Here is a 144,179-nt window from a genome sequence, read left to right on the forward strand (position 1 = left end):
TCAACTTTCTGGCACAGTGAATCCCAGTTGTCAGAAGTATAATGATTGTTGTCATAATCTGCCATGTCCTCATATGGGATTCTCATGGCGGTGTTATGTGCCATGCACTCTGACGGCCATTTTCAAATGACAGTAATGGGGAAAGTGGGGTAAGTTTTGCCAAAATGGTAAGTTGTGCCCCTTTGTTTCGAGGAAACCATACACAAAATGTCTCATTTGACCAAATATTTAGGAAGAGGTCATCATTTAATTTAAGTCTGCGAAGGAATAAACCACATGGAAAAAGTGATAAGCAAGTTAGGTAAAAAGCAAGTAAATTAATTTATTGTGTTAGAGGTTTCATAATGCTTGTATCTAAACCAAAGTAGATAATTTAACCTGTTGGGGCTAGGGGGCAGTATTTGCACGGCCGGATAAAAAACGTACCCGATTTAAACTGGTTACTACTCTTGCCCAGAAATGAGAATATGCATATAATTAGTAGATTTGGATAGAAAACACTCAAGTTTCTAAAACTGTTTGAATGGTGTCTGTGAGTATAACAGAACTCATCTGGCAGGCCAAAACCTGAGAAGATTCCATACAGGAAGTGCCCTGTCTGACAATTTGTTCTCCTTCTGTGGCATCTCTATCAAAAATACAGCCTCTCTGCTGTAACGTGACATTTTCTAAGGCTTCCATTGGCTCTTAGAAGGCGCCAGAAAGTGGAATGACGTCTCTGCAGTCTCTGGGCAAAAAACAGCAGGAGTTTTTGTGAGTGGTCAAGCAGGGAACAATGACACTGGAGTGCACATCCACGAGAGGACTCCATGTTTTTCTTTCAATCTTTGAACGAACACAACGTTGCCCGGTTGGAATATTATCGCTATTTTACGAGAAAAATCTCATAAAAATTGATTTTAAACAGCGTTTGACATGCTTCGAAGTACGGTAATGGAATATTTTGAAACGTTTTGTCACGAAACGCGCTCGCGCGTCACCCTTCGGATAGTTACCTGAATGGATTATTTCGAACCAAAACAACATTTGTTGTTGAAGTAGAAGTCCTGGGAGTGCATTCTGACGAAGAACAGCAAAGGTAATCCAATTTTTCTTGTAGTAAATCTGAGTTTAGTGAGGGCCACACTTGGTGGGTGTCAAATTAGCTAGTCGTGATGGCCGGGCTATGTACTCAGAATATTGCAAAATGTGCTTTCGCATTTATGAGGTATTTGTATTTAACGCCAGCGATTCCACTGGCAGTTGACTAGGTGGGACGCAAGCCTCCCACCTAGCCCAGGGAGTTTAAAGAGTGGTCTATACATCAATTGGGGTCTCTATAAGCTTTGGGCGGCAGGTAGCCTAGCGGAAAAGAGTGTTGAGCCAGTATCTGAAAGGTCGCTGGTTTGAATCCCCTAGACAGAAAGGTAGAAAAATCTGCCATTCTGCCCATGAGCAAGGCAGTTAAGATAAAGATATCTGTTTTTTTTTTGCATGGGCTGTGTCTCAATCTGTCTTCTCATGAAAACGTCTGTAGCGTCCAAACACGATGGTGTTCTCTATTTTGCCCTATGACCCCCACAAGTGTCATGGGACTCATCTCACACACTTGTCAACTACCAGTTGAAATTTTTTTATGGAAGTATGGAGGTAGTTTTGTGCCTACCCCAAAAAAGGGGTGCATAGGCATAATTTTTATATACACATCATATATATATATATATCTACGTTCAAAAGTTTGGGGTCACTTAGAAATGTCCTTGTTTTTGAAAGGAAAGCTTATTTATTGTCCAGAAAACCCTTTTGCAATTATGTTAGCACAGCTGAAAACAAAATCTAAGTATGAGGTGTTCGGATCACAAAGAAGAACATCCGTGAGATGTAGAAAAAATGTAAAGATGCTGGAGGAGTGCTTGACGCGATCTGTCAAGCATGGTGGAGGCAATGTGATGGTCTGGGGGTGCTTTGGTGGTGATAAAGTGGGTGATTTGTAGAGGGTAAAAGGGATATTGAAGAAGGAAGGCCATCACTCCATGCCATACCCTGTGGACGGCGCTTAATTGGAGCCAATTTCCGCCTACAACAGGACAATGACCCAAAGCACAGCTCCAAACTATGCAATAACTATTTAGGGGAGAAGCAGTCAGCTGGTATCCTGTCTATAATGGAGTTGCCAGCACAGTCACCAGATCTCAACCCCATTGAGCTGCTGTGTGAGCAGCTTGACCGTATGGTACGTAAGAAGTGCCCATCAAACCAATCCAATGTGGGAGGTGCTTCAGGAAGCATGGGGTGAAATCTCTTCAGATTACCTCAACAAATTGACAACTAGAATGCCTTAGGTCTGCAAGGCTGTAATTGCTGCAAATGGAGGATTATTTGACGAAAGCGAAGTTTGAAGGACACAATTACTATTTATAACAAAAATCTAATAAAATGTATTTGTCACATACACGTGGTTAGCAGATGTTAATGCGAGTGTAGCGAAATGCTTGTGCTCCTAGTTCCGACCATGCAGTAATATCTAACAAGTAATCTAACCTAACAATTTCACAACAACTACCTTATACACACAAGTGTAAAGGAATGAATAAGAATATGTACATAAAAATATATGAATGAGCGATGGCCGAACGGCATAGGCAAGATGCAATAGATGGTATACAGTATATACATATGAGATGAGTAATGTAGGATATGTAAACATTATATAAAGCGGCATTGTCTAAAGTGTCTAGTGACACATTTATTACATCAATTTTTTTCATTGTTAAAGTGGCTAGAGATGAGTCAGTATGTTGGCAGCAGCCACTCAATGTTAGTGATGGCTGTTTAACAGTCTGATGGCCTTGAGATAGAAACTGTTTTTCAGTCTCTCGGTCCCCGCTTTGATGCACATGTACTGACCTCGCCTTCTGGATGATAGCGGGGTGAACAGGCAGTGGCTCGAGTGGTTGTTGTCCTTGATGATCTTTTTGGCCTTCCTGTGACATCGGGTGGTGTAGGTGTCCTGGAGGGCAGGTAGTTTGCCCCCGGTGATGCGTTGTGCAGACCTCACTACCCTCTGGAGAGCCTTACGGTTGTGGGCGGAGCAGTTGCCGTACCAGGCGGTGATACAGCCCGACAGGATGCTCTCGATTGTGCATCTATAAAAGTTGTGAGTGTTTTTGGTGACAAGCCAAATTTCTTCAGCCTTCTGAGGTTGAAGAGGCACTGCTGCGCCTTCTTCACCACGCTGTCTGTGTGGGTGGACTATTTCAGTTTGTCTGTGATTTGTACGCTGAGGAACTTAAAATTGTCCACCTCCACTACTGTCCCGTCGATGTGGATAGGGGGCTGCTACCTCTGCTGTTTCCTGAAGTCCACGATCATCTCCTTTGTTTTGTTGACATTGAGTGTGAGGTTATTTTCCTGACACCACACTCCGAGGTCCCTCACCTCATCCCTGTAGGCCGTCTCGTCGTTGTTGGTAATCAAGCCTACCACTGTAGCGTCGTATGCAAACTTGATGATTGAGTTGGAGGCGTGCATCGCCGCGAAGTCATGGGTGAACAGGGAGTACAGGAGAGGGCTGAGAACGCACTCTTGTGGGGACAAGTGTTGAGGATCAGCGGGGTGGAGATGTTGTTACCTACCCTCACCACCTGGGGGTGGCCCATCAGGAAGTCCAGGACCAAATTGCACAGGGCGGGGTCGAGACCCAGGGTCTCGAGCTTAATGACAAGTTTGGAGGGTACTATGGTGTTAAATGCTGAGCTGTAGTCGATGAACAGCATTCTTACATAGGTATTCCTCTTGTTCAGATGGGTTAGGGCAGTGTGCAGTGTGATTGCGATTGCGTCTTCTGTGGACCTATTGGGGCGGTAAGCAAATTGGATTGGGTCTAGGGTGTCAGGTAGGGTGGAGGTGATATGGTCCTTGACTAGTCTCTCAAAACACTTCATGATGACGGAAGTGAGTGCTACGGGGCGATAGTAATTTAGGTCAGTTACCTTCGCTTTCTTGGGAACAGGAACAATGGTGGCCCTCTTGAAATATGTGGGAACAGCAGACTGGGATAAGGATTGATTGAATATGTCCGTAAACACACCAGCCAGCTGATCTGCGCATGCTCTGAGGACGCGGTTGGTGATGCCATCTGGGCTGGCAGCCTTGCGAGGGTTAACACGTTTAAAGGTTTTACTCACGTTGGCTGCAGTGAAGGAGAACCCACAGGTTTTGGTAGCGGGCCGTGTCAGTGGCACTGTATTGTCCTCAAAGCGAGCAAAGAAGTTGTTTAGTTTGTCTGGGAGCAAGACATCATGGTCTGCGACGGGGCTGGTTTTCCTTTTATAGTCTGTGATTGACTGTAGACCCTGCCACATACCTCTCGTGTCTGAGCCATTGAATTACGACTCTACTTTGTCTCTATACTGACGCTTACCTTGTTTGATTGCCTTGCGGAGGGAATAGCTACACTGTTTGTATTCGGTCATGTTTCCAGTCGCCTTGCCATGATTAAAAGCAGTGGTTCGCGCTTTCAGTTTTGCGCGAATGCTGCCATCAATCCACGGTTTCTGGTTGGGGAATGTTTTAATAGACTCTGTGGGTACAACATCACCGATGCACTTGCTAATAAACTCGCTCACTGAATCAGCGTATTCATTAATGTTATTGTCCGACCCTATGCGGAACATATCCCAGGTCCACGTGATCGAAGCAATCTTGAAGCATGGAATCCGATTGGTCGGACCAGCGTTGAACAGACCTGAGCACCGGCGCTTCCTGTTTTAGTTTCTGTCTATAGGCTGGGAGCAACAAAATGGAGTCGTGGTCAGATTTTCCGAAAGGAGGGCGGGGGAGGGCTTTATATGCATCACGGAAGTTAGAATAACAATGATCCAGGGTTTTGCCAGCCCGGGTCGTGCATTCAGATTAGCCTTGTTAAAATCCCCAGCTACAATAAATGCAGCCTCAGGATATGTGGTTTCTAGTTTACATAGAGTCAAATGAAGTTCTTTCAGGGCCGTCGATGTGTCTGCTTGGGTGGACCTTGCCATCATCTTGACTATATTTCATTTATGTTTTCATGGAAAACAAGGACATTTAAGTGACCCCAAACTTTTGAAAGGTAGTGTATATACAGTACCAGTCAACATTTTTAACACAACTACTCATTCAAGGGTTTTTCTTTATTTTTACTATTTTCTACATTGTATGAAATAACACATATGGATTTAGGTAGTAACCAAAAAAGTGTTAAACAAATCAAAATATATTTTATAATTCAGATTCTTCAAAGTAGCCATATTTTACCTTGATGACAGCATTGCACACTATTGGTATTCTCTCAACCAGCTTCTTGAGGTAGTCACCTGGAATGCATTTCAATTAACATGGTGTGCCTTGTTAAAAGATCATTTGTGGAATTTATTTCCTTCTTACTGCATTTGCGCCAATCAGTTGTGTTGTGACAAGGTATGGGTGGTATACAGAAGATAGCCCTATATGGTAAAAAACCAAGTCCATATTATGGCAACAACAGCTCAAAGAAGCAAAGAGAAATGACAGTCCATCATTAATATAAGACATGAAGGTCAGTTAGTACGGAAAAGTTAAAAAACGTTGAAAGTTTCTTCAAGTGCAGTCGCAAAAAGCATCAAGCGTTATGATGAAACTGGCTCTCATGAGGACCGCCACAGAAAAGGAAGACCCAGAGTTACCTCTGCTGCAGAGGATAAGTTCATTAGAGTTAATTGCACCTCAGATTGCAGCCCAAATAAATGCTTCACAGAGTTCAAGTAACAGACACATCTCAACATCAACTGTTCAGAGGAGACTGCGTGAATCAGGCCTTCATGGTTGATTGCTGCAACAACATAAAACTACTAAGGGACACCAATAAGAAGAAGAGACTTGCTTGGGCCAAGAAACACCAGCAATGGACATTAGATCGGTAGAAATCTCGCCTTTCGTCTGATGACTCCAAATTTGACATTTGTTTGATAATCTATGTTTTTTGAAAACTGTATTGTTCAGATGAATTTGATTAATTCCAGGGATGCACAACATCCTGAAATATATGTAGGTATCTTTGTTAGAAATAATACTATAGAATACTAGTGATGCTGAATGCACAAAATGTCTCAACTTACTCCACTCTGTTTTATGACAGCTACTTAGAGAAAAATTCTAGCAATATGGTCCACATCCATTCAACTGTGAACTCACTCAAGTGACACTCAATAGCAGTGTTCTTTGGCTCGGGATCTATTGAAACATTGGCTAAAGTTAGCACAGCCTTTTCTTTCTGTTGGCAGTGTGTTTGGTGGTACATCATAAACCAAAGTGTCCCCTCTTGGCCCATATCCCAGATGTCACATAACTTTTTACGTAATTAATTCTCATCCAAGTGTGTGTGTGTGTGTCCATGCGTGCATGTGGTGCGTTGCATGTATGCATGCACACACACACGTCCTACGCCCTCTTCCCTTCAGTTTCAAACCTATTTTATCAGTATCTTTGACAGACTTTAATATTTTATTAACTTCCATTAAAATGTACCATGCAACATTAATTAGGAAGAGAAAAAAACTCCATTAATATTGAAGTTGTTTGTACAGAGATATCTCCCACCAAAAACCCAAACTCCCTGCAGTGTAAATGTGCTGGGTTGTCTGCCTTTGACGAAGCACGAGAACATGGTGTGACTATCACTGGCTTTGGAGAAACTCTGTGATCCTAGTTCATACTCCATTAAAGCTCTCTTCTTTGAGTCAGCCCAGGTTACTCGCTCGCAGAAACTTAGCTAACATACATCACAACCTCTCGCAGTAGAACTCTAAAGGAGTGAAGATCAAACAAAATGGTGTGACAGAAGTGGAGAGACTTTTAGAATCTACAGCGAGAAGAGTTGTTGTTTTTTCTCTCCACAGAGTTTAATGCACTGGTAGCTTTGCTAAAAGTTTGACTACCAAAAGTTTAAGGCTAACTGCTCCCATAAGGGATTTCTGAACTTAAGAATGGGCATAGTGTCACACATGCACATACACACATCAGATACTCACAGACACATTTTAAATGCACATTTAAATCAACACATTTAAAGACAGATACAGAAGTCAACTGTTGAGAAGAAAAGAACAAGACAAATTGTCCCAGCCGAGGCATCGCTACTTAGATGTTGCTAGTACAATTAGGATATACTTCGTCTTCACTAAGATTAATAATAGTTGCAGTCAAGTGTGAACTTTATTAGCAGCTAATACGGGACCATTACCCTGAATTGCCGATAAACAGGAAGAAGCTCCAAATGGAATGAAGCAACTATTTGTCATTACTACTGTAAACTCAAATATCATCCAATGATTATCCATTACCGCTGGGTCATGACAGAGCCACCAGTGGGTAAATATGGCAAGCAGGGAAAGAACCGTTCTTTAGAATGAATGATTTTGGAAAGTCTGGGGAATTGTTTTTTATTTGTCTTCCTGGCACTCCAGAATTACGTGCGAGAGGGATTTCAAAGTTCATGATGACACTGGTAACTTGTCCTCTTTTGTCTGTGTGTGAGTGTGTGCGTGTGCGTGCCTGCGTATTTGCAGGGAGAGTTAACAGTCAGTACAGCTCAGGCCTTGGACCTCAGTGACATGGCTTAGACTCAAGGGAGAAACAACACTATGTACAGGCAGATAGATACAGTACCTGCAAATAGAGGTAAGTAGAGGCATAAGTAGAGAGTTTCAAGTGAGTAGTCAGAAGAATCTTGTGTTTTTTAAGGTTATAATTGGATTTACATGATAGGACCTTGGAAGAGACTTACACTGGTAAAATAAATGTAATATCTAACAATGTTTTCAGCTTGAACTTAGTGGACGTAGCACAAAATGTGATTTGTTGTCCAAATTTGCACACCATAACTTCTCTGCGTCTTGTCAGTTTCGCTCCTCAGGTGTTGACGCCAAGTTGTCAGATGACATGGTGTACAATGTGATAGTGGACGTCCTCAGCAACCTGACACATTGGTAGCGCAGCAGATGAGGTGAGTTTATAATTCTCAAACATTCTATTTCTATGGCATCAGCAGAGGAAATCTGCAACTCTTGACTTTTCTTCCGAATTCTGATTTTTTTTTTATTATGACGCACAAACCCATTCACACCAAGTCTGATGCATTTTTTCCTACTTTTCCCGAAATATTGACATAACGTCACAAACGCTGCTGCTGCAGTCATTTTCTTGCTTTCAAATTATTTGGATGAAAAAAACGGACTTGGTAAGAAAGGGCCTTTAGATAATGTTTGCTAGCTAGCTAAGAGTGAGGGGAGAGCACATGATTTTAGTTAATGTTAGTAGCATTAACATTAGAAGCAAGTATTTTTGATGAACTTGTCTAGCTAATAGCAACATTGCCATCTGTCTAAAGTAAATTAAGGAGTATTTTAAGGAATATTGGGGTCTCTGAGGGGCCTTTGGCCTGGTTTCTTAACTACCTCTCTCAAAGAGTGCAGTGTATAAAGTCATAACCTCTGTTGTCTCAGCCACTGCCTGTCACCAAGGGAGTACACCAAGGCATGATCCTAGATCCCACGCTCTTCTCAATTTACGTCAAAACATAGCTCAAGCAGTAGGAAGCTCTTTCATCCATTTATATGCAGATGATACAGACTTATACTCAGCTGGCCCCTCCCTGGATTTTGTGTTAAACACTCTACAACAAAGCTTTCTTAGTGTTCAACAAGCTTTCTCTGTCGTGATGTGTGTTTTCTCCTTGAAATATATATTTTTTTATCCCAGCCCCCATCCCTACAGGAGACCTTTAGTCTTTTGGTAGGCCGTCATTGTAAATAAGAATTAGTTCTTAACTTACTTGCCTAGTAAAATAAAGGTTAAATAAATAAAAAAATAAAAATAGGTTAAAAAAATTGGTTATTATAAATAAATAAATTAAAAATGTTTATAATGTTAAAGATGTTTCCTAAAATTTTTCAGCCAGGTCACCCATGATACAAGTCAGTATTCCACGTCCATCCATGTCTTAAGACGTCGGGAGAAGACGTGGAAACGAGCCACTAGTTGCAACAGTGAGAGCCATTACCGTCAAGTAGGTTTCGGTTTTGCTAAGGCGTTGTGTAAGGGGATGGCGGATGGGCGTAAGCATCTGTCTCTTGTGCCTCTAGTGCCAAACCTTAACTCTAACTGTAAGCATCTGCCTCTGGTGCAAAAGGTTGCATGTTTGAATCCAGCGATAGAAAGTCTTCATTCTTATTTTAAGTGTATCGCAGAATTTATTTGGTCTACTTTAGCAATGTCATCGTATTTTCAAGCCACTATAGTGTAATTTAGACTAAACAATCATAATGTCATCAGAATGACTTTCCACCACTCTACTTTTGGGAGTCACTATGGCTACCAAAATCAATCAATAGTTAAAAAGAAATCCCCCATAATCTGTAAATAAAAATGTATCGTTGGTCTACTTAAAGAACCATGTTTTATATATTTCCACACTGAGGTTGGAATAATACTGGATACAATCTTCGGCAAAATCATTTGCAAGGAGATTCCTGCAAAAATATTATTTGAAGATGAAGATGAAACATTCTTTGAAATGTTCAGAACAATGCCGTGATGTGACAGAGTCACAGATATGCAATCTATGAATAGGGCTTGTTTTAAGTGAACTGGTTCAAATGGACATGATGAAAAGTTGATTTTGAATGCGAAGGGCTAGCCACTGTTCTACCCCACTGAAAAGCAGAGCTAGGCTCAAAAGCGTTAAGATTCTTGTTGACTAATTTCAAGTTGGAAATTCTCTATTGACTAGATTAAACCACACTCGCACTCCATTATGTATACCCTCAAAGCATGGGCCACCAGCACAAATGTAAACAAGAAAGATGTAAACAATGCAGCCTATGCGTCCCATAAAGTACTTTCGGAGCTCTGCATCCATCCAACGCCTCTAACAGTGTTCTTCACTCTTCTATTCAAACGCTGGACTAATCTCTGCCTAGATCCTACTTCATGTGAACGCCTCAGCACTGATGTGGTACTCGAGAGGGGTGGTGGGCGTCAGTAGTGCTCCCTCCGTGTCTTTGTGGGGTCTAGTAATCCATTCAGAGAGAGACACTAGCTCTAGGGAGCCTCCCTAGGTTACTGCCACTGTAGAGCTCCCACACTAAAGCCTTCTAATCTGTTCAGTAGGGTTTTTTGAACTAAGTCCCTGTCTGAGTCGACTCTTCAGATGAAGCTCTAGTCCTGTGGGCTTCAAAAAGGAACTGGATAGGTAGGGTTATCAGGAGGTGGCAGTGATTCAAGTAGAGTGGAGCCTCTTGCATAGCCCTTATCAAATGGAACCATCTATGATAAGAATACCCATTATTTGTCTGCCATATGTCTCCGGAGGGATGTTCCAATGGGACAAGCCTGGATCTTTTCATGGCAGCTACACTCCACAGGCTGTGACTCTATTCCAAGTTCTGAGATGGGCTATAGTGTTTACTGTTCAGCATACCTGCATATGAATGAGCCTAATTAATGAATTATTCTATGTGTGTATATGTGAGGGTATTATGATTTATTCATTTTATAGGCTGGTACACCATAGATGCAATGTTTTGCCATAATGCTTGTCTTAATTGTGTGTTTGTGTGTGTGTGCATGTGCCTGTCTGTTTGTTTTTGTGCATGCGTGGTGCGTGCGCCTGTCTGTCTTTCTGTGTGCGTCTATGTGTGTGTGTGTGTCTGTGTGTGTCAGGGCCTGGTAGTGATGTCTGCTGAGCTGGAGGAGGTGGTGAACAGCATTCTGAAAGGCAGTGCCCCTGGCATGTGGAAGAAGAAGTCGTACCACAGCCTCAAACCCCTGAGCAGCTACGTCAATGACTTCCTAGATAGGCTCAAGTTCCTACAGGAACATGCTCCGGGCATAGTGTCCCCTAGGTACAGATCTAAGATCAGCTTCCCCTCCCCCATCCCTCACCTCACCTTAGTCTGGAAAATGCAAAACCTACCCAAGATCAGCGTCTAGGAGCAACTTCACCCTACTCCCAAATAAACAGGAAGTAATGCTTGTTGACAAGTCCTATTTGGAGTCCACTTCCTGGCTTTAGCTAATTGGCTAGCTAGCTACGTTGGCCCATATAAAGTTAGCTGGTACACAGCATGCTTACATTTACATTTTAGTCATTTAGCAGACGCTCTTATCCAGAGCAACTTACAGTAGTGAATGCATACATTTAATAAAAAAAATTCTCCGTACTGGTCCCCCGTGGGAATCAAACCCACAACTCTGGCGTTGCAAACACCATGCAAACACCATGCTCTACCAACTGAGCCAGTTCACCTATTCATGCCCAATTCCAAATGAACCCCTAGCCCAATGAACCCCTCCAAACACCCATTTGACACCACAGGAGGTTGGTGGCATCTTAATTGGGGAGAACGGGCTCGTTGTAATGACTGGAGGGGAATCAGTGGAATTGTATCAAATACACTAAACACATGGTTTCCAGGTGTTTGATGCCATTCCATTTGCACCGTTCTGGCCATTATTATGAGCCGTTCTCCCCTCAGCAGCCTCTCCACTGTTTGACACGCAAACTACAACCCGGGCAATAAGCAAAATGACTCACTTTTTTAAACAAACAGGATGGCAAATTATTCTAGCGAGTTCCAAATGTTACAGCTGGCGATTTACAATTTTGTTTTTTTTAACCCCTTGTTTGGTGTCAACTTTAATTGCTGTTTTCTTAGAAACATTTAAAAAGAAAATGTAAAACATAAACCGTGCAGCATTGTAATGTACAAGATTTGCACTGTAGTTTGAGTTCTGTGCACAAATGCAAAGTCAGAATACATCCCTAAGTAGTTTTAAGAGGAGGCTCTTAGGTTGCTTCTGCTTTTGGCTGTATTGCTGAGGGTGGACATTCCTGTACCATCTCACTCAAGTTCCATGTGAAAGGACAATAGGTGGAACCAGATTGATTCCGTACTTCAAAATGGAACGGAATAGACAAAGGCCACCATATGGAAAATGCTTAATCTGTGGTAAAATAGCTAATCTTCTAAATTGGCACTTATGAGTACTACTGGGGGGAATTCCCTTCATGGTGCTGCTTGATCATGTGTGGATAAAGACAATTGGTGTTCATTACTCCACAGGATCAACTTAATCCCAAATCGCTGACCACACACACACACTGACTGCACACTAACAATGAGAGATCATGGGAAATATCCTAGGGGCTCGTCAGATGTCTTGCACACGTGAGTGCGGTGCCTGTATGTGCACAGGGCAACCAGGAATACAACGTAGTCTTAAACATTCAGTTCAGTCAAATACATTCTGTATACAGAGCAGTATATGGTCCCAAAAAACACATCAAACTTAGCTCCCATACAGCAGTGTTCTCAACCTTTTTTGTATCAGGCACCGGCAAGCTATGGTCTTTTTGGACTTTCCCCCTTGAGGGACCGAACCCAAACCCCTTAGCCATGATTATGCGGTTTCACACATACAGTCGTGGCCAAAAGTTTTGAGAATGACACAAATATACATTTTCACAAAGTTTGCAGCTTCAGTGTCTTTAGATATTTTTGTCAGATGTTACTATGGAATACTGAAGTATAATTACAAGCATTTCATACGTGTCAAAGGCTTTTATTGACAATTACATGAAGTTGATGCAAAGAGTCAATATTTGCAGTGTTGACCCTTCTTTTTCAAGACCTCTGCAATCCGCCCTGGCATGCTGTCAATTAACTTCTGGGCCACATCCTAACTGATGGCAGCCCATTCTTGCATAATCAATGCTTGGAGTTTGTCAGAATTTGTGGGTTTTTGTTTGTCCACCCACCTCTTGAGGATTGACCACAAGTTCTCAATGGGATTATGGTCTGGGGAGTTTCCTGACCCAAAATATCGATGTTCTGTTCCCCGAGCCACTTAGTTATCACTTTTGCCTTATGGCAAGGTGCTCCATCATGCTGGAAAAGGTATTGTTCGTCACCAAACTGTTCCTGGATGGTTGGGAGAAGTTGCTCTCAGAGGATGTGTTGGTACCATTCTTTATTCGTGGCTGTGTTCTTAGGCAAAATTGGGAGTGAGCCCACTCCCTTGGCTGAGAAGCAACCCCACACATGAATGGTCTCAGGATGCTTTACTGTTGGCATGATACAGGACTGATGGTAGCGCTCACCTTGTCTTCTCCGGACAAGCTTTTTTCCAGATGCCCCAAACAATCGGAAAGGGGATTCATCAGAGAAAATGACTTTACCCCAGTCCTCAGCAGTCCAATCCCTGTACCTTTTGCAGAATATCAGTCTGTCCCTGATGTTTTTCCTGGAGAGAAGAGGCTTCTTTGCTGCCCTTCTTGACACCAGGCCATCCTCCAAAAGTCTTTGCCTCACTGTGCATGCAGAATGCACTCACACCTGCCTGCTGCATTTCCTGAGCAAGCTCTGTACTGGTGGTGCCCCGATCCCTCAGCCAAATCAACTTTAGAAGACAGTCCTGGCGCTTGTTGGACTTTCTTGGGCGCCCTGAAGCCTTCTTCACAACAATTGAACCGCTCTCCTTGAAGTTCTTGATGATCCGATAAATGGTTGATTTATGGTTGATTTATCTTACTGGCAGCAATATCCTTGCCTGTGAAGCCCTTTTTGTGCAAAGCAATGAGGACGGCACGTGTTTTCTTGCAGGTAACCATGTTTGACAGAGGAAGAACAATGATTCCAAGCACCACCCTCCTTTTGAAGCTTCCAGACTGTTATTCGAACTTAATCAGCATGACAGAGTGATCCCCAGCCTTGTCCTCGTCAACACTCACCCCAGTGTTAACGAGAGAATCACTGACATGTTGTCAGCTGGTCCTTTGTGGCAGGGCTGAAATGCAGTGGAAATGTTTTTTGGGGATTCAGTTCATTTGCATGGCAGAGGGACTTTGCAATTAATTGCAATTCATCTGATCACTCTTCATAACATTCTGGAGTATATGCAAATTGCCATCATACAAACTGAGGCAGCAGACTTTGTGAAAATTAATATTTGTGTCATTCTCAAAGCTTTTGGCCATGACGGTACAGTGTCACCCACAAAAGTTAAAACATTTATTGCATTTATTTATTCAACCTTTATTTCAACAGGAACTCCTATTTAGACCCAGGTCTTTTTTACAAAATCCAATCAATAAATAGTAATACAATCAATCAAAAAAGTTTCACCAACATGTCTCTGCCCAGCTTTGCCTGAAAGGTCTAGATGCTAAGAAAGTTCATTGGAAACCAGGCTTCTCACATGTAGGTGTTAATTGCCCTAATATTGCAGCCTTTCGTCTTTTGCACACACACACACACCAATTCTCTCTGCATTAACCCTTTGTGCTGTGCTCTGTCTGGCCCTCTGCAGGACTGGTACGATTACGGGATGCTGGCGGTCTTCTGGATGTCAGGCTTCTTTTTCACCCAGGGCTTCCTGACGGGTGGCCAGCAGAACTGCTCCAGCAAACACACTATCCCATCGACCTGCTGGGCTTCGACATTGAGCTGCTGCATGACTGTCAGTGTCCGTGTATAGGTGATGAGGAAAGGAGTCAATCGCAGGACACCGAACTGAGAAAAATTAAGTATTTTACTCAAATAAAAATTCAGTATACAAAATCCACGCAAGGGAAAACAAGAACTACAAACACAACGAACAATACCTACAGTAAAACACTAACGCACAAAACATCATGATGACCAGAGGGTTTAAATAGGGAAGTAATCATAACCAAATGGGAACCAGGTGTGAACAATCAAGACATAACCAACCGACAAAGAAACATGGATCGGTGGCAGCTAGAAAGCCGGTGACGATGACTGCCGAACGCCGCCCGAACAAGGAGAGGCACCAACTTCGGCGGAAGTCGTGACAATGACAAAGAGTACCTCCAGCCCCCCAAAGATTTTTGAGACAGACAGAGGGGGGAGGGAGGGAAGAATGGGTGAGAGAGGGCAGGAAGAAGTAAAGGGGTGAAGTGGAAAAAGAGATGAAGGATGAGATTTCTCATGATTAATCAGGAATTCTGCTTTTCTGACACAATCCTCCAACTGACCTATTCCCTAGCCAAAATCCAGATTTTTAATGGTATCTTGAACACAGGTTCCCACCGTGAAGCATGGAGGTGTGATGGTGTGGGGGTGCTTTGCTGGTGACACTGTCTGTGATTTATTTAGAATTCAAGGCACACTTAACCAGCACGGCTACCACAGCATTCTGGTTTGCGCTTAGTGGGACTATCGTTTGTTTTTCAACAGGACAATGACCCAACACACCTCCATTCTATGTAAGGGCTATTTGATCAAGATAGAGAGGGATGGAGTGCTGCATCAGATGACCTGGCCTCCATAATCACCCGACCTCAACCCAATTGAGATGGTTTGGGATGAGTTGGACCGCAGAGTGAAGGAAAAGCAGCCAACAAGTGCTCAGCATATGTGGGAACTCCTTCAAGACTGTTTCAAAAACATTCCAGGTGAAGCTGGTTGAGAGAATTCCAAGAGTGGGCAAAGCTGTCATCAAGGCAAAGGGTGGCTACTTTGAAGAATCTCAAATATAAAATATTTATTTAAGACGTTTTTTGGCTACTACATGACTCCATATGTGTTATTTCATAGTTTTGATGTCTTCACTATTATTCTACAATGTAGAAAATAGTAAAAATAAAGAAAAACCCTTGAATGAGTAGGTATGTCCAAACGTTTGACTGGTACTGTATATATATATAACCGTCCTGTGTTCAGGTTTTAACTAGCATACATAAAGTTTGACATAAATGCTTCACAAATCATCTAGTTTATGTTATACTGTATTAAAAATGGCAAATAAAGTGTGATATAACAGTTCCTTATGTATGGTGCATAAATCACTATGTCAATTCCCTAAAAAGCTGTGCTTTATAAAGGGTGACATAACATTATTTTATGACATAATGTTATTACTAATAGGCTAAACCTACCCAACACCAGTTTGTTTAAAATTGGATTCCCATCTACAGTCAATGTTCCATCATTAGGCAAGTAACTAATAAAGAACATTAGTGTGAATAAAGACAGTAGTGAATAAATAAAGTAATATTCTTTATATACACTAATGCTGTCTTTAGAAAGATGTCTTTACTAATGTTATGTTCACATGTGCCCAGTACATGACAGGTACAGTTCTAGAGTGTCATGACAGTTTCTCCAGGCAAGAACACACTCTAGGCCAGGTATGGCAGTTGGATCACGAGTTTTACACAGTTTACTTTAGGTATGTTGTCTGAAAACTTGATGGGAGGGTGCAAAATGTGAAATAACTGACTGGTGTTATTGGTTTAGCTTAGCATAAAACATGCTATAGGCCTCATATGGAAGTCACACCTGCCCTGCTCCAGGCAAGAACACAATCTTTCACACTATAAAGCACAGCTTTTTGGGGAATGTCACACTTTATACATCCATTTATACAGTTTGAAATAAGTATATAGTGCATACTTTATGTATGCTATATGAAGCCTTTATAAGTTGTAGTTCATTTAAAGAGGGACCTTATCAGTAAATATCTGTTTATAAGGTATTAGTGTGTTAAGTCTTATCATCCTGATGTTTGCTGCAAATGATTCGGTGTCAGCTGAGTTCCCATTGCAAGTCAGGACAATGTCTCTTTCTTCCCTTGTTGTTGGGCTCCTTGTTGTAAGGCACTGCAACTCAGTGCTTGAGGCGTCACTACAGACACCCCGGTTTGATTCCAGGCTGTATCACAACCAGCCGTGATTGGGAGTCTCATAGGACGGAGCACAATTGGCCCAGCATCGTCTGGGTTTGGCTGGGGTAGGCCGTCATTGTAAATAGGAATTTGCTCTTAACTGACTTGCCTAGTTAAATAAAAGTAAAAATATAATATACACTACATGACAAGAAGTATATGGACACCATCTCATTCTAAAACCATGGGCATTAATATGGAGATGGATCACCCTTTGCTGCAATAACAGCCTCCACTCTGGAACATTGGTGCAGGGACTTGCTTCCATTCAGCCACAAAGCATTAGTGAGGTCGGGCACTGAATTTTGGCGATTAGGCCTAGCTGGCAGTCAGTGTTCCAATTCATCCCCAAGGTGTTCCATGGGGTTGAGGTCAGGGCTCTGTGCAGGCCAGTCAAGTTCTTCCACACCGATCTCAACAAACCATTTCTGTATGGACCTCACTTTGTGCATGGGGTCATTGTCATGCTGAAACAAGAAAGGGCCTCCCCCAAACTGTTGCCACGAAGTTGGAAGCACATAATCGTCTATAATGTCATTGTATGCTGTAGCGTTAATATTTCACTTCACTGGAACTAAGGGGCCTAGCCCGAACAATGAAAAACAACCCTAGACCATTATTCCTCCTCCACCAAACTTTACAGTTGGCACTATGCATTTGGGCAGGTAGCGTTCTCATGGTATCCACCAAACCCAGATTCGTCCGTCGGACTGCCAGATGGTGAAGCACGATTCATCATTCCAGAGGACGCGTTTCCACTGCTCCAGAGTCCAATGGCCGCGAGCTTTACACTCCAGTCGACGCTTGACATTGTGCATGGTCATCTTAGGCTTGTGTGCGGCTGCTCGGCCATGGAAACCCATTTTATGAAGCTCCTGACGAAACAGTTATTGTGCTGACGTTGCTTCCAGAGGCAGTTTGGAACTCGGTAGTGAGTGTTGCAACCGAGGACAGACGATTGTTACCCGCCGGTCCCATTCTGTGTGCTTGTGTGGCCTACCAATTCGGGGCTGAGCCGTTGTTGCTCCTAGACGTTTCCACTTCAAAATTATAGCACTTACAGCTCTAACAGGGCAGAAACTTGACAAACTGGAAAGGTGGTATCCTATGACGGTGCCACGTTGAAAGTCACTGAGCTCTTCAATAAGGCCATTCTACTGCCAATGTTTGTCTATGGAGATTGCATGGCTGTGTGCTCGATTTTATACACCTGTCAGCAACGGGTGTGGCTGAAATAGCCGAATCCACTCATTTGAAGGGGTGTCAACATACTTGTGTATATATAGCATACTGATATAAGACTCAGTGTTTCAGGGATAAAGAATCATGGTTCCTTTTCCCACAAATTCCACCAGGCAGAAAGAGCGACGGATAATATCTTCCCATGTATCAGTGGATCTGACTGCAGAAAAACAGAGCACATTCTATCTACATTCTGTGTCTTAACTCCTACGAGGCAGCTCTTTTTGTCAGACTACAATACACTATAGGTGCCGAGGAGAGTACAAACAACAACAAAGAGCAGAATAAATGATGCTGCGCGGTTCAACCCAGGAGATTGTTCCCAGCTTTATGTTCAAAGTTTTGTCTCAGGCTCTTATGCAGCTGCACCAAATTCAGCCCAAACTCGACATGTGCAATAACTAAGTTTGTTCGCTCTCATCCTCCCTTAGTTTTCTAGGGGGCTTCTTAATTACAACTTGATATGGTGTATGAATAGTGTATTAAGTAAGAGATTAAAATAGATTGCTAGTGGCAGATTCATGCAAGAAGCTCCCACACACAGTATAACTGATTGCTTTGTAAGTTCTCAGTTGTTTTTTTCTTTACTCTCACAATGCAGGCTGTTGAATAATGCACAAGCTTTCTGTTTTTAATATTCAGACATTTCAGGGAAATCTTATTAACAAAATCAGTTCTTGACAAGAGCGGAACTTAATTAAAAATGTGTTTATTTGTAGGGGAAAACACAACACAGTCAGCTTTGAAATGCTAATCTAACCGGCAGCTCCTGCTTTTGAATTGAATGAGGGTTTATTTTTTGGAACTCGACAAACTCGCTTTGTGAGAAGTTCAGTGTCCCAGTTTATCCCTTTTGTTTTACCAGGCCTGCTAATGGGCCCTGGGGACTTGCTCTCTCACTGCTATTGTATCACATTTTATGTCCCCAAATTTCCTACTGGTGACTCAACATTTGGACAATAAAATGATATCAAGTACAATTACCTAACTGTTTCATCCTCTGCTATTTTCCCAACTTCCTTCCCCACCTCCATTTTTTCCCTCTTTACTAAAACCGATATCCCACCTTTTATATTCTTCTCATCATTGTCCTCATGTCTACTCCTTGTGTTAACAATCCTCCCTCTCTGCCTGTACCCCCCTCCTCTCTCCATTCTTGTCCTCCCTCCATTCTCCCCTCTGTAGCTCCGGAGATAGGCAATCCAAAGTCAAACCAACTTTGCCACACCAGCTGGCTGAAGATGGATCAATTATTTAGCAAAAAAACTCTCCCACCTGCGAACACACACAAGACACCCATATCAAACCACACCCCAAAACCAACTCACGTTTGAATTCAGTCATGGCAGTTAGCATCTCTTAATGAACCAAATGTAAAACAATGCCAAATCAGGAAGTGCAGTCGCCTTTTAAGAGCCAATTAAAGTAACAGCATTGAAGTTGTCATCTTAAATCAGCCATAACTCCCATTGTGACAGGAGGGATGGAACAGAGAGTGGCAATAAAATGCAAGCTTCCCACATTTTTTTGCCTATCTATTTATGGGTAACAGGGTTGATGTGTTATCAAATCAAATCAAATTGCATTAGTCACATGCGTCGAATACAACAGGTGTAGACCTTACAGGGAAATGCTTACTTACGAGCCCCTAACCAACAGTGCAGTTTCAAAACAATACGGATAAGAATAAGAGATGAAAGTAACAAGTAATTAAAGAGCAGCAGTGAAAAATAACAATAGGGGGGCACCGGTTAGTTGAGGTAGTATGTACATGTAGGTAGAGTTAATAAAAGTGACTATGCATAGATAACAACAGAGAATGGCAGTGGTGTGGAGGGGGGGGGGGGGGTCAATGCAAATAGTCTGGGTAGCCATTTGACTAGATGTTCAGGATTCTTGTGGCTTGGGGATAGAAGCTGTTGAGAAGCCTCTTGGACCTAGACTTGGCGCTCCGGTACTGCTTTCCGTGTGGTAGCAGAGAGAAGTTTATGACTAGGGTGGCTGGAGTCTTCGACAATTTTTAGGGCCTTCCTCTGACACCGCCGGGTATAGAGGTCCTGGTAGGCAGGAAGCTTGGCCCCAGTGATGTACTGGGCAGTTCGCACGACCCTCTGTAGTGCCTTGCGGTCGGAGGCCGAGCAGTTGCCATACCAGGCAGTGATGCAACCAGTCAGGATGCTCTCGATGGTGCAGCTGTACAACTTTTTGAGGATCTGAGGACTCATGCCAAATCTTTTCAGTCTCCTGAGGGGGAAAAGGTTTGGGCCATGCCAGGACCATGTTAGTTTGTTGGTGATGTGGACACCAAGGAACTTGAAGCTCTCAACCTGCTCCACTGCAGCCCCGTCGAAGAGAATGGGGGCGTGCTCGGTCCTCTTTTTCCACAATCATCTCCTTTGTCTTGATCACATTGAGGTAGAGGTTGTTGTTTTGGCACCACACAGCCAGGTCTCCGACCTCCTCCCAATAGGCTGTCTCATTGTTGTCAGTGATCAGGCCAACCACTGTTGTGTCATCAGCAAATTTAATGACGGTGTTGGAGTCATGCCTGGCCATGCAGTCATGAGTGAACAGGGAGTACAGGAGGGGGCTGAGCACGCACCACTGAGGGGCCCCATGTGTGAGGATCAGCGTGGCTGATGTGTTGTTACCTACCCTTACCACCTGGGGGCGGCCCATCAAGAAGTCCAGGATCCAGATGCAGAGGGAGGTGTTTAGTCCCAGGGTCCTTAGCTTATTGATGAGCTTTGAGGGCACTATGGCTTTGCTGAGCTGAGCTGTTGTCAATGAATAGCATTTTCCCATAGGTGTTCCTTTTGTCCAGGTGGGAAAGGGCGGTGTGGAGTGCAATTGTGACTGCATCATCTGTGGATCTGTTGGGGCGGTATGCAAATTGGAGTTGATGTGAGCCATAACCAGCCTTTCAAAGCACTTCATGGCTACAGACGTGAGTGCTACGGGTCGGTAGTCATTTAGGTAGGTTATCGTAGTGTTATTGGGCACAGGCACTATGGTGGTCTGCTTAAAACATGTTGGCATTACAGACTCGGACAGGGAGAGTTTGAAAATGTCAGTGAAGACACCCGCAAGTTGGTCAGCGCATGCTCGCAGTACACGTCCTGGTAATCCGTCTGGCCCTGCGGCCTTATGAATGTTGACCTGTCTAAAGGTCTTACTCACATCGGCTGCGGAGAGCGTGATCACACAGTCTTCTGGTACAGCTGGTGCTCTTATGCATGTTTCAGTGTTATTTGCCTCGAAGCGAGCATAGAAGTAGTTTAGCTCATCCGGTGGGCTCGTGTCACTGGGCAGCTCTCAGCTGTGCTTCCCTTTGTAGTCTGTAATAGTTTGCAGGCCCTGCCACATCCGACGAGCATCAGAGCTGGTGCAGGATGACTCGATCTTAGTCCTGTATTGATGCTTTGCCTGTTTGATGGTTCGTCGGAGGGCAGAGCGGGATTACTTATAAGCTTCCGGGTTAGAGTCCTGCTCCTTGAAAGCGGCAGCTCTAGCCTTTAGCTCAGTGCAGATGCTGCCTGTAATCCATGGCTTCTGGTTGGGGTATGTACGCACGGTCACTGTGGGGACGACGTCATCGATGCACTTATTGATGAAGTCAATGACAGATGTGGTGTACTCCTCAATGCCATTGAAGGAATCCCGGAACATATTCCAGTCTGTGCTTGAAAAACAGTCTTGTAGCTTAGCATCTGCTTCATCTGACCACTTTTTTATTGATCTGGTCACTGGTTCTTCCTGCTTTAATTTTTGCTTGTAAGCAGGGATCAGGAGGATGGAATTATGGTCAGATTTGCCAAATGGAGGGCAAGGGAGAGCTTTGTATGCATCACTGTGTGTGGAGTATAGGTGATCCAGAGTTCTTTTCCATCTGGTTGCACATTTAACTTGCTGATAGAAATTTCCCTGCATTAAAGTCCCCGGCTACTAGGAGCGCCGCCTCTGGGTGAACATTTTCTTGTTTGCTTATGGCGGAACACAGCTCATTCAATGCTATCTTAGTGCCAGCCTCTGACTGTGGTGGTATATAAACAGCTACAAAGAATATAGATGAAAACTCTCTTGGTACGTAGTGTGGTCTGCAGCTTATCATGAGAAACTCTACCTCAGGCTAGCAAAAGCTTGAGGCTTCCTTAGATATCATGCACCAGCTGTTGTTTACAAAAATACATAGACCGCTGCCCCTTGTCTTACCAGACGCCGCTGTTCTATCCTGCCGGTACATCGTATAACCAGCCAGCTGTATGTTGATATTGCCACGACACCGTGAAGCATAAGATGTTAGTTTTTAATGACCCGTTGGTAGTTTAATCTTCCCAGTAACCCGTCAATTTTATTGTCCAAAGACTGCATGTTTGCTAGCACAATTGAGGGAAGTGGGGGTTTATTCGATCGCCTCCGACTTCTCAGAAGGCAGCCTGGTCTCCGTCCTCTCTTTCTCCGCATCCTCTTCTTGCAGATCCCTGGGGTCGGGGCCTGTTCCCGATGGAGCCGTATCCTCTGCCTCGTCAGTATCGTGAAAGAAGAAAAAGGATTCTGCTAGTCAATGGTCAGTAATCACAGTCCTGATGTCTAGAAGTTATTTTCGGTCATAAGAGATGGTAGCAGCAACATTATGTACAAAAAGAGTAAAAAAATAAAGTTACAAACAACGCAGATAAACAACGCAGACTTTAAAACAGTTACAGAGTTTAATGGCTGTGATAGGGAAAATAAACGAGAATGAATCAACAACATTCAGTAGTAGGAACTCCACAATATTAACCTAATAGGCAGAGTGAAAAGAAGGAAGCCTATACACAATAACAAATATTCCAAAACATGCATCCTGTTAAAAGAAGAAACTAAAGTAATAATGCAAAAACTGTGGCAAAGCAATTCACTTTTTGTCCTGGATACGAAGTGTTATGTCTGGGGCAAATCCAATAAAACACATTACTGAGTACCACTCTTCATATTTTCAAGTATAGTGGTGGCTGTATCATGTTATGGGTAGTCTTGTAATCATTAAGGACTGTGGGGTTTTTCAGGATAAAAAAGAAAAGGAATGGAGCTAAGCACAGGCAAAATCCTAGAGGAAAACCTGGTTCAGTCTGCTTTCCACGAGACACTGTTAGATGAATTCACTTTTCACCAGGACAAAAACCTAAATCACAAGGCCAAATCTACACTGGAGTTGCTTACCAAGAAGAGAGACTGTACCTGAGTAGCCGAGTTACAGTTTTGACTTACCAAGAAGACAGAGAATGGACCTGAGTAGCCGAGTTACAGTTTTGACTTAAATATACTTGAAAATCTATGACAAAACCTGAAAATGGTTGTCTAGCAATGATCAACAAACTATTTGACAGAGCTTGGAGAATTTTGAAAAGAATAATGGGCGTATGTTGCACAATCAAGGTGTGGAAAGGTCTTAGAGACTTACCTAGAAAGACGTATAGCTGTAATCACTGCCAAAGGTGCTTCTACAAAGTATTGACTCAGGTGTGTGAATGCTTATGTAAATTAAATATTTCTGCATTTAATTTTCACAAATCTGCAAAAATTTCTAAAAACATTTTTTTCACTTTGTTATTATGTGGTCTTTGTGTAGATGGGTGAGAAAAAAAATATTGAATCAATTTTGAATTCAGGCTATAACACAATGAAATGTGGAATAAGTCAAGAGGTATGATTACTTTCTGAAGGCACTGTATATACTGAACAGAAATATAAATGCAGGAAATCAGTCAAATGAAATAAATTAATTTGCCACAGATACCTTAAAAAAGGTAGGGGCGTATATCAGAAAACCAGTTAGTATCTGCTGTGACCACCATTTGCCTCATACAGTGCGACTCATCTCGCTTGCATAGAGTTGATCAGGCTGTTGATGTGGCCTGTGGAATGTTGTCACACTCATCTTCAATGGCTGTGCGAAGTTTCTGGATACTGGCGGGAAATGGAACTCACTCTCGTACATGTCAATCCAGAGCATCCCAAACATGCTCAACGGGTGATAGATCTGGTGAGTATGCAAGCCATGGAAGAACTGTGTCATTTTCAGCTTCCAGGAATTGTGTACAGATCCTTGCGACAGGGGGCTATGCATTATCATGCTGAAACATGTGATGGCGGAGGATGAATGGCACGACAATGGGCCACAGGATCTAGTCATGGTATCTCTGTGCATTCAAATTACCATTGATAAAATTTAATTGTGTTTTCGTTCTCCATAGCTTATGCCTGCCCATACCAAAACCCCACTGCCACCATGGGGCACTCTGTTCACAATGTTGACATCAGCAAACCGCTCGCCCACACAACGCCATACACGTGGTCTGAGGTTGTGAGGCCGGTTGGATATACTGCTAAATTCTCTAAAACAACGGAGGTGGCTTATTGTAGAGAAATTAACATTCAATTCTCTGGCAACAACTCTGGTGGACATTCCTGCAGCCAGCATGCTAATTGCATGCTCCCTCAACTTCAGACATCAGTGCATTGTGTTGTGTGACAAAACTGCACATTTTAGAGTGGCTTTTTATTGTCCCCAGCAGAAGGTGCAACGATCATGCGTTTCATAATCAGTTTCTTGATATGCCACACCTGTCAGGTGGATGGAATATCTTGGCAAAGGAAAAACGCTAACTACCAGGGATGCAAACAAATTTGTTCACAAAATTGTATTAGGATTCCATTAGCTGTTGCGAAAGCAGCAGCTTCTCTTCCTGGAGTACATACAAAACATGACATAATACACAACACTAATAGGCAAGAACAGAACTACATACAGTTAAAAATCAGCACAAACAGCCTATATATCAATACATACACACAAAATATCCAGGTCAAATAGAGTAGAGACGTTGTGCCGTGAGGTGTGGCTTTATCAATTTTTTAAACCAGGTTTGCTGTTCATTTGAGCAATATGAGATGGGAGTTCCATGCAATAATGGCTCTCTTGAATTTGTTCTGGATTTGGGGACTGTGAAAAAGACCCTTGGTGGCTTGTCTGGTGGGGTCAGAGCTGTGTGTAAGTTGACTATGCAAACAATTTGGAATTTTCAACACATTGTTTCTTATAAAAAGAAGTGATGCAGTCAGTCTCTCCTTAACTTAGCCAAGAAAGACTGGCCTACATAGCCTTTATATTAGCCCTCTGATTACAATGAAGAGCAAGACGTGCTGCTCTGTCCTGGGCCAGCTGCAGCTTAACTAGGTCTTTCTTTACAACACTTGATCACATGACTGGACAAAAATCAAGATAAGGCAAAAAAAAAGCCTGCATGACTTGCTTTTGGAGTGTGGTGTCAAATAAGCAGAGCATCTCTTTACTAAGGACATGTTTACAACTTTGAATCTATAGGTGTTGAACATGAGAGTTTACAATCTAAGGTCACACCAAGTAATTTAGTCTCCTCAACTTTATCGACAGCCACAACATTCATTACCAGATCGGGCTGAGGTGTAGAGCTTAGGGAATGATTTGTGCCAAATACAATGGTCTTGGTTTTGAAGTTCAGGACCAGTTTATTACTGGCCACCCATTCCAAAACTGACTGCAACTCCTTGTTAAGGGTTTCATAGCAGCTGTTTGATGCAGGTAGTGTTCTGCATCCAGGTCCTCTCTCCTGAACTAGTGTTGATTCATAACACCATCAACAGGAGCAAACCTACCTTGAAGACTGTTGAAGAACAATGTACACTTGTTTGGGGTATTGTGCTGTTCAGTACAAACGATCACACAACATAGCAAAACGTTTAATGAACTGAACGCACCCTTGCCCTTAGAACAAGAAAAGGAAAGTTCCACTGAGCAACAATGACATTGCAAGTTCTTTTTTTTAAAGACCGTTTTACTAGTCTCAGGAAGATATTTATATTATTCTAAATTGAGCAATTTCATATTTAGAAATTCCAGGGGAAAAAAATCCTGATTAAGGCTTTAAGACAAAATTACCATTGCAAAAAAAAGGTCACACAAAAGGGGCTCTTTGCAAACTTTATTTTCCTTTCCAGACAGAGACTGCACAGACAATCAGCGAGGATGATAAATGCAATGACTACATTTAGATATTCAGGTTTGTAAACAATGTATCAAATTAAAAACCAAAACAACCATGGTACCTTCATATTATTATTTTGTATTTGCAGCTCCTAGTCCAGTAAAGAGATTCTGATATTCCTTGGGGCATGGTAATCTAAATGGTGGCTAGACACTTGTAACCATCTCCATTGCATGAAAAATTGATTGTTAAAAGAATATAGCAACATTATAGCAGGCACCTATTGAGCCCATGAAGTACATATTTCTATTAGTTGTTCAACATGAGAAAGAAAAACAGACTATGAAAAACGAATTAACATTAATGTTCTAAAACACGAAAGCTCTACCAATAGGCTCAGCAGGCCCCAAAGAATTCCTCATCGCTAGTTGATCTGTTTATTTAAAAAATAAACTAACAAAACATTTGACTAGTCTTTCATTTAGATTTTTCTATACAAAAGCAGAGAAACAATTACATCCAAAACATTTTCCTGTTCCATTTCACTCATGCATGATTCAATCCAATCAAGTACATTAGTTTAATGTGATTGACGATGATTCACAGCCAATAAGACAAGACGATGGATGTCACACAGTGACAGGATAAATGGAGGTTGCACATTTCAATGTGATCCAGCAGGTGAAGCAGCCAGGCTGGCTAGCTTAGCACTCGAGCAGCAGACAGCCAATGGAATGTCAGGAGGCGACAGCAAGCATAGAATTATGGTAAAGAAAACCCAAATGGGCCACTTTTGGCACAGTCGGCGTGGTGTCTTATCACATACACCCATTTAACCAAAAATATACTAATGATTGTTAAAAAAAACGAATCATCAAAGGAACCTTATAGTTCTACGGTTTGATTACAAGTCGAATATCAATTACACAAGTGCAAAGTGTGCTAATTTGAACATATTCAAATATATAGACATAAAGCATATTTTTAGCAGTGATAAAAAGGCCATTGACATGCTTGTTCTTTTCCAGATTGTCAGAGAACAATTTCAAAATGACACAGGAAAATGTAATATTTGATACAAGTACTTTTCTTATAAACTGATTTGGGAGGAATGATACACAACACAGTATCCAAACATCTCAGTTTTTTTTTTTTAACAATAATAGTGACGCTCTTTAGATTTACACTGTTCCTGTGCTTATATGATGCTGAAAACAGTCTTAACTTGGGTCTTTTGGTAAGGTAACTAGTGTAACCCCCATGTAATAAGCACAAAGTTAATATACTTAATTCGCTCTCAATCTAATTGACTTCTGACTTTGCCCGATTGCGATGGGGGTAATCAAGACTTACAGTAACCCATTTAAAAATAAGAAAATACCACAAAACAATGCATGGGTCAAGTATTTGGCTAGAAAAACAAGCTAGTGCCCTCAATAATGGAGTAAACGCAAAGCAACACTGTTTCTTCGACACAGAAGAAAATACAATCTTAAATTCACATAGGACTTAGGGCATGCAAAGTTTCATTTTGTAAAATGTCAGATTTTTGTTTACAGACTACTATCAGTCCTACAAATGCAGTTGGGCAATATTTCTTGGTTCTTAATATATATCTAGGTAATCCAACTTTTTTTCTCCCACATCATTTTAGAGGTAGACTCAGCGCTATGAATCAGTTCCGCAGATATTGAGATGAGCACGATGCAAGACTGCTCTCCCATAGTCACGCAGAGTATCTGAGCATGTAAAAATAAAGGTGAAATAAAAATAAATAAATAAAATGTGCTCGGGTGCACTTTACACCGCTATAACGTGGTAGCTACAGGACCAAAACAGTGGAGAACTTGAGGCCCGTGCTTTAACATTCTTAGTTGTTGTGGAAATTTACTTGACATGCTGTTTACTTTGTGCATTGCTGAGTCTACATTTAACATCGGTCTTGAACACGCATAATGAAATGAAACTGACTGGGCCTACATCCGAGTGAGTACCTAAAGTCGTTTTTCTTTCGTAGCACTATGGGTACCTTCAATACTCCCAATGCTTCTCAAATCAGCCATAAAAACAGACAAAATAATATATAAATATGGAGACTGCTGCAAATGAACACAGCCATTATAATTAGACACGCAATCGCTCTTTTAAGGTTGGGGTAGTAGCGTTCACATTTTTGGCAAAATGCATAGCTAAGCTGTGGTTCTCAATAGTTTTGCAGAGCAACAGGGCGAAGACCGTCAATACAGACCTGTTGACTCATACAATGCCTGGGGACAAATTTGGGCTTTAGCACCAATTTCCTTTAACACTTCCGAGTCCACGGACTATCTAGCTCCTAGCTACTCTATTACAGTGTGTTCATTGGCAAAGCCACCACAATGGACTTGGCTTGGCACAGCTTTAGACAATAAATGTTGATACACAGTGGGACAGATTTCACAAGTTTGCGATGGATGGGGGCAATGGGAAGGCACCACAGGTGCACTAGGCATGGATAATGGGACCAGCCACAGGGTTAATAACAGATAAAGGGAGTGGGAATGACATAAGACGACACACTGCACAGGGTTATGATGGATGAGCAGAGGGCTGCTGGGCAATGACAGCTTCCTCTATGTAGGGGAGCGCCCTGCACCGGTGGGAAGCAGTCTAGAGAATTATCCAGGTTAGGAGGTGGATACTTTATCCATCTTACACAGTCGGGTGAGGAACTCTTTGTCCACTATCTGAGACACGCATAATGCTCACAGGTAGTGGAGCACACCTGCTGATACTGAGGTGAGCCGCCGATATGTGAACTTATCTTGTCGACAAATGTATTTAGACCAATTGGAATGTGACAATCCTTTTGATTTGCTATAATGCTTTTCAGAGGAATGGGGAGAGTAATCAAAGTGTTACTTGCATAAGCTAGTCTCCAAAAGGAAGGTGGCCTTATCAATACCAACTAAAGAGGTGTTTGTTGGTGAGAGTGTAACCTTGAGGTGTACCTTCAGTACAGCATCTAAGCTACATGGGAAGGAGCATAGGATAGAACCTAGGAGCTGAAAGGAATAACTCAATGGGACAGAGAAAGGGAACAGAATGGGGGGATATGTATAAGCCACTGCTTTGATCTACGGAATGGAGAGGCACAGGGAGCATGAATGAGAGCTCGATCACTATGCATGCAGGACACTGGACCACCACAGAACAAACAAAGCACTTTTTAAAGGCCAAAAAGCACATGTACCGACACACAACCCCACATTCGCCTTCCCTTGTACCAACCGACTCCATACTCTACTGCTAGAAGCCAAAGTCAAAAACTATCTGGTCTTCGAAGATGGCAATGAGCAGCATGATGGAGAAACCGGTGAGCAGGCCAAGGTTCTGCAGGACAAAGTGGCCTAGCTGACAGCGCTTGTGTTCTTCGCTGTCGCCGTGGAGCATCTCTGGTAACTAGAGAGGGAGCAAGCGGTCACAATGTAGTCAGACACCATACAGGAAAATTAAGAGGGGACTACATTGTTAGACACTAGAGGCGATAGAGGTCATTCAACTGTACTGGACTTCGACATTAGGTCAGGTGTTACCAAACCTTCTATGCCCGTGATGCCATTTTGATTTTAGACAATAATTGTGACCCCACCATGAGAAAAAAGTTATGTAATCAACAGCCAGCGTTTACTTTCCATTTGGGGCTATGACAGTCAATTACAATTTCAGTCAGACAGAATTTCAATCTGAAGGAAGTATGGTTTGAAGTGACAAATGCACCAGAGAGGTATTGAGAAGTTCAGGAAAACTTCAGGGAAGATCATCAGGCAATAATTCTGTATGATCCTCTGTGACTGAATGGGAAGCGCCATCAAGGGCTGTCACCATTTTACAGTAGTTGTCAATTTCTTCTTCTACAAGTTTATTGGTGGTCCGTAAACAAACTGAAAAGGTGCTTACCACCATCTACTGTGCTGGGATGTGTTTAGTCTGAACGGGCATAAAGCCAAGGTTTGGTAATTTCATGCCACCTGGAGTGCTGCAATTTACTCAGGCCATAAATAATGAATTGGCTGATCCTTCCTGCTAACCTGTATGGAATTGTGTAATTAAACCATGAGGTCCCACCCAGTCGACTACTTTATAATGGTGAAAGCCTTCAATGGCACTGCCCATGTTAAAACAGGTTTTGTGAAATGGTTGTGATTGTTTCACTGTACAACTAACTCACCATGTCCACCAGAGCCACATAGAGGAACATGCCAGCGGTGACGGCGAAGATCCAGCTGGTGACGTTGTGTGTGTACTGGCCCACGGCTGTGCCGATCATCATGCCCACGTAGGCCATGAGGGCAGAAAGTAGGTTATACACAATGGCCTGTTTCACCGACATGCCAGCCTTCAGAAGCACCGCAAAGTCACCTGGAGCCAGAAAAGCACAAGGAGGAAGGGGTAAGAATACATGTGCTGGCCAACACGCATGTGATAGTATTCACTCACCTCACACTTACTGTATGCAACCATTTGATACTCATCGATACCCACAAAATTGTTACTTACTGATCATCAAGTTTGCTGACGACAAGACGATGGTGGGTCTGATCACTGACGACAATGAGACAGCTTACAGAGAGGAGGTCAGAGACCTGGCAATGTGGTGCCAGGACTAACCACTCCCTCAACGTCAGCAAGACAATAGGAGCTGATCCTGGCCTACAGGAAACGGAAGGGCGAGCACGCCCACATCCACATTGTAGTGGAACAGGTCGAGAGCTTCAAGTTCCTCTGTGTCCACCACTAAAGACTTAATATGGTCCTCTCACACCAACACAGTCTTGAAGAAGGTGCAATAGCGCCTCATCCCAATCAGGAGGTTGAAAAGATTTGGCCTGGCACCTCAGATCCTCAAAACTTTATACAGCTGCAGCATTGAGAGCATCTTAACTGGCTGCACCACCACTATTTATACAAATGTACGTGGACACTCCTTCAAATGAGTGGATTCAGCTATTTCAGCCACACCCGTTGCTGACGGGTGTATAAAATCTAGCACACAACAATGCAATCTCCATAGACAAACATTGGCAAAAGAATAACCTTACTGAAGAGCTCAGTGACTTTCAACGTGGGACCGTCATTGGGCAGTTCGCCAAACAAGTCAGTTCAACAAATTTCTGTCCTATTAGAGCTGCCCTGGTTGACTGGAAGTGTTGTTACTGTGAAGTGGAAATGTCTAGGAGCAACAACGTCCTGAGAAGCGAAGTGGTAAGCCACACAAGTTCAGAGAATGGGATGGCCGAGTGCTGAAGCATGTAAAATTCATCTGTCCTCAGTTGCAGCACACACTACAGAGTTCCAAATTGCCTCTGGAAGCAACGTCAGCACAATAACTGTTCGCCAGGAGCTTTATGAAATGGGTTTCCATGGCCGAGCAGCCTAAGATCAACATACACAATGCCAAGCCGGAGTGGTGTAAAGCACGCTGTCATTGGACTGGAGCAGTGGAAGCGCATTCTCCGGACTGAGGAATCACGTTTGCTGACATTTGGAAAGTTTACAGACAAATGATACATTTCCATAAGGCCTGTCATGACAGCAGTCTAAGGCACTGCATCTCAGTGCAAGAGGCATCACTGCAGTCCCTGGTTTCGAATCCAGGCTGCATCACATCCAGCCGTGATTGGGAGTCCCATAGGGCAGCGCACAATTGGCCCAGCGTCGTCCGGGTTTGGCAGTCATTGTAAATGAGAATTTGTTCTTAACTAGTTAAATAAAATCTCACACATAATAACAATAAATTACATTTGTAAAGCTTTAATTATACAATAATCTCAAAGTGCATAAAATAAAAAAAATAGTATAAATATAAATTTTAGGGATGCACGATATAGCGGTGAACATATCGGAATCGGCCGATATTAGTTAAAAACGCCAACATCGGCCGATGTCAAGTTTAACGCCGATGTGCAAAACCGATGTCAAAGCTGACGTGCATACCTATTATCTTTGTAAATATTTGAGTATATCTTTTCATGTGACAACACTGAAGAAATTACACTTTGCTACAATGTAAAGTAGTGAGTGTACAGCTTGTATAACAGTGGAAAATTTGCAGTCCCCTCAAAATAACACAATACACAGCTATTAATGTCTAAACCGCTGGCAACAAAAGTGAGTTACACCCCTAAGTGAAAATGTCCAAATTGGGCCCAATTAGCCATTTTCCCTCCCCGGTGTCATGTGACTCATTAGTGTTACAAGGTCTCAGGTGTGAATGGGGAGCAGGTCTGTTAAATTTGGCGTCATCGCTCTCACACTCCCTCATACTGACTGGTCACTGGAAGTTCAACATGGCACCTCATGGCAAAGAACTCACTGAGGATCTGAAAAAAAAGAATTGTTGCTCTACATAAAGATGGCCTGGGATATAAGAAGATTGCCAAGACCCTGAAACTGAGCTGCAGCACGGTGGCCAAGACCATACAGCGGTTTAACAGGACAGGTTCCACTCAGAACAGGCCTCGCCATGGTCGACCAAAGAAGTTGAGTGCATGTGCTCAGCGTCATATCCAGAGGTTGTCTTTGGGAAATAGACGTATGAGTGCTGCCAGCATTGCTGCAGAGGTTGAAGGGGTGGGGGGTCAGCCTGTCAGTGCTCAGACCATACGCCGCACACTGCATCAAATTGGTCTGCATGGCTGTCATCCCAGAAGGAAGCCTCTTCTAAAGATGATGCACAAGAAAGCCCGCAAACAGTTTGCTGAAGACAAGCAGACTAAGGACATGGATTACTGGAACCATGTCCTGTGGTCTGATGAGACCAAGATAAACTTATTTGGTTCAGATGGTGTCAAGCCTGTGTGGCGGCAACCAGGTGAGGAGTACAAAGACAAGTGTCTTGCCTACAGTCAAGCATGGTGGTGGGAGTGTCATGGTCTGGGGCTGCATGAGTGCTGCCGGCACTGGGGAGCTACAGTTCAATGAGGGAACCATGAATGCCAACATGTACTGTGACATACTGAAGCAGAGCATGATCCCCTCCCTTCGGAGACTGGGCCGCAGGGCAGTATTCCAACATGATAACGACCCCAAACACACCTCCAAGACGACCACTGCCTTGCTAAAGAAGCTGAGGGTAAAGGTGATGGACTGGCCAAGCATGTCTCCAGACCTAAACCCTATTGAGCATCTGTGGGGCATCCTCAAACGGAAGGTGGAGGAGTGCAAGGTCTCTAACATCCACCAGCTCCGTGATGTCGTCATGGAGAGTGGAAGAGGACTCCAGTGGCAACCTGTGAAGCTCTGGTGAACTCCATGCCCAAGAGGGTTAAGGCAGTGCTGGAAAATGATGGTGGCCACACAAAATATTGACACTTTGGGCCCAATTTGGACATTTTCACTTAGGGGTGTACTCACTTTTGTTGCCAGTGGTTTAGACATTAATGGCTGTGTGTTGTGTTATTTTGAGCACCAATACAACCAGACTGAAAACAATAAAAATAGTAGAAACTGCAGTCATTTTCATTATTCTTAGCAATGATTTAGGAATCCTTGTGAGTAAGTATTAGCTATGTTGCCACTTGTTGTTCGCCTATTGAAATTGAAGTTCAGTTCATGAAAATAAATAGCTAGCCAGCTACTTAACCCTGTTGCCCAAAGCTAACGTTATAAGCAGCCAGATAGCTTCATCTGGCTGGAGAGGCTCGACCACACCGAGGTTGTGTTGTGAAGCTAGCCACAATAAGGATAGGCACAATAGTGGAATTTGCAGTTTGCCTTCAAAATAAAAGTATGTCATTGACAGTGATGCAATTGAATATAAATAGTAGAATTATGCCATACATTTATTTTGAAGGCTAACCGCAAAGTACACTATTGTGGCTAATCCTTATTGTGGCTAGCTTCACATAGATGGTTCCGACCACCAGTAATAAAACATGAACATTCTTATAAATTAGGGTTATTTTATATGACAACAAGCTATATAGTTAGCTAACTATAGCTACTGAAACAGATTATTGTTTTGCTATATTTTTGGGGAAGAACATTGTTTGCATCCATGGGCTAGCTAGCTTTTTTTTATATGACCAGCACTGTAGGTGCATGAGGCAACTTTACCAGCATCCTAGCATATGTATTGATGAATTGTTGTGACATGAGATACGAGTGCTAGTGTGCAATGTGTAATAACTACGTAAAAAATGTATGAACGCATTAAATTATTATGTGACGTGCAGTCATATTCAGGTCCTGATTGGTTAACAAGCTTATTTGACACGTCAAATAGTGTTATATAGTATATTTTTTGATACGCAAAGACCCAAACGTCGTTCCATAGAAATCCTGGTTGAAAATGAAACGACTGAACAAATGAACAACGAAACAGCACAGCATGTAAGTGAAAGAAATAGGTTCTGATTATGTTTTACTGGTAAATGGGGACATAAATAAATGCCAACAAAATAACTTTTTGGTCAGTGTGGTGTGTGTAACCTTTATTTAACTAGGCAAGTCAGTTGAGAACAAATTCTTATTTACAATGAAGGCTTACCCCGGCCAAACCCGGACGGCGCTGGGCCAATTGTGCTCCGCCCTATGGGACTCCCAATCACAGCCGGATGTGATACGGATTCGAACCAGGGACTGTAGTGACGCTTCTTGCACTGAGATATGCAGTGCCATAGACCGCAGCATCCGTGTGTGGGCTAACTATTTAACTGTACTAGAATGCTTATAAGGCCACACACACACCCTTCCGAAAGTATCCACGCCCCTTGACTTTTTCCACATTTTGTTGTGTTATAGCCTGAATTTAAAATATGAAATTGAGATTGTCGCTGGCCTACACACAATACCCCCTAATGTGAAAGTGGAATTATGTTTTTAGACATTTTTAGAAATGTATTAAATGAAAAGTTGGAATGTCTTCAGTCAAAAAGTATTCAAACCCATTGTTATGGCAAGCCTAAATAAGTTCAAGAGTAAAAATGTGTTTAACAAGTCACATACTACGTTGCATGGACTCACTCTGTGTGCAATAATAGTGTCTAACATAATTTTTTAATGTCCACCTCATCTCTGTGCCCCACACACAATATTCTGTAAGGTCCCTCAGTCTAGCAGGAAATTTGAAACACAGATTCAAACACAAAGGCAGACATTGAATATCCCTTTGAGCATGGTGAAGTTATTAATTACTTTGGGTGGTGTATCAGTAAACCCAGTCACTATAAAGATACAGGCGTCCTTAACTCAGTTGCCGGATGGGAAGGAAACCACTCAGGGATTTCACCATGAAGCCAAATGTGACTTTAAAACAGTTACAGCGTTTAATGGCTGTGAAGGAATCCGGTACAGATTAAAAATATTAAAAAACATGCATCCTGTTTGCAATAAGGCACTAAAATAAAACTGTAAAAGAATAACTTAATGTCCTCAACACAAAGCGTTATGTTCGGGGCAAATCCAACACAACACATCACTGAGTACTACTTTTCATATTTTCAAGCATGGTGGTGGCTGCATCATGTTATGGGTATGCTTGTCACTGGCAAGGACTATGGAGTTTCCCCCCCCCCTGGATAAAAATAAACAGAATAGAGCTAAGCACTGGTAAAATCCTAGAGGATAACTTGGTTCAGTCTGCTTTCCAACCTTTTTCACCTTTCAGACAGACAATACCCTAAAACACAAGGCCAAATATACACTGGAGTTGCTTGCTAAGATGACATTGAATGTTCCTGAGTGGCCTAGTTACAGTTTTGACTTAAATCGTCTTGAATCTATGGCAAGACTTGAAAATGGCTGTCTAGCAATGATCAATTACCAACTTGACAAAGCTTGAAGAATTTGAAAAAGAATAATGTGCAAATATTCTACAATCCTGGTGTACAAAGCTCTTAGAGACTTGTAAATCGCTGCCAAAGGTGATTCTAACATGTATTGACAAGGTGTGTATACTTATGTCAATGAGATATTTCTGGATTTAATTGTCAAATAAATTAGTTACAATTTCTAAAAACATGTTTCCACTTTGTCATTATGGGGCACTGTGTGTAGATGGGTGAGAAATTATTATTTTTCAATCCATTTTGAATTCAGGGTGTAACAACAAAATGTGAATAAGTCAAGGGGTACGAATACTTTATGAAGGCACTGTATATATGGCTTGAACGTGGCTTGTCGTAGGGTGTGTGGGGGTTAATAGGGAGAGAGTAGGTCTGACAGGTAGGCGGGTCCGATGCCATTCAGGGCTTTGTCGACAAGGATGATCATTTTAGTAAAATCTTTGAGGAACAGGTAGCCAATGGAGATTAGTAAGGATAGGGCTGATGTGGGCCGACTTTTTTTGTTTGTTTCAGAATCCTTGCGGCACTCTTTTGGATGAGCTGTGGTTTATGAATTGAAGTACTGCGTTCTCTTAATCAATTCTGGAGAACATGAATGCATGGATTTGATTTTCTGCATCAAGATGTAAGGAGGGTCTTAGGTGGGAGATGTTCCTTAGGTGAAACAAATTACGTTTTACAGACGTGACTAATGTGGGTATTGAAAGAGAGGGCAGGTTCAAATTTCACACCCAAATTAATGATGACTGAGGAGAGGGGGATGATGTAGCCATCTATGACAGGGTGGACGTTGCAGGAGTTGGTGATCTTGTGGGGGGTGCCTATCTGCATTGCCTCGGTCTTGCCACTGTTGAGTTGTTCTGCATCCAGTTGGACAATGTTGACAGAGCAGATGTGTCAGGCTTGGTTTTAATGTACAACTCTGTGTCGTCTGCACAGCAGTGTAATTGCTGTCTGAAGATCTTGCCAAGTGGGAGCATGTAAAGCAGGAAGAGGATAGGTACTAACACAGACCCTTGTGGGAGACAGCAGTTTATGGAGGATTAAAACTGCTTGCGATTGGAGGTAGGATGAGAACCAGTTAAGGGCAGTCCCACAGATGGCAGTATGCTCTCGGAGGCACTGCAGTAGAATGGTGTGAGGTCCAGAAGAATCAAGATGGTGGAGAATCCTGTATCTGCAGCCACGAGCAAGTCATTTATAAACTTCACCAGGGCTGTCTCAGTACTGTGCATGGTCCTAAAGCCAGACTGGAGAGCCTCAAAGTTGGTTAGCACAGAGGTATTAGTGAAACTGAGTTGCACTACTTTCTCCAGGACTTTAAGTAAAAATGGGTAGTTGGAAATAGGCCTGTAGTTTAAGATGAAGTTTTGGACAAGGGATGTTTTGAGCAAAGGGGTGACGGTAGCAATTTTGAACAGTGATGGCACCTGCCCAATGTGGAGGGACATGAACAGGTTGGCTACAAATTGGATGAGACCAACTGAGTTGGAATAGGGTTTAGGGGTCACTGGTAGAATACATTTGAGGGTTTCTAATACAGCAGCAGGTGAAACCAGAGCAAAGTCACTTAGAGGGGGGGAAGGTGGATACAATGTCCTGTCGGATGGTGTTGATATTAGCCTTGAAGACTCAGATAATCGGTTGCATTGTTCGGGAGTTGCTGTGGGAGGGCCAGAGTCTATAGGGTGGAGGAGGCGACTGATGGTGGAAAACAAGTTCCTGGGATTTCCTCTGTCGTTGTCCATCATGGCAGAGTAGAAGGTGGAGCAGGCTGCTTTTAGTGCTTTGAAATAGCAAGTCTGGTTGTCTTTATAGACTAGCAGGTGGACAGTACTTCTCCACAGACACTCTAAACTGCTGTCATGACGTTGGCCTGTGGGTAAGGTTTATGACCCCCCCATAAATACCTTTCTCCCTTCCCCTCTCTTTCTGACCCTACTGAAGGACTGTTGAATAGCCTTTGTTAAATATAGAGAGTCTGGGAACATCAAACAAATGGGGAAAAGGAACCATATTTTGGTAATAAAACCAGTTGGAAATATGCTTTGGAACTTAATGAGTATGGATGTCAGTTCGGTTGTCATCTGAGACATTATGACTGATGACAGGACAACAAACTGTACCTGGGAAAGTATACACCCTCTAGTTATCAGAGTCACATGGAATTGTTTGTTAGGAGATTAAATGTAATTTTAGCTTCCAATTGAGAGAATTGGGTTTTCATAAGGAAAGTGCCCTGCTTGATCAGTGGCCTGCCCCTGTGAAGAGACAGGGGTTATAAACGATGAAACACACCCTCCTCCCCTCGCCACTATATAAGACAATGACACAATGTAACCAGGGGGTTCCACTACGTGAGGTCTGCAGCCTCTGCGTTACTAGGACACACATGTCAAGTACAGAACTAAGCCAACCTCGGCGTGAGCTTTGGTTGTGAATGGTATGAACTTTGAACTTATTCACTACAGAAGTGATACTTCCTAGCCGTTGAGTTAGCAGCGGCCGCTGTAGACGTGGGCTAGGAAAAGACGGATGACGGATCCAGTCTACCACAGACGAAGATACTACAACGTATCCACTTTACCACCATTGACATTCTTCTGAGGACAGGAAGATCTGTTGGCCAACCCGGCCAGCATCTACGACCAATCTACCGAAGCGCAGCTCAGAGTAAATATTTATTGCATTTTCCTTTTCCAAATGGGCGGTAATTTAGAATGCATAAGATTCTGTATTTACGATAGCATAGCTGTTCCTTTGTTCCTCAGTCTTCCCGCTCTTTCATTCAAGCCCAACCCCCTTTCTTTGTGTAACAAGCCGCCATGTCGGCTCCGTCCACCAGGGACATCTTCTGTATGACATCATTTGTATTCTGTGTATATGTAATTCTGTGTGATTAGTTAGGTATTTAGTAAATAAATAATTAAACCCAATTTTGTATTGCTGATTCAACTTGTTAGCCAGGCTTCGTGAAGATAACCAAGAATTTACAACTTTCATTATGAGACTGAAATAAGGTGAGGATTGAGATGACGGCTATCGATGTAAAATATTACTAAGTCTTTTAAGAGTTTATTCGGAAGATAACGGCTCTATAAACATTCTTCCGTGGTGCCCCAACTTCCTAGTTAATTACATTTACATGATTAGCTTAAATCAGGTAATATTAATTACAGCGAAAGGATTTTATAGAATAGCATGTCATATCACTTAATCCGGCATAGCCAAAGACACGACACTGCTAACATGGGTCTTTATGCTGCGCAGCTCTTCTGTGAACCATAGGGAGGAAGCCGGAGGAGATGGCTGCCGTTTTACGATCTCCTAACCAATTGGGCGTGTTTTCTTGCAATATTTGTAACTTATTTTGTACATAATGTTTCTGCCACCGTGTCTTATGCCCAGAAGGAGCTTCCAATCTGACCATTATTCTATCCTCCTGATTCCGGCTTACAATCAAAAATTAAAGCCCCAGTGCATCGATCAATAAGAAAGTGGTCAGATGAAGCAGATGCTAAGCTACAGGACTGTTTTGCTAGCACACACTGGAATATGTTCTGGGATTCTTCCGATGGCATTGAGGAGTACACCACATCAGTCATTGGCTTCATCAATAAGTGTGTCGATGATGTTGTCCCCACAGTGACTGTATGTACATAGCCAAACCAGAAGCCATGAATTACAGGCAACATCCGCATTGAGCTAAAGGGTAAAGCTGGCGCTTTCAAGGAGCGGGATTCTAACCCGGAAGCTTTAAAGAAATCCCGCTATGCCCTCCGACGAACCATTAAACAGGCAAAAAAAATCAATACAGGACTAAGTTTGAATCGTACTACACCGGTTCTGACGCTCGTCGGATGTGGCAGGGCTTGCAAACTATTACAGACTACAAAGCGAAGCACAGCCGCGAGCTGCCCAGTGACACGAGCCTACCAGAAGAGCTAAATTACTTCGATGCTCGCGTCGAGGCAAGTAACACTGAAACATGCTTTAGAGCATCAGGTGTTCGGACGACTGAGATCACGCTCAATCTGTCCCTGACGGAGTCTGTAATACCAACATGTTTCAAGCTGAGCACCATAGTCCCTGTGCCCACTCCAGTTTGCATACCGCCCCAACAGATGCACTCAACACTGCCCTTTCCAACCTGTACGAAAGGAACACCTATGTGAGAATGCTATTCATTGACTAAAGCTCAGTGTTCAACACCATAGTGCCCTCAAAGCTCATCACTAAGCTAAGGACCCTGGGACTAAACACCTCCCTCTGCAACTGGATCCTGGACTTCCTGACGGCCACCCCCAGGTGATAAGGGTAGGTAACAATACATACGCCACACTGATCCTCAACATCGGGGCCCCTCAGTGGTGCGTGCTCAGTCCCCTCCTGTACTCCCTGTTCACTCATGACTGCACGGCCAGGCACGACTCCAACACCATCATTAAGTTTGCCGATGACCCAACAGTGGTAGGCCTGATCACCGACAATGATGAGACAGCCTATAGGAAGGTCAGAGACCTGGCCGTGTGGTGCCAGGACAACAACCTCCCTCCACGTGATCAAGGCAAAGGAGATGATTGTGGACTACAGGAAAAGGAGGACCGGTCATGCCCCCATTCTCATCGATGGGGCTGTAGTGGAGCAGGTTGAGAGCTTCAAGTTCCTTGGTGTCCATATCAACAAACTATCATGGTCCACTACGACACACCAAGACAGTCGTGAAGAGGGCACGACAAAGCCTATTCCCCCTCAGGAGACTGAAAAGATTTGCATGGGTCCGCAGATCCTCAAAAAGGTTCCACAGCTGCATCATCGAGAGCATCCGGACTGGTTGCATCACTGCCTGGTATGGCAACTGCTGGGCTGCCGACCGCAAGGCACTACAGATGGTAGTGCGCACGGCCCAGTACGTCACTGGGGCCAAGCTTCCTACCATCTAGGACCTCTAGACAAGGCGGTGTCAGAAGATGGCCCTAAAAATTGTCAAAGACTCCAGCCACCCTAGTCATAGACTGTTCTCTCTGCTACCGCATGGCAAGTGGTTCCGGAGTGCCAAGTCCAGGTCCAAGAGGCATTTTAACAGCTTCTACCCCCAAGCCACAAGACACCTGAACAGCTAATCAAAAGGGCAACTCAGACCCCTCTTTTATGCTGCTGCTACTCTGTTTATTATCTATGCATAGTCACATTAATAACTCTACCTACATGTACATATTACCTCAATTACGTCAACTAACGGGTGCCCCCATACATTGTCGCTGTACCGGTACCCCTTGTATATAGCCTCACTATTGTTATTTTACTGCTACTGTTCAATTATTTGTGACTTTTATTTTCTATTTTTTACTTAAAGAAGTTAAGAAAAAAGAACTGTTAAGTATTGTTGGTTAAGGGCTTGTAAGTAAGCATTTCACTAAGGTCTACACTGGTTGTATTTTGAGCACGTGACAAATAAAATGTGATTTGACCGTTGGAAGGATACTTGACGTGTTTTTTCAGGGGCAAGGCTGTTTAAGGTGTTGCTTAGGGTGGACTTCTTCAATGATGAGGACTAGTGTATGCCCACGATTGTGGGGGACATTGACATGCTGTAACAGGTTGAGACAGTCAAGCATGTTCAGGAATCCGTAACAGAGTAACATTTTGTTGAATCAATGTGAATGTTGAAATCACCTAGGATAACATATGCACATACACCATCCTCCTCACTCACTGCCAGCGCAGCACGGCTGTGGGAAGAAAGCCCAACTCTCAGCAGAAAAGCCCTCGATTCAGTGAGAAATGAATAGAGAGACGCTGACCTACATTTTCTCCACGCCATACCGAGTGTTCCCTTTTTCCGGCTAATTACCACAATTAATATATTATCACTCCGGTCTCCTCGCATCCATCAATCAAATAAAAAGAGTGAGAGCCGAGCCGTGGTCTCACACCATTGCCACTATCTAGTCTCCACTTTTACTTTGCTTCCTCTAGTGTTTACTGAGGACCATGTCTCGGTCGGTTCTGATCCGTCGTCATGCACTCAAAGCCGCCCATCTTGACCGTGTTGCTGCCAATGAACTTCTCAGCGGGGTGTTAAAGAGCCTGGAGGAGGCATTTGTCTTTGGAGCGACGGGAGAGGAGAGGCTCACTTTTCAAATGCGCTGGCGTCATTTATTAGGAGATGACTGGTCCGAGTGTTGATAGCGTGGGGTGGAGTGAGGGGGTGGCAAGCAGATGCTCCCTTAGGGTTGGAGCCAGTCAATGAAGAATGGAAATACATTAAATACAATGCATCTTAGGCCTACTCATGTTATAGTAGAACCTATAAAAATCTGCTGCAATACACCTTAAAAGGAGCATACAACAATACTAAACTATTTTACCCTTATAGATGCCCCAGACCAAGGGTCTCTAACCTTTTCTAGCATGAGAGCTACTTTTTACACAGCTTTCAAATAGGCACATTCTTCTCTCCTCTCTCCTACAACTCTAGATGCTTCTTCTCTTAATCATCAACAGTCATGATACAAGTTTCTGCAGTATACTACAAAATTCTTGACTTTAACAAGTGTTAACCATTGAGTGGAGTTGCATTGCTAACAGAATGGCAACATTATCCATTCATTTATTCTATTCTCCTTAAACACATTGTGGTTCATCAAGTAATATTTGAAACAGTCAGCCAACCGAAACAGCACTATTGGTTATTAACAGCAACACGAGGGGGAGCATGTAGACAAATTAATAGTGTTTATTTCTGCTCTAGTCTGGTCTATTCATCACTCAGACTAGAGACGCACACTCAGATGTCATGTCTACGGCAGCAGCCATCATTAGTGTGCAGAGACACTGTCGATCAGCCTATTCACTTTGCTTGCTACTAACACAAAGACACACAAATAAACCAAAAAAAGCCCTGCTGCATGGGAACAGCATAAGCCATATGGCACAGAGGCGAAAGTACTTTGAGGTTGAATTAATGTTTTATTGTCAGTGGGGGTTCCTCATTCATCACACGTTTGTGCCACAAAGCATCTTGATGACTAGTGGAGTTGAATCTGTCAGTCATCTCTACCTCAATGAATAGCAGAGTTTCTGTGAATGGTGTGAAGTGTCATGAATGTCAATGAGCAGCCTTGAGGAGTGTGTGTGGCTGCAATTCCATCAATTGCATAAAAAGTTCAATCACAAGGTCTACACTGTAACAGAGGTGTTAAAATATATTGTTTTTGTGTTTCATATGCTCCTGCCTTGATTGAACGTTTAATGTGTAATTGCTGCTGGTCTTCTCAAGAAGGGCTCCCTTGCAAAGAGACCTTGGTCTCAAAATCGGACTTACTGCTTCAAAAAAAACTTAAATAAAATGTTTTAAAAAAATCAATCTTATTTGATGTGTCAATTAGTTTTATTTAATGGGTCAATTAGGTTCAATAAAAAATAAAATGAATATAAATAGATTTCCTTTATTTAGGCTACAATTGACTGGATCAGGGCTAGTGTCTGTTTAACAGATAGTAGGCACTGTGCATTCTCTCCATTGCCCAACACATTGTCCTTGGGGATGGGATAATTATCCAAGCTTTTGAGTCAATTGTGAAATGAGCATTGGCAAAATAATGGATGTTGTTTGTGACGATTGATGGCTCTGAAGCCCTTCTCGGACTGGGAATGGTGCACTTACCCAGTTCGTGAGGCAATTCATGGCAGAACACGGCAACAGATGTACTGATGCCACCGGTAATATTTGCACTGAAGGCAGCACCTGTCAAAGAAACAACATTCAACAACAAGAACATTGACACAGACTTAATTATGTTACACAACAGTATAATACAGTCTAATCTTTATTAATTCAACCTTTACCTAGCCAGATAAGTAATTGACAACAAAATATTTTACTAAGTGGTGGCTTACTGCTCACCTATGGCCAGGCCGTCGCTGAAGTTGTGCATGCCATCACCCATGATGACCATCCAGGCAATGCTGGCAATGCCCGCGTCTTTCATCTCCTGGTCCGAGTGGCAGTTCCCGCCGTGTGAGTGCCCATGCCCACCGCCATGAGAATGCCCGCCGTGGATGTGCCCGTGTTTCTTGGGCCGACGGCCGTTCTCCTTGGTAAGCGAGTCTGCAGGGGCCAGTGGCGTCTTGTTGCTGGGCGAGTCAGGTGGCTGCAGCTCTGTAAGCTGAGTGTCGTTGTGGCCGTTGTCGCAGGAGATGGCCGTGCTGTCCGGACCTTGAGGGGGGAAAAGGAGTAGAAAGCTGTTACTAATTGCCAAGTTCAGGATATACTGTATATGGTATGTCCTACAAAACACAAGCACACAAAGCTGGCAATACAGCCATGCATATAAAAAACACACACACGGTACTTTTGTCATGCATAGTATTAACATCCTCCTACAGACAAAATTCCAAGCTACACGTCTCACACAAATCTTCCACTCAGGTGCATTTTAAGTGTGGTAACAATCCTACTCTTTTGTTAGTTAGAGTTCACTTTAGGACAGGACACCCTCTCACCCTCTGTTAGAGGCTTGAGGTGAAGCCACTCTGCGTCCGAGCGTCGATTCAGCTTGTGATCTGACAGCTTCCTGCCAATCTTGGCCTCCTCGCCCCTCTTCTTCCTGCGACAGAAGGTGCCCTGAAGGAAGAAAGAATAGACACATTAATAGAAAGACACATCAGACTTGCTTGCTAGCGCAAGTATAGCAATTCACCCACACTTAAGTGATAATTCCTGAGAAACTGGGTTACAAACATACTAAAATAATTTGACATATTTTCATTAAAAATGTTATTTTGATTAATTTATTCATACTATTTCATCCTTCCACAAGATAGTCCCGACACAAATCTAGGGTTGCTACCCAAGCCAGCTGGTTGTTCGTTCTATTGGTTGCCAGAGACGTGACCCAGTCGTTCAGTCTTTTCGTTCTGCAGCCGGTGGAAACTTGTGGAATAGACACAGGCTGGAATGCGGTTTTAAACAATCAGCGTCCAGGATTAAACCCACCAGAATAGAGAGTGGGAGGCCCCGGTGCACAACTGAGCAAGAGGACAAGTAAATTAGTGTCTAGCTTGAGAAACCGATGCCTCACAAGTCCTCAACTGGCAGCTTCATTAAATAGTACCCGCAAAACACCAGTCTCAACGTCAACAGTGAAGAGGTGACTCCAGGATTTTCTTGTGAAAGAATGGTGTCCATCCCTCCAATAAAGTTTCAGACACTTCTATACCAAGGCGCATTGAAGCTGTTCTGGTGGCCCAACGCCCTATTAAAGACACTATGTTGGCGTTTCCTTTATTTTGGCAGATACCTGTACATGTACTACTACAGTGCCTTTAGAAAGTATTCACACCACCTTTTCCACATTTTGTTGTTACAAAGTGGGAATGAAATGGATTGTCATTTTTTTGTCAACGATCAACACAAACTACTCTGTCAAAGAGGAAGAAAAATTCTAACTTTTTTGTAATTAATTGAAAATAAAAAAAACAAATATATCTTGATTAGATATGTATTGAACCACCTGACACAATACATCACCTTTGGCAGCGATTACAGCTGAAAATACAATACTTTTGTTTATTGAAAATATATTTCAAAGTGATTTAGATGATTCTCTACAATATACAGTACTATTGTACAATCTTGTTTTGTCAAACTGAAAGGCAAACTATTAGAATTTTAAACAACCAGGAAATGTTGGAGCGACTTCTGCATAAAAACTGTAATTAGGCCATTCGGGAAAATTCAGGGTTGTCTTGGTAAGCAAATCCAATGTACAGTTGAAGTCGGAAGTTTACATACACCAGAGCCAAATACATTTGAACTCAGTTTTTCACAATCGCTGACATTTAATCCTAGTAAAAATTCCCTGTCTTAGGCCAGTTAGGATCACCACTTTACTGTAAGAATGTGAAATGTCAGAATAATAGTAGAATGATTTATTTCAGCTTTTATTTATTTCATCACATTCCCAGTGGGTCAGAAGTTTACATACACTCAATTAGTATTTGGTAGCATTGCCTTTAAATTGTTTAACTTGGGTCAAACGTTTTGGGTAGCCTTCCACAAGCTTCCCACAATACGTTGGGTGAATTTTGGCCTATTCCTCCTGACAGAGCTGGTGTAATTGAGTCAGGTGGGTAGGCCTTGCTCGCACAGTCTTTTTCAGTTCTGCCCACACATTTTCTATAGGATTTGAGGTCAGGGCTTTGTGATGGCCACTCCAATACCTTGACTTTGTTGTCCTTAAGCCATTTTGCCACAACTTTGGAAGTATGCTTGGGGTCATTGTCCATTTGGAAGACCCATTTGTGACCAAGCTTTAACTTCCTGATTGATATCTTGAGATGTTGCTTCAATATATCCACATCATTTTCTTTCCTCATGAAGCCATCTATTTTGTGAAGTGCACCAGTCCCTCCTGCAGCAAAGCACCCCCACAACATGATGCTGCCACCTCCGTGCTTCACGGTTGGGATGGTGTTCTTCGACGTGCAAGCCTCCCCCTTTTTCCTCCAAACATAATGATGGTCAATATGGCCAAACAATTTTGTTTCATCAGACCAGAGGACATTTCTCCAAAAAGTACGATCTTTGTCTCCATGTGCAGTTGCAAACCATAGTCAGTTATTTTTAATGGCGGTTTTGGAGCAGTGGCTTCTTCCTTGCTGAGCTGCCTTTCAGGTTATGTTGATATAGGACTCGCTTTACTGTGGATATAGATACTTTTGTACCGGTTTCCTCCCGCATCTTCACAAGGTCCTTTGCAGTTGTTCTGGGAATGATTTGCACTTTTCGCAGCAAAGTACGTTAATCTCCAAGAGACAGAACTCGTCTCCTTCCTAAGGGGTATGATGGCTGCGTGGACCCATGGTGTTTATACTTGCGTACTATTCTTTGTACAGATGAACGTGGTACCTCCAGGCGTTTGGAAATTGCTCCCAGGGATGAACCAGACTTGTGGAGGTCTACAATTTATTTTCTGAGGTCTTGGCTTATTTCTTTTGATTTTCCCATGATGTCAAGCAAAGAGGCACTGAGTTTGAAGGTTGGGCTTGAAATATATCCACAGGTACACCTCCAATTGACTCAAATGATGTCAATTAGCCTATCAGAAGCTTCTAAAGCCATGCCATCATTTTCTGGAACTTTCCAAGCTGTTTAAAGGCACAGTCAACTTAGTGTATGTATGTAAACTTCTGACCCACTGGAATTGTGATACAGTGAATTATAACTGAAATAATCTGTCTAAACAATTGTTGGAATAATGACTTGTGTCATGCACAAAGTAGATGTCTTAACCGACTTGCCAAAACTATAGTTTGTTAACAAGAAATGTGTGGAGTGGTTGAAAAACAAGTTAATGACTCCAACCTAAGTGTATGTAAACTTCCGACTTCAACTGTATAAAATCAAATCAAATTTATTTGTCACATACACATGGTTAGCAGATGTAAATGCAAGTGTAGCGAAATGCTTGTGCTTCTAGTTCCGACCATGCAGTAATATCAAACAAGTAATATAACCTAACAATTCCACAACAACTACCTTATACACAAAAGTGTAAAGGAATTAATATGAATATGTACATAAAAATATATAAATGAGTGATGGCCGAACGGCATAGGCAAGAAGCAGTAGATGGTAAGAGTACAGTATGTACATATGAGATGAGTAATGTAGGGTATGAAAACATTATATGAAGTGGCATTGTTTAAAGTGACTAGTGATACATCAAGATGGCAAGATGCAGTAGATGGTATAGCGTACAGTTTATACATATGAGTTGAGTAATGTAGGGTATGAGAACATTATATAAAGTGGCATTGGTACATAGACAGGGTAGTCATTTAAAAATCATGTTAAACGCGCATAGTGAATCCATGCAACTTATGTGACTTGTTAAGCACATTTCAGCATTTCATTTTTTATTAATTTGTAAACATTTCTAAAAACATAATTACACTTTGACATTATGGGTTATTATGTGTAGATCAGTGATACAAAACCGAATAAATTTTAAATTCAGACTAACAACAAAATGTGGAAAATGTCAAGGGGGGTGTAAGGCACTTTAAGGCACTGTATTTCCTACAATCTATTCTTTCACGTCACACTAATATTCATAAGGTGTGTCTTACTTCCCAGGTATTTTGAATACCAGTTCACAATCACATGACTTGGACTAGAGTCACAAATATGGTGACTTGCAACTCGACTTTGACTTTAACCCCAATGACTCGTGACTTAACTTGGACTTGAGCCTTTTGACTTGAACTGACTTGATACCCTCCAAGCCCAAATAATAAAAATGACGCTTAAAAAAAAAAGTGCAGTGCATAAACTCTTCATTTAACGGATTACAGTTTGAATCGGACAGCAGCCAATCAAATAGTGCCAGCTGAGAAAAAGTTGTGTGTGGCAGTGCAGAGGAATGTCGGTGGGTGAATTCAGATGGAACCCTTGGAAAGATGATACCCAAAATTATTATTTGCGGATATAAAGACTACACTGTAGTCAAAAAACTAATTGCAAAACACACGGTAAGAAAATTACAGACGGAGGCGCAACAACTTCCAACTTTGTTCGACATTTGAAGCTGCACAAAGAACATTAAGTCATGGCTAATATAGCCGACAGCTATATATAACTTTGCTAGTGTAGGCTAGCGTAACGTTAAAATAATGAGCCTCCACACTGTCAGTCAGTGCGGGAATGTGATCATTGCACCCAAGATTGTGCTACAACTGGCCAGGCAGTTGGAAGCCTAAATCCTGCCTGATGTTACTGCTGTTCCTGAAACCATTGACATACGTTAGCCTACTGTGTGTGTGTGTAAGGTTGGGCGATTGTGCACGGGGGGGGGGGGGGTCTTTCTCATGGCTACCCATGTACTTCAATGGAAATATAACGTTTTTGGAATGTAATAAATATATATATATTTTTAAAAGCATTCATGATTTGTGTAAATGTAATATACTAACTATTACTCTTGTTAAAAATATGAAATGGTATTACATTTGGTGAAGAGCACATGACTTGTTTAGGACTCAAAACTTGACTTGAGACTTGACTGTCTTGACTTGGGACTTGAGTACCAAGACTTGAGACTTACTTGTGACTTGTAAAACAATGACTTGGTCCCACCTCTGGTAAACACCTAGTTATGAAGTTATTTCCATAGCATTCAATCAGGTATGGGTGCATGGCTCCTTCTTACCCCTGCATCTTTGTAGTGTTTGAACATGCCGAGGCAGTGCTCAATGATGAAGAGGAAGTAGATTCCAGCCAGCGCTGTCAGGCCCTTCCAGACCCCGTCGAAGGCAGTGAGCATGTCCACCTCTTTAGTGTTGCTCTTGTTTCCTGACTCACCGTGACTGTGGTCATGCTCCCCTTGAGCCTGTGAGATGGGGGGGGGGAAAAAAAAAAAAGAAAGAAAAAAAAAAACATTGGTGGCACTATTTTACAGTCTTGTTTCCACTGGTATTTAATAGGAAATTGTGGTATAGTGTAGCCGGAGTACCAGTCTTTTTAGTTAACATTCCACTCCTTGCCTCTCCTGTCATTTGCAAAAGAGACTGGCCTTTCCTCAATCTTCAAATATTAACATTCTATCAATGACCTCGAAGAGATCAGAGGATTTGATCCCGATTCGATAACCCTCATAGCTGTACTCCAATCACAAAAGGTATGAAAATATTGGAACTATATAAACATTTATTTTCTCCACAGATCACATAGGCAAAGACTTTTAGAACTAACCCAAGATAGACCACATCCTGTCGTTTCCAATGGAAGAAAATTAATCAGTGGGCAGAACAATCGAGGTGGGCAGAGCCAAGCACAAGCTAGCACAATCTTATTGGCACATGCTTACTCTGTGAAGTACACATGTGCCAATAACCAGGGGTTAAAATAAAGCGGTCCGCTACGGTGTCACAGCAAAAGAAAGTGGGGTACGGCGTAGAGGTAAAACATGAGCATATCACAATAATTCAAACAAAATGTCAAGAAAACTGTAGGCTATTACACCACTTTTTATCATTACCGCATGTCAGAGGCATGAAAAATGTGCGAATGGACTTCATCTCGCTCCATCTTCTCCGACTGTCAGCCACTGGGCTTCCCCTCATCACCATATTCAGTGGTGAGTGGAAATGCCAACCAGATGCTTCAGATTTACACATTCGGTAAAACATGTGGCTCGTTGTTCTGTGGCGTTTTTTTGTTGTTGTTGTCCAGACAAAAATCAGTCTGAAAAGTTGCAAGCTCATGTCTAAATTGTTGACCATGATGTCCTTCTGGACATACTGGAGAAGTAAATTGGTTTAGGACCTATTAAACCAGTATAGAGTTTGTCACCCTTGGTGAACATACAGCAACTGAGAAAAAAATGGTAGCGGTCACACACGATTTTCACTGCTACGCAGACGATACACTTTACATTACTGTGTCACCAGAAGATTTCAACTCCACGGATAAATTATTAGACTGTATTAGTGATTTAAATACTTGGATGCCTCACAGCTTCCTCCAGCTAACTCAAGATAAAGACCAGGGTACTTACTGTTGGAGCCAAAGCACAGAGAGAATCTGGCCTCACATTTTAATTGATAGGTAATAAAAATAAAACACCAGGTTGAAAAACCTACGTGTTATTTTAGATTCTGACCTAAACTTCAAATCACACATTAGGAATGTGACTAAAATAGCTTTTTTACCACATGAGGAACATTGGCATGGTGTGGCCATCTCTCTCTCAGGCTGATACAGAGACTCATCCATGCATTTAGTACAAGCAGGCTTCAGTACTGTAATGCTCTCCTGTCTGGTCTACCCAAAAAAAGCAATTAGTCAACTGCAAAACATAGAATGCTGTAGCACGGGTACTGACCAAGACCAGACGGAGCACATGTTACACTGGTTTTAAGGTCTCTGCAGAATTTTTCTAATAAATTATAATACATTAAGATTCTTCTATTGGTTTTTAAATCAATCCATGATTGTGCACCCCAATACATTTAATTTATGTACCCAGTAGGTCCTTCAGGTCCTCTGGCAGCCTTTTAACTATCCCAAATTAAGGAACAAGAGGCATGGAGAAGCAGCCTTTAGTTATTATGCCCCAATCTCTGGAATAGCCTGCCAGAGAACCAGAGCGGGGCCGAAACTGTGGACATATTTAAAAGAGATCTTAAAACGCATATTTTTAGCTTAGCTTTTCTTTAGGGTGCTTTTTAGTCACTCAGTTTTGCTCCTTCTTTAGTGTTTTCTTACCGCATGTTTGTTGTGTAGTAAATATTTAAGCTCTTATTTTCATAGTTTTTTAAATTCATTTTTAAAGTCATGTGAAGCACATTGTGTCACATTCCATGTCTGAAATATGCTGGCTGTATAAATAAAGCTTGATTTGATTAAATTCTCAAACTAAAGATATACTGCAATTCAAACCATTAAATATTGTAGCTTTGATGGTGTACTTTTTTTTTGAAATTCAATGAATTTAACTATTTTAACATAAAGTGCTGAAAACTTTGTGTTTATTGCAACAATAATATCAATATTACACATCAATACAGAGACACTTATACAAAAAATAAAATAAAAGACCAATTCAGGACATCTTTAGATGTGACAAGGCAATGAGACATTAACAGACATTCAGAGTCAATACTTTGAGGGACTTATAAAATTGTAACAGTTAAATGAAAAAACGCCATTTACATTTGTGAATATAATATTTGGCCAAGAGAATACCATTTTTTATAAAACAGTTATGATCGGAATTACAAGGATAAGCATAGTGCCATTTAGCAACAAACATACTGTTTAGCACCAGTGTTCTTTAAAATAACAGATGGAAACTTTAGCAAATGCTTAGCTAGTAACTTTGGCCAACATTCTTTAATTTCATGGCCTGGATTCCTGAACTTGTTAACAGAAATGTCAAGGCAATTATTTCATCGCTTCTAGGGGTGATGGATGATGAATTGATGACTGGCATGAAACTCAAAAGTGAGGAAGTCTGGATGGAATAGTTTGCAGGGAGCTGATTTTCTGGGGTGGCCTGAATGCAGGTTTTGTGGAGAAAGATTGTCTGGGATAATGCAAAAGGCTAATTCAACTAGAGCAGTCTCATATTACACAGATAAAAAAAAATCTGAATAAATCGTGTGTGATACTTCACAAGGAGCTGTCAGGCTGAGGGCTGTGAGGGGAGTTGGCACTGTATGTGTGGCACTATATTGGCACTCCACTGAGGGCACCCGTGGTAAGGGAACAGGATCTTATAGTGAATGAGTTGGTCTGGCGATGGCAGGGGTTTAGGCAGTGGGGTGCAATGTTTAGAACTTTGCAGGTGAAAACGTCATGAAGAGTCAACACCTTATTTCTTATTCTGCAAGAAAACTAAATCATATCTGCTCTACGCAATCCACTTCTATCTGAACGCTCTAACGTTAGGCCAGAATGTGGTTAGTGGGTGTGTGTGGATTGGGTGCCATGGCTACGCGGGAACTGAGATGGCATGCGAGGTGAATGTGTGGGTGGTAGAGGGCAGAGAAGTTGGCCTACTCCGTGTTCGAATTGCATATGGATCAAGGCCTAAAATTAAACACCCGCCACACACCAAATGCAGGTAGGTTTTGGCATTGGCGGGTAGTTACTCAGGGCTCTACAGTGCAGGCATTTTATAAAAATTGTCACAAGTCAAGTATGGGCACTTGTGAGTTGTGATTAATAGAAAACTGATACTGCAGCATTTATTTTTCTAAGTATTTCTGCCATTCTGTTTCATACATGTTAATGCACAATCTAATCCTAACGTTGTACCCCACCTCGCGCAGCAACACTGCCTGTCTGTACACACTGAAGTGCTGAAATATTTGTTTTTAGAAGCAATGCACACAGGCAGGAGTTGGTCTAACTAGTAAAGTGAGACTTGTGCTTCTTGGATATTTACATTGTTTTGTCCACAAGTTTTGTTTTTAAATGTTGTCGGCCTCTACTAGTTAGATTCTCACAGGCACACTTGTGATGTGCAGTTCGCAAACAATTCATTCTTTTTGAACTACTATTTTTACTGACTCAAGAGTCATTTGTTTTTCATGAGTGACTTGTTAATTTAAGTCGTTCGTTTGATCTGCTAGTGCCGGCCGTAATGAGTCCTAAAGCAGGATTAATACACGTTCCTCCGGCTCAGCGACTCCAGAGACGTGCTCCGACCACCAACTGTCTGGCATATGTGTGAAGGAACTTACAATTGATTGCATGGTGCATTAATGAATGCCATTAATTGATTATTGAATGTTATGCTGGAAACAGCTTCGTAGAACCAAAACATACACAGCTCAACAAACTCAAACTCGAGAACGAAACATTTGGAGTGCTGCAGTTCGCAAACAACATTGTGCTCATCACCCTCACGACAGTCAAGGAATGCATTTCGCCAAGAGTTGCTCAAAATCTAGTCCAGTTGCGGCCACAACTAGTCTAGACCTTGTAATAAACGCATCAATAAATAATCATATATGTTTGTATGCCCAGCAATACACACATGTACATTGTTTAAAGCACATGTTTACAAGTTTCAGTCACAAATGACAGCTCCAATGAGCCCCCTATGGTGAACGACATGTGAACCAGAGGCTTAAGAATCATGAGAGTTCAGTTCATCGATGCCCAGCAGAGGGTCCTGAATGCTCTGGGCATGACTGACTCAAATGAACGAAATTAGTCAAAAGATGAGTTATTATGACTGAACGAGTCGAAAAGATCAGTCAGCAAAAAGAGCCGAAATTTCCATCAGCAAGGCACACTGAAGACTCAAGTGGCCCCGTTACCACAGTAACCTTAAAGGGGCAGCATAATCTGTGATATTTGGTTAAAAGACTCAGGTCACTAAATATTACATTAAACTGAGAAATATACCACATTACTTATTACTAGTAATACATATCTTGTTTTAGAAACGTTACTAAGCATGCTCATCCATTTTGTTTAACGCAAAACAAATATTTTGGTCGGTAAAAAAAAATCAGAGGCATTAAAACGTTTTTAGGCCCTGACATTGACTCTTGGGGGTGCCCCATGTCTCTTAGTGGTGCCGGATGTTAATATCTTTATTTTGGAGGGGGCCTGCATAGATATTTCCATTCTTGTTGTGGGGTGCCCAGCTCCCCTCTTGCAAGTATAGCTTTAATTCACGTGGGGCAGCAGGTGAATCATCAATCTGACATCCTGTAAAAAGTCTTCCTATTGGGGAAATTCGACTTAAAAGGACAAGTGCAGTCAAAATTAAGCGTTTCCTGTGTATTATAACATATTGTACAGCTGAAACGACCACTGTAGAAGTATATAACAAAAGTTAAAATCAGTGTTATTTTCTCATAGTTGCTGGTTGAAAATACAATCTACACAGGACCTAATCAGCAGGTTTGCATGGGGGGAATTTCAGCTTTCCAAGGTGAAATCACCATGCGGTAAATTGGTAGATAGACCAATAACAAGAGAGAGATCTAAACCTTTCTGCTAGTAACAGCTAGTTTTCAGTTACCCCTCCCCACTCAGACCACTCCCAGAAAGTCACAGCAAAAAATGCTAAAAAAGCTGTGTTTTTTTCCACATTATAGCCTTATTCTAAAATTGATTAAATTGTTGTTTTTTTCTCATCAAGCCGTACACAATACCCCTTAAATGACAAAGCAAAAAATGTGCCAACCCAAACAAGTCTCTGAACTTGTTGGTGGATGTGTGTAGATTGATTGGGTGCCATGGTGGCTATCTGAGAAACTGAGGTGTCACACAGGGTCAGTGGAGCCGGAAGTACTCACATGTGGCAGCAGGTGGAGCAGGGCGTCTCCGCTGAGCGTGCCCACAGCCAGGGCAACCAGGAAGGTGAGCAGGAACTTGAAGCAGCCCTGGTTGAGGATGGGCACCAGTATTACACCCAGTAGGGACAGCAGGCTGATAATGGTGATGGAGACAAAGCCCCACATCCAGACCCACACTACACACAGAGAAAGGGGGTGGGGGTGAGAGAGACAAAGATGGCGAGAGAGAGAGAGAGAGAGAGTGAAGAAAGAGAGAGTCATACCACAACTCGTAAGGGAAGGAGCATTATGCATCTAATGCAAAAAATATTGTGAAGGGGGAGTGACACCAGTCAGAAACCTGTCCCCCTGCAGAAAAAATGTCTACTGTCCACAAGCTGTTGTCATTCATAGGCTTACTTTCTTGAGTGAGATTTTGTAACAACCACTTCCATCGCTATTGAAAAATGTCATTATGAATTCATTTTGTCCTTGCTCCTCGAACATTTATTCAAAACAGAGGCACAGAATTAAAACGGAAACAATGTATCAAAAGGTCATAAAAGTATATGGTCATGACAGGATCAGTTTGACAGTCATAGTTGGGGCCAGGACTCTAGAAAACGGAGAAACTAAAGAACAATTTAGATGTTTAATGTAGTGTGAAATTCAATGTCACACAAACGTGTGCCGCATTCGCTAGACCAATACTAGCTTCTGCCGCCAGCATTCAGGTCTGGCAGGTGTCGAAGACTGCAGGCTCATCATCCAGACAATTGATGTCAAGGGTGGACTTCGAGAGTCCTTTCTTGCCACGTCAAAATTAATTAGTGTTCGATGAATATGTTGTGAAGATTGCGTAGCCTGTTTTGGAGGTGGCCTGACTAATAACAGTGGCTTAGTTGGTTTGTTCAGGTTATTATACATGTAACCCTAAATAAGCACAAAATTCTGTTGACAATAACTACACTCCAACTGCAAGTTAAGGAGTGGGAGAAACCCTTTCCTTTAAGCGCCAAAAGCAAATTTATACCGTTGTTTTCCAGTTATTTTTATAGGGCAGGGTAATCACGTTACTTTCAGTGGGCCTGCATGCGACATGTGACTCCTTACGCTTCACAGGGATCACAAACGCTCTCACGGGATCAAATAAGTGCAGCCTTTGGAAAGGTTTGAATACTTTTTTCCTTCTCTCGGGGTGGTCACTGGTCTATCTCGACTGGATAGGTTAAACCAAGTGCTCATGGACCTGTTAACCCCTAGTCGTTTCAGAGGTGTATTCCAAAGTAGCGTGAGCAAATATTATACATTAACAACAAACAAAAAAAACCTAGGAGGAGTGAGTGGTCTTAACGCTAAAATCAAATAACGATAGTCCAAATTTATACAAATAACGAATGAATAAAACACCTCGTCATGCATCTTTTCATCTGTTTAGTCTCAGGTGGTTAATGAAAAAGTGATCCCTGATCATTCTGTAGTTGTCTGAATAGCTGTAGAGGGAGTGAATCAAGCAGTTGCTGTCGCTTTGCCCAAAGGATTAAAAATCATTACAAATCTCCAAATGCTGCAAGTCCTTTTGGAAACAAGAGGCAGGCGTTCCTCACGGGGGGATGCTAATGAAAGAGACAGGGCAAGACAAAGTTTTAATTACACAGCTATTAGATGTTAGTTTTGGGAGCATGCCTGTTAAGCTCGGCTTTGGGATAACAAAAAACAAAAAAATAATTTGAAGACCGCAACAGGGACTGCGTCATACAATTGTATTAGCTGTCAACTCCTCTTCCAACGAGCTTTGAGAGTGGGGTGAGGTATTGAGGAATCAAGGCTATTCGTTTTCAGACAGATAGGACATCATGAACATGACTAACAGGGAGAAGATTTTTGATTATCAAAAAAAATTACATGAGCCTTCCTATGGGGAAATTCAACTTAAAAAGGCCCAGTGCAGTCAAAATTAAGCTTTAAAAGTGTTTTAAAATCATATTGTACAGCTGACGAAAACAAACACTGTAAAAGTATAAAACGTTAATCAGTATTATTTCCTCAGTTGCTGGTTGAAAATACAATCAACACATGATCTAAAATCAGCAAGTTTGCATGGTGAGAATTTCAGCTTTCCAAGGTGAACTCACCATGTGGTAAATTGGTTGATAGACCAATAACAAAAAGAGGGATCCAAACCTCTCTGCTAATAACACATGAGCGCTCTGGAGCAGGTTTTCCATCAAGGATCTCTGTACTTTGCTCTGTTCATCTTTGCCTCGATCCTGACTAGTGTCCCGGTCACTGAAAAACATCCCCACAGCATGATGATGCTATCACCATGCTTCACCATAGGGATGGTGCCAGGTTTCCTCCAGACGTGACGCTTGGCATTCTGGCCAAAGACTTCAATATTGGTTTCATTAGACCAGAGAATCTTGTTTCTCATGGTCTGATAGTCCTTTAGGTGTCTTTTGGCAAACTCCAAGCGGGCTGTCGTGTCTTTTACTGAGGAGTGGCTTCTGTCTGGCCACTAACATAAAAAGGCCTGATTGGTGTAGTGGTGCAGAGATGGTTGTCCAATTGCCACAGAGGAACTCTGGAGCTCTGTCAGTGACCATCGGGTTCTTGGTCACCTCCCTGATCAAGGTCCTTCTCCCCCAATTGCTCAGTTTGGCCGGGCGGCCTGCTCTAGGAAGAGTCTTTGTGGTTCCAAACTTCTACCATTTAAGAATGATGGAGGCCACTGTTCTTGGGGAACTTCAATGCTGAATAAATGTTTTGGTACCCTTCCCCAGATCTGTTTCTCGACACAATCCTGTCTCGGAGCTCTACGGGCAATTCCTTCAACCTCATGGCTTGGTTTTTGCTTTGACATGCACTGTCAATTGTGGGACCGTATATAGGAAAGGTGTGTGCCTTTCCAAATCATGTCCAATCATTGAATTTAACACACGTTGACTCCAATCAAGTTGTAGAACAATCAAGGATGATCACTGGAAACAGGATGCACCTGAGCTCAATTTTGAGTCTCATAGCAAAGGATCTGAATACTTAAGGAAATACAGTATTTCTATTTTTCAAATGTGCAAAAATGTATAAAAACCTGTTTTTGCTTTGTCATTATGGGGTATTGTGTGTAGATTCATAAGGAACATTTATAAATGCACTGTAATTGTTGCCAAGAAATTATTTGATATAGATATAAATACAGCTGCATTGGGCCCTTAAACGGTCCAAAACATTTAAATGTTATGTCTATTGAACGAACTCCAGAAGTAGGTAAACTGGTAAATAACGTGTGGATTCATAGGGGACCAAATTAATGATTGACATGGCTCTGTTTAAGTGGCTAGGGATGTTATATTGGGATTTGTGTGAAAACATCTTGTTTATGTGAGTCAAGGTTAGTGTCCTCCCTCTGGCTTAATCCCTTTTAATGGCCATCCGGGGAGCTTCAATGGTGCGAGTTTAGCACCACTGACATTCCAAAGGGCATAAAAAAAAAAACGACCTCTACCCTCCTCTGTAGGGGGGGGGGGGGGGGCTTAGGACTGGAACAACATTGTCCACACACCCTTGTTGCAGCAAACATCCTATAATATGCTGCAGTTGTGGGCCACACCCCTCAGGTTATCCTGAGTTAAATTGAAAATGTTTACCAAAGTTGGTCGCCAACTCCTCGATCCTGCTTTGTGACACACCCTTCAGGTGTTGATACCCATGAAGCGAATATGCATATGCCACAAAAGGTGGCTAACCTTTGAGCCAGGTAAACTGTCGTACTTAGATAGTCCTTGAAATCTCATAGCTCCCAGTTGGTGAAGATGACATGAATGCATTTTAGTGCTTCTGAAGTTGGAACAACTCTTCAACCAATGAGATTTTAGGTATATGGCTAAGCAAGCTAATGTTGCGGCTGTTAACTTGGTTATGGTGACAATGTGTCAATAATGTATATGTTTTATTTAAATCTGTTGGTGAAACACAGCTTCTTTCACTTTAGTGAGATTTTGCCAACGATTATTATCAGAAGATTCTGCATCAGTATTTGTTGTGTTGCTGCTTCATATTCCGCATTCACACCAGTTGCTTGCCTTTTAAATTAAATAGTGCCAGAGAGGAAGAGGTGAAGCAAAAGCTGACTCCTGTCCAAAATCTGAAAGTGGGGAGTGTTGAATTTGGTCAACATAAAATGTAACTGCTAAACGAGATGAGGCCTATTTGGTCTAATGGAAGTTAAGAAATGCTTTAAAAATTGTTTGTTACAAATGTACTAGTATACAGTGCATTCGGAAAGTATTCAGACCCCTTCACTTTGTTAGACTTATTCTAAAATGTATTAAATATATTTTCCTCAAATCTATATCTCATAATAACAAACCAAAAACAGGTCATTTTTTTGGCACATTTAAGAAGTAAAAACCCCAGAAATACCTTACTTACAGAAGTATTCAGACCCTTTGCTGTGAAACTCGAAATTGAGCTCCGGTTTCCATTGATCATCTTGGAGATGTTTCTAGTTAAATAAAAGGTTCAATAAAAAAATAAAAATTATCTACAACTTGGAGTCCACCGGTGGTAAATTCAATTTATTGGACAGGATTTGGAAAGGCCCACACCCATCGATATAAGGTCCCACAGTTGACAGTGCATGTCAGAGCAAAAACTAAGCCATGTGGTTGAATGACTTGTACGTTACGCTCCAAGACAAGGTTGTGTCGAGGCACAGCTCTGGGGAAGGGTACCAAATTACTGCAGCATTGAAGGTCCCCTAGAACACAGTGGTCTATCATTCTTAAATGGAAAACATTTGGAACCACAAAGACTCTTCCTAGAGCAGGCTGCCCAGCAAAACTGAGCAACCAGGGGAGAAGGACCTTGGTCAGGGAGGTGACCAAGAACCCAATGGTCACCTTGACAGACCTCTAGAGTTCCTCTGTGGAGATATGAGAATTTTCCAGAAGGACAACCATCTCTGCAGCACTCCACCAATCAGGCCTTTATGGCAGAGTGGCTAGATGGAAGCCACATGACAGCCCACTTGCAGTTTTCCAAAAAGGCACCTACATCTCAGAAAGTTTTAAACTGTCAAGAGGAGTAAGACAGGGTTTTCCACTATGGGCAAATCCACTTATTATTGCCATCGAAATGTTAGTTGTTAAAAACAGATGTAACAATATTAAGGGATAAGAAATCCAGGGCTTAAAAACAAAAAGGTGTCATTGTACGCTGATGATTCATGTCGTTTTCTTTTAAATCCACAACTAGTATCCCTCCACAGCCTCAGAGGATCTACATACCTTTTCTAACCTCTCTGGATTAAAAGGCAATGACGACATGTGTACTATATTACGTAATGGACCATAAAAAAAAAAAAATCTAACTTTTACATTACTGTGTAGTTTACCAATAAAATAGTCTGATGGAGATGTGGACATACTCGGTATACAGTCGTGGCCAAAAGTTTTGAGAATGACAAATATTAAGTGCCAAAGTTTGCTGCTTCAGTGTATTTAGAAATGTTTGTCAGATGTTACTATGGAATACTGAAGTATAATTAGAAGCATTTCATAAGTTATTAACTTTTATTGACAATTACATGAAGTTGATGCAAAGAGTCAATATTTGCAGTGTTGACCCTTCTTTTTCAAGACCTCTGCAATCCACCCTGGCATGCTGTCAATTAACTTCTGGGCCACATCCTGACTGATGACAGCCCATTCTTGCATAATCAATGCTTGGAGTTTGTCAGAATTTGTGGGTTTTTGCTTGTCCACCCACCTCTTGAGGATTGACCACAAGTTCTCAATAGGATTAAGGTCTGGGGAGTTTCCTGGCCATGGACCCAAAATATCGATGTTCTGTTTACCGAGCCACTTAGTTATCACTTTTGCCTTATGGCAAGGTGCGCCATCATGCTGGAAAAGGCATTGTTCGTCACCAAACTGTTTCTGGATGGTTGGGAGAAGTTGCTCTCGGAGGATGTGTTGGTACCATTCTTTATTCATGGCTGTGTTCTTAGGCAAAATTGGGAGTGAGCCCACTCCCTTGGCTGAGAAGCAACCCCACACATGCATGGTCTCAGGATGCTTTACTGTTGGCATGACACAGGACTGATGGTAGCGCTCACCTTGCCTTCTCCGGACAAGCTTTTTTCCCCCAGATGCCCCAAACAATCGGAAAGGGGATTTATCAGAGAAAATGACTTTACCCCAGTCCTCAGCAGTCATATCCCTGTACCTTTTGCAGAATATCAGTCTGTCCCTGAGGTTTTTCCTGGAGAGAAGTGGCTTCTTTGCTGCCCTTCTTGACACCAGGCCATCCTCCAAAGGTATTTGCCTCACTGTGCATGCAGAATGCACGCACACCTGCCTGCTGCCATTCCTGAGCAAGCTCTGTACTGGTGGTGCCCCGATCCTGCAGCTGAATCAACTTTAGGAGACAGTCCTGGCGCTTGCTGGACTTTGGGCGCTTTGAAGCCTTCTTCACAACAATTGAACCGCTCTCCTTGAAGTTCTTGATGATCCGATAAATGGTTGATTTAGGTGCAATCTTATCCATGCCTGTGAAGCCCTTCCTTGTGCAAAGCAATGATGACGGCACGTGTTTCCTTGCAGGTAACCATGGTTAACAGAGGAAGAACAATGATTCCAAGCACCACCCTCCTTTTGAAGCTTCCAGTCTATTATTCAAACTCAATCAGCATGACAGAGTGATCTCCAGCCTTGTCCTCGTCAACACTCACCCCAGTGTTAACGAGAGAATCACTGACATGTCAGCTGGTCCTTTTATGGCAGGGCTGAAATGCAGTGGAAATGTTTTTTGGGGGGGATTCAGTTCATTTGCATGGCAAAGAGGGACTTTGCAATTAATTGCAACTTATCTGATCATTTCATAAAATTCTGGAGTATATGCAAATTGCCATCATACAAACTGAGGCAGCAGACTGTGAAAATTAATATTTGTGTAATTTTCAAAACTTGGCCACGACTGTACATATCCCAAAAGAAAGACATTTAAATAGAAAGTTAGCAAAAACAGATAAGATCTTGCTACCATGGAAAGGAAAATACATGTCTGTTTGTGGAAAAAAAATCACCCTGATCAACTCTAGTCATATCACAGTTGACCTATTTGCTTATGTCTATGGTTTCCACTTACGGTTGACCGTGTTTTAAATGTATATTATATGAGCAAAAAAAAATACATTTTATTTGGAACGGCAAGCCAGACAAAATGAAAATGGCCCATTTCAGGGTTCAATTCTTGGGCCAACTCTTTTCTCTGTATACATAAATGATGTCGCTCTTGCTGCTGGTGAATCTCTGATCCACCTCTACGCAGACGACACCATTCTGTATACATACTTCTGGCCCTTCTTTGGACACTGTGTTAACAACCCTCCAGACGAGCTTCAATGCCATTCAACTCTCCTTCCGTGGTCTCCAACTGCTCCTAAACACAAGTAAAACTAAATGCATGCTCTTCAACCGATCGCTGCCTGCACCTGCCCGCCCATCCAGCATAACTTCTCTGGACGGTTCTAACTTAGAATTTGTGGACGACTACAAATACCTAGGTGTCTGGTTAGACTGTAAACTCTCCTTCCAGACTCACATCAATCATCTCCAATCCAAAGTGAAATCTAGAATTGGCTTCCTATTTCGCAACAAAGCATCCTTCACTCATGCTGCCAAACATACCCTCGTAAAACTGACCATCCTACCAATCCTCGACTTCGGCGATGTCATTTACAAAATAGCCTCCAATACCCTACTCAACAAGCTGGATGCAGTCCATCACAGTGCCATCCGTTTTGTCACCAAAGCCCCATATACTACCCACCACTGCGACCTGTATGCTCTCGTTGGCTGGCCTTCACTTCATAATCGTCGCCAAACACATTGGCTCCAGGTCATCTACAAGACCCTGCTAGGTAAAGTCCCCCCTTATCTCCGCTCACTGGTCACCATAGCAGCACCCACCTGTAGCACGCGCTCCAGCAGGTATATCTCTCTGGTCACCCCTAAAGCCAACTCCTCCTTTGGTCGTCTCTCCTTCCAGTTCTCTGCTGCCAACGACTGGAACGAACTACAAAAATCTCTGAAACTGGAAACACATCTCCCTCACTAGCTTTAAGCACCAGCTGTCAGAGCAGCTCACAGATCACTGCACCTGTACATAGCCCATCTATAATTTAGCCCAAACTACTACCTCTTCCCCTACTGTATTTATTTTATTTATTTTGCTCCTTTGCACCATATTATTTATATTTGAACTTTGAACTTTCTTCAAACTACAAATCTACCATTCCAGTGTTTTTCTTGCTATACTTTATTTACTTTGCCACCATGGCATTTTTTTGCCTTTACCTCCCTTATCTCACATCATTTGCTCACATTGTATATAGTCTTATTTTTTTCTACTGTATTATTGACTGTATGTTGTTTACTCCATGTGTAACTCTGTGTTGTTGTATGTTGTCGAACTGCTTTGCTTTATCTTGGCCAGGTTGCAATTGTAAATGAGAACTTGTTCTCAACTTGCCTACCTGGTTAAATAAAGGTGAAATTAAATAAATAAATAAAAATAAATGTATATAATGAATAGGAATTCCGAGGGCAGAAATGATTCAATATTAAAACATTAGACCTCTCACTAAAAGGTGTCAGTCATACTTAAATCCAACCTGGTTTGCCAGCAAATTAGTAATAATGTTGTCTGCCCCATGTTCAAGAATTGCCATTTTCCCTTTATTCAGATTACAACTGCTCACTTTGTTATTTGAAAACAAAATCTCCAAAATATATAGTTATTTTTTTAAACAAGCCATATAAAAGTTGGTTGCAATTTCAGTTTTATCCACCAGAAAAGACAGAATAATACAACAAATAGTGGTTAAACTGAAATATACTAATTGATCAACAAAAAAGTATATATTTTTCGTTAAAATGGTTAATAAAAAAAGCTATAATCTTTGTAAAAAATATCATAAATAGGACTGGTGGAGCAGCTAACACAAATATATGGAAATGTCTGCTCTACCCAAAATTACAACCAACTAATAGCAGCATTACCGCAAAAATGGAAGAGCCAAGTGGAAGGGGGAAAAGTAAGGAACTTGTCTGTCGGCCCTGCAATAAAGACCAAAATTGGTTTAAGAAAATTGTTGGGAAGAGATTTGCGACGTACCGATTCCATGGCACATGGTTTATGAATTGACACACAAAACGACACCAGATAGATAGATATCTATCTATAGGGGATGCAACCTTCCCAGCTCTGCAGATTTTGTTGTGAGGAGGCCGAGTCATTAGAGAATTTATTTTGGCATTGTCCATACGTAGCTCGTTTTTGGTGACAGGTCCAGGAATGGATGAAGAGTTGCAACATTTACATGGAACTAATGCCGCAGATAGCAATACTGGGTGATTTGACTATGACTTTTCAAATCAATCAATATAATACCTTTAGCAAAAATGTTTATTAAATGTACAATCTGTAGAAACTAAGAGAATAGAAAGGTGCAGAACTTTTGTGAAGCATCACAGCACAGTTGAAAAATATATGCCAATGGAGCTGAAAGGGGGGCCTAATAAGATAACAAATGTAAAATACTGTGTATAAAATGTATATAGGTTCAGAACTTTTGTGAAATAGCACAGTTAAAAATCTATGGCAAATACAAATCAAACTGGATGGACATCAGAAATAGAGGAAGGCTAGTACTAAAAACAAACAATATAACTATTGTAAAATAGATTGTGTTCGTAAAACGTTCATAAAACACGTTCGTAAAACACAGATGAAGTTGGAAGTTTATATACACCTTAGCCAAAAACATTTAAACTCAGTTTCACAATTCCTGACATTTAATCCTAGTAAAAATTCCCTGTCTTAGGTCAGTTAGGATCACCACTTTATTTTAAGACTGAAATGTCAGAATAATCGTAGAGAGAATGATTTATTTCAGCTTTTATTTCTTTCATCACATTCCCAGTGGGTCAGAAGTTTACATACAGTCAATTAGTATTTGGTAGCATTGCCTTTAAATTGCTTCACTTGGGTCAAATGTTTTGGGTAGCCTTCCACAAGCTTCACACAATAACTTGGGTGAATTTTGGCCTATTCCTCCTGACAGAGCTGGTGTAACTGAGTCAGGTGGGTAGGCCTCCTTGCTCGCACACACTTTTTCAGTTCTGCCCACAAATGTTCCATGGGATTGAGGTCAGGGCTTTGTGATGGCCACTCCAATACCTTGACTTTGCTGTCCTTAAGCCATTTTGCCACAACTTTGGAAGTATACTTAGGTCTTCCAAATGGACAATGACCCCATCTGCAACCAAGCTTTAACTTCCTGACTGATGTCTTGAGATGTTGCTTCAATATATCCACATAATTTTCTTTCCTCATGATGCCATCTATTTTGTTAAGTGCACCAGTCCCTCCTGCAGCAAAGCACCACCACAACATGATGCAGCCACCCCCCTGCTTCACGGTTGGGATGGTGTTCAGCTTGCAAGCGTCCCCCTTTTTCCTTCAAACATAACGATGGTCATTATGGACAAACCGTTCTATTTTGTCCTCAGACCAGAGGACTTTTCTCCAAAAAGTATTATCTTTGTCCCCATATGCAGTTGCAAACCATAGTCCGGCTTTTTTATTGCGGTTTTGGAGCAGTGGCTTCCTCCTTGCTGAGCGGCCTTTCAGGTTGTCGATATAGGACTCGTTTTACTGTGGATAGAGATACTTTTGTACCCGTTTCCTCCAGCATCTTCACAAGGTCCTTTGCTGTTGTTCTGGGATTGATTTGCACTTTTCGCACCAAAGTACGTTCATCTCTAGGAGACAGAATGCGTCTCCTTCCTGAGCGGTATGACGTCTGCGCGGTCCCATGGTGTTTATACTTGCGTACTATCGTTTGCACAGATGAACGTGGTTCCTCCAGGAGTTTGGAAACTGCTCCCAAGGATGAACCAGACTTGTGGAGGTCTACAAATCTTTTTCTGAGGTCTTGCCTGATTTCTTTTGATTTTCCCATGATGTCAAGCAAAGAGGAACTGAGTTTGAAGGTAGGCCTTGAAATACATCCACGGGTACACCTCCAATTGACTCAAATGATGTCAATTAGCCAAACAGAAGCTTCTAAAGCCATGACATAATTCCAAGCTGTTTAAAGGCACAGTCAACTTAGTGTACGTAAACTTATGACCCACTGGAATTGTGATAGTGAATAAGTGAAATAATCTGTCTGTAAACAATTGTTGGAAAAATTACTTGTGTCATGCACAAAGTAGTGTCCTAACCGACTTGCCAAAAGTATAGTTTGTTAACAAGAAATTTATGGAGTGGTTGAAAAACGAGTTTTAATGACTCCAACCTAAGTGTATGTAAACTTCCGACTTCAACTGTAGTATGTATCAGCTGGAAGTAGAAGCCTAAGTGTTATTGTTTATTAGTTTCCTCCAATTAGGGGAGGGGTGGAATGGTTTGTGGGAAATAAAGGAAAATATATATATATTTTAAATACAGTGTAGTCATTGTTAATGTTGTAAATGACTATTGTAGCTAGAAACGGCTGCTTTTTATGGAATATCTACATAGGCATACAGAGGCCCATTATCGGCAACCATCACTCCTGTGTTCCAATGGCACGTTGTGTTAGCTAATCCAAGTTTATAATTTTAAAAAGGCTAATTGATCATTAGAAAACCCTTTTGCAATTATGTTAACACAGCTGAAAACTGTTGTGCTAATTAAAGAAGCAATAAAACTGGCCTTCTTCAGACTAGTTGAGTATCTGGAGCATCAGCATTTGTGAGTTCAATTACAGGCTCAAAATGGCCAGAAACAAAGTACTTTCTTCTGAAACTAGTCAGTCTATTCTTGTTCAGTGAAATTAAGGCTATTCCATACGAGAAATTGCCAAGAAACTGAAGATCTCATACAATGCTGTGTACTACTCCCTTCACAGAACAGTGCAAACTGTCTCTAACCAGAATAGAAAGAGTGGGAGGCCCCGATGAACAACTGAGCAAGAGGACAAGTACATTAGTGTCTAGTTTGAGAAATAGACGCCTCACAAGTCCTCAACTGGCAGCTTCACTAAATAGTACCCAGAAAACACCAGTCTCAACGTCAACAGTGAAGAGGCAACTCCGGGATGCTGGTCTTCTAGGCAGAGTTCCTCTGTCCAGTGTCTGTTATTTTTCCCATCTTAATCTTTTCTTCTTATTGGCCAGTCTGAGAAATGATTTTTTCTTTGCAACTCTGCCTAGAAGGCAAACATCCCGGAGTTGCCTCTTCACTGTTGACATTGAGGCTGGTGTTTTGTGGGTACTATTTAATGAAGCTGCCAGTTGAGGACTTGAGCCATAACTACACACATTTTCTTTAATCAATTTTGGTCTTTAATGCAGGGCCAACAGAAGAGTTCCTTACACTCCCCCCCCCCCTGTTTTTAAAGGGAGAGAAACCAAAAGCCCACCGTGCCTATTTTTCCAAAATTGTCAGTCCACAAAGTGAAATTCCCCCAGTGTATTTTTCCAAGTCCTCTCAACTCCAGGACCACAGACAGTTTTTGTTGTGCCTGATGCAAGACTCTAGTGTCAGAGGAGAGACTCAGACTGAAAACACCTCCATTAATTGCCACAGTTTAGACTACCGATAGATCAGCCTTCTAACTCCCCTTTGCAATAGTGTGGTGCAATGACAGAATGCCACCATCTACCACTAACGTTCGCGGCATAAGCTCCTAACTTTTAAAGTAAGAACCACTGTAGTTCTACAGAATTATACCTAGGAGAAGAGGCTTATATGGAGGAACTTTGAATTTCCTTTAAGATAGCTAGCCAACTAACAAGCTTGTGTGTGCAGAGCAGCACCAAATTTAAAAACATCTTATTTTTGTAGTTAATAAATCCAACGTGAAACGTGATAAGGATACTATAGGCATAGTTAACGGGCATTGAAAAAGTTTATCCATTCTTCTCTAGCTAATTAAAAATATCTCCTTATCTTCTGAATCATGCTTGCACGTCAGTACTGTAGCCGTGCTCCAAAGGGGGGAGGGGCAGTTAGCCTAAACACACACAAAGCTGTTCAGCTTGCAGGCAGACACTGGAATATGTTTGAGTGACAAAGTGAGGGCTTTGAATACGCTCTTTTGTGGGGTTTTTAGTGTGGGACGATTAAAAACGTCCCATTGACGCTACATGAAATGGTCACTTTTGCAGACACCTCAAATATTGCCACCCCTCCCACATCAGCATAAGCGAGAGGATATTAGACCGGTAAATAGCCGAACCTGGCATAGGGCTGCCAGCGAGCAAGTTTTTACATGGCGAAATTGCAAACTAAAGTGCATTTGACACTTGCGCCTCCTTAGCGCAAGTCGAAAATAGAGCCTACTATGTAAATGGGACATACGAAATGTACAGGCATACTAATTTGACATACAAGATAGTATGATGAGTATTGGGATGCAGCCTGAGTCTATACATTATTTGATTTGTTGTAATTTGTTTTATTCTGTACGTCAGCTGATTAATTTGTGAATAAACAATTATTTAAATGACATTCGTGCCCACCTTAGTTTTTCAATTAGTGTGGGTTTAGTGTCAAGTAACTGACCCTTATCACACATGACAATACTTCAACAACTTTGTTCACATCTTGATTGTCAACTTCATACTCTTGCAACATGTCTATTGTTTTGAAATGTATCCTCTTGCCACAGAGGCAGTTGCTACCGTTGAGTAATATCTTATTTGTCACATCTAGCAAAACTCTCTATAATCCTGAGGCAACTGTAAATCAAACAGACAGAACATCACTGGCGGGTCCTTCACACTCACATAACTCATACTCTTCTTCTCCCCCCCTCTAATTACCCCTATCAGGAACAGCCGGGTGGAAATATGGGGAAAGAGGGAAAAGAGAACTGGTCCTCACTCAAATTATGATTCTCCTTCGAGCCGTGGCCCAGAAAGAAAGAAAGAAAGAAAGAAAGAAAGAAAGAAAGAAAGAAAGAAAGAAAGAAAGAAAGACTGTCCTAATTGGCAGTGTGAGAAAAAAAAGAATGACAAAACATACAGGACATTTTCTGAGCACACAAGTGGAAGTTTACGGGGGGTAAACGAGAGGTAAGTTCTCTCCAAGGGCGGGATGCCTTACTGGTGTCTCTCGCTGCACCATGGGAGAGGCTCCAGTCCTTCACCAATGAGGAGTCATCCGTGCCCTCTTTCCTTTTTCAGTGTCATCTTAAATGATCTTCACCATTTTTAGTGGTCTTCAGCCCCAAAGCACAAATGTTGCATCAGGACTCTGGAGTTTGTGTGTTAATGAAAGATTTACAGTACCTTCAGAAAGTATTTAAACCCCTTGACTTGTTACACATTTTGTTGTGTTACAGCCAGAATTTAAATACCCCATAATGTAAAAGTGAAATTATGTTTTTCAAAATGTTAACAAATTAATAAAAAGCTGAAATGTCTTGAGTCAATAAGTATTCAACCCCTTTGTTTCCGCAAGCCTAAATAAGTTCAGGAGTAAAATGTCCTTAAAGAGTCACATAATACATTTCATGGGCTCATTCTGTGGCCTATAATAGTGTTTAACATGATTTTTGAATGACGAAACCCCATCTATGTACCCCACGCATATAGAACTATCTGTAAGGTCCCTCAGTAGAGCAGTGAACACAGATCAAATCACAAAGACCAGGGAGGTTTTCCCATGCCTTGCAAAGAAGGGCACCTATTGGTAGACGGGTAAAAATAAAAAAGCAGACATTGAATAACCCTTTGAGCATGGTGAACTTATTACAATTTGGATGGTGTATCAATACACCCAGTCACTACAAAGATACAGGCATAGATAGAACAATGAGCCAGATATTCCACCGGATGTACAGTGAGGGAAAAAAGTATTTGATCCCCTGCTGATTTTGTACATTTGCCCACTGACAAAGAAATGATCAGTCTATAATTTTAATGGTAGATTTATTTGAACAGTGAGAGACAGAATAACAACAACGAAAAAACGCATGTCAAAAATGTTATAAAATGATTTGCATTTTAATGAGGGAAATGAGTATTTGACCCCCCTCTCAATCAGAAAGATTTCTGGCTCCCAGGTGTCTTTTATACAGGTAACGAGCTGAGATTAGGAGCACACTCTTAAAGGGAGTGCTACTAATCTCAGCTTGTTACCTGTATAAAAGACACCTGTCCACAGAAGCAGTCAGATTCCAAACTCTCCACCATGGCCAAGACCAAAGAGCTCTCCAAGGATGTCAGGGACAAGATTGTAGACCTACACAAGGCTGGAATGGGCTACAAGACCATCGCCAAGCAGCTTGGTGAGAAGGTGACAACAGTTGGTGCGATTATTCGCAAATGGAAGAAACACAAAAGAACTGTCAATCTCCCTCGGCCTGAGGCTCCATGCAAGATCTCACCTCGTGGGGTTGCAATGATCATGAGAACGGTGAGGAATCAGCCAGGAACTACACGGGAGGATCTTGTCAATGATCTCAAGGCAGCTGGGACCATAGTCACCAAGAAAACAATTGGTAACACACTACGCCGTGAAGGACTGAAATCCTGCAGCGCCTGCAAGGTCCCCCTGCTCAAGAATACATATACATGCCCGTCTAAAGTTTGCCAATGAACATCTGAATGATTCAGAGGACAACTGGTGAAAGTGTTGTGACCAGATGAGACCAAAATGGAGCTCTTTGGCATCAACTCAACTCGCCGTGTTTGGAGGAGGAGGAATGCTGCCTATGACCCCAAGAACACCATCTCCACCATCAAACATGGAGGTGGAAACATTATGCTTTGGGGGTGTTTTTCTGCTAAGGGGACAGGACAACTTCACCGCATCATTTGACAGGGCCATGTACTGTCAAATCTTGGGTGAGAACCTCCTTCCCTCAGCCAGGGCATTGAAAATGGGTCGTGGATGGGTATTCCAGCATGACAATGACCCAAAACACACAGCCAAGGCAACAAAGGAGTGGCTCAAGAAGAAGCACATTAAGGTCCTGGAGTGGCCTAGCCAGTCTCCAGACCTTAATCCCATAGAAAATCTGTGGAGGGAGCTGAAGGTTCGAGTTACCAAACGTCAGCCTCGAAACCTTAATGACTTAGAGAAGATCTACAAAGACGAGTGGGATAAAATCCCTCCTGAGATGTGTGCAAACCTGGTGGCCAACTACAAGAAACGTCTGACCTCTGTGATTGCCAACAAGGGTTTTGCCACCAAGTACTAAGTCATGTTTTAAAGAGGGGTCAAATACCTATTTCCCTCATTAAAATGCAAATCATTTTATAACATTTTTGACATGCGTTTTCTGGATTTTTTTGTTGTTATTCTGTCTCTCACTGTTCAAATAAACCTACCATTAAAATTATAGACTGATCATTTCTTTGTCAGTGGGCAAACGTACAAAATCAGCAGGGGATCAAATACTTTTTTCCCCCCTCACTGTATAAACGTGAAGCATACGGTTGGCGTTTCCACTCACCACCAAATATGGTGATGAGAGGAAGCCCAGCGACCGGCAGTGGGAGAAGATGGATTTTGACCAACATTCTGCTAACTTTGTCATCGATGAAAGATTTGATCTTTACAAAATACAAAACATGCATCCTGTTTGCAACAAGGCACTAAAGTAATACTGGGAAAAAAGAAAAAAGTTTCAGGATAAAAAAAGAAAAAAAGAAATGGATCTAAGGATAGGCAAAATCCTAGAGGAAAACCTGGTTCAGTGTGCTTTACAACAGACACTGGGGGATGAATTCACCTTTCAGAAGGACAATAACCTAAAGCAAGACCAAATCTACAATGGAGTTGCTTACCAAAAAGACAGTGAATGTTCCTGAGTGGCATAGTTAGTTTTGACTTAAATTTACTTGATAATCTATGGCAAGACCTGAAAGCGGTTGTCTAGCAATGATCAATTTGACAGAGCTTGAAGATTTTTTTTAAATAAAAATGGGCAAATGTTGCACAATCCAGGTGGAAAGTTCTTAAAGAACTACCCAGAAAGACTCAAAGCTCTATTCACTGCCAAAGGTGCTTCGACAAAGTGAACACTTATGCAATGATATATTTCTGTATTTCATTTTCTGTAAATGTACTAAAATGTGTCATGATCATTTTTGTCATTATTGGGTTTGTGTGTAGATGGGTGATAGGTAGATGGGTAATTCAGGCTGTAATAACCAAATGTGGAATAAGTCAAGGAGTATGAATACTTTGAAGGCACTATGTAGCCAGATGAGAGCTTACTTTCATTCCAGTAAAACACACATTTTCAACAGTGCAGACAACAATAACCTAGCAAATTACATACTGTAGGTTGTCACTCAACAAACAAAACCTAATATCACACAAACCATTTATGCATTTGAATGATGAAGGTGCCGTGCAGATGTGCAAGAACAGGCCATCTACCTCTCGCTGGTCAGCGCTCAAAGCTGGGCAGTGTGCAGTTTGATTACAGTATGCTACTGATATTGCCTGGAGTTTTTCAGCATGCAAAATGACTTGTAGATCAATGACTGTCAACACAGTTACATGCTTAGTTGTGACATGCTAAGTTGTCACAAAATATGAGGTATTTTTGGAATGTATAAACCATGTAATATGAGCAACAACAAAAAATAGAACACCCTTTGCACTTCAGTATGGTGGTTTGACAGCCTTCTCCAATCCCTCATGAAACAGTTTGGAACACTGCCGTTTAAAGAGCATTGGCCATGCTGATTTTAATAATAGTTTGACTATACCTACACTCTGAAATGTTTGAATATTAAAAGAAAAACATTTTGAAAATAGAGCTACTGTGATATGACCAATGGAGACCATGTGATATGATTAAGCGAGTTGGAAGATAATTCTTCACATTGTTTCAAATGAAAGGTTCGACAGGAAGTATTCTCTGCTTGGCAGTTTTGTTAAATGTTGTTGTCCAAGGCCTTTTCCATTTAGATGCATTGTCATAGGTAAGAACACTTTAGTAGTAGTACTTGGCAGCTAAAAGCTAAATTGCAGTACTAAGAGTGCCATTGCATCATACGCATGTCAAAACAGAAAAACACTTAGGCCTATCCAGCCCCAAGTAGTATCAATTCACCACACCAATAAACGGGCAAAAGCATAAGTAAGATCAACCTTTGTGCAGCCCTTATGTTTTGGCAAAGTTCTGCAAAGCCTTGGGAAATGCTGATGGCAAATAACTTTTACGCCAAAGTTTATGGCACACGCCAAATCATGAGACTGTCACAAACATATTGGCATGTTTCTGAGTATGTGTTCTCACTCGACACAGAAGAGCCTTCAAGCTCACTATGTGCTACCTAAGAAGCAGGGTTGTATTTGCTGAAAAAAATACTGTAGTTTGCAGTGCTCATGTGCAACAGAAGCTAAGTGTGTACAGAAGGGTGTGACTGACACATCTATTGTGCAAATAGGCCCTAATACTGCCACCCATGTGTGAGTGGCACCATTCAAAACAGATTCAAAGCCATACGTCCACAGAACAATCCAATAACATTGTGTAGGCTTTTGGGCACGAGTACCGCAATTGTCACATTATTGACATAAGTCACAATGGGCACATTGTTAGTGGATGAGGTAAGATCCTTATGAGGGCTACATAACTGCATTACTGTCACCGAGTGAAATCACAGGGCCTTACCGGAGTTGGCTGGCTCCAGGGCGGCCTGCCCCACGTCCACCTGGTGATAGTGGCGGATGCAGACGCGGCTGTCAATCTGGTAGAGCAGGGCCGGGCACAGGTAGGTGAACTGGCTGGGCGAGATGTGGGAGTCTGGACTCAGGCCATAGTAGTTGAGGAGCTGGGTCAGATTCAGACACTGGAGATGGAGGAAGGAAGAGATGGTGGACAGGGGAGAAAAGTTAATCACAAACAGTACTGTCATTACACATCCTTTATTACTCAGTTTATGCAAATCCGTTTAATATATATCTATCTAAAGATTTGATGTATTCATCATACATCAAATAAATAAGCCCCACCTCCTCATGCTGGTGAACCACGTCCTCTTGATGCCTGGGCAGGGCTGGCACCGGGAACGTGGGGCTCACATGGGGCCCACCTGCCGCCCTCTTCCCCCTAGGCGCAGAACTAAGACTGTGACCATGCTCCTGACTGTGGTTATGGTGGTCTTGGTTTCGGGCCCACTGGCCTTTGGGTTTCCTTGGCCTCTTGGGCTTGGATTCTGGAGGTAGGGTAAGAGGGGCAGAGGGCTTGGCAATGGGGACCTCTGAAGCCTCGGCCCCTGGTTGCTGCTCCTGGCGGGCCTGTGCCGGGGCTGTGGATGGCTGCTCTTGATGTGCTTGAGAACTGTCTGTGTTGTTTTGTAAGTGATGGGGGTGTGTGTGGGGTTTGAGGTCATGATGAGGCTGAGTCTTGTTGCTGTGGTCTTCATGGTTGAGCTGTTGGCTCTCTTTGCCTTGTTCGTAGTCATGATTGTGTTTATGATCATGAGTGTGGTCACTGTCTTTTACTGGGCTGTGGTCATGGTCATATTTGTGGTCGTGATCCTCCAATGGACCATCATCTACAGTGGGACTGGCACCGGTCGCCAGTTGGTTGCAGGGGGAGTGAGTTGGCCCTGGATCTGTGTGTGGGTGGTAGTGTGTGTGGGGCCTCCCCCGTGTATGCTGGTGTCTGTGCCCATGGCCATGCCCTGGCTCTTCGTGGGTGGGCGAGTGTGAGTGGAGCCCCTCCTGGACCTCCAGCAGGTCCAGGTGGGCAACGTGATCGTGGCCCAGCTCCTCATGCTCCAAGCCCACCACCTTCACCTCCCCCAGACCCAGGCTGAGCAGCAGGCTCTGGAAGCCACGGAAGTCCAGCTGGCCGCGCTGGCCATAGCGCCGGAACAGTTGGTGGATGTAGAAGCGCTGCTCCAGCTCTAGCACCTCGCCGGGACTCCCCTTGTTCTGCGCATCTATTTCCCCGCCAGACCCTCCTCCGCCCACGTAAGGAGCCTGGGAGATCTGCAGGTCGCTGTGGGCGTGTTCGTGACCATCATGTTCGCCAGCGCCGCTATGGTCACCTTGGTGATGGCCGTGGTGATGGTGCTGGCTGTCGCCGTGGCAGTGGCTGCACTGGTGGAACAGGAAGGTGAGCACACATAGGAAGCAGAACTTGGTGTGAGCATGGACCCGCATCGTCTCCCCGCTATGACACCCCTAAAATGGGTAAAGAGAGAACACACACACACACACACACACACACACGTAAGAAACTTTGTTATAAGCCTAGAAATTGATGAAGTAGCTACCCAACTGATCTCATAATAACCAATCTGATTTAAAATAAAGACTGGACAAATGGGCTTTCATCTAATTGCAGCCTGAGCACAATAAGCTCCCCAAAGAGCTAGCCGGAGAAAGTGTGAGAAATTTGTTTTTTCCTTCATGTTTTTCCGCCAGAGGCAGACATAGCATTCCAGTCAAATGATCTTCATAAGATCTCCAGAGAGGCCTGGGGGTAAGGGGGATGCTAGGGAGTTGAATAGGAATAACTAACTGCAAAGACCAGAGTTAGAAAGAGGGTAAGGCAATGGGGATTGTTAGCAAGGGTACCCTTGCTTTGATGCTAGAGACACAGACAGTGCTGGGGACAGACCCCAGACAAAAACTGAAGAAACCAATTTACAGAGAGCATTGAAACCCGTAGACCAGCAACCATATTGAAGACACAGATTGAAAGTATACAACACTACCAAATTACATTTTCAAAACATTGGTAGAGGGCTGTGTCCTATGTAATTTATACAGAATTCATCTAATTACACTTTTTAAAGTACCAGTCAAAAGTTTGGACACCTACTCATTCAAGGGTTTCTTTATTTTTACTATTTTTAACACTGTAGAATAAGTGAAGACATCAAAACTATGAAATAACACATATGGAATCATGCAGAACCAAAAAGAAGAAGAAAAAAAAAGTGTTAAACAAATCAAAATATATATTTTAGATTCTTCAAAGTAGCAACCCTTTGCCTTGATGACAGCTTTACACAATCTTGGGATTTTCTCATCCTGCATCACCTTGAATGCTTTTCCAACCTTCTTGAAGGAGTTCCCACATATGATGAGCACTTGTTGGCTGCTTTTCCTTCACTCTGCGTTCCAACTCATCCCAAACCATCTAAAATTGGGTTGAGGTTAGGTGATTGTGGAGGCCAGGTCATCTGATGCAGCACTCCATTGCTCTCCTTCTTGGTCAAATAGCCCTTTCACAGCCTGGAGGTGTGTTGAGTCAATGTCCTGTTGAAAAACTAATTAATTATAGTCCCACTAAGCACACACCAGATTGGATGGCGTATCGATGCAGAATTGTGTGGTAGCCATGCTAGTTAAGTGTGCCCTGAATTCTAAAATAAATCACGGACAGTGTCACCAGCAAAGCACCCCCAGACCATCACACTTCGTCCTACATGTTTCATGGTGGGAACTAAACATGCAGAGATCATCCATTCACCAACTCTGCGTCTCACAAAGACACGGCGGACGGAACCAAAAATGTAAATTTAGGGCTCATCAGCCCAAAGGACAGATTTCCACTGATCTAATGTCCATTGGTCGTGCTTCTTGGCATCATTTAGTAGTGGTTTCTTTGCAGAAATTCGACCATGAAGGCTTGATTCATGCAGTCTCCACTGAACAGTTGATGTTGAGATGTCTATTACTTGAACTCTGAAGTATTTATTTGGGCTGCAATTTGAGGCTGGTAACTAAGGAACTTATCCTCTGCAGCAGAGGTAACTCTGGGTCTGCCTTTCCAATGGCGGTCCTCATGAAAGCCAGTTTCATCACAGCGCTTGATGGTTTTTGCCAATGCACTTGAAAAAAACTTTCAAAGCTCTTGAAATTTTCCAGAATGACTGACCTTCATGTCTTGAAGTAATGGATTGTTGTTTCTCTTTGCTTATTTGAGTCGTTCTTGCCACAATACAGACTTGGTCTTTTACCAAATAGGCCCATCTTCTGTATACCATCACTATCTTGTCACAACACAACTGATTGGCTCCAATGCATTAAGGAGGAAAGAAATTCCACAAATTAACAAGGCACACCTGTTCATTGAAATGCATTCCAGGTGACTACCGCATGAAGCTGGTTGAGAGAATACCAACAGTGTGTAAAGCTGTCAAGGTAAAGGGTGGCTACTTTGAAGAATCTCAAACATAAAATATATTTGACTTTTTTGGTTACTACATCATTCCACATCTTATTTCATAGTTTGTCTTCATTATTATTCCACAATGAAGAAAATAGTAAAAATAAAGAAAAACCCTGGAATGAATAGGTGTGTCCAAACCTTTGACAAGTATTATATACTTGTGTATGTGGCCACCACTTCAAATTAGTGGATTTGGCCATTTCAGCCAAACCCATTGCTGACAGCTGTATAAAATCAAGCACACAGCCATGCAATTTCAATAGACAAACATTGGAAATATAATGCCCTTACTGAAGAGCGCAGTGCATTTCAACCTGGCACCTTCATAGGATGCCACCTTTCCAATAGGTTCTTCTAGAGCTGCCCCAGTCAACTGTAAGGGCTGTTATTGTGAAGTGGAAACGCCTAGAATCAACAACGGCTTAGCCGCGAAGTGGTAGGCGACACAAGCTCACAGAACGGGACCGCCGAGTGCTGAAGTGAGTAGCCTCTGGAAGCAACGTCAGAACAAGAACTGTTCGTTGGGAGCCTAAGATCATCATGCGCAATGCCAATCGTCGACTGGAGTGGTGTAAAGCTTGCCGCCATTGGATTCTGGAACAGTGGAAACATGTTCTCTGCAGTGATGAATCACGCCTTACCATCTGGCAGTCCGTCGGATGAATCTGGGTTTGGCGGATGCCAGGACAATGCTACCTGCCCAAATAAATAGTGCCAACTGTAAAATTTGGTGGAAGAGGAATAATGGTCTGGGGCTGTATTTCATGGTTTGGGCTAGGCCCCTTAGTTCCTGTGAAGGGAAATCTTAACCCTACCGCATACAATGACATTCTAGACGATTCTGTGCTTCCAACTTTGTGGCAACAGTTTGGGGAAGGCCTTTTCCTGTTTCAGCATAACAATGCCCCCATGCACAAAGCAAGGTCCATACAGAAATGGTTTGTCAAGATCAGTGTGGAAGAACTTGACTGACCTGCACAGAGCCCTGACCTCAACGCCATCTAACAGCTTTGGGATGAATTGGAACGCCAACAGCGAGCCAGGCCTAATCGCCCAACATCAGTGGCCGACCTCAATAATGCTTGTGGCTGAATGGAAGCAAGTCCCCACAGAAATGTTCCAACATCTAGTGGAAAACCTTCCCAGAAGATCAGTCTTTTATAGCAGCAAAGGGGGGGACCAACTCCATATTAATGCCCATGATCTTTGAATGAGAAGTTCAACGAAAAAGTAGCTATACAATCTTTAGCAGTCTTGAGTCCTAGAGGGAATGGAACGATTTTGTCACATGAACTGAAATATTAGAATTTTAGCAACCAGGAAATGGCAGAGCGATTTATGCGTTGTGCAACTTCAACCTTTATTATAAGCCCACATGCAGTCTTTATAATTGTATGTTTAAAAAAAATCAGTGTGTGTTTATTTCATGAAAATAACTCCATATATGTTTTTGATCATTTATTTCCCTGAGCCTTTTGTCATTGAAATGCTCCGTCTGATCGTGTCAAACAGATGTATATACACAGCCATGATTGGCATATAGGATCCTCTAGACCAGGGATGGGCAATTGGCAGCCTTTTACAGGACAGCGAATCAATTTCCACCCCCAAAAAACGTACTGTTAAAGAGTGAGAAGAGTTAGAATACACAAGTGGAAATTTTTCAATTTGGTTGTGCATCAGCAGTTTGTCTGGTTATGTCAGTCACTGAAAGTCACTCAACTAGCTTGTGTCAGCTAACATTATTATTTTTTTATTCAAGGGAGCCCTGCATGACAAGATCAGCAGCAAGTTACCTGTATCTAATACATTTCATTTATTTAGCATTGGTTATTGCTAGGCTACTTATACACAGATTCAAAATGTGCATCCTGGTCACATTACAGGAAGGTTCTTCCATTCCCTGAGAATTAAGATTGCTAAGGATTTTTTTGGGGGGGGGGACATGGACACAGCCTGACTTGGACAATCCCAATATGAATGAAATCGGATGAGAGTTTGATTTGAGGATTGTATGCCTTTAAAGCTACAGTCTGGGATATGTTTAATGGCAGCCCCACCACTTGTTTTGGTATACATCTAAGGGATGGGGCTGGGGTAAAAAGTTAAAATTCATTAGACAGTGCTCTAGATGCAAGGACTGACAGATCATGACATCCACAAGATAGTTTAAAACATTTTTGTTTACCTTGTCATTTGTAAACCCTGGAGTAATACAACCTTATATTTTGAGTTATGGTAGAATTAGACAGTTTTGCTAATCTCATGACTGAACATATTGCCAGATCCCAGATTGCACCTGTAAGGATAGAGACTGACATGAAGAAGGCTAGAGACAGACTTATCAATCCATGTTCTATAGATCTGTAGAGTCAGAGTAAAGATTGAACAGAGACAAGAGTAGGTTCAGCTGTAAATTGGAGCCTGGAGTATTCTTTACAAAGCAGGATTATTTTTTGCAGGTGACTAATATAACTTATATTGACATTTACTAGCTACCCGTTATTGACTTAATCATTTAGCATTTCTAATCTCCAAGAGTAAGTCGTCTTAAATCTAAGCTGACATATGGAATTGTTTAAGGTCATACTGTGGATCATTTAGCTATTTGATTTGGAATTTTAGGACCCCATTAAGTATCCCCCAAAAATAAACAATTTGATAAATTATTGAATTTGGCCATTAATACACTATATCCCATAGAAAATGTGAATAGCATTCATAAAATGGCCAAATCGACAGAGATAAGAAAGCTCAGGATTTTCTTTTGCATTTTTTTAACACACTTAACAGCTTATTTTTGTTGGCACAAAACTACCGCCATTAATTTCTATGGGTTACCTTTATACAATATCTGTGGGTCTTGTGTGTATGTGTGGGGGGGGGGGGGGGGGTCATAGAGCAAAACAGAGAACACCCTGTTCATAAGAGTCTCCCCTTTCTATAGAGTGGTTAAATTAGTTTGTAGGCAAAACTGCTACAGACGCTTGTGAGAAGACCAATTTTAGGTGTGTTTGCTGGTCTGACAAACAGCCCTAGTAGTTCTACCACTTTTGACAGCAGAGGCGGAAGGGCAACATAAGCGGATGCGGTGGATTGAGACGCAGACTGCAAAAGAAACTGGTATCTGTAGTTTAAACTGACAGATTTTGACTTTTTTCATTATGTTACTTAAATTGATGGACCAGTGCATAAAGATTTTTTAATAATTTTTACATATCAGTAACTGAGATTAAACAGACCATGTTATTTTTGCAATGATTTGTCCCCCCTAGGGTAGAGTACTGCATCATACAATTATTTGTAAACATCCTACACCAAGAAAGACTGTCTGGTACCCATGCTTCATTACATCAATACTACCGTTTAGGCCAACATATGTTTGTGGTAGTATTGATGTCAGATCACCATGCGTCTCTGTCAATTCTGATAACCTGGTACAGATCCCTAGTCTTCTACCCAAGCAAAGTCGATAATCCTGCCAATACCAGAGCTAATCAATGACTAACTTCCTTATCCCAGACTTAGGATAAGGAGGTGCAAATACTAGGATCCATTCGTTAAGTGGTACCAAAGGGCTGCTTCGATAATATGCATCTAATGCATGATACTTACAAATATAAAACATTTATGAGTGAATTTATACACTTGTGCAACACAAGCAATATACTGACAATTATTTCAAGACACTGAAATAACGTATTGCCAAATGCAGCCTGTTGCACACTATATAACCAAGTAACAATTAAAGTGGGAATGAACTGCTAAAAATTATGTACAGTCAAATCAATGTGACACTAACCTTTCCCAGTCAAACAATCCAAGGAAAGCAGAGTAGGCTACTTACCAGAGTGCCTTGCTTGCCCAAGCGATGCGTGAAATCAAGTTAAGGCAGAGTGTGTGACAGCAGTGCAGCTTTTCGGTTGCAAACGGCAATGTGATTACAAGGCTACTTCGCGGCTGCTTCCGACAAGACACTGTTTATAAACATGAGTCTGGGCTGACCTATGAACCCACGTGGAGATAGGGCAAGACTAACCTATTTTAAGAACACACCACTCTAACAAACACAGCATGGTGTGTGTCTACTGAATACATTCGTTGTTGAGTGCTTTCACAAGGTTTGAGATATTTGTGAACAACAATAATTTCAGTTTTATCACCAAAGCCCCATATACTAACCACCACTGCAACCTGGATGCTCTCGTTGGCTGGCCCTCGCTTCATATTCGTCACCTAATCCACTGGCTCCAGGTCATCTATAAGTCTTTGCTAGGTAAAGCCCTGCCTTATATCAGCTCACTGGTCACCAAAGCAGCACCCACACGTAGCACGCGCTCCAGCAGGTATATTTCACTGGTCCCCCCAAAGCCAAATCCTCCTTTGGCCACCTTTCCTTCCAGTTCTCTGCTGCCAATGACTGGAACGAAGTGCAAAAGTCACGGAAGCTGGAGACTCATATCTCCCTCACTAACTTTAAGCATCAGCTGTCAGAGCAGCTTTCAGATAATTGCACCTGTGCTTATCCCATGTGTAAATAGCCCATACAACTACCTCATCTCCATATTATTATTGTTTGCTCCTTTGCACCCCAGTATCTCTACTTTCACATTGATCTTCTGCACATCTATCACTCCAGTGTTCAATTGCTAAATTGTAATTATTTCACCACTATGGCCTATTTATTGCCTTACCTCCCTAATCTTACTTCATTTGCACACACTGTATATAGACTTTTCTATTGTGTTATTGACTGTACATTTGTTTATTCCATGTGTAACTCTGTTGCCTTGGCCAGGTCGTAGTTGTAAATGAGAACTTGTTCTCAACTGGCCTACCTGGTTAAATAAAAGGTGAAATAAATCAAATGTTTTTAAAAAAGTTAAAGAATGTGCTAGGGGAAAAAAACCGTATAACCTATATTACTTATTTTATATCTGCACCTCTAATGCTCCTTAAAGGTTTATTGAGACATACACAAGACAAATCTTTCGATACCACTGGGCCCTGTAATGAACATTGCGCAAACAGTTTACTCTAATCGACACTCAAAATATGAAATTACTTAATATTTTGTCAAAATGTTTTTGTTTCATAAAATGTGAGATGTTTTGGCCATGCAGCTGTTAATTTCAGTTTGTTCATTATATCCTTGCTTTTCAGGGACCCCTGAAGTCAAGCAACTAAAAAGTACCTATAGTTATTCTAAATTAAACATTTAAAAATGTTCAATGACACAAAAACAGTCTTGTTTATGAGATACAAATATTTGGGGGAGGGGTATACTAGCCAACTTGCCTAAATATTCTGAAAACTTTATTTTTATTGAAAGCTTCAAATGGCCAGGACCTAAATGACCCAACAACCAAAACATAAAAGTATTGCCTCCTTAACGAACAAGAAAATCAATAGTTATTTCTTGTTGTTTATCAAAGTTTGCCAGCTAACTCATTGATCCTGCTTTGTAGTATACCCCGCTGTGTGTGTGTGTGTGTGTGTGTGTGTGTGTGTGTGTGTGTGTGTGTGTGTGTGTGTGTGTGTGTGTGTGTGTGTGTGTGGTCTAAACACATAGGTAAAGCTTTTGGTTACAGTAGCCAAAGAATACTGTACTTAAACTTGTATAGCTGGGGGGAGCGGGTCATTATCTCACCATATCCAAGGGCGTCTTCTTCAATTCAACTGTGAATGAAAAGACCAATTCTCTGTTTAGTATAAAGCTCATACACCTTTGACACACACAACTCCAGAGACTCCTTAGGCTTAGTGTATTTTCATGCTTGCGTGTTATGCACCACAACCAGTGTTTTTTGTTTTTTCAGACGGCGAATGAAAAAGGTCAGCGAGTGATGTAACCGAACGCACTACAACTCAGCTCGTGAATTCACATGATGTTATTCTTTTAAGTTATACAATTTCACCAATAATTTACACAACAATTAGGTATTTTTGACTCGGCTATACCTAGTCTGTCGTGACAGACAGCGGATTAGCATCATTCAATGATTATTTTAGACAAAAAAAAGAAATAATAATAAAAAAAAATAAAAAAAAGGGATTTCACAGAGGTAGCTGTTGGATTTTAACAGCAAAGGATTGTAAACAGGTGGACTTTACGTAAGGAGAAGGGCTGAGGACTGGCTTTGGTAGATGCTTTCAGAGGGGAGGGGGGGAGAACTGTCTGCTTCCGTTTAGTACAGGTTTGAACACCTCAGCCCCCAAAGTCAAATTGAATAACTAGCCAGCCCACCAGAGATTTGGTTCTGGGATCCAAGATTAGACTAAACAAAACCCATCTTTGGTAGCAAGCACATTTCCTAGTTAACCAAATTAAACAAAATATATATATATATGACACTGTGTTTGGAAACGTTAAACTTACTATAGTAATACTGCTCCGCCTTGGCCCCCAATCCTGATGTGATGGGGCCTTTTCCAGTTTTTCAGAAACACCAACTGTTGAGCTGAGGAGAGAAGCATGACCAATCGTCAACAATGACAACTGAAATGCAGGGTTCTGACAGATATCAAATGGCTTATTTGATGTCCAGCAGGAGTGGCCAAATCTCCTCCTTGAGAGCTGGGTATATGCAGGCTTTGCTCCAGCCCTACACACCTGAATCAGCTAATCAGTTCACAGAGAAGCAGCTGATCAGTTGAAGCAAGTGTGTTAGAATAGCTTTGGGGTGGAAATCCTGCAGGAGGATAGGCTAGCTTTCCAAGAGGAGGGTTGAACAGAGTTGGCAAACAGAATACAGTGGGAAAATTACTACTTTTGTCTGCTTTACTTCCGTATACAGTCCCATTCTGTTTTGAATAGGCTTCAAGACAATATAATTAAATAAAAATGCAGTCAATTAAGATATCATTTATAAATTAGACTTTTCTAAATTCAAGTAGCTACACCTCCCGCAGCTTTGTTTGCGTACTGGATTAGACGACACAAGTGGCTCGAGCTGAAGACTCACAGGACCATAAGAAACAGCTAGATATAGGCTGTTTTATGTGTTTAACATTAGATTATGCAGTTTGTCTGGGTTTTTTTTGGTTTTTTTAACTGAACGCTGCCAGCCAGTATTTCTAAAAAATGTTGTTGTTTTTTTTAGACTGGCAAGCTGTTTGAAAGAAAGACATACAGCTGGCGAGAATGGTGGTTATTAAAAATTAAAATGGTTTTAACTTTCCGACTTCATGCTTCTTCGGCGACAAAAACATTGGGAGTAAATTAATCCGAAAACACGTATACAATTACATATTGTAAAATGTCAGTGTTTTCATGAATTTGACGATGCAAATTTTGAAGCTCATTCGAAGCCTTCAAAATATGTATACAGAAGTCCTATTTGTAGGACCCTCACATACAGTGCATTCGGAAAGTACTCAGACCCCTTGACTTTTCCCACTTTGTTTCATTACAGCTTTATAAAAATGATTCAATAAAAACAAACTCAAATCTACCCACAATACCCCCATAAAGACAAAGCAAAAACAGGCTTAGACATTTTTGCTAATTTATTACAAATAAAAAACAATTTACATAAGTATTCAGACCCTTTGCTATGAGACTCGAAATTGAGATCAGGTACATCCTGTTTCCATTGATCATCCTTGAGATGTTTGTAGAACTTGATTGGATTCCATCTGTGGTAAATTCAATTGATTGGACATGACTTGGAAAGGCACACACCGGTCTATATAAAAAGGTCGCACAGTTGACAGTGCATGTCAGAACAAAAACCAAGTCATGAGGTCGAAGGAATTGTCCGTAGAGCTCCGATTATTGTGGACTACAGGAAAAGGAGGACCGAGTATGCCCCCATTCTCATCGACGGGGCTGCAGTGGAGCAGGATGAGAACGTCAAGTTCCATGGTGTCCATGTCACCAACAAACTATCATGGTCCAAACACATGAAGACAGTCGTGAAGCGGGAACGACAAAGCCTATTCCTCCTCAGGAAACTAAAAAGATTTGGCATTAGTCCTCAGATCCTCAAAAAGTCCTACAGCTGCACTGCACCATTGAGAGCATCCTGACTGGTTGCGTCACTGCCTGGTATGGCAACAGCTCAGCCTCTGACCGCAAGGCACTATAGAGGGTAGTGCGTACGGCCCAGTACATCACTGGGGCCAAGCTTCCCGCCATCCAGGACCTCTATACCAAGCGGTGTCAGAGGAAGGCCCTAAAAATTGTCAAAGACCCCAGCCACCCTAGTCATAGACTGTTCTCTCTGCTACCACACGGAAAGCAGTACCGGAGCGCCAAGTCTAGGTCCAAGAGGCATCTTAACAGCTTCTACCCCCAAGCCATGAGACTACAGAACAGCTAATCAAAGGGCTACACAGACCTCTCTTTTACACTGCTGCTACTCAGTTTATCATCTATGCATGGTCACTTTAAAAACTCTACCTACATCTAAATTACCTTGACTAACAAGTGACCCTGCACATTGACTATGTACTGTTACCCCCGCTATTGTTATTTTACTGCTGCTGTTTAATTATGTTACTTAAAATTATATATTTTTTACTTAACCAACAATGCTTTAAGAAGAAAATGTGTTAAGGGCTTGTAAGTAAGCATTTCACTGCAAGGTCCACACCTGTTGCATTCGGCGCATGTGACAAATAAAATGTAATTTGAGACAGGACTGTCTCAAGGCACAGATCTGGGAAAGGGTACCAAAAAATTTTTTGCAGCATTGAAGGTCCCCAAGAGCACAGCGGCCTCCATCATTCTTAAAAGGAAGAAGTTTGGAACCACCAAGACCCTCCTAGCGCTGGCTGCCCGGCCAAACTGAGAAATAGGGGGATGACCCATTGGCCTGAATGCCAAGCGTCACATATGGAGGAAACCTGGCACGATCCTTAAGGTGAAGCATGGTGGTGGCAGATCATACTGTGGGGATGTTTTTCAGCGGCAGGGCCTTGGAGACTTGTCAGGATTGAGGGAATGATGAAAACCTGCACCAGTTCACTCAGGACCTCAGATTTGGGCAAAGGTTCACCTTCCAACAGGACAATAACCCTAAGCACACAGCCAAGTCAACGCAGGAGTGGTTTCTGGACAAGTCTCCGAATGTCCTTGAGTGGCCCAGTCAGTGCCCGGACTTGAACATCTTTGGAGACCTGAAAATAGCTGTGCAGCGACACTCCCCATCCAACCCGACAGAGCTTGAGAGGATTGGGAGAAACTCCCCAAATACAGGTGTACCAAGCTTGTAGTATCATACCCAAGAAAAATGTAGGCGCTTCAAAGTACTGAGTAAAGGGTTCTTTCTTTGTCATTAATGTACATTGATGAGTGGACAAAAACTATTTAATCAATTTTAGAATAAGGCTGAAACATAACAAAATGTGGGAAAATTCATGGAGTCTGAATACTTTCTGTACATTCTGCACAAATCCACAGGCCTCCACATTCAAAGAACTAGCACAGTTTATGATCTGATGGTTATGCAAACACCTAAGCCTCACAGGCTTTGACTTATACACGACCTAGGCTTATACAACATGGTCCAAGAACTAGCAGTCTAGTGAAAATTAGCAGAGAGCCTGGCAGAAGCAGCGGTACATTCCTGGCGTGCACAGTCAAGGCTTTTTCTCTATCGCTCATCTTTAGACACGAGGCGGTGGGAGAGGAGACGGGAGCCCTTAAGCCGCGTCATATGACTCTCACACGGCTACAGCTTCCTCCTCATCTCTGTCTGAGCGCGCGTGTGTGACAAATTGAATTTTGTCACATGCTTCGTAAAAAATAAAAACACCGGGTGTAGACTAACAGTGAACTGCTTACTTACAGGCCCTTCCCACCAATGCAGAACAAAAAAAACATGCGGAACAAATACACAAGTAACGATAACTTAGCTATAATATATATATTATATATATATAATATATATATAATATATACACACACAGTACCAGTATGTACATATAGGTAGGGATAAATTTACTAGGCAACAGGATAGATAATAAACAGTAGTAGCAGCAGCATATGTGAGGAGTCAAAAGAGTTGGGGCAAAAATTGTCAATGAAGATGGTTACCTATTTAACTAATAGCTAACGGACTAAGTATTTAGCAGTCTTACGGTTTGAGGGTAGAAGTTGTTCAGGGTCCTGTTGGTTCCAGACTAGCTGCATCGGTACCGCTTGCCGTGCGTTATCAGAGAGAACAGTCTATGATTTAAATGGCTGGAGTCTGAACATTTTTAGGGCTTTCCTGACACCGCCTGGTACAGAGGTCCTGAACTGCAGGGAGCTCGAACCCAGTGATGTAATGGGCTGTACGCACTACACTTGCAGTCGGATCCAAGCAGTTGCCATACCAAGCTGTGATGCAGCCAGTCAAGATGCTCTCAATGGTACAGCTGAAGAACTTTGAGGACCTAAGGGCCCATGCCAACTCTTTGACTCCTGAGGGGGAAAGGGCTTTGTTGTACCTTCTTCACGACTGTGTTGGTGTGGACCATGATAATTCCTTAGCGATGTGGACACGGAGGAACTTGAAGCGCTTGTACCCCTTCACCATGGGTGTGTGTGTACGAAACATGTCCATGTCTATTGTTGCATATCTGCAGACAGTACTGTGGGAGGGGGGGGGGGGGGGGGGGTGAAGTCAGGACAAGGGTAGTGCCGTGTCACTGAATCCTGCACCTGGTGAGCTCTCACTACTAATAATACATCTCTGCCTTCATAAGATGTAGATTCACAGTTTACATTTCACAAATTTCCACTTTGGCAGATTACATGTCATGTCAAACTGAATGGAACACAATATTAGAAAATAAACTCCTATAAAAGTAGAGACTAAGAAATGTTTGGTGTTTTAACTAGGCTACCTTTCTACTGTATATCTGACTGGTTTGTGAGTCAGACTTTACAGAGCAGAAAGGGCAACTAAACTGGTATAGTAGTTATACTATTCAAACAATTTCTTACTGTTCAAATAACTACCTTCGCCCATGTAAAAGGTTGCAGTTATCTAGAAAAGACAGAGCTCGGCCAGCATCCCGGAGTCGCCTCGTCGCTGTTGACGTTGAGACTGGTGCTTTGCGCGTACTATTTAATGAAGCTGCCAGTTGAGGACTTGAGGCATCTGTTTCTCAAACTAGACACTAATGTACTTGTCCTCTTGCTCAGTTGTGCACCGGGGCACCCCCACTCCTATTTCTATTCTGGTTTGAGCCAGTTTGCGCTGTTCTGTGAAGGGAGTAGTACACAGCGTTGTACGAGATCTTCAGTTTCTTGGCAATTTCTCGCATGGAAAGTCTTCATTTCTCAGAACGAGAATAGACTGACGCGTTTCAGAAGAAAGTACTTTGTTTCTGGCCATTTTGAGCCTGTAATCAAACCCACAAATGCTGATGCTCCAGATACTCAATTAGTCTAAAAAAAGGCCAGTTTTATTGCTTCTTTAATCAGGATAACAGTTTTCAGCTGTGCGAACATAATTGCAAAAGGGTTTTCTAATGATCAATTAGCCTTTTAAATTGATCAATTTGGATTAGCTAACACAACGTGCCACTGGAACACAGAAGTGATGGTTGCTGATAATGGGCCTCCGTACGCCTGTGTAGATATTCCATTCAAAAAATAAAATAAAAGCCTTTCCAACTCCAATAGTCATTTACAACATTAACAATGTCTACACTGCATTTCTGATCAATTTGATGTCATTTTAAAAATGGGCAAAAAAAGCGATTCTTTCAAAAACAAGGGCATTTCTAATTGACCCCAAACTTTTGAAAGGTAGTATAAAGTATTCAGACTTGAAATTGAGATCAGGTGTATCCTGTTTCCACTGATCATCCTTGAGATGTTTCTACAACTTGGAGTCAACCTGTGGTAAATTCAATGATTGGACAGGATTTGGAAAGTCACACCTGTCTATATAAGGTCCCACAGTTGACAGTACGTGTCAGAGCAAAAACCAAGCCATGAGGTCGAAGGAATTTAACGTAGAGCTCTGAGACAGGATTGTGTCGAGGCACAGATCTGGGAAAGGGTACCAAAACATTTCTGCAGCATTGAAGGTTCCCAGGAACACAGCGGCCTCCATCATTCTTAAATGGAAGAAGTTTGGAACCACCAAGACTCTTCCTAGAGCTGGCAGCCTGGCCAAACTGAGCAATCGGGGGAGAAGGGCCTTGGTCAGGGAGGTGACCAAGAACCCGATGGTCACTGACAGATCTCCAGAGTTCCTATGTGAAGATGGGAGTAAGTTCCAGAAAGACAACCATCCTGCCGCACTCCACCAATCAGGCCTTCATTGTAGAGGGGCCAAACGGAAGTCATTCCTCAGTAAAAGGCATGACAGCCCGCTTAGAGTTTGCCAAAAGGCACCTAAAGGACTCGGACCATAAGAAACAAGATTCTCTGGTCTGATTAAATCAAGATTGAAGTCTTTGGCCTAAATATCAAGCATCACGTCTGGAGGAACCCTGGCACCATCCCTACAGTGAAGCATGGTGGTAGCAGCATCATGCTGTGGGGATGTTTTTCAGCCACAGGGCCTGGGAAACTAGTCAGGATCGAGGGAAAGATGAACGGAGCAAAGTACAGAGAGATCCTTGATGAAAACCTGCTCCAGAACACTTAGGACCTCCGACTGGGGCGAAGGTTCACCTTCCAAGCGGACAACACACAGCCAAGACAACGCAGGAGTGGCTTCTGGACAAGTTTCAGAATGTCCTTAAGTGGCCCAGCCAGAGCTCGGACTTGAACCCAATCGAACATCTCTGGAGAGACCTGAAAATAGCTGTGCAACGACGCTTCCCATCCAACCTGACAGAGCTTGAGAGGATCTGCAGAGAAGATTGGGAGAAACTCCCCAAGACAGGTGTGCCAAGCTTGTAGTGTCATACCCAAGAAGACTCAAGGCTGTAATCGCTGCCAGGGGTACTTCAACAAAGTACTGAGTAAAGGGTGTGAATACTTATGTAAATGAGATCTGTTTTTTTCCTTCGTAAATTTTAAAACACTTAGCAAAACCTTATGGGGTATTGTGTGTAGATTGAGGGGGGAAACTATTTCATCCATTTTGGGATAGGTCTGTAACGTAAGAAAATGTGGAAAAAGTCAAGGGGTCTAAATACTTTACGAATGCACTGTACACTGGAGAAGCAACATACATTTATTCAACATTGGCGTGTTCACTTATCAACTACATTTAGTCACATGGATAGCTAGTTTTTCACTCACTCAGGATAGTGCACAGTACTGCATGTCCATTCACAACCAATCCATCCATTCAGTTAGAAACATGGCAATGACCCTTGGTTACTTTAACTGCCTTCAAAACAAAAGTCCATCAAGCAAGAATACAAACAAAAGATATTGACCAGGATTATTCCTGAACTTCTTGAATGGTGTAACCAAACTGTTACCATCTGAACCGTGAAATTAGCATAACCATAAATCAAATCGATTCAAGAGGCCAAAATTAGGCCACTGCTTCTCCTGAAGTCGTCACCTAAATCACAAAAAGTCTTCAGAAATCCACCTTGTATTAGCAGTGGCAAGGTCAGGTCTTCAGCCTCTGAACCATTAAACTTCCCCAAAACCTGGCCTTTGTAGTCTATATCCACTGAGCTAAAGAAGGGGTGGATGGAGTCCAACCGTAAGCAGGTGCAGATCAGCATGAGATCTTTAAAACTGAACGTATGTGTGATGCTGACGTGCTACAGGCTGGGAACGAGTTAACCGCAGGATGAGAGGGAAGGACCGAGGCTACGCCTGCAACCAGGTAAACACTTGTTAGCAAACAATGCCAAAACAGGGATGACTGAAACCTAAACAGCACTTGGGGAGGGCTCAAAAAGGTACAGCTTACCTTTATTTCAAGACCTAGAGGGACGAAAGAAAGAATCCTCTCACACCCAATGCTCTTCTGGGTTACTATTGGAACTGGTTGTCTGTTTTAAAGTCTTTAAAATCAGTTGACGTAGGCTAACTCGTTTGTGTGTGGGACGTGGTGTACAAAGGGCGGGGACATAGTGTGTGCATGCTTGTGTGTGTCTTGGAGATGGGATCCGAGTTAATGAGCCACTGAACCGGACATTTTCTGGAAGGGGTGGGGGTCCAGATGATTTGTGCAGCGTGTTTGTGCGTATACAGACTGAGCAAGAAGCTAGAGTCTGGTGAGTTACGCAAGAGAGCCTCTCGTTGGGGGCACAAATGGGCATCACATTCGTGAGGCAACATGCTATCATATCATTGGGGAGAGAGAGAGAGACAGAAAGAGAACCCAAAGGTGTTTGATGGAGTTGAGGTCAGGGCTTTGTTCACGCCAGTTAAGTTCTTCCACAGGGACCTCACTTTGTGCACAGGGTCATTGTCATTCTGATACAGGAAAGGGCCTGTTGCCACAAAGTTGGAAGTACAAAATCGTCTAGAACATCATTATATGCTGTAGCATTAAGATTACCCTTCACTGGAACTAAGGGGCCTAGCCCAAACCATGAAAAACAGCCCCAGACTAGTATTCCTCTTCTGGCACTATGCAGTCGGGCAGGTAGCATTCTCCTGGCATCCGCCAAACCCAGATTCATCCGTCAGACTGCCAGATGACAAAGCGTAAATTATCATTCCGAAAACAAATGTCCACTGCTCCAGAGTCCAATGGCAGCAAGCTTTACAGCTCTCCAGCCAACGATTGGCATTGCGCATGATGATCTTAGGCTTGTGTGCCGCTGCTCAGCAATGGAAACCCATTTCATGAAGCTCCCGGCGAACAGTTCTTGCGCTGACATTGCTTCCAAAGACAGTTTAGAACTCAGTAGTGAGTGTTGCAAATGAGGACAGACAATTTTACACGCTTCAGCGGTCCTGCTCTGTGAGTTTGTGTGGTCTACCGCTGTTGTTGATCCTAGATGACGGTTTCCACTTCAAAATAACAGCACTTACAGTTGACCGGGACATCGCAAGCAGGGAAGAAATTTGACGAAATTCTACACCTGTCAGCAACGGGTGTGGCTGAAATAGCTAAGTCTAATTTGAAGGGGTGTCCACATATATATATACACACACAAAACTATACATACATACATACATATAGTGTAAATGCCACAGTCATCGAATGACCGCAGCAGGGTTTGTGATCTTATGCGAATATTTTGTGAAAAGTGGGAGAAAACCCTTCGAACTTCATTTGAATGGTTTTGTGGGTCAAAAATAGGATCAGTATTATATATCTAAAACACACACACAGTACCAGTCAAAAGTTTGGACACCTATTCAGTCCAGAGTTTTTCCTTATTTTTACATTGTATAATAATAGTGAAGACATCAAAACTATGAAATAAAACCCATGGAATCATGTAGTACTCCAAAAAAAGCGTTAAACAAATCAAAATATATTTAGATTTGAGATTCTTTAAAGTAGCCACCCGTTGCCTTGATAACAGCTTTGCACACTTGTAATTCTCTCAACCAGCTTCATGAGGTAGTCACCTGGAATGCATTTCCATTAACAGGTGTGTCTTGTTAAAAGTTCATTTGTGGAATTTCTTTCCTTCTTAATGCATTGGAGCTAGTTGTGTTGTGACATGGTAGGGGTTGTATACAGCAGATAACCCTATTTGGTAAAAGACCAAGTCCATATTATGACAAGAACAGTTAACATAAGCAAAGAGAAACTACAGTCCATCATTACTTTAAAGACATGAAGGTCAGTCAATGCTGAAAATTAATAACCAAGTTTCTTCAATTGCAGTCGCAAAAAACAAACGCTATGATGAAACTGGCTCTCATGAGAACCACCACAGGAAAGGAAGACCCAGCGTTACCTCTGTTGTTCAGAGGAGACTGCATGAATCAGGCCTTCGTAGTCAAATTGCTGCAAAGAAACCACAACTAAATGACACCAGTAAGAAGAGACTTGCTTGGGCCAAGTGGGAATCTGTCCTTTGGTCTGATGAGTCCAGATTTTGGGGTTCCAATCACCATCTTTGTGAGACGCAGAGAAGGTGAATGGATGATCTCCACGTGTGCGACTCCCACCGTAGAGCACAGAGGTGGTGGTGTGGTGGTGCTTTGCTGGTGACACTTAACCAGCATGCCTACCACAGCATTCTGCAGCGATACGCCATCCCATCTGGTTTGCACTTGGTGGGACTATCATTTGTTTTTCAACAGGACAATGACCCAACACCTCCAGGCTGTGTAAGGGCTATTTGACCAAGAAGGAGAGTGGAGTGCTGCGTCAGATGACCTGGCCTCAACCCAATTGAGATGGGTTGGGATAAGATGGACCGCAGAATGAAGGAAAAGCAGCCAACAAGTGCTCATTATATGTGGGAACTCCTTCAAGACTGTTGGAAAAGCATTCCATATGAAGCTGGTTGAGAGAATACCAAGAGTCTGCAAAGCTGTCAAGGCAAAGGGTGGCTACTTTGAAGAATCTAAAATATATTCTGATTTGTTTAACACTTTTTTGGTTACTACATGATGTTATTTCATAGTTGAGGTCTTCACTATTATTCTACAATTTAGAAAATAGTACAAATAAAGAAAAACCCTTGAATGAGTAAGTGTCCAAACATTTGACCTGTACCGTATATGCAGAAAATAGGATATATATAAAAAAAAGCCAACAGACAAGGTAGGCATACATCTTTATTTTGACTCTGTCAATACTGTGTGTCAATACGAAAATGCGACAGATCCTCTCCAACCTGGTATTTCTGAATTTGTTTCTTAATATTTATAAGTAATAACCTGAATAATAATGAAATGCCATGATAATAACGCAGTGTAATGGCTTGTTTCAAATAGGTTTTTACTAAGGAAGCATATCCATGTAAACAAGTGTACAAACTAAATTGTGACCCCCACAATTACCGTAACCTCAAATTCCAAGACCGTCACAGCCCTAATCATGAGACATCACCATAGGGTCATAGGAGATGTGGGAGCCTGACCGACCACCTAAACAGGGAATTTAAAAAGTTGAGAAATGCCTAACTGAGCACGAGAACGAGTCAGAATTAAAAGCGGGGGGGGGGGGGGGGTTGATAATCTGGGGGATTTTCAACAGCCTCTCTGGACAAATTCCACAGCGGTCTGTGAGAACCTCTTGAGGTGATATATGGAGGAAACAGAGTGCAAAACTATCTTATGGGTAAAGAGTCAGGCTCATGTCTAAGGCCCAGTCCAGGGATATGGGGTTTTATATTGGCGTCTGGAAAGCTGGATATGTCATTATGCATACTGTGAATCTTTGTGGAAAATATTTGTGGCTAAAGGAAGCTTGGACTGCTTACTCATGTCCTGTTCACAGTTTCGGCAAAGACTCATTTTCAAAGTTGACCTTTGGAATTATGTGCCGTTTCGCATTGGTGTACTTTTAAGAAACTGACTGGAATGACAATATCCATAGAACACATTCTGAAGTTAGACTCAAAAGGCACGCAAATATACTGGCCCAATATGATATCCACATTACACAGGCTACACATACAGATATTTCCCCCTATACAATCCCTCAGACAAACTAAGAGGAAGGAAATTCTGTTACAAGCAATGATTAACATCAGAGCTGCTGCTTGTACATTTTACAATACTTTGTCCAGCAGCACCTGATTTGCAGTGTTACAGTAATTCTGAATAAGGCTACCCTGTAAAAGTGAACCCTACATCACTTCTGCCATTAATTCTACTGCATCTAGTTACCATGCCGGTCAGTGTACATGCGTGTGCCACTGTTGAAGGAAATTTGCATTCAGCCGTAAGAAGTACAATACAGACTGCACAAAATGCAAGTTATGAAAGTCATAATATATTAGGCCTAAACTTGTGGGATTTCCAAATCCACACAAAAATAATGTGCGGAGTGTTAAAAAAATATGTATTACGCAACCATTAAGCATGGACCCTCAATGTTCAGTAAGCACCAAATGTAAATGTTATTTGAAACAAAAGAAATTACCATTCTACTTCAACAATTTAAGGCAGTAATTGTGTTTCGAAGCATTTTCTAAGTTATAGGGCAAATTAAGAGAACATTCTGGGTGCTATTTGTATGAAATGCATTAGTCAGTAGCATCAATACCAGAACAAATATGTTGACATTCACAAATAACCACACAGAGATTGCTCCAGAGTAGGGTTGCAAAACTACTGGAATTTTCCATAATGCATAGTTCTTGCGAGGGTACAGTAGGCTTATTGACTTCCAGGGTTTAAGACTAAGACATTCCTACAAATAACTGAAAGTTCAACATAACAGCTTTCATGGAAATGTAACTACATCTGTATGGTAGCCTTATACCTTTGGATCAGGTTGCCTCCTTATGTAGATAATAGTAATGCACTTATGGCTTTGCTTTTAAAGGCTTAGTGCAGTTAAAAATCTGATTTAACTTTGTTCTATATACACAGTGTACAAAACATTGGGAACACCTTCCTAGTATTTAGTTGCAGCCCCTTTTGCCCTCAGAACAGCCTCAATTTCATCAGCGACAAGGTGTCAAAATCCTTCCACAAGGATGCTGGCACATGTTAACTCCAATGCCTCCCACAGTTGTGTCAAATTTGTTGGATGTCCTATGGGTGGTGGACCATTCTTGATACACATGGGAAACTTTTGGACGTGAAAAGCCCAGCAGCGTTGCAGTTCTTGACGCAAACCGGTGTGCCTGGCACCTACTACCATAACCCGTTCAAAGGGACTGAAATCTTTTGTCTTGCCCATTCACCCTCGGAATGTCACACATACACAATCCATGTCTCAATTATCTCAAGGCTTGAAAATCTTTTAACGCGTCTCCTAACCTTCATCTACAATGATTGAAGTGGATTTATCAGGTGACACCAATAAGGGATCATAGCTTTGACCTGGTCAGTTGATGTCATGGAAAGAGGTGTTCCTAATATTTTGTACACTGTGTATATTTCCACACTATGAGGTCGGGAAAAAAAATTCTGTGAAATTGTGAAAATGGGGATGATAATGCCATTTCAATGTAAGAGCTGATTGAAAAGACTGCCTGAAATCTCAGCCAGTTTTGGTCTTCCATGGTGATGTTGCCATGCTGTAAATAAGTTAATAGACCAATTTGAGAGTTCCAAACCTCTTTGCCAATAACTAATTTTCAGATTTCCCCATCCCACTCAAACCACTCCAACAACCCTAGCAAAATTGTTCTCATTGCTAAGAAGCTGTGTCTTTATGACCATTTTAATTGAAAACAATCACAGTAAGAGACTTAATTGTTACCCAGAAATGATTTGATATTGAGATAAAAACAGCTGCATTGCTGCATTGAACCTTTACCATTTCTCTGAACATCTTCAGCTAAATGTGGGGTATTGGAGTGTGACCTTGTAACAGACTTAAATAACCACTAGACCTGTGTCTAGACCAATGGTTCAACATTGGAACACTCATTAAAAAAAGTGACCTGTAGAGTGAACATGGGATTTTGACTTGAGCACCAGCGCAGAAAGAAAGAAAATCAATCAGATAATACATTGAATAACAGATGATTATGCAGATGGGGCGAAAGGTAGCCTAGTGGTTAGAGCGTTGGACAAGTAACCGAAAGGTTGCAAGATCGAATCCCTGAGCTGACAAGGTAAAAAAAAAGTGTGTTCTGCCCCTGAACAAGGCAGTTAACCCACTGTTCCTAGGCCATCATTGAAAATAAGAATTTGTTGTTAACCGACTTGACTAGTTAAATAAAAGGTAAAATAAAAATTATGTCTGTATTGTTTCAAGTTCAGTGCACTAGAGCAGCTGTTACATTTGAGGGGTGTGCATCATGAGCAAAGTAATTTGTATAATTTTACTTAGTCTGTGAAAACCGTTCAGACTTGCCTGTGCTTAGCAGTAGCACAGCCTCTGATATAGAATTTTTTTTAAAATTAGTCTTGTATCTGTGGTAGCACCTTTACAATGCTCATCTCTAGACCTTCCCGTTCAAAAGTAAGACCTATTTTACCTGCGCTACATGTTTTTCTTTTTAATCGGAAATGTGCACCTTTAGCGGGACAGTTTTAAACGGGTACACACAAATTAACCATCATGAGTAAGGAAACGAAAATAGATTTAAGTAGGGTTTAAACTATGACAAAAGGTTTGCTATTGAAAACAGATCTGCAGTACGGATTCGATGGAGGTCATTGCCACTAACTAAACTAGGAACTGTATGTGTGCCACAATTTATCCCATCATTGTGCAGCGGTTCAAAAAAGGTTGTGGGCCACTGCAGTGGTCTAGATGCAAGGCAAACATTGATTCGGTTACGGTAGTATTAATTCAGTGCCTGTCTACCAGGCCCAATACTTATCTGCAGTTATAGTTCGTAGACACTACTATAATTTCTCACCAAATTAGCAACATTTAATAAATTAGGCTGCCAGAACTAGAGCGCATTGCTAATACATGATTACTGAATCACAACACAGGCTTATGACACACTAGTTCAGCTACTTTAAAAAGGACTGACTTAACTACCAACAAATGATTCGACATTTAACAGAAATGTTATCGTTCAGACATGCACAGCCGTACACATGGACTGCATAACGTTAGACAAGCCACCAACGTTGGTTGCTAGTTAACGTTACCAGTTACGTTAGTTGCCGTTTTGGTTTCTCGGCTTCCCATCATAGGTCGGTGGAAGTTTGAAACGTAGTTTGTGGTGGTTAGTTATCCAACTAGTTGCGTTAGGTAGCGTTAATCTACCAAGCGGAACCAGTTAGGCCGGTAAAATAGCTAGCTAACGTTAGCTATGGTGCACCACGCGTAGTCTGGTCCCTGCAATGGCTGCATGCAACACAGCGTGCCCAAGTTAGCTTGTTAAATATTTTTACCAGACGTAGCTAGCTACTTTCACAATAGGTTGCTACTCATACCGTAGTGGCACTGGGTAAATGAATGCACCTAGCTGACAACGTTAGCTAGCTAGCAAGCTAGCCATTTTAGTTTCAAGTCGTCAAAGTACCACAATAGGCAAAATTCCAAATAGCTAACTAAGGTTAGCTAGCAGACAACGCACAGGAAATGTGCTAGCTAACGTTAGCCATTTAAACAAAGCTGGGCGTTTAAGACTTCTGCTACGTTATTTAATTTAACAGATAAATGAATGTAGCTAGCCAACTAGCTACATCTGCATGTTGTAGCAAATTCTGCCCGGTTCCATGTTGTGGGAGTGAAAGAAAACAAATGTTTTTTTTTTATATAGTTACCTCACTCGAGTGCCGTGTGCATCTCCTCTCAGCTCCGTACCCAAAAAAAAGCAACCCGTTCACTGAGCAGCGACGCACAAACGGCCAATGGGTTTCCAAGGGGGCCGGCTTCCCACGACGATCAAGAGGGCATTTTCGGTACTGCAGTTTACAGGCCTACAAAGACAATTCTTATAGACCGCCGAAAGAGAAGTCACGTTTTTTAATTCCAAATAAGACACTTTAGTCATCGACTTTATGAACAAAACATCCATTGAATTATTCAAGTAATTGTCTCAGAGGCAGGTTTTATCCCATCATTCACAGACTAAGTTATTAACATTTTAGATTCATGCTGTGAAGTTGCGAGCTTCTGTCACATGAACACGTTGAAGGGAAATCATTCACGCGTTCTAGTGCGAGGTGGGATTCTTTGCACCTGTTGAACATTGCCAGAACAGAAAGCAAAAATCTTAATGTACTGTCATGTTCAGCTTTCAACTTCACCAAACATGCTAAGCAGTCTAACATCTACACATAAATTGGTGATCGCATTTTTTGTTAATGTGAATGTGGTCATGCATCTGCCTTAAGATCGATTTGTGTTAGCTAGCTTTAGCATCTTGACAAGGCATCTTGAAAACGCTCATGGTTGTTTTGCTTGTAATGTGTGTTTGCTATTGTAGTTATAAACACAATGCTTGATAAGATAATTATGACATTATCTGAGTGACAATTATTCAAATGCTGTCAATAAGCAATCCAAACAGGCGGCATGACTGGTGGTGGCACTAATGTTCGCCAGCGAGCTAGAATCCACCTGGATGTAACAGACCTAATGTGACTCCAAGTCAGCTTGGTTATAATTAACTTGATTTTGAAACTATTTATGCCGTTTGCCTACCGTTAGTGAATTTCTATAACAAGAGTAGCAGCATTAGCTATTGTAATGACCTGGCTAGATCATAAAGGAACAATTGTCCAGACAGAAGATTGAGTTTACGAATTTACAGTTTGGTCTTAACTTGCAATGCTCCACAAAACCTCCACAAACTCCACAAACCCCCCCATAGCCTAGGCATAGCCTATAGCATATTTATTTTACACTAATAAAGGTGCATTTATTGACATATAGAATGCCTAGCCGACATATAAAGACCTATTCATTAACCAGAAGAGCAAAATTGCTGATAAAGATCATATCGGGTCTAGGTTGAGTTGGAGAGCTTTGTCTGTATTTTCAGAGCACGCCCCCATCCTAAGGTAAGTGCTGTGTATGAAGAGGGTGGCAGTCATCAGTTGTGATAGTTTCCATTTCTCAAGCACGCCACAACCCTCAGCTCTTAAAAACTGTCTGTGACAACCATAGGCCTGTGGATTAATGCAGGGGTTTACCGGGGATGAAGCACCTGGTAGAAGGCCCATGGTGGGCCCAATTGTCAGCAAAAACAAAAAAATAGTAAAACAAAATATACAGTATCAGTCAAAAGTTTGGACACACCGACTCATTCGAAGGTTTTTCTTTATTTTTGGTATTTTCTACATTGTAAAGTAGTAGTGAAGACATCAAAACTATGAAATAACACATGGAATCATGTAGTAACCAAAAAAATTGTTAAACAAATCAAAATATATTTTATATGTGAGATTCTTCAAAGTAGCTAATCTTTGCCTTGATGACAGCTTTGCACACTCTTGAAGAATCTCAAATATAAAATATACTGCTCAAAGAAATAAAGGTAACACTTAAACAACACATCCTAGATCTGAATGAAAGAAATAATCTTATTAAATACTTTTTTCTTTACATAGTTGAATGTGCTGACAACAAAATCACACAAAAATAATCAATAGAAATCCAATTTATCAACCCATGGAGGTCTGAATTTGGAGTCACACTCAAAATTAAAGTGGAAAACAACACTACAGGCTGATCCAACTTTGATGTAATGTCCTTAAAACAAGTCAAAATGAGGCTCAGTAGTGTGTGTTGCCTCCACGTGCCTGTATGACCTCCCTACAACGCCTGGGCATGCTCCTGATGAGGTGGCGGATGGTCTCCTGAGGGATCTCCTCCCAGACCTGGACTAAAGCATCCGCCAACTCCTGGACAGTCTGTGGTGCAACGTGGCGTTGGTGGATGGAGCGAGACATGATGTCCCAGATGTGCTCAATTGGATTCAGGTCTGGGGAACGGGCGGGCCAGTCCATAGCATCAATGCCTTCCTCTTGCAGGAACTGCTGACACACTCCAGCCACATGAGGTCTAGCATTGTCTTGCATTAGGAGGAACCCAGGGCCAACCGCACCAGCATATGGTCTCACAAGGGGTCTGAGGATCTCATCTCGGTACCTAATGGCAGTCAGGCTACCTCTGGCAAGCACATGGAGGGCTGTGCGGCCCCCCAAAGAAATGCCACCCCACACCATGACCGAACCACCGCCAAACCGGTCATGCTGGAGGATGTTGCAGGCAGCAGAACGTTCTCCACGGCATCTCCAGACTCTGTCACGTCTGTCACGTGCTCAGTGTGAACCTGCTTTCATCTGTGAAGAGCACAGGGCACCAGTGGCGAATTTGCCAATCTTGGTGTTCTCTGGCAAATGCCAAACGTCCTGCACGGTGTTGGGCTGTAAGCACAACCCCCACCTGTGGATGTCGGGCCCTCATACCACCCTCATGGAGTCTGTTTCTGACCGTTTGAGCAGACACATGCACATTTGTGGCCTGCTGGAAGTCATTTTGCAGGGCTCTGGCAGTGCTTCTCCTGCTCCTCCTTGCACAAAGGCGGAGGTAGCGGTCCTGTTGCTGGGTTGTTGCCCTCCTACGGCCTCCTCCACGTCTCCTGATGTACTGGCCTGTCTCCTGGTAGCGCCTCCATGCTCTGGACACTACGCTGACAGACACAGCAAACCTTCTTGCCATAGCACACATTGATGTGCCATCCTGGATGAGCTGCACTACCTGAGCCACTTGTGTGTGTTGTAGACTCCGTCTCATGCTACCACTAGAGTGAAAGCACCGCCAGCATTCAAAAGTGACCAAAACATCAGCCAGGAAGCATAGGAACTGAGAAGTGGTCTGTGGTCCCCACCTGCAGAACCACTCCTTTATTGGGGGTGTCTTGCTAATTGCCTATAATTTCCACCTGTTGTCTATTCCATTTGCACAACAGCATGTGACATTTATTGTCAATTAGTGCTGCTTCCTAAGTGGACAGTTTGATTTCACAGAAGTGTGATTGACTTGGAGTTACATTGTGTTGTTTAAGTATTCCCTTTATTTTTTTGAGCGGTGTATATTTGTTTAAAGCTTTTTCTGGTTACTACATGATTTCATATGTGTTATTTCATAGTTTTGATGTCTTCACTATTATTCTACAAAGTAGAATTCTTTTCAAATAAAGACAAACCCTGGAATGAGTAGGTGTGTCCAACGTTTGACTGGTACTGTATATTTAAGTGATAATGCCCGAGAAGATGGTGTTTGTAGGTTATATTGGCACGGTATTGTCGAGGGCCGGCGAACCATTCCAATATATCCTCCAAACACTGGCTTCGAGGGCATTATCACTTTTAAACAACGGGTTACCAACATACAATTATATCAAATAATAATTTACAGTGCATTCGGAAAGTATTCAGACCCCTTCCCTTTTTCCACATTTTGTTACATTACAGCCTTATTCCTGTCTATATAAGGTCCCACAGTTGACATTGAATATCAGAGCAAAATTCTGTCTGCAATAAAGCCCTTTTGTGGGGAAAACTCATTCTGATTAGCCGGGCCTGGCTCCCCAGTGGGTGGGCCTATGCCCTCCCAGGCTGTGCCCCTGCCCAGTCATGTGAAATCTATAGATTAGGGCCTAACGAATTCATTTCAATTGACTGATTTCCTTCTATGAACTGTAACTCAGTAAAATCTTTGAAATTGTTGCATGTTGCGTTTATATTCTTGTTCAGTTTAAATCTCTATTGTAGCCTAATACCTCTGAACAGCTCACATACAGAATCCATTTCTCAATTGTCTCAAGACTTAAAAATCCTTCTTTAACTCGTCTCCTACCATTTATTTACACTGATTGAAGTGGATGTAACAAGTGACCTCAATAAGGGATCATAGCTTTCAACTGGATTCACCTGGTCAGTCAATGTCACGGAAAGTGCAGGTGTCCATAATGTTTTGTACACTCAGTGTATATTGCACAATCTGTGTGTCGCTTCACTGTCCTGGGCTATTGTTTGTTTGAATTCAAGACCAGATTGATCTCAGTTCGTCAGTGTCAGAGCAGCCACTTCTTTCAGTCATTTGTGTGGCATTAAAAAAGATTCAGCTACTGCTTTCTGTCATGTAAATTCCATAGAATTGCATGAAATGCGTTTTTAAAAGGCAAACAAAATTTCAGGACCTTGGTAAAAAAAATACCCATGTGTGGAAATCCTATAAACGACTCTGCTTAACTGTAACGTATGTCACATCGCAAATGTTATTATGGGTTTATTATAAAGGGGATTTTTCTTCAACAGTAAATTTACCACGCATCAAAATGCTTCTTGGTGCACATATTTTGGTGTGGGGGGGGGGGGGGCTAGTTTGCAGACAGAATTAGTATGACAGGGTTTGTATTTTTACCATCATATCAAAAAGAGGAAGATTAAAGGGCGAGTAATATAACAAATTTCAAGAGCTCATTTTAGAACCGAGAACATAGGAGCTGACCTTGACATACTTCTTGATATAGCAGGTACGGTTTCGCCTACTGTGTGCTTTTCTCACAAGGTCAGCAAGTAACTAAAAAGCAACCAGATTACAAAGTTCCTCTCATTTGACAGATGTGTGTGTCTCATAGCCTTTGGGAGATAATGTCATTTGGTACTACAGTGGGGGAAAAAAGTATTTGATCCCCTGCTGATTTTGTACGTTTGCCCACTGACAAAGAAAGGATCAGTCTATAATTTTAATGGTAGGTTTATTTGAACAGTGAGAGACAGAATAACAACAATTATATCCAGAAAAAATGCATGTCAAAAATGTTATAAATAGATTAGCATTTTAATGAGGGAAATAAGTATTTGACCCCCTCTCAATCAGAAAGATTTCTGGCTCCCAGGTAACGAGCTGAGATTAGGAGCACGCTCTTAAAGGGAGTGCTCCTAACCGCAGCTTGTTACCTGTAAAAAAGACACCTGTCCACAGAAGCAATCAATCAATCAGATTCCAAACTCTCCACCATGGCCAAGACCAAAGAGCTCTCCAAGGATGTCAGGGACAAGATTGTAGACCTACATAAGGCTGGAATGGGCTACAAGACCATCGCCAAGCATCTTGGTGAGAAGGTGACAACATTTGGTGCGATTATTCGCAAATGGAAGAAACACAAAAGAACTGTCAATATCCCTCGGCCTAGGGCTCCTTGCAAGATCTCACCTCGTGGAGTTGCAATGATTATGAGAACGGTGAGGAATCAGCCCAGAACTACACGGGAAGATCTTGTCAATGATCTCAAGGCAGCTGGGACCATAGTCACCAAGAAAACAATTAGTAACACACTACGCCGTGAAGGACTGAAATCCTGCAGCGCCCGCAAGGTCCCCCTGCTCAAGAATACATATACATGCCTGTCTGAAGTTTGCCAATGAACATCTGAATGACTCAGAGGACAACTGGTGAAAGTGTTGTGGTCAGATGAGACCAAAATGGAGCTCTTTGACATCAACTCAACTTGCCGTGTTTGGAGGAGGAGGAATGCTGCCTATGACCCCAAGAACACCATCTCCACCGTCAAACATGGAGGTGGAAACATGCTTTGGGGGTTTTTTTCTGCTAAGGGGACAGGACAACTTCACCGCATCAAAGGGACGATGGACGTGGCCATGTACCGTCAAATCTTGGGTGAGAACCTCCTTCCCTCAGCCAGGGCATTGAAAACGGGTCGTGGATGGGTATTCCAGCATGACAATGACCCAAAACACATGGCCAAGGCAACAAAGGAGTGGCTCAAGAAGAAGCACATTAAGGTCCTGGAGTGGCCTAGCCAGTCTCCAGACCTTAATCCCATAGAAAATCTGTGGAGGGAGCTGAAGGTTCGAGTTGCCAAACGTCAGCCTCGAAACCTTAATGACTTGGAGAAGATCTGCAAAGAGGAGTGGGACAGAATCCCTCCTGAGATGTGTGCAAACCTGGTGGCCAACTACAAGAAACGTCTGACCTCTGTGATTGCCAACAAGGGTTTTGCCACCAAGTACTAAGTCATGTTTTGCAGAGGGGTCAAATACTTATTTCCCTCATTAAAATGCAGATCATTTTATAACATTTTAGACATGCGTTTTTCTGGATTTTTGTTGTTGTTATTCTCTCTCTCACTGTTGAAATAAACCTACTATTAAAATTATAGACTGATCATTTCTTTGTCAGTGGGCAAACGTACAAAATCAGCAGGGGATCAAATACTTTTTTCCCCCACTGTATGTAACTTATATTTGGCAACATTATCTAACAGCAAAGTAATTTCCCTAACAACAATATATGGGTTACAAATAACTAAAACACTATCTTATTCTCAAGAAAGCAGCTTTTACACAGGGTGCCCACTGAAAGGTTTGTGCACAGCCCTGGCTGTAGGCTATCGCTGGGGGTGGAGTTGCTCGTGGGACTGCTGTGTGTGTGGGTGGCTGGGTGCGAGCAAGCATTTTGAACTGACATTTATTCAGTATCCGGTATTGTTTTTGATAAATTAGAGATAATAGTCAAGTTCACGTGTCACAGCATTAAGACAGGAGGTACCCAGCGATTGTGAAACAGCCTACTGTCACCAGTTTTCTCTTTCACCAATTCTTATGTGGACATTGTCAGCACCCTTGACACGACTTCCCTAGAACTCTGAACCCCCCAGCGGCCGCTTCTTGGAGGACAGCCATTACCAAAAGCACTCCTTGGGCCGACCGGACACCATAGAGCGGGGAGTGTCGAACAGCTCAGGACTTTTCATTCTTGGTTTTGTACCATTTTACTCCAGTTTCAGCCTCTTCTCTGGGTTACTGGGTTGCTTGCTCCCACCAGAATTAAATAACCTTTGTATTTAGTGAGAGTATTGAGTAAGAGTCCTAAACTCTATTAACTTGGTTGCTGACAGTATCACTATACCTGGTTAGCTGGTTAGCCGAGAGCCAGCGCGAGCATCGTGCGGTGACATCACCCAGCCTGACTTGAAGTAGTGTCGCCCCGTGGCTCTTGTTCAATTAAGAAGTCTGGTTTTGACTAGGGGAAGATCTCAATTGCATACTCCTCACATCCTCTTAACCTTTCTCCTTCTCAAAACCCATTGGATGAGAAAGCCAGAGATCCCTCCCCTCTGACCTTCTCCTCCAATGGGTTTTGAGGAGACGAGGAGAGAGGATGCTAGGTTTTTTGACAAGAAGGAAAAGATGGCGGAATTGGACGCTGATGTGGATCTTGAATCTAATGGAGGTAGAATCAAGAAGAATTGAACTATTGTCTAAAAGAATGGAGCAAAGTAGCGTACAGTGGTGAGAATGTCCCTTATTTTATAGGATTATGGTTTGTTAATGAAGAACAGCTGATTGGTAATCCTATCTTGAAGAATCCATTTGAGATATCAAAATTGTTGGAGAGCATACTGGGTAAAGTGAAGGCTGTGAGGATCACGAGAGGCAGGCTTGTTAAGATCTTTTGTACTTCTGAGGATCCGACTGAATGTGTTGCGTCTCAACCGATTTGAAAACTTTGACGTGTCGTGTGTGTCTCTTCGGAACAGGGCACCCCTCAAGGGGGTAATATCTGGTTGATGTTGCAGAGATTAAAAATATTCTTGGATAGATTGATGCACTTCAGATGACTCGTGTGGTGAATGAAGAAAAAGTGAAGAGTATCTGTTATTTTGGTTTTTAATATGGAGTCTCTCCCTCCTCAAGTGCAGTTGGTTGTATAAACTGTAAGCATTTATCCAAAGACCAATGCAGTGTGATCACTGTAAAGCTTTTGGACATGATCCAAGTGTTTACAGAAGGGGGAAGCCAAGATCATATGTGTTTTAAAAGTGATGAAAATGTGACATGTTGCATTTCATTTTCAGCGGCTGTTAAAAAGGTTGTGGGTTCAAATGGTGCTCCTGAAGAGTCCATGATGGTGGATAGGCCTTCACTGCAGGCTGCAGAGGTTGCCTTTCCACAGCAGGACCCAGCTATTTTAAAGGTGGACTTTGTGGCCTTTATAGCTATGGTGATTAATTGCACTGCCAAGGTGGAGAGGAAGTCCAGGAAAATAGAGATCATCGTTGATGCGGTGGAAAGGTTTCTGGGACTGAAAGACTTCACGGTGGAGGAGTTGCATGGAGTATTGTCACAAGCCGTACCACACTCTCAGGCCCTAGAACCTGAGAAGGGAGATATGGAGATTTGAAGGATGGAAGAAGTGGGAATTTTGTTTTTGTCAGTGTACTATTTTTATTTGGGTGGATTAAGTTAGGGAAAACTATCACGTATTGATTTTCTTTTTCTCTTTTTAACCCCGTCCAGTTGGTGGTGGCAATAAACCCACAGAAGAGAGGATGCGAGGAGTATTCAATTGAGATCTTCCTAAAATCTTCATTCACAATCACAAAACAGACTGGGAAATCTTTGAGCACCCTATCATTTCCAAAAGATAGCATTGTGAGGTTTTTTGGGGGCCAAGACATATTTCTTCAGCATTCTGAAGAGTCCCGCTCCTTGAATGCGGCAGCTCTACCCTTTTGCTCAGTGCGGATGTTGCCTGTAATCCAAGGCTTCTGGTTGGGGTATGTATGTACGGTCACTGTGGGGATGACATCATCGATGAAGCCAGTGACTAATGTGGTGTACTCCTCAATGCCATCCGAAGAATCCCGGAACATATTCCAGTCTGTGCTAGCAAAACAGTTCTCTTGCTTAGCATCTGTGACATCTGACCATTTCCGTATTGAGCGAGTCACTGGTACTTCCTGTTTTAGTTTTTCCTTGTAAGCAGGAATCAGGAGGATAGAGTTATGGTCAGATTTGCCAAATGGAGGGCTATGGAGAGCTTTGTATGCGTCTCTGTGTGTAGAGTAAATGTGATCTAGTTTTTTCCCCCGGTTGGTTGCACATGTAACATGTAACATTCTGGTAGAAATTAGGTAAAACGGATTTAAGTTTCCCTGCTTTAAAGTCCCCGGCCACTAGGAGCGCCGCCTCTCGATGAGCATTTTTTTGTTTGCTTATGGCCTTATACAGCTGGTTGAGTGCGGTCTTAGTGCCAGCATCATTTTGTGGTGGTAAATAGACAGCTATGAAAAATATCATGAGATGCTCTACCTAAGGCGATCAAAACTTTGAGACTTCCTTAATTTTGTGCACCAGCTGTTATTGACAAATAGACACAGACCACCACAGAGTTTTTTTCCTCTCTGGTTGCACATGTAACATGCTGGTAGAAATTAGGTAAAATGGATTTAAGTTTGCCTGCGTTAAAGTCCACGGCCACAAGGAGCGCTGCCTCTGGATGAGCATTTTCTTGTTCGCTTATGGCCTTCCTTAATATTAGATTTTGTGAACTGTTATTGACAAATATACACAGACCGACACACCTTGTCTTACCGGAGGCAGCTGTTCTATCTTGCCGATGCACGGAGAACCCAGCCAGCTGTATGTCATCCATGTCGTCGTTCAGCCACGACTAGGTGAAACACAAGATATAACATTTTTCAATGTCCCATTGGTAGGATATTCTTGATCGGAGCTCATCCAGTTTATTATCCAATGATTGCACGTTGGCTAATAGGACTGATGGTAGAGGCAGGTTACCCACTCGCCGTCGGATTCTTACATGGCACCCCAAAGTACGACCCCTATATCTCCGTCTCTTCTTCATGCGAATGACAGGGATTTGGGCCCTGTCCGGTGTCTGAAGTAAATCCTTAGCGTCCGACTCGTTAAAGAACAAATCTTTGTCCCGTAATCGCTGTTCTGATATCCAGAAGCTCTTTTCGGTCATACAGGACGGTGGCTGAAACATTATGTACAAAATAAGTTACAAATAATGCGAATAAACACACAAAATAGCTCAATTGGTTCAGAGCGTCAGCCATCTCCTCCTGTGCCATTATATCAAGTGGTTATATGAATAGTGTTTTACAATGATGATGATATATTTAGCAAACCTGTCTAAATTTGTTTTTTTTTAAATCATGAATCGTATTCCACCTATTATTGAAAGAGTTGTGGCAATGTCAGACGAATCCAATTAAAACAAATGGATCTGTTTTAGTGGCCATATTGGGAAACGTGTATCCTATGGTTAAATCAGCAGTAGCTAGGCATCATTGTTTAGACTTTTTTGTAGCTTTATGTAAAGTTTGGTGCACTGCATGAAGGTATTTTGCGAAAATGGGTTACCTGTACCTCTTTGCTGGACATAATGCATTACTATGGGATTTCATACACAGTGCGATGTACAGAGCAGGTTTCACATCACAAGTCTTGATGTTAACACAATTTATAAAATCATATTGCATATTATTTTAATTAATAGACATCAGTGAAGAAATTGTGGAAATGTGATGTTCAGTCTATTTTAATGGTTATTGCCTAATGTGAAAACGGTGTAATTGTCACGACTTTCTTCGTCTTCAGAAGAAATAGAGAAATCATCGTCTGAGAATGTGGACCAATATGCAGTAGAGTTGGTGCTCATCATCTTAATTTATTTAAATGATGTTGAAAACAACAAGAACGACGAATGACAGTTTTGCAGGCTATCCTAACGCAGTGCAAAAACAATCTCCCACAAAAGACACATACAAACACACCCTAATATATGGGACTCTCAATCAAAGGCAAATGGACAACACCTGCCTTCAATTGAGAGTCCCAACCCCAATTAACCACACATAGACATACAACATCTAGATCACACATAGAAATACATAAACATAGACCATAACTCAAAACCCGGAAATAATAAATCAAACGCCCTCCTAACTAACACACCACCCTGAACCACATAAAACAAATACCCTCTGCCACGTCCTGACCAAACTACAATAACAATTAACCCTTATACTGGCCAGGACGTGACAGTAATGTACTGTAATTTACAGTACTGTTACATACTACATTCAAAGGGCAATTTTCCAACATGTATCTTACATTTCTTTCTATTGCATTAACTGGTTGTTAAAATAACTAAATTGAGAAGTCATTGTTGTGTTTTGATGATTAAACCAATGTACTCATTATATTTCACAGTAAACTTCTATTTTGGATCAATGGTTATGGGGTGAAAGATGTCTACAAATGGAATGAATGCACAATGAAAGCTTTTGAATGTAAGACTGTCTGCGTTACAAGTGTTACCAGTTTGGAGTTTTGTACTAAAAGTTTTGAAAATTCACCACATATTTGTGAATATAGTACCAAGGAATAAAAAAAATGATGGTGACTCAATATAGCTGAGAAAAACTTCCCCAATGGTTGTTCTCTGTGAAATGGAGTAGTTGTCATCCAGGGTACCATGTGATAATAGAGCACATCCCTATACTGTCCATTCAGGCTCGATATACCCCAAAATGCATACATGTGTGACCTTTGACCCACAAGGTGGGTTCATAGAGATGTCATTACCATTCCAATTGTTTCATACAGTACCTTAATATGTGTTGTATTATGAAGTTAAGAAAATATCAAATTGTCTTAGTTTGAGGAGATTGTTCCCTGATAGTACAAAATTCAATTTCATGCCCTCAATTCTGTTGGCCCAATAAACCGCATAGGAGTCAAAACATACTGTATTATGCAGTGATAACCACACTTAGCTACCTCCGATTCGTGGCAATCAAACCAAAATATAACCCACAGACATGGACTGTAATGAAAATCATCACTCGACTTTGCCCAGGGGCGCAACTTTCACTGGTGTAAGTCTGGATAAGAGCGTCTGCTAAATTACTTAAATGTAAATGTAAAATGTCCCCCTACATTCTGAAATGGCATTTTTGTCCACCGCAGTTTTATCATTGGAATGTGATACAAAATGAAGCAACGGTATGCTTTAGGACCATGCGGATGCCTCCGAGCGGTCGGGTAGGCTGTTTGTAGTGTTATCTGGAAGAAAAATAAATACATTTTATATATATATATATATATATATATATATATATATATACATATATGTATATGTGTGTATGTGTATACACTTCTAAAACCAAAGTTGCGCCCTTGCTTTTGCCACCCCAAGGTGGACAAATATGTGAAATTTGGCCTGCTGGCCCATGGACTTTTATGGTTGACTCATTGACTTATTAATTTACTTTTACACAATTGTACATTTCATTACTAAAGTCATATTGATTAGATCAAATTTCAGCATCAGTGTGCAGTATTTCAACAGCTCAGCTATGAGTAGGGATTATTTCTGTGTGTGTGTGTGCCTAATGTCACGGGTAAGGTTCGGTATATTACTGGAATCTTTTCGAAGTTAACCAGTAAACTACCAGAATTTTCCAGTTTTTATTTTTATTGGCATTTTGGGGTGCTTCAGATTATCACAGGTATTTGTAATTACCTCTGGCCCTCTGATTGATTTATAAATATAAACCATAAACTTGAATACCATTGGTGTTTGATATGAGGGTTTCAGCATGAAATATCCTTTATTTTTCTTTTACGCTCTTATTTATTCTAATGTCAATATGTCTGGTGTAAATATTTTGGTGCCAAACTGGTGTCAGTTGGGATAAAAGTCAATAGTTGGAGGAGTTGCAGAGTTAACTGAAAATAATGCCTTTGTTGATTAGATGCTTTCTTAATTCATTTGCCTATTTTCTCTTGAACTGTATGGTCTATTCACTAGAAACACATGGACAAAATGGACACAGCTATAAAAAAGGTATACTATATATGAATACATTTTTAAAAAAGTTATTCAAGTATAAATGACCAAAATTACCATAGATTACCTGTTAATTACCAAAATTACTGACAATTCTGGTAACTTGGTAAATTACCAGTAGCTTTGTAACCCTAGTCACGGGTCAGTGCCGCCCAGGCACTTGCTAGTGTAACAGTGTAGGTTCCGTCCCTCTCTTCGCCCCAACCCGGGCTCGAACCAGGGACCCTTGCACACATCAACAACTGACAACCACCGAAGCAACGTTACCCATCGCGCCACAAGAGCCACGGCCCTTGCAACGCAAGGGGAAACCCTACTTCAAGTCTCAGAGAGAGTGACGTCACCAATTGAAACGCTATTAGCGCGCACCACCGCTAACTAACTAGCCATTTCACATCGGTTACACTCACCCCCCCCTTTGACCTCCTCCTTTTCCGCAGCAACCAATGATCCGGGTCAACAGCATCAATGTAACAGTGTAGGTTCCGTCCCTCTCTTCACCCCAACCCGGGCTCGAACCAGGAACCCTTGCACACATCAACAACTGACACCCACCGAAGCATCGTTACCCTTCGCGCCACAAGAGCCACGGCCCTTGCAACGCAAGGGGAAACCCTAATTCAAGTCTCAGTTTTAGCGAGAGTCGTAAAGCACAGGTGGGAGTGCTTTTATGGGTCTCACTGTCATTTAGCCCCTGTATCTACCCCAGTAGGACCATATATGAAAAGGGCCAACAACTGCACTGAGTTACGAGGCCAGACTCAATCCGTGCCATATTTATGGCACAGTGTGGGAAACCATTTTCCGCTGAAAATCTTGCTGCAGATTACTGTGGTAGTTTTTCCTGAACTGGAACTCTGTGGTTGTGACTTTGGAGACAATCTACCTCACACAGCTTTAGTTGACAGACTCTGCACAGCTATGGCTTGCTGAATAGCTGGCCAGCCCCTGACATTGACTGGTTAAAATGGCCCACTTTATCAAACAATGGTGGAGAGGTGCTTTTTATTGATGACGATAAAATACAACCTAACAGACAAGCCTGTTGTACTGTAACGCCCTGGCCATAGAGAGGGGTTTTTGTTCTTTATTTTGGTTAGGCCAGGGTGTTACATTGGGTGGGCTTTCTATGTGCATTTTTCTATGTTGGTTTGTTTCATTGATTTTGGCCGTGTGGCTTCCAATCAGGCACAGCTGTAGAGTATTGTTGCTGATTGGGAGTCACACATATGTGCCTGTTTTTCCGTTGGGGTTTTGTGGGTAATTGTTTCTGTTTTGTATTGCACCTGACAGTACTGTTTGGCTGTCGGTTTTCTTGTTTTGTATAGTGTTCTTTTGTCCATTAAATTACGTCAATGATGAACACTAACTCCGCTGCGCCTTGGTCTACTCTCTCTCCCGACAGCCGTTACAGAATTACCCACCACAAGAAGACCAAGCAGCGGAGTAAGGAGCAGAGCAAGGTTAAGAACCAGGAGAAAAGGTATCTGGAGTCGTGGACTTGGGAGGAAATCCTGGATGGGAAAGGACCATGGGCTCAAGCGGGGGATTATCGCCGCCCGCAATGGGAAATAGAAGAGTCGAGAGCTGAGAGGCGCTGGTACGAAGAGAGGGAGCGCAACGGACACGGGAGGCAGCCTTTTGGGGGGGGCACATGGGGAGATTGGCGGAGTCAGGCGGTAGACCTGAGCCAACTCCAGGTGCTTACAGGAGGCAGCGCAGTACTGGTCAGACACCGTGTTATGCTGTGAAGCGCACGGTGTCCCCAGTACGCGTTCAAAGCCCGGTGCGCTACATACCAGCCCCCCGCAAGTGCCATGCGAGGGCAGGCATCGAGCCAGGACAGGTTGTGCCAGCTCAGCGCGTCTGGTCTCCAGAGCGCCTTTTCGGGCCAGGGTATCCTGCACCGGCTCTGCGCACTGTGTCTCCAGGGCGCTGGGAGGGTCCAGTTTGCCCAATGCCTGCTCTCCGCCCGTGCCGGGCCAAAGTGGGCATTCAGCCTGGAGTATGGGTAAAGAGCGTAAAGTCTAGAACTCCAGTGCTCCCCCACAGCCCGGTTTATCCTGTGCCTCCTCCTCAGACCAGGCCTCCAGTGGATCTCTCCAGCCTGGTCCGTCCTGTGCCACCTCCCAGGACTAGGCCTCCAGTGGGTCTCCCCATCCTGGTCCGTCCTGTGCCGCCTCCCAGGACTAGGCCTCCAGTGGGTCTCCCCATCCTGGTCCGCCCTGTGCGCCTCCTAGGACTAGGCCTCCAGTGGGTCTCGCCAGTCCAGAGCCGCCCACCAGTCCGGAGCCGCCAGAGCCTCCCACCAGTCCGGAGCCGCCAGAGCCGCCCGCCAGTCCGGAGCCGCCAGAGCCGCCCGCCAGTCCGAAGCCGCCAGAGCCGCCCGCCAGTCCGGAGCCGCCAGAGCCGGCCGCCAGTCCGGAGCCGCCAGAGCCGCCCGCCTGTCCGGAGCCGCCAGAGCCGCCCGCCTGTCCGGAGCCGCCAGAGCCGCCCGCCTGTCCGGAGCGGTCAGAGCCGGCCGCCAGCCCGGTGAGTCCTGTGCCTGCGCCTAGGGCCAGGCCTGTTACAAGTCTCCTCAGCCTGGTGAATCCTGGGTCAGTGCCGCCGGAGCCGCCAGGGACGCCTGCCAGACGGGCGCAACCATGGTCGCCCGCCAGCCGGACATAGCCATCGCCAGCCGGGCGCAGGCATCACCGCCCGCCAGCCGGGCGCAACCAGGGTCGCCCGCCAGCCGGGCGCAACCATCACCAGCCGGGCGCCACCAGGGTCGCCCGCCAGCCGGGTGCAGCCATCGCTGCCCGCCAGCTATCACCGCCCACCAGCCGGGCGCAGTCAGGGTCGCCCACCAGACCTTCGGCGCGGCCAGGTGCGCCACCTAAGAGGGCGACGCCAAGGGTGGAGCAGAGGCCATGTCCCGCACCTGAGCCGCCGCCGTAAGAAGGCCCACCCGGACCCTCCCCTTCAGAGTCAGGTTTTGCGGTCGGAGTCCGCACCTTGGGGGGGGGGGGGGGGGGGTACTGTAATGCCCTGGCCATAGAGAGGGGTTTTTGTTCTTTATTTTGGTTAGGCCAGGGTGTTACATTGGGTGGGCGTTCTATGTGCATGTTTCTATGTTGGTTTGTTTCATTGATTTTGGCCGTGTGGCTTCCAATCAGGCACAGCTGTAGAGTGTTGTTGCTGATTGGGAGTCACACATAAGTGCCTGTTTTTCCGTTGGGGTTTTGTGGGTAATTGTTTCTGTTTTGTATTGCACCTGACAGTACTGTTTGGCTGTCGGATTTCTTGTTTTGTATAGTGTTCTTTCGTCCATTAAATTACGTCAATGATGAACACTAACTCCGCTGCACCTTGGTCTACTCTCTCTCCCGACAGCCATTACAGGTACCAACCAACCCAAGCCTCTAGAAGCCTATCTATCACCTTTTTTTTAAGAAATCAGGCCTATAGGGCAATTTTCCCAGACCCAAAATAAACCTTGTCCAGGACTAAAAAACACTTTCACTGAAAAAAAACACTTTCATTGGCTCTTTTAGTCCAGGAGTAAGCCTAGGCTTAATCTGGGTCCGGAGAACCAACCCTTACTATAGGCTTGAGGAGCAACAATCATAGATGTTATACAATGCACACACGATGTGCCTCGTTAAGTACCTACATGAGTCAAATTCAGGTTGGCTATCTTTGATGTGGTTTCCTACATTTGATCCTGGTAAACACCAGGGACGTGTTGCTTTGGGGTGCCATGTTTGTATAAATCTTCTTTGCCGCCATGCTGTTGTTACTGAGAGTTCTTGTCACTAGCCATACTGGGAGCAACCCGGCGGGCTCCCCACCGCTCCTTATCTCTCCTGGAGGCCAGACAGAAAGGGAGGACGAGCGATGAGTTTTATATATACGCTCATTAGCCACCTGTAACCCTATCTAACGAGGGCCCATGGACTTTTCATTCCTTTTAATTGTGTTGAGGCAGTAGAAAGGCAAGTGCCGTCGCTCATTTCCTCCCAGGCCGGTTGTCCTAGCCAAGTCTGCATCTCCCCCTCCTTCGATCGATGCTAGCAGGGAGGCTCCGCCAAACCATCTCCATCAGAGGTGGGAATTCAACCACTTAAATATCCATTGACAAAGTACCTGCTACACTTTGCCAGAAAAGAGCAGATCAAGATTTTATACTTGACCTTTATTTAAGCCCCACTGTCTGCAATGAAAAAATAAAGATGTAGAGTGCAGTGACAGGAGTGTGTGTGTGCATGTGCGTGTGGTTGTGTGATGTAAATAGAGACATTATGATACAACCTAGGAAATATGTTATATTTTGATCTATCCAAATTCTGTTTTTGAAAATAACTCACACATACTACCCAACACATCCGTCAAGGAATAGATTGTGGAGAAGGACCTATGGGTCATTGGTTTTCAGCCTGAGGTCTGCAGCCTCTTAGAGATCAATGAGAGGAATACTTGGAGTCATTGAACACTACACTCTTTGAAGTACATGTGCCATTTGGGTTGCCACACCGGCGGAACCTTACCAGTTGAAAAAGGTTCCTCGAGGAACCCCTCTGTAAAGGTTCAAACCGGAAACTTTTCGTGATGGGAGGGGTTTCATTTTGAACCGTCTTAATAATATATTGTAGAAGTGGTTTATTGGAGGCGTGGCTTTCAGATAGATATTTTTGGTCACCCGTTAGCGTAAATGTCATTCCTGATCATCATGTTAAGTCGTGCACTGTAAATAAAAAATGTCTTTGAATATTTATGCATATTACATATTCTAATATAATATAAATAATATTAGCATTGCTGATTACATAGAGGCTGTTGAGGAACTCATACACCTCTGTAAGCCTCATTGAAGCTACAAAACTGTCAGTGTTCAACTTTGACATGTGATGTCAATACCACAGAACAGATTAAAAGGAATTTGATTTACTCTAACTAGTGGCCAAAAAAAGGTCTATTGAAAACGGTCAGATTGACCATCTTGGTGGGTCTAGCATTAAAGCCATGCCCCTACAAAGCCACACCTCCACTCCAGGGTTCCTTCAGGAACCCTTTGCTACCTTGAACCATTAAAGGATCCTCCAAGAACCACTCAACTAACCAAAGATGGAAATATGAACCATTGGCTAGCAGTGGTTCCTTCAGGAACTGCAGGGTTTCCTTGAGGATCTCCATGGTTCCTCGAGTCACCACTAATTCTAAGAGTGTATGGCAATTGGTATAAGTGTTTGGGACTTTAGAAAGAGTCTCCACTCTCCATATGAAATATCCATTGCTGTATGTTAAAGGAATAATGGTCACAAGCACATACTTATCATTTCCTGTTTTACTTTCTGGCTGCTGGTCCACCCATCATGGCACATTGACTTGAATGGGTAGTCACGTTCTAATAATTATATTTAGATGGTCACAAGACAGCTTGTGACAGTTCTGTCTCCCTTATCTTATTTCAAAGTCCCACTGTGCAATAATTCCTTATTTGTAATCGAGATAAAAAATTCAAACAATAGACTAAATTAAATTTTTCCCCCTGAATTTTCCCCCCTTTATTATCTGTTATTCGCAATATTGGTGATATTCATCAAAGCCATAAGGGCTATTTGGTAATATTACATATCTGCAGTATTTGATTAATGGTATAAAAACAAACTGTATGAATTAGCAAATGAGTGTGCCAGGTACAGTGCATTCAGAAAGTATTCATACCCCTTGACATTTTTGTTGTATTATAGCCTGAATTCAAAATGACTTTAATAGATTTTTTCTTTCTTACCCATCTACACACAATAGCCCATAATGACAAAATAATAACATGTTTTTTGAAATGTTTATAAATTTATTGCAAATGAAATACAGAAATATCTAATTTACATAAGTATTCACACCTCTGAGTCAATACTTTCTAGAAGCAACTTTAGTCTTTTTGGATACGTCTCTAAGAGCTTTGCACACCTGGATTGTACACTATTTGGACATTATTCTTTAAAAAATGATTCAAGCTCTGTCAAGTTGATTGTTGATCATTGCTAGATGGCCATTTTCAAGTCTTGCCATACATTTTCAAGTAGATTGAAGTAAAAAGTGTAACTAGGCCACCCAGGCCCATTCAGTGTCATCTTGGTAAGCAACTCCAGTGTAGATTTGGCCTTGTGTTTTCTGTTATTGTCCTGCTGAAAGGTGAATTTGTCTCACAGTTTCTGTTGGAAAGCAGACTGTAACAGGTTTTCCTCTAGGATTTATCCTGTGCCTATAGCTGTATTCTGTTCCTAGCTCTATTCCGTTTCCTTAAAAAAAAGTCCTTGCCGATGACAAGCATACCCATAACATGATGCAGCCACCACCATGCTTGAAAATATGAAGAGTGGTACTCAGTGATTTGCCCCCAATTTTTTCCTTCTTTTCACTCTGTAATTTAGGTTAGTATTGTGGAGTAACTACAATGTTGATCCATCCTCAGTTTTCTCCTATCACATTCATTCAACTCTGTTGAAATCCCTGAGCAGTTTCCTTCCTCTCTGGAAACCTAGTTAGGAAGGACGCCTGTATCTTTGTAGTGATTGGGTGTATTGATACACCATCCAAAGCTTAATCAACAACTTCACTATGCTCAAAGGGATATTCAATGTCTGCTTTTTTTTACCCATCTACCAATAGGTGCCCTTCTTTGTGAGGCATTGGAAAACCTCCCTGGTCTTTGTGGTTGAATCTGTGATTGACATTCACAACTCAATTGACGGACCTTAACAGATAATTGTGTGTGTGTGGTACAGAGATGTGGTAGTCATTCAAAAATCATGTTAACCACTATTATTGAGCACAGAATGAGTCCATTGAAAAGATTATGTGATTTGGTAATCACATTTTTACTCCTGAACTTATTTAGGCTTGCCATAACAAAGGGTTTGAATACTTACTGACGAAAGACATTTCAGCTTTCAATTTTGTCTTTTTTTACGGTGTGAGTTTTTTATGCACGTGATGTCAGAATGCACTCACTGTTCCAAAATGTGATTGTTATGCAACAGGACAGTTAACCCAAACTGCCATCAAACCAAGCCTGCTAATTATCTAAAGGCTGTGTTTCAATTTGTAAATTACTCATTATATTCTAGCAAGTTTATTTTCTAACAACAGTTTGATTTGAGGTGTGTTCCGCCTCCCTTCATAAATTCACATAGAAATAACCCATTTCACTGTTGCAGACAATTAATGTTTGTGTCACGAGCGTCTAGGACCAGTAGATATGTGAAATCAGGAGCAGGAGACAGAGGGCCGGAGCAACTGAGTTTTAATAAGAAATACCAGTCGTAATAGCCGTTGGGCACAGGGCGTGTAGCGAAGTCCGCCAGAAGAAAACACTTTTCTCAAAAAAAAACAAAGAAGCGCACTGAAAAAACAAACAACGCGCGGGGCGCAGCCCGGCAATATAATGACTTCTCAATCGGATACAATACAACTGTCCTTCGTGAACAAATGAACAATCCCGCACGAGAACCCCAACTGAAAATACACATTAAATAACCCCCCACTAATGACAAACACAAAACAGGTGCGGGATAGACAGACAAAACCAACAGACACAGAAACAACGATCGGTGGCAGCTAATAGGCCGGCGACGACGACCGGCGAGCGCCGCCCGACCGAGGAGGGGCGCCACCCTCGTTAGATACTGTGACAGTACCCCTCCCCTGACGCGCGGCTCCAGCCACGCGCCGACGCCGGCCTCGGGGACGGCCCGGAGGGCGAGGCGCCGGCCGATCCGGACGGCAACGGTGGAATTCTTGTAGCATCGGTGGATCTAGAATGTCCGCCGCCGGAACCCAGCACCTCTCCTCCGGACCGTACCCCTCCCAGTCCACGAGGTACTGCAGGCCCCCTACCCGACGTCGGGAGTCCAGGATGGTTCGGACTGTGTACGCCGGGGCCCCCCCGATGTCCAGGGGGGGCGGGGGGACCTCCAGCACCTCATCGTCCTGTAGTGGATCAGCTACCACCGGCCTGAGGAGAGACACATGAAACGAGGGGTTAATGCGGTAATATGTAGGGAGTTGTAACCTGTAACACACCTCGTTTATCCTCCTCAGGACTTTGAACGGCCCCACAAACCGCGGAACCAGCTTCCGGCAGGGCAGGCGGAGGGGCAGGTTCCGCGTCGAGAGCCAGACTCTGTCCCCCGGATTATACACGGGGGCGTCACTGCGGTGGCGGTCAGCGCTCTCCTTGTGTCGTTCAACAGCTCTCCTTAGGCACTCCTGTACACCATTCCAGGTCTCCTGAGAGCGCTCCACCCATGCCTCCACCGCAGGAGCCTCCGTCTGGCTCTGTTGCCATGGCACCAGGACCGGCTGATATCCCAAGACCACCTGGAAGGGTGACAGGTTGGTAGAGGAGTGGCGCTGAGAGTTCTGGGCCATCTCGGCCCATGGCACGAACTGCGCCCACTCCCCTGGCCGGTCCTGGCAATATGACCGCAGAAACCTGCCCACCTCCTGGTTGATGCGTTCTACCTGCCCATTACTCTCGGGGTGGAAACCCGAGGTCAGGCTGACCGAGACCCCCAGCCTCTCCATAAACGATCTCCACACCCTGGACGTGAACTGGGGACCCCGATCAGATACGATGTCCTCGGGCACCCCATAGTGCCGGAAGACATGGGTGAACAGGGCATCCGCGGTCTGCAGGGCCGTAGGAAGACCGGGCAAAGGGAGCAGACGGCAGGACTTAGAGAACCTGTCCACAACGACCAGGATCGCCGTATTCCCCTGGGACGGCGGGATATCCGTGAGGAAATCCACCGAGAGGTGAGACCAAGGTCGTTGCAGAACAGGGAGGGGCTGTAATTTCCCTCGAGGCAGGTGCCTAGGAGCCTTGCACTGAGCGCACACCGAACAGGAAGAGACATAACGCCGAACATCCTCAGCCAAGGTGGGCCACCAGTACCTTCCCTTCAGGCCCCGCACTGTCCGTTCCACCCCAGGATGACCCGAGGAGGGTAGAGTGTGGGACCATCGGATCAGTCGATCGCGAACACCAAGCGGAACGTATTTCAGGCCCACGGGACACTGCGGTGGAGTGGGTTCTGACCGACCCGCCCGCTCGATGTCCGCATCCACCTCCCATACCACCGGCGCCACCAGACAGGAGGCGGGAAGTATGGGAGTAGGATCGATGGTCCGCTCCTCGGTGTCGTAGAGACGCGACAGTGCGTCAGCCTTCCGGTTCCGGGAACCTGGAATGTACGAGAGAGTGAAGTTAAAACCTCGTAAAAAACATGGCCCACCTTGCCTGACGGGGATTAAGCCTCCTCGCTGCCCGGATATACTCCAGGTTACGGTGGTCGGTCCAGATGAGAAAAGGGTGACGTGCCCCCTCAAGCCAATGTCTCCACACCGTCAAAGCCCTGACCACAGCTAACAGCTCCCGGTCCCCCACATCATAGTTGCGCTCCGCCGGGCTCAGCTTCTTAGAAAAGAAGGCACATGGGCGGAGCTTCGGAGGAACGCCTGAGCGCTGCGATAGCACAGCTCCTACCCCAGCCTCGGACGCGTCCACCTCCACTATGAATGGCAAAGAGGGGTCCGGATGCGCCAGGACAGGTGCGTTGGTAAACAGAACCTTCAGACGAAGGAAGGCTCTGTCCGCCTCTGCTGACCATCGTAGCCGCACCGGCCCCCCCTTCAACAGTGAGGTAATGGGAGCCGCCACCTGACCAAAACCCCGGATAAACCTCCGATAATAATTAGCGAACCCCAAGAACCGCTGCACCTCCTTCACAGTGGTTGGGGTTGGCCAATTACGCACAGCCGTCACGCGGTCACACTCCACCTCCACCCCCGAGGTGGAAATGCGATATCCTAGAAATGAGACGGCTCTTTTGAAGAACTCACATTTCTCCGCCTTGACGTATAGGTTATGCTCCAGCAGCCGCCCAAGCACTTTATGCACCAGGGACACATGCTCGGCGCGTGTGGCGGAGCAAATCAGGATGTCATCGATGTACACCACCACACCCTGCCCGAGCATGTCCCGAAGGACCTCGTCCACAAAGGATTGGAAGACAGCGGGAGCGTTCTTTAACCCATACGGCATGACGAGGTACTCATAATGGCCCGATGTGGTACTAAATGCGGTTTTCCACTCGTCTCCATCTCGGATACGCACCAGGTTATATGCGCTCCTGAGATCTAATTTCGTGAAGAAGCGCGCCCCGTGAAATGACTCCACTGCCGTAGCAATGAGAGGTAGCGGGTAACTGAAACCCACTGTGATAGCATTTAGACCTCTATAGTCAATGCACGGGCGCAGACCTCCCTCCTTCTTTTTCACGAAAAAGAAGCTCGAGGAGACGGGGGATTTAGAGGGCCGAATGTATCCCTGTCTCAAGGACTCAGTGACGTATGTATCCATAGCCACTGTCTCCTCCTGAGACAGAGGATACACGTGACTCCTAGGAAGAACCGCGTCGGCCTGGAGGTTTATCGCACAATCCCCTCGTCGATGGGGTGGTAATAGAGTCGCCTTCGTCTTACTGAAGGCGATAGCCAAATCGGCATACTCTGAGGGAATGTGCACGGTGGAGACTTGGTCTGGACTCTCCACCGTAGTCGCACCGATGGAAACTCCTATGCACCTACCTGAGCACTCCCTCGACCACCCCGTAAGAGCCCTCTGTCTCCATGAAATCTGAGGGTTGTGCGTAGCCAGCCAGGGGATTCCCAGTACCACCGGAAACGCTGGGGAGTCAATGAGGAACAGGCTGATACGCTCCTCATGACCCCCCCACGTCTGCATCACCAGTGGCACTGTGACCTCCCCTACCTGGCCTGACCCTAGCGGTCGACTATCTAAGGCGTGCATGGGGAAGGGGTGGTCCAGCTGAACCAGGGGAATCCCTAACCTCTTCGCTAACCCAAGGTCCATAAAACTCCCAGCTGCACCTGAATCGACTAGTGCCTTATACTGGAAGTGAGGGGAAAAATCTGGAAAACAAACCGAGGTGTACATGTGGTCGACAGGGGGCTCTGGGTGTGGCTGGTGCGGACTCACCTGGGGTTTCGAAGTAGTGCTCTGCCTGCCCTCCGAACCCCCGGGGGGACCACTCCAGCACCGGTCCACAGTGTGTCCTCTGCGTCCACATCGGGTGCAGGAGAGACCCCCCCCTCCGGTCCTCCTCGACGCAGCCCCCCCTATCTCCATGGGCTGTGGAGCGGGGTGACTGGGAGGCGGAACGAACAGGCCCCGACTGGAACGTCCCCGGGAAGCCAGCAGGTTGTCCAGTCTAATGGACAAGTCCACCAGTTGGTCGAGGGTGGAGGCGTTGTCCCTACAGGCCAGCTCCCGGCGGACGTCCTCGCGAAGGCTACACCTATAGTGGTCTATCAAGGCCCGCTCGTTCCACCCCGATCCAGCGGCGAGAGTCCGGAATTCTAGGGCGAAATCCTGAGCGCTCCTCGTCTCCTGTCTCAAATGGAATAACCGCTCACCCGCCGCCCTGCCCTCCGGGGGATGATCGAAAACCGCCCGGAAGCGGCGGGTGAACTCAGGGTAGTCGCCCCGAGCCGAGTCTGGGCCATCCCAGACCGCATTGGCCCATTCTAGGGCTCGACCCGTGAGACAGGAGACGAGGACGCTCACCCTCTCTTCGTCGGAGGGGGGGGGGGCGGACGGTCGCCAGGTAGAGTTCCAATTGGAGCAAGAACCCCTTGCACCCAGCGGCCGTCCCATCGAACTCCCGGGGAGGAGTAATCCGGATACCACCGGCGCCCGCTTCAGGGGGTGTGTGTAGGGGCGCAGGGTGAGGGACCGGAGCTGGTCCAGCTGGGGAAGCACCTCTCTCCCAATTCTCCAACCGGGCCAACACCTGGTCCATGGCCGAGCCTAGGCGGTGGAGGAGGCTGGCGTGTTGAGAGACCTGCTCAGCCATGGACGGCGCTTCTGCTCCTGCTGATTCCATTTTATTGGTGCGGGATTCTGTCACGAGCGTCTAGGACCAGTAGATATGTGAAATCAGGAGCAGGAGACAGAGGGCCGGAGCAACTGAGTTTTAATAAGAAATACCAGTCGTAATAGCCGTTGGGCACAGGGCGTGTAGCGAAGTCCGCCAGGAGAAAACACTTTTCTCAAAAAAAAACAAAGAAGCGCACTGAAAAAACAAACAGCGCGCGGGGCGCAGCCCGGCAATATAATGACTTCTCAATCGGATACAATACAACTGTCCTTCGTGAACAAATGAACAATCCCGCACGAGAACCCCAACTGAAAATACACATTAAATAACCCCCCACTAATGACAAACACAAAACAGGTGCGGGATAGACAGACAAAACCAACAGACACAGAAACAACGATCGGTGGCAGCTAATAGGCCGGCGACGACGACCGGCGAGCGCCGCCCGACCGAGGAGGGGCGCCACCCTCGTTAGATGCTGTGACAGTTTGAGAGTTTTCTGATCCGGACAAACTTCTCTCTCTTTGAGGAAAGCCCAAGCACTTTCGCAGTGTTTCCACAGATGCAGACCAAGTATGCAGACATTTGCACAGTCTTGCACTAACTTCTTCACCTGGCACATTTCTGGCTGGCGCTCGCATTGCCTTCATTGTTGTTCTCTTACAAATAATAACTTTGGACATGTGTGCGTTTCTATCAAAGTAAGTGCCTTATTTTTTGTATATTGTGTTCTCGGTTCTACTGTACCATACAGTATGTAAACTCGTGACAAATCATGCATTCCGATTATTGCACAGATTGTAATGGACACCTGTGATGTGTGTAAAATACTTTTTTGAAGGTTGCACTGATTATGATGAGCTAATGCTAAGCTATTTGTCAGCTATGTGTGGCGGTATGTTTGTTGACATTATACAATGCATTCTGGGTGTCAAGTAAACATCTGTCAGACCAAAGATGTTATAACAAAATAAGGTGACGGAATGGTTCACTCATCTTTCGAGTAAACTTCCAGAAGTGAATGAAGGGAAGTGAATGATCGTGCATGACACAGTCCCTTCGACATGCATACAGTCAACTCATCTTGTCTCCTCTTCTTATCTTAGGTTGACGTGAAATAACAAACATAGTGGCGCACACAAACTGTTGGATTACTTTATATTTCTAGAAAGTGTTTTACTAAATTATTTCGATCAATGGTGAGCTCACCCATGATGTGATGAATTGTAAATAGTAATTAACTTGTAAATTGCTATTAATTGTAAATTGCCAAGGCAGCAGCTAATCTTTCTGGGGTCCTGCAACATTAAGGCAGTTATATACAATTTAAAATATTACCTGACATTACATTTCATAACACTTTACCCAACACATTTAGTGTGTTCCCTCAGGCCACTACTCCACTATCACATATTTACAATACAACGTCCATGTGTACATGTGTTTAGAGTGCTTGTCTTATCCTGTGTATGTGTGTCTGTGCCTGTGTGTGTGACTCTTCACAGTCCCGGCTGTTCCATAAGGTGTGTTATTATCTTTAAAAAAAAATCTAATTCTACTGCTTGCATCAGTTACCTGATGTGGAATGTATCCATGGCTCTATGTAGTACTGTGCGCCTCCCATGGTCTGTTGCCTTGGTGATTGTGAAGAGACCTTTGGTGGCATGTCTTGTGGGGTATGCATGGGTGGCTTAGCTGTGTGCTAGTAGTTTTAACAGACACCTTGGTGAATTCAGCATGTTAACACTTCTTACAAAAAACAAGTAGTGACGAAGTCAATCTCTCCACTTTGAGACAAAATTTTATTTACTCCAAAGCTTTTTACTATAAATCTTTGTCCTTTATCTTTATTTCTTAGTATAGTTTCTTCTTCTTTTTATTCTGTTTAGTCACATTATTTCTCAATTTGCAGTACGTTTGCCAATCGGTTGTGCAGCCACATATATTTTGCCATTCCTTTTGCCTCATCCCTCTTAACTATACCATTTTTCAATTTCTCATCAATCCACTATTACTATCAGTCATTTTCTTAACGTGTGCATGCTTATTAGTATGCTACCAAATACTAATTGAGTGTATAGTTGAAGTCGGGAAGTTTACATACACCTTAGCCAAATACATTTAAACTCAGTTTTTCACAATTCCTGACATTTAATCCTAGTAAAAATGCCCTGTCTTAGGTCAGTTAGGATCACCACTTTATTTTAAGAATGTGAAATGTCAGAATAATAGTAGAGAGAATGATTTATTTCAGCTTTTATTTATTTCATTACATTCCCAGTGGGTCAGAAGTGTACATACACTCAATTAGTATTTGGTAGCATTGCCTTTAAATTGTTTAACTTGGGTCAAACGTTTCGGGTAGCCTTCCACAAGCTTCCCACAATAAGTTGGGTGAATTTTGGCCCATTCCTCCTGACAGAGCTGGTGTAACTGAGTCAGGTTTTCTAGGCCTTCTTGCTCGCACACGCTTTTTCAGTTCTGCCCACACATTTTCTATAGGATTGAGGTCAGGGCTTTGTGATGGCCACTCCAATACCTTGACTTTGCTGTCCTTAAGCCATTTTGCCACAACTTTGAAAGTATGCTTGGGGTCATTGTCCATTTGGAAGACCCATTTGCGACCAGCTTTAACTTCCTGACTGATGTCTTGAGATGTTGCTTCAATATATCCACATAATTTTCTTTCCTCACGATGCCATCTATTTTGTGAAGTGCACCAGACCCTCCTGCAGCAAAGCACCCCCACAACATGATGCTGCCACCCCCATACTTCACGGTTGGGATGGTGTTCTTCAGCTTGCAAGCGTCCCCCTTTTTCCTCCAAACATAATCGAAGGTCATTATGGCCAAACAGTTCTATTTTTGTTTCATCAGACCAGAGGACATTTCTCCAAAAAGTACAATTGTTGGAGCAGTGGCTTCTGGATATAGATAGTTTTGTACCTGTTTCCTCCAGCATCTTCACAAGGTCTGTTGCTGTTGCTCTGGGATTGATTTTCACTTTTTGCACCAAAGTACATTTGTCTCTTTCTTGAGCGGTATGACGGCTGCATGATCCCATGGTGTTTATACTTTTGTTTGTTTGTACAGATGAACGTGGTACCTTCAGGCATTTGGAAATTGTGGAGGTCCACAATTTCTTTCTGAGGTCTTGGCTGATTTCTTTTGATTTTCCCATGATGTCAAGCAAAGAGGCACTGCGTTTGAAGGTAGGCTTGAAATACATCCACAGGTACACCTCCAATTGACTCAAAAGATGTCAATTAGCCTATCAGAAGCTTCTAAAGCCATGACATCATTTTCTGAAATTTTCCAAGATGTTTAAAGGCAAAGTCAACTTAGTGTATGTAAACTGCTGACCCATTGGAATTGTGAGACAATGAATTACAAGTGAAATAATCTGTCTGTTAACAATTGTTGGAAAAATTACTTGTGTCATGCACAAAGTAGATGTCCTAACCGACTTGCCAAAACTCTAGTTTGTTAACAAGACATTTGTGGAGTGGTTAAAAAAACAGTTTCAATGACTCCAACATAAATGTATGTAAACTTCTGACTTCAACTGTACATTTTATGAGCCCTATATTAAAGGCATTTAATGAGTCCAAGCCCCCCAAAAAACAAATGATTGTGCTATTATCCATCACACATATTATATAGGTTACTGCACATTATGAGTGATGGGAAAAACATAAAACCCATAGATGTAGCCATCTACAGTGCATTCGGAAAGTATTCAGACCCCTTTACTTTTTAAACATTTTGTTACGTTACAGCCTTATTCTAAAATGTATTAAATACATGTTTTTCCTCATCAATCTACAAATAACACCCCATAATGACAAAGCGAAAACAGGTTTTTAGTAATTTTAGCAAATGTATTATAAACAAACAGAAATACCTTATTTACATAAGTATTCAGACCCTTTGCTATGAGACTCAAATTGAATTCAGGTGCATCCTGTTTCCATTGATCGTCCTTGAGATGTTTCTACATCTTGATTGGAGTCAACCTGTGGTAAATTCAATTGATTGGCATGATTGGGAAAGGCACACACCTGTTTATATAAGGACCAACAGTTGACAGCGCATGTCAGAGAAAAAACCAAGCCATGAGGTTGAAGGAATTGTCCGTAGACAGGATTCTGTTAAGGCATAGATCTGGGGAAGGGTACCAACACATTTCCCCAAGAACACAGTGGCTTCCATCATTCTTAAATGGAAGAAGTTTGGAACCACCAAGACTCTTCCTAGAGCTGGCCGCCCAGACAAAATGAGCAATCGAGGGGCCAAGGTCAAGGAGGTGACCAAGAACCCAATGGTCACTCTGACAGAGCTCCACAGTTTCTCTGTGGAGATGGGATTACCTTCCAGAAGGACAACCAGTCAGGCATTTATGGTAGAGTGGCCAGGCGGAAGCCACTCTTCAGTAAAAGGCACATGACTGCCCGCTTGGAGTTTGCCAAAAGTCACCTAAAGGACTCTCTGATCATAAGAAACAAGATTATCTTGTCTGATGAAATCAAGACAGAATTCTTTGGCCTGAATGCCAAGCGTCACATCTGGAGAAAACCTGGCACCGTCAGTATGGTGAAGCATGCAAATGGTAGCATCATGCTGTGGGGATGTTTTTCAGCAGCAGGACTGGGAAACTAGTCAGGATCGAGGGAAAGATTAATGGAGAAAAGTACAGAGAGATCCTTGATGATAACCTGCTCCAGTGCGCTCAGGACCTCAGGCTGGGGGCGAAGTCTTCCAACAGGACAACGACCCTAACACACAGCCAAGACAACGCTTCGGGACAAGTCTTTGAATGTCCTTGAACCCGATCGAAAATCTCTTGAGAGACCTGAAAATAACTGTGCAACGACGCTCCCCATCCAACCTGACAGAGCATGAGAGGATATGCAGAGAAGAATGGGAGAAACTCTCCAAATACAGGTGTGCGAAGCTTGTAGCGTCATACCCAAAAAGACTTGAGGCTGTAATTGCCAAAGGTGCTTCAACAAAGTTCCAAAGTAAACGATCTGAATATTTATGTGTGATATTTCTATATATTATTTTTAGTTGGTTTGCAAACATTTCTAAAAACCTGTTTTTGCTTCGTCATTTATTCCATTTTAGAATAAGGCTGTAACATAACAACATTTAAAAAAAGTCAAGGGGTCTGAATACTTTTCGAATGCACTGTATATGCTCTCTTGGGTAAATAAATGAAACTATCTCCAGTTGGCTAATCTTTTTGAGCGTGAACTGCATTACTGTACTGTATTGTATTATATTTTATTATATGGACTGGAATCATTCAAACCATGATAAAGCAGGTGAGAACATGCAATTCTGGTGCATAACATGCAGCCTACAAAGTGACAAGTATAGGCTAGCAAATTAAATAATATAATAGGGCCTATTTGTATAATTAGTAGGCTGATGCATATATACCTTTCATAACATTTCCCCTAACGTCTTTAGCCTACCTCCTCTTTCTCTATTGTTGCTTAATTCCTTCCTCGCTTTCAACAGTTAAATACGTATTGTTGTTCTTATCTTCATCATTCTAATGTATAATATAGGACTAGAATTAGATGCAGAAGGCTTTTACTTGTCTTCACAAAGATTGAATGGTTATGGGCAATGTTCCCTCTAAGGTGCATGTGTGCACAGGTGTGCAGTGGCCCAGAGACTGCCCTGCAGCTCCCCAGGACTGCTGCACAGAAGAAATACAGTATCAGCCCACTGAGAGAAGCACGAGATTGAACTTCAGGCAACTTTCTAGTTTTCCCTGTTAGTTAACACTATCAAAGTTTCCCTTTACCTTTGGCAATTGTGACCGAATCAACCCAATATTAGCCACTTTGAATGCAAGATAGCGAAACAAAACGAAGTATGCAAGAGATTTTGTTGTAGGCAGAACACATCGGAGTAGGATTCTATTGCATTGACATGCTCTACACAGACCTGTGCGGCATAACCAATCAGAGCTGCAGTAGGCTTATATGCAAATAGGCCTTTGCCATGTATTGATCTGTGCCATTTACTTTCAACTGGACTGCGTTTACAGCATGTCAAGAGTAGATGCGCTTGTTTTGAGATCAAAGCGAGAGCTGCATTTAGCCACATGTGCACATATTGCTAATATACTTAGCTAGTTAGGTAGTTATTAGCCCAGTTATAGATACTTTGTAGTCAGCAATAGGGGAGTGATTGCTTCCTTCAAGAGCACAAAAGGTGTACATTTCTTTGAAAAGCAAGTCAGGTAAAGAGATTTTTTTGTCTTAAAGGGGCAATGTTGTACTTTGAGACAGGCACGAATAAGCTAAGTTGCCAATAGGCAGAAGGTAGCATAATTTGTCTAATTCTCTGCAGTAGTATTAAGGGAATAATAATGAATTACATTTTGTAAAGTGGTTTCTTGTATCAAACAACACAACAACATTTTTACTCACCTCCTTGTCTGAAGGACAAGTGGATAAATAGGTTAATTTCAAGCCCTGCATGTTTTTTTCAAGTCTCATTGAATGTAGGCCAACACCACACATTGGCTGTTACTGTAGGCTGAATGATAGAACAGCTATTTCCATGTAAGCATGTTAAGGGATGCATTTTCTCGATTGTTTTTGATGGTAGGCCACTGGTAGGCCTACATTATGATCAAATAGCCACAGTAGCCTACTGTTAAAACTGTAACTTAAAGCGGGTATAGCTTCACTATTCACAGTAAACTCTTAGAATTTTCACAATGTTCATGCGCTCAGCAGACCTGAAATTTACTCACTACTGAATTTTTTTGGAGGGAACATTGGTTATTGGTCTGAATAAATAACCGCTATAGCCTGTTCTTTCAAACTACCCATGAGTTCTATTGGCTGCTGTATTTAACATTCATCAAAAAATAGCTTGCATACCTCTTCGAATAGTCTATTGGTATAAGAAATGCAAAAAAATAATTATGTCTAGCAAGCTATTCTAGTCTAGCTTTTCCTGCATGGGACTCCAAGAACTAAGGATCGTTTTTTTAAGGAGAGGCCAGCGGAGCACAAGTGCGTGCATGTTGCGCAGGAGACAAAGGCTATAAGTTAGAAGCTTATTATGCATAACCATAATTAATTAGCTAAATATAAGGCTAATACTGCATTGAATGTATTAACTGAAAGAGGTAGTCTAGGACATCTATATATAGGGCTATATATCAATCTAGAACGGGATTATCTATTTTGGATGCAATTTCAATGGAGTTGATGGAGAGAAAGACTGCGAGAGTGCTCACACGTGCACTGATTTAAAGCAACGATATAGTGCACTGATTTAAAGGAACGATATTTGAGTGATAGGCTGTTTTAAAACTCTGCAGGCGCAATATATCTTTTTTATTCACAATTAAAAAATAAGGTAACCCCTGAAAGCCAGATGGAGATGGGTAAATTACATGTGCGTTCTGTCTTTATATTATTGTAGCATAGGTTATGCTGCAGCAAATGTTCTGTAGGCCTAACTGTCACAAGAAAAAAAATTACCATGATGAGATGATAGATCTACATTCATTGTGAATTGCACTCCATACTAAGATGGGCTGTCTGGCTCCACCCTGAGCGTTGATGATTCATCATGCAGAGGCCGTAGAGAAACTAGATTTAGTTTGAGTTTATTTATTCTTGCTCACAGATAAAACTGAAGAAATGCAGAATTTACATTTCTTATAATTGTAAAACACTTATTTAAAATACATAACACGTGACATAAATAGAATACAGAACACTTGATGGAAATTGAAATATTAAAAGTGTGATTTTAAAAAAGGGAATTTTTGGGAAAACCATTTAAGAGCTAGAGTTATTATGCAGTCTGATAGCAGTGGGTAGAGTGGCGTTTCACAGGCGGTTGGTATGGGCAGTTATACAGGACAGTTTGTGACTGTTTCTCAGGAGCCTGGTGTTGCAGTTACCTCTTTTTGGAGGGAGCAGGTCATTCAGTGGATGTTCATGAGTGTGCTTGTTCTTCACCAGGTGCACTGCAGCCTGCTCTCACCTGCTCTGCAGTGAAGGGGGCTGTGGTTGGACTGCTCCACCTCTGGAGATGATCCTCAAGGCCCTCCTCTGCACCTTGTCTAGTTGGGACTGCTGCTTTTTACTGCATCCAACTAACAGCACTTCACCATATTCCAGACAAGGCTTGACCAGTGTAGTATAGACTTTGACTAGATCTTCAGTGGGTAGGCCATTTCTGTCAAGAACAGTCAAAAAGTACAAGCGTTTTGAGGCCTCCCTCACTGACTGCTCTACATGTGTGTCACCATTGAGGTTAGATGAAACCAAGATACTTAGTTGTTGTTACCACTGGTACTTCCTGTCATCCTAGGATTAGTGGTGCAGGTTGTGTATGGTCTCTAGAAAAACATTTCTGAATTTTCACTGACTTTTTCCGATTCAGGAGCATGTTGTTGGATGTGGCCCACTCTTCCAGCTGCTTTGCCTCCAAGCCCATGGAAGTGTACTCTTTGATGCTGGTTAATGGTATGGCTTGGGACAGCCCTACATCATCTGTATACCCAGTGTCCAGAGTGTCACTGAAGACAACTTTTCGGGTGGCACACCAGAGGTGACCTCTGACCAAGGGCTAAATGTGCCATTTGGCATCACCCTCTGCCTTCTTCCGGTGGTGTAGCTGTGGAGCCAGGCTAGTAACCTTGGACACAGTTCAGACAGATGTTGCAGGAGCTTTGCGTGATCTACTCGATCAAAGGCTTTGGACATATCAGCAAGTAACACTCTCACCATTGTTGGTTTTAGTGGTGTCTGTAGCTGTCAGCCAGGAGTGTGTGGCTTTCACAAGGGTGGTAGGAGTGTATACTGATGCGTACACTCAGATAAAACTGTTGGCATGAGTTTTTTATGATTAAACTCTCCTGGATTTTTCGAAGGCATGAAGTTAGAGAGATGGGCCTCCACTCATTGTACATGGGTTTGACACTTTAGGTATGGGACACACATTGGTAATCTTCCAGGCAGCAGGAACAGTCCCCTGCCAGAAGGAGGTGTTAACAATGTGTGTGATGACAGAGGCTAGATCTTCTGCATGATCTTTTTTTTTGCCAGGCTCGAATGCCATCAGGCCCTCATGCTTTACGTGGGTTGAGTCTGGCCAGAGCTTGCTTTATCTGGTCAGTGCTGTACAGCTTAACCTGCCTTGTAGGCATGGGCAGGGGGAAGATGGCAAGAGATGTGGTGCTTGTACATGCCTCAGCAAAAAATAAATTAAAAACATCAGCCACGTCGTCGTCTTCAATTCCCTTGACCTGTATTCTCCCTCCTGATGTTTTCTTTTGTCCCAGTCCTTTGTTAAAACCTGTTTGGGATAGGGGCAGTATTTTCACGGCCGGATAAAAACGTACCCGATTTAATCTGGTTACTACTCCTGCCCAGAAACGAAAATATGCATATAATTAGTAGATTTGGATAGAAGACACTCTAAAGTTTCTTAAACTGTTTGAATGGTGTCTGTGAGTATAACAGAACTCATATGGCAGGTCAAAACCTGAGAAGAATCCATACAGGAAGTGCCCTGTCAGACAATTTGTTGTCCTTCTGTTGCATCTCTATCGAAAATACAGCATCTGTGCTGTAACGTGACATTTTCTAAGGCTTCCATTGGCTCTCAGAAGGCGCCAGAAAGTGGAATGGGGTGTCTGCTGTCTTTGGGAAAAGAACAGCAGCAGAATTTGTGAGTGGTCAGCTTGGGGAGAGGCGCGTGCACGAGAATTCTTCAATTTTTTCTTTCAGCCTTTGAATGAATACAACGTCACCCGGTTGGAATATCATTGCTATTTTACGAGAAAAGTAGCATAAAAATTGATTTTAAACAGCGTTTGACATGCTTCGAAGTACGGTAATGGAATATTTTGACATTTGTCACAAAATGCGCTCGCGCCACCCTTCGGATAGTAACCTGAACGCACGAACAAAACGGAGCTATTGGAATATAACTATGGATTATTTGGAACCAAAACAGCATTTGTTGTTGAAGTAGAAGTCCTGGGAGTGCATTCTGATGAAGAACAGCAAAGGTAATCAAATTTTTCTAATAGTAATTCTGAGTTTAGGTTGTCCCAAACTTGGTGGGTGTCAAAATAGCTAGCCGGGATATCTACTCAGAATATTGCAAAATGTGCTTTCGCCGAAAAGCTATTTTAAAATCTGACACCGCGATTGCATACAGGAGTTCTGTATCTATAATTCTTAAAATAATTGTAATGTATTTTGTCAACGTTTATCATGAGTAATTTAGTAAATTCACCGGAAGTTTTCGGTGTGTATGCTAGTTCTGAACATCACATGCTAATGTAAAAGCTGCTTTTTGATATAAATATGAACTTGATTGAACAAAACATGCATGTATTGTATAACATAATGTCCTAGGATTGTCATCTGATGAAGATCATCAAAGGTTAGTGCTGCATTTAGCTGTGTTTTGGGTATTTGTGATGCATGCTAGTTTCTTGGAAATGGCTGTGTGGTTTTTTGTGTCTATGTACTCTCCTAACATAATCCAATGTTTTGCTTTCGCTGTAAAGCCTTTTGGAAATTGGACAACGTGGTTCGATTCAGGAGAAGTGTATCTATAAAATGGTGTAAAATAGTCCTATGTTTGAGAACTTTGAATTATGAGATTTTGTGGTTTTAAATTTGCCGCTCTGATTTGTCACTGGCTGTTGTATAGTGTGGGACGATTTCGTCCCACCTCCCCTAGAGAGGTTAATGAAGTCCCACCATTCCTTAGGGTTTTTCTTCTGTAGGTCATGGATTTCAGTTTTGTAGTAGTTTGTTTTTGCTTCCTTGATAAGCGTTTGCACTGTGTTTCTGTATTTTCGTGATTTCACTGTTTTTTTCTCATCTGTTGAAAATCTTCTGTCTTTTCCTGATGGCAGCCTTTATTCGTTCAGTCATCCAGGACTTGTCCACTGTTCTTATTTCTTATTGGCATGCATACATCAAGTGCAGTTTGAATGCAGAAGTTGAACTTCAACATCTTTGCATCGATGCACTCCACCTCATATATGGCAGACCATCCAGTACTGGCCATACATTGTGCCAAGGTCTCCTTTCTGTTCTGGGTTAGCAGACACTTTTACTGCTGCACCTCGCTTCTCCCTCCTGATGTTGTGTTTGGGGAGAACAGCAGACATTTGTGATCACTGGATCCGAGAGGACCAAGTACAGTGGGGGTGTTGTAGTGATTCTTCATATTTGTAATGATCAGATCTAGGATGGCGTCCCCTCTGGTCTTGTCTTTGACCACTTGTTTCATGTCTGGATGGGAGTTTGTCAGCATCTTGATAGGCAGGTGATTAAAGTCTCCACACAGGATGAGACCCATTTAGAGAGAGGACATCCTGATCACATCGACAATGTTTATGAGATAATCCACAGTGTTCTGCTGAAGTGTTTTCTCATTTTCCCATGGTAGAGGGTAGCGTACACCCACTACCAGAGTTGAGACTGAGCTGGGGAGTCGTTTAAGACGGAGCTGAAGCCACATTCACTCAAATTCCTCTTTCTCTTGGTCAGTTCTTCTCTTTGCCTACGTACTGTGATTCACATACGTAGCCACGCCCCCTCCTCTCCTCCCCTCTCTGGACCTGTAATTTATGAACAGCTGATAGTCTTGTATGAAAAGATCTGGGATATTTTCGTGGGCCCGTTTCAGTGACACATCCTATGTCTACATTTACTGATTGAAGAAGCAGTTCAAATTCATCCACTTTGTTTATCAATGATCTTGAATTACTAACAAGCACATTCATAGTTTCTGGGTCATTTTTTTCTGGGGTATTTGCATCACATAATTCACTTAGAACTCTGCATTCACTTGAGCGATTGTGTTTTTGATGTATTTTAAGTCTGTTACCTTCTAATATCAGTATTTTCCTCCGTCTGCCCTTACCAGCTGCAGTCCCTCTCACCCAGCTTCTTGCGCGGATTATACCGAAGCACTGAAGTTTGTCTCGGACATGCAGTGGAAAGTGTGATGAGTATTCCACAACGTTTGTACAATCCATGCTTAATCCGTTAAAGAGCAAGGAAAAGTATGCAGTGCTACCCCATAAAAACAACAACAAACATTTCAAACATTGTTACTCTCGAGCGGCTACCTGGAAGCGCCACCTGATTCTTGCGCGCATTATTCGTAAGCACTGGATAATTGTTCTGTACTTACACACTGAGAAACATGTTTCCTTTCAGGATAGCTGGTGCTTTAGACATCGCATATAATTTAACAGTTCCGCTTCACACCATGCTGTTCATATAAATCATTTATTTAAAATTTACTGGTTTCTCGCAGTTATTTATCCCGGAAAAAGGGAGTGATTTTGGGCAGTGAATCCTGGTAAATCTCGGTAACCGAGTTCCCGCCATTCAACCCTAGAGACAACGGTAGCTAGCTAGAATGGACAACGGCTGTCAGGCACTGTTTCCCACAGTTCTGTTAATGACGGCGAAGCGAGGCGGGATAGGTAGCTAGCTAGCACACCGGTAGACAGTTGGAGCGCTACGCATGCTGATCAAAGAATGAAAGAAAGGTCGGTTTGTGGTTTTTGAAAGTTTCTGAAAGAGCCTACCTGAAACAGCCTATCTGTTTAATTTGGATTCTGTGATGTGGTTAGCCTCAGTTTTCAGGACCGCTACTTTCTGTCCCGGGATACTGCCAAACCCTAAAGTCTGAAGAGCTGCTGCTTGTTGAAGCAGCTAGCCTAGCTACTAGCTGTCAAGTTATCCAGGTTTCCTTGACAGTTTGAACACAGCACGCGATGCAGTTAGCCCTTGTGGCTGGGATCACAGATTGTCCCGGGCTTGTGGCTGTTTAAATCGCTGCTGTTTGTTGGCATTTCCATGGGCCCTGCGAGCTGTGCTGGCTGGAATAGTCTACGTTGCTACCATGACAAAGACCAATGCCGGTGGGAGTACCATTGAGGACAGTGATGTCTCTCTATCAAAGGTGAAGGATCTTTTAGATTCACACAAAGAGTTATACAAGCAGTTGTTACAACAACTAGAAAATAGCTTTAAGTGTCCAAATACTGGTGGAGTCAACTAATAAAATAATGGTCGATCTGACCAAAGAGGTTCAGGATCTGAAGAACAGTTTGCATATTTTATTTTATTTTTATTTAACATTTATTTAACTAGGCAAGTCAGTTAAGAACACATTCTTGTTTACAATGACGGCCTAGGAACAGTGGGTTGTTCAGGGGCAGAACAACAGACTTGTCAGCTCGGGGATTTGATGTAGTAACCTTTCAGGTTACTGGCCCAACGCTCTAACCACTAGGCTACCTTCCGCCCCAAGATCTCCCAGGGTCAACTCGATTAGTTTATACAGGAGAAAAGCAAAATGACAGCAGCCTGTAAGTCTTTGAGACATCCGTTCTGTATGTGTAGCCAAGATAACAATGACGGAGAAATTAGATTTTCTCAAGGGACAATCAAGGCGGAACAACATTGAATCTCCACATGAGACCTCGACGGAGTCTGAGGGCAAAGTCAGGGAAATGATCACTGAGAAACTGAAGATGGACCACAGGATCTTGCGAGCCCTGCTATCCCGACTTGGAATACTTGGTCATCAAATGTTTTTACCTTCTGAGAGAGTTCTCAGGTATTATCGCCACGACTGTGTGCATCCCGCCCCAAGCCGACACTAAAAATTATCTAAAGTTTCTTCATTGGACCCTTAGCAAACTGGAGAACGCATACCCAGAAGCAGCTTAATTTGAGGACCGTGCTCCTAAATTACTTTCAACATATTGACTGTCCAACTCATGGAAATTCCACTCTTGACCACTGCTATACACCTTTTCAACATGGGTATAAGGCCCTCTCCTGTCCTCCTTTCGGCAAATAGGAACCACAACTCCATTTTGCTCCTCCCCACCTACAAACAAAGATTTGAGGGAACTTCTGGTAGTTAGGTCTGTACAACACTGGTCTGACCAATCAGAATCCATGCTCCAAGACTGTTTTAATCACGTAAACTGGAATATGTTCAGAGTTGCCTCTGGGGCTAACTTCAATGAATATGCCGACTCAGTCTCCGAATTCATAAAAAAATGCATAGATGATGTGATACCGATGATGTCTTTCAAATCTTACCCAAATCAAAAACCGTGGATTGATGGCAGCCATGTAGAAAAACTGAAAGGGAGATGCTGCTTATAAACAAGGCAAGGTGACCTACGCAGATCAATCAAGATGGCGAGACACAAGTATAGAAACAAACTGGAGGAGCAATTCAGTGGGTCGGACACGAGGCGTATGTGGCAGGGTCTTCTAACAATCCCGGATTTACAAAAAAGAAAGCCAGTTACGTCGCGGAAACCAATGCCGCTCTACCAGACAAGCTAAAAACCTTTCTCTCACGCTTCGAGCAGATCGACTCTCAGCCGCCGAAGAGAGCCCCTGAGAATAGTGAGGGCTACATGGTTGCGGTCTCCACGGAAGACGCAAGTTCCTTTAGAAAGTATTCACACCCCTTGACTTTTCCTACATTTGGTTGTTTTATAGTCTGAATTTTAAATGGATTAAATTGAGATTTTGTGTCACTGGCCTACACGCAATAACCCATAATGTCAAAGTGGAATTTTGTTTTTAAATATGTTTACAAATTAATAAAACATTTAAATGTTGAATGTTCCTGAGTGGCCTAGTTACAGTTTTGACTAAAATCGACTTGAAAATCTATGGCAAGACTTGAAAAGGGCTGTTTAGCAATGATCAACAGACAGAGCTTGAAGAATTTTCAAAAGAATAATGTGCAAATATTGTACAATCCAGCTTCCAGAAAGACAGCTCTAATTGCCTATTTGACCAAGAAGGAGAGTGATGGAGTGCTGCATCAGATGACCTGGCCTCCACAATCACACCAAAGGTGATTCTATCATGTCTCTCTAACATGACTCAGGGGTGTGAATACATATGTAAATTAGATATTTCTTTATTTCACTTTCAATAAATGTGCAAATATTTCATGTTTTCACTTTGTCATTATGGGGTATTAACTATTTTAATCCATTTGGAATTCAGTGTGTAACACAACAACATTTTGAATAAGTGAAAGGGTATGAATAGCTTATTTTCCAAAAAATGTTCTCCCTTTTTCTCCCCAATTGGTAGTTACAGTCTTGTCCCATCGCTGCAACTCCTGTATGGACTCAAGAGAGGCGAAGGTCAAGAGCCATGCATCCTCCGAAACACATCCCCGCCAAGCCGCACTGCTTCTTGACCCGGAAGCACCAATATGAGAACCGTGTCAGTGTGCATGCGCACAGCCTGCCACAGGAGGCGCTAGATGCACGATGGGACAAGGACATCCCGGCTGGACAAACCCTCCCTTAACCCGGACGATGCTGAGCCAGTTGTGTACCACCTCATGGGTCTCCCAGTCACGGCTGGCTGTGACACAGCCTGGGATCAAACCAGGAACTGTAGTAACGCAGATAGCACTGCGATGCAATGCCTTAGACCGCTGCGCCACTCGGGAGGCCCTCTATGAATTGTTTCTGAAAACACAGTCAAACGTGTTAACCCTCACAAGGCTGCTGGCCCAGACGGCATCCCTAGCCGCACCCTCAGAGCATGTACTGACCAGCTAGCTGATGTGTTTTCGGACATTTTCAATCTCTCTCTAGCTCAGGCCGTTATCCCTACCTGCTTCAAGATGTCCACCATCATCCCTGTGCCCAGGAAAGGGAAAGTAACTGAACTGAATGACTACCAACACATAGCACTCACGTACGTCATCATGAAGTGCTTTGAGAAGCTAATCAAAGACCACATAACCTCCTCCCTCAATGATACATTCAACCTTCTCCAATTCGCCTACCGCCAGACAGATCCACGGGTGACGCAATCACCATTGCACTGCACACTGCCGTCACTTACCTGGACAAAATGAATGCATTTGTGAGGATGTTGTTCATCGACTACAGCTTGGCCTTCAATACCATAGTGCCCTCTAAACTCACCACAAAGCTCAGGGCCCTGGGACTGAACTCCTCCCTATCAACTGGGTCCTGGACTGGGCCGTCCCCAGGTGCTGAAGGTAGCCAACATCACCTCCTCCCCACTGATCCTCAACACGGTGGCCCCACAAGGGTGTGTACTCAGTCCCCTCCCGTACTCCCTGTATACCCACGACTGTGTCGCCTCACACAGTTCCAACTCCATCATCAAGTTTTCTGACGGCAGGACAGTAACAGGCCTGATTACCAACAATGACGAGACAGCCTACAGAGAGGACGTAGAAACTCTGACGGCATGGTGCCAGGTAAACAACTTCTCCCTCAACATCAGCAAAACAAAGGAACTGATTGTGCACTTCAGGAGGAACCAGGCTGGGAATGCTCGCACCCTCATCAACAGGGCCGCTGTGGAGACCGTAAAACATGTCATGTTCCTGGGCTTTAACATCTCAGGAGAGCTGAAATGGTCAAACCACACAGACACCGTGGTGATGTAGGCACGACAGTGACTCTTCAATTTGGCCTGTCCCCGAATGCCCTTGCAGTGTTCTACAGGAGCACCATTGAGAGCATACTGTCGGGCTGCATAACAGCCTGGTAGGCAACTCCACCACTGCTGACCGAAAGGCTCTACAGAGGGTGGTACACTCAGCTGAATGCACCATTGGGTGCACACTGCCTGCCCTCCAGGACACCTACAATACCAGGTGTCTCAGGAAGGCCAAGAAGATCATCAGGGACCTCAGTCACCGCTTCCATCACTAAAGTCGGGGGCAGTATAGCAGCATCATGACAAAAACTGACAAACTGTTCTGGAGAGCCAAGAACTTGATTAACGTACATCTTCCTCAACAAGGACTATCCTGAAGCTGTGCACCAAAAGAGGAAAGAACTTATCCCAGCCATGAAAGCTGCCACCGTGCGTGGGGACATTGCTTACATCTGCAATGACATTGTCCACCCTACCTCCCAAAAGCCTTGAAGTGATGACAGAGCCAAGCTTGTGGGTTCGTAGCGTCAACTCCCCAGCACACACGCACTTACACATACCAACTGATTGATGGACAGCTGAATAATGTTATTTTTTTCTGTGTTTATTCTTTTCCATATGTCTAACTCTAATAAGCTACCCAGGAAATGGCCAAAAAATATGCCCATATTATTATATGTAGCCTTAGAAATAAGGTTAATGAAATCAATAACTTGCTAACATCAGATAACATTCATATACAATGCCTTCAGAAAGTATTCACACCTTTTTCCCAAAAAATTGTTACAAAGTGGGATTAAAATTGATTTAACTGTGATTTTTTTGGTCAACAATCTACACAAAATACTCTGTAATGTCAAAGTGGAAGAACTATTCCAACATTGTAAAAATTTTATGAAAAATAAAACACTGATATATCTTGATTAGGTAAGTATTCAACCCACTGAGTCAATGCATGTTAGAATCACCTTAGGCAGAGATTACAGCTGTGAGTCTTTCTGGGTAGGTCTTTAAGAGCTTTGCACACCTGGATAGTACAATATTTGCACATTATTCTTTTTTAAATTCTTCAAGCTCAGTCAAGTTGGTTGTTGATCATTGTTAGACATCCATTTTCAAGTCTTGCCGTAGATTTTCAAGCCGATTTAAGTCAAAACAGTAACTAGGCCATTCAGTGTATAAACTCACTCTTGTTTCCTACTAACTCTCGTGTCTGCGTTCCCTCACTTCCTAAGTTAACACGTGGTTAACAACCACCCTGCTCGCATCTCAGAGACGCAGAAGAAGTAGTTTTATTATGTCATGGTTTCGAATGAGAGCAGACGTGAGAACAAGTTTTACTGGCATTTTCATTGTTAATGTCCTCAGCTAACTAGCCAGAAAGCAAACAAACTAGCTAGCTACATTTAGAACAGTGATCGCTAACAAGTTGCCGAAGCTAGCTAAAGACCACGTTGGAACCACAGCAAGATGATAATCAGAACGCAGAACAAGCGCAAGCTCACATGAACGAGATGGCATAACAAGCATTACTCCAAATATCTACCCCATCTGAATTCAACTTGACTCACCCGGAAGAATGGCCACAGTGGTTTACCTGCTTCCAATGTTTCAGACAGGCATCTGGCTTGGACAAGCAGCCGCAAGACAGGCAAGTGAACACAATGCTATTTTCAATGGAAGCAGAGGCCAAGGTTATAGTACGCTCCAGAAATCTGACAGCTAACAAGCTAATGATATATGTCACAGCAGCACTAAACAGCCACTTTCTACCAAAATGGAATGTGATTTTTAAAGAGCTCAAATTAATAAACACATTCAGGAAAGTGGGGAATCAGTGGACAGGTTCATCATTGCTTTGCATGAGCTCAGTGAACAATGTGATTATGGATAATTAGGTGATGATCTAATAAAGGACAGATTAGTGGTAGGTCTTTGTGACAGCCCTGTCAGAACAAATGCAGATGAATTCAGCCCCTCCCTCAGAGAAAGCTAAAACCATGTCTCGCTAAAAATAAATAATAAAGAAACAACAATTCTTATGAACAAATACAAATAGTAGAGGCTATATAAGATACACTAAGTTGCCTTTCCAACCCTCTAGGTGACCAAGATACAAAAACACTGCTAGTGACCAAACAGGGAAGTGACACACAGTGGAAAAACACAAATCAAAAGACAAAAACATTCTCATGGTGTGGAAACGGCCACCATTCTTTATTGTTTATCTTCTTTTTTATGAGAAACATGATATGCATACAAGCAGGCAAAGTCAGCATTTCTGGAATTCTCTTCATTCCTTGATCTATAAAATGCAAGGACAGGTACAGTGCCTTAGGAAAGCATTCAGACCCCTAGACTTTTTCCACATTTTGTTTTACGTTACAGCCTTATTCTAAAATTGATAAAATAAAATAAAATCCCCAACAATCTACGCCCAAGAACCCATAATGACAAAGTGAAAACAGGTTGCTAGATTTTTTTGCAAATGTATAAAATATAACTGAAATACCTTATTTACACAAATGTTCAAACCCTTAATATTGAGACTCGAAATTTAGCTCAGGTGCATCCTGTTTCCATTGACCATCCTTGAGATGTTTTTACAACTTGATTGGAGTCTAGTCCATCATTCTTAAATGGAAGAAGTTTGGAACCACCAAGACTCTTCCTAGAGATGGCCGCCCGCCCAAAATGAGCAATCGGGGGAGAAGAACCTTGGTCAGGGAGGTGGCCAATAACCCTATGGTCATTCTGACAGAGCTCTAGAGTTCCTATGTGGAGATGGGAGAAACTTCCAGAAGGACAAACATCTCTGCAGCACTCCACCAATCAGGCATTTACGGTAGAGTGGCCAGACAGAAGCCAGTCCTTAGTAAAAGGCACATGACAGCCCGTTTCGAGTTTGCCAAAAGGCACCTAAAGACTCTCAGACCATGAGAAACAAGAATCTCTGGTCGGGTGAAACCAAGCTTGAACTCTTTGGCCTGAATGCCAAGCGTCACGTTTGGAAGAAACCTGGCACTATCCCAATGGGGAAGCATGGTGGTGGCAGCATCGTGCTTTGGGGATGTTTTTCAGCAGCAGGGAGACTAGTCAGGATCGAGGCAAAGATGAACGGAGCAAGGTACAGAGAGATCCTTGATGAAAACCTGCTCCAGAGCGCTCCGGAACTGAGACTGCGGTGAAGGTTCACCTTCCAACAGGACAATGACGCTAAACACACAGCTAAGACAATGCAGGAGTTTCTTCGGGACAAGTCTCTGAATGTCCTTGAGTGGCCCAGCCAGAGCCCGGACTTGAACCCGATCGAACATCTCTGGAGAGACCTAAAAATAGCTGTTCAGCAACGCTCCCCATCCAACCTGACAGAGCTTGAGGGGATCTGCAGAGAAGAATAGGAGAAACTCTCCAAATACAGGTGTGTCAACCTTGTAGCTTCATACCAAGAAGACTCAATGCTGTAATTGCTGCAAAGGTGCTTCAACAACGTACTGAGTAAAGGGTCTGAATACTTATGTAAATGTGATATTTAAATGTTTATTTTTTTTAACAGTTTTTGCCTTGTCATTATGGGGTATTATGTGTAGCTTGATGAGGGGAATTAAACAAAAAATCTATTTTAGAATAAGGCGGTAACCTAACAAAACGTGGAAAAAGTCAAGGGTCACACTTTCCGATGCATTTTCACCTTTTTCTCTCCCAAAAGCAGCAAGAGGCGTATTTTTTGTAGGATCAAATGAAGGCAATAAAATAACATATATTATTTTTGCACTGAATCTTAGATTTTTCACATACTATGGTGGTGAAGCGGGGCGGGGATTGAATCCTGACAGCCCTGACATTTGTTAAATCCAACGTTGGCCCCGTCAATAGCAGCCTTGTCACTACTCCTAGTTCTCTTGAATCTTTAACGGGAAGATTGCGTGTGTTCTAAGGCGCCCCACTGAGAGGTATAATTTCAAAGCCATTCAAAATCTCATCAGGTGACGCTTAAAGCCGATCTCGCGGAAATATGCTCCACTTACTTTTGATGATAGCATAATGAGCAGGGAATACAGTCTCAGGAAAAATACAATTATTTTGTATTCTAAGCATGGAGCTAAGTACTCCCATGTACCATATGTGCCATGTGCATGATGTGCCAGTCTGTGGGAAGAAATACTTTGGTGGTGGAGGCCACACTTCACACTAAATACCGCATCTATGTTGATGTATTTTTCCTCATACTTGTGTAACTATACTGAACAAAAATATAAATGCAACATTCAACAATTTCAAATATTTTACTGAGTTACAGTTCATAGAAGAAAAACAGTCAATTGAAATACATTTATTAGGCCCAAATCTATGGATTTCACATGACTGGGTAGCCATGGGTGGGCCTTAGAGGGCATAGGCCCACCCACTGGGGAGCCAGGCCCAGCCAATCAGAATTCATTTTTCCCCACAAAAGTACTTTATAACAGACAGAAATACGCCTCAGAAGCACCCCCCGCTCCTTAGACGATCCCGCAGGTGAAGAAGCCAAATGTGGAGGTCCTGGGCAGGCATGGTGGCTCAGTTGGTAGAGCATGGTGTGTGCAACGCCAGGGTTGTGGGTTTGATTCCCACGGGGGGCCAGTACAAAATATATATATATATATAATTTTTTTTTAAATGCCTGAAATGAAATGTATGCATTCACTACTGTAAGTCGCTCTGGATAAGAGCGTCTGCTAAATGACTAAAATGTCAAATGTAAATGGTTACACATGGTCTGCGGTTGTGAGGCCGGTTGGCTATACTGCCAAATTCTCTAAAACAACGTTGGAG

The 144,179-nt window shown here is 42.9% G+C and overlaps 1 protein-coding gene across 3 annotated transcripts; it reads right to left on the reverse strand.

Moving 5' to 3' along the window:
• Positions 1-25,973: 25,973 nt before the first annotated feature.
• slc39a10 (solute carrier family 39 member 10) lies at positions 25,974-98,129 on the reverse strand. Of its 3 annotated transcripts, none has more exons than XM_029703557.1 (12): positions 98,029-98,129; positions 83,221-83,302; positions 82,492-82,520; positions 73,664-74,842; positions 73,323-73,500; positions 54,647-54,822; positions 49,036-49,215; positions 44,327-44,447; positions 43,728-44,039; positions 43,488-43,568; positions 30,202-30,392; positions 25,974-29,432 (listed from the first exon to the last, which is right to left on the reverse strand). In XM_029703557.1, exons 3-12 carry the CDS (start codon positions 82,492-82,494, stop codon positions 29,280-29,282), a joined length of 2,574 nt encoding a protein of 857 aa, XP_029559417.1. In that variant the 5' UTR covers positions 82,495-82,520; positions 83,221-83,302; positions 98,029-98,129; the 3' UTR covers positions 25,974-29,279. The 3 variants fall into 3 exon arrangements, with proteins under 3 accessions (XP_029559417.1, XP_029559418.1, XP_029559419.1); XM_029703558.1 differs by lacking the exon at positions 98,029-98,129 and adding an exon at positions 90,671-90,689; XM_029703559.1 differs by lacking the exons at positions 82,492-82,520; positions 83,221-83,302; positions 98,029-98,129 and adding an exon at positions 80,689-80,795.
• Positions 98,130-144,179: the final 46,050 nt, after the last annotated feature.

Source organism: Salmo trutta, chromosome 20 (assembly GCF_901001165.1).
Source record: "Salmo trutta chromosome 20, fSalTru1.1, whole genome shotgun sequence".
NCBI classification, from domain to species: domain Eukaryota; kingdom Metazoa; phylum Chordata; class Actinopteri; order Salmoniformes; family Salmonidae; genus Salmo; species Salmo trutta.

Excerpts from the sequence above, each read along its gene's own strand:
- slc39a10 (XM_029703557.1), bottom strand. Across the intron at positions 73,501-73,663 it reads TGGTTCACCAGCATGAGGAG|TGTCTGAATCTGACCCAGCT; the intron begins GTGGGGCTTATT and ends CTCCATCTCCAG. Across the intron at positions 44,040-44,326 it reads CCTCAAGCCTCTAACAGAGG|GTCCGGACAGCACGGCCATC; the intron begins GTGAGAGGGTGT and ends TCCCCCCTCAAG.